Source organism: Spermophilus citellus (assembly GCF_964194105.1).
Source record: "Spermophilus citellus genome assembly, chromosome: 1".
NCBI lineage: Eukaryota > Metazoa > Chordata > Mammalia > Rodentia > Sciuridae > Spermophilus > Spermophilus citellus.
The window spans coordinates 252,161,200-252,305,378 of record NC_138182.1 but is presented as its reverse complement, the minus strand read 5'-3'; positions in this window follow the sequence as shown (position 1 = coordinate 252,305,378).

The window sequence follows — 144,179 nt, the reverse complement described above, 5'->3', positions numbered from 1 at the left end:
TGGCTTAGTGAGCTTTTCCTGGCCACTCTACACAACCCACCCCTGCACTTTCTCTTTTATCAATTCTAATGTGCCATATACTCTCATCCCTGGGTATCAGAGACAGACTGGTTGCAGGACCCCTGCAAATATGAAATCTGTGGATGCTCAAGCACCTTATATAAAATGGAACAGCATTTGCATACAACCTATATACAACCTCCATGACTGCCCAGCACCCAATGGAAATGTTAAGTGAATGAGTAAATAAATGAAGTACTTTCCCCCACAAACTGTGCCTAGGAAGACAGTCATGTGAAAATTCTAGAACTCTCATACTAAGAGAGGATTTTACAGTCATAAACATATCTCCAGTCATTGATGCAAATAGCCAACAGGGCAGATGTACAAGAACTCCCTCAGAATGCTGGCTTCAAGGCCTGAGGGATCCTTCTGTGCTTGGGACTAGGTCTCAGGGCAGCCATAGTCTTCTTTCTAGAGACCTGGGATTCTTGGAAATGAGAAAATAACTGAGGATTTCTGTGATGAACAATAAGTAGAAACAAAAACTGACTCTGAAAAGTGGGCATTTAAAAAAAACATGTATAGCTAAGGATTTATTGGAGAATGCTTTGGTCACTTAGCTAAACTTAACTTTAAGGGTAAGATGAGGAAATCAGAAGAAAACTTGGCCTAGGACAAAGTTCAAGATGTATTTGGGCCACAGAGTCATCCTACCATTGTTGGGGAATTCCCATAAACTGCAAAACTGGGGCTCAGGCCAGAAAAGGATAATTTCAAAAAAAAAGTTCCTGAGTGCTTTCCAACCTCACCCTCTGCTACCCAGTGCCGACTGTAAACCCCAAAGGCCATCTTTTTTTAGTGCCAATTTTTATATTTTGAACCATGTTTTTGTAATTCAGTTTAGAAAGAGAGGAGAATACAGACTTTGAGGCAAGGGCTCTACCTCCAGGCTGCTTTCTCCTGACACCTGGCTTCACTCTCATGCCATCCAAGAGTTTCAGCCCAATGCAGGGAAAAGTGAGCCTGTGGCTATTTGCAACTCTCTTCAGGTCTCCCATGAAAGAACAGTTCTTCCTGCATATCGGTCTTGGCATTGCCTTCTCTCAAAGTTACATTTTTCTTTAGGAAGAAGAGAAGCTCTGCAAATGGAAAGTTTTCTGTCTGTCTTTTTGTGCTCCTGGGCAGTTGCCTAGAATCAGATCCTCATTAAAACTTCCTTTTGCCATCTAGCTACACCAACTCCCTCAGGAGCAAGACAAGGGAGAAGCAAGACCTTGGATTTCCTCTTCTCTCTTTGCATTTACTTCTCCCTCTCAGGTCTTGCTCAAGTCAAAGAGATCTTTAAATTGCCAGTCCCAAGCACATAGAAAATGCTCGGTTAAATGCAGCTTATTTTGTTCAGATAAAAAATGTGCAAATTACTTTTTATTCTTTTGGAATTCCTGATTGGCTCAGGGCACTGTTCCAAGTCAGAAAAGAAGTTTTTGTTTTTCAGTTCTAAGTGGAATATTTACTGGGTAAGCGGAGACTCAGTAACAAGCAGGCTGTCTGCAGATGGGCAAAAGCCACCGATGACCCTTATGCTCTTGACCACATCTGTTATGAGTCTGTGTTCCTCAAAGTGGCTTTCCTCTGGTTGAGGCAAGAGGACCAGATTTGTCCCTTCATGCCCAAAACTTGAGTGAATATGGAACTTTTTACTCTATCCCTTCCCTGCAGTGGATTTAGCTTGAAGTGTCTACTAAACTTAATTAAACTAAACCAAACTAAAACAAACCAAAGGCTTTGTTTATAATATAATCCAATATAATCCAAACTACCCAAGAAAATAGTATAATTTTAATGCACAAATAATAAATTTCTCGATTTTTTTCCCTATTCATCATTCCACCAATCTGCTTCAGAATTGCAGAAACGTCCAAGAAACATTCTTTGCAGTTGCATTTTTCTATTTCTTGAGATTTTGTCAGTCAAGGCTGATCAAAATTGAACATTTAAATATTGCATTTGAAATTTCATTTAAATAACTAGCTCACATGAGATAACTTATTTCCTTTTACCCTAGTATTCAAAGACCTTTCAAAATATTTTAATACTATCTGCATTGTCTTTATCCATATTGCTTTTAACATTGTCAACATTATTCTGCTATTTTTTAAATCTCCAGCAGATACAGGGACTTTTATTTTAAGGAGCTCATGTTCTTAACGGCCAAGGACAGGGACATAGACTTCTAGAAGAGTTACAAAGTTAAATTTTAGCAATTCATTTAAGGAACAAGAGGTGGCTACCAGATTTCAAAAGGATGATGCCAAACCTGGTACTCGTACAGCATCATTGGTGGGATTGAAGAAAGAGTTTTCACTGGGGTGTTCCCTACGTTAGGACAGTCCAGAGCTTCCTTTCAGAGTGGGGGTCACTATCAATGTGGGAGACAAACTCCACTTTCTGCCTGACCTCCATTTTACATAAAGTGACCACTGGACTTCTCTAAGTGACGGCTGTACCCAGGATGCTTCACTTCCACTTGCTCAAATCCCAAAGAGTAAGTTCTTCAGGCAGCTGACCTTGACACTGAAGGAGTAGGAATCCTGCAGCGACACCTGTGAAGATTCAAGGCAGTACTTCAATACTCAGGCAAAGCCACTCCGAGGGCTTACCTTACATAAGCATAACACAGAGGTGGCTGTAGTGCCACGGGATTATGTAGCTTTGGCATACATTTGCCTAGGTGATATTCCATGCTTTAAAATTCCCTAGTAAATCCTGTTTTTAAAAAATTTTTAATTTGCTTCTGCTAAACACATAAGGAAAAAAATCTATCTAAGCAGTTCTCAAGGATACTAAGATAGAACAATGAAGTTAAAATTCCTCTGAGGCAAATATTTAGGTTGCTTATGTGAAGATCTCCTATCTTTGTTTGTGTGAACACAAACAATAAGAGAAAGGGGTCTAGATAAGGATTACTGTAGCTGCATTTCTTGAGGGACCCACTCTAATCACAGATCAGTTCTGTTTGCAAATCAAAAAGATGACCCACACACCCATGCCTGACACTTGGTTCCGAAGCCAACTGTCCATCACCATTTTTGTGTTCTTATTTTTATTCCATCCATATTCATTTGGTTCCAAGGCAAAGCTTCATGGTGGTCTGCAAAATTCTAGGGTGAATCCCACTTATAGAGAATACAAAATAGAAGGAGTTAACATTTACAGAACTGTTCAGCATGGGCCATGTTCCACTAGATTCTATTCAAAGTGCTTTGCCTAGGTGATGGGTATTAATCCTTGGTGCGACCCAAAGAGACAAGCATTGATCATGCCATACCTATTTGCCAGATGAGCAAACTGAGACAGTGGTGAAGGGTTTGTCCAATGCCTGAGCATGTGACTGTCAGAGCCAGGCAAGCCAGAGCCTGAGCCTAAGCTACACATCTTTACCTTAAACAGTACATCCAGAAAAAATCACAATTAATGAATGAAAAATGGCTTCAAATTCAATCTTCAAATATCCTAGATATTTGATGTCTTCATTTACTTTTTTAAAAGTAAAATGAATTTTTAGTCATTTATACTTAAACTAGCTAACCTGCTATTGGTTGTCAGGATGCACCAAGATACAAGACATCTTTCTATGAATATTAGAATAAGGAACAAATTTGAGTTTTTAGTGAAACAGAGCCAAAAAGGATAGAGGAATTCACTGAAAATCCTTAGAGCTCAACCCTTCTCCTAACAAATGAGTTTTTAAAGAAGAAATGCCTCTTCTAAATCCTGGAAGTAAGACCGGTCTGTCACCACACATCTGTACTTTTAACTTCTTATTTTTTTTTAAATATTTTTGGTTGTAGGTGGACAAAATACTTTTATTTTTATGTGGCACTGAGGATCAAACCCAGGGCCTCACATGTGCTAGGCAAGCACTTTACCACTGAGCCGCAATCCCAGCCTTTAACTTCCTATCCTTAAGGTTAGAGTCTAGACCCTAAAGTTATCCAAACTCATGTAAAATGAACTTATTCACAGTCAGAGGCATCTTCTATCATGCTGTGCATAGCAGCCACAGCTATCAAGACCTCTTTGATTCAACTCCAATTATCCCCACCTCCTTATATATTTGATCTTAAAATTGGATAAAGCTTATTAAGTTTTTATTCTCTGAGTTGTCCAAATGAGTAATTTACCATCCCATTTCACCTAAAGTTTTGTTATTGGGAGAAAAAAAAATGATGCCTGGATTTACATTAAGACTCTATCCCAGTTAAATTCATGGTCAGCTCTGCCTTTTACTTATGCATGCTCAACATACATAAAACATAACATAGGCATTTAAAACATAAAATAGGCATTTCACCCAGAAGCAGAACTCATTTATTTAAAGTTTATAAAATTAGCAAAAATTCATTCATTTAAAGTTTATGAAATTCCTTTTTTTAAAAAACTAAATGTCAGCATAAATTGCACAATTCCCAATGTCTTTAAGGAAAAAATAAGTTTCTTCCACTGATGAGAAGTAACCAACTTTAGTTAATAAATACATCACATAGTAAAGTTCAATGAACACCACACAAATATCCTTGGGAAAAAAAAAACACTCATTATTATTCACTTCATCTTCAAATGAAAAATTGGGCTACATCATTATACAGTGTTATTATACAGTGTTTGCATAATAACTTTCTAGATACTGATAGCAGTATCTGCAACGTTATTACCAAATATCAAATGGTGACTAGATTTTTGTCATGTTCTAAGAAAAAAAAAAGATTCCCAGCACTTTCTACATTCAAGACTTCCTTGAAGGACAAGTACTATTTCACACATATGTATGAAGTTCAACATTTGCATTCCCCTCCTGCCTGTTAGCACTGAACATAAAACAGTGTCTGCCATCTATGGCCTTTGAGATCCAATAATGGTGTTAGGTTTTCCCACACCATCGTGGCCGACTTGTTTTCAGTCGTATTGTTGTACAAGTTGCCACAAGAATGCAAAAGCTTTTAAGCAAAACTTGGCATCCATGTTGATAACTTGAACCTGCCATGTGAGGTCACGCTATTGTTGACGGTGTTGACCTCAGCAAATAGGAATTTGTATTCTTCATTGTTCTTCAAGTGTCAACAAAAGGAAGAGAAATGTTTTAAATTTTTTATTTATCCTTACATATATTATTTAAATTCACCCATTGATTTGTTAAGTCCTTGAGAGCAGGGACTGTTTGTTTTTTTATCTTTGAATCTTGGTAAGATTTAGCCATAGACACTAATTAAAAGTGGATGCATGTACTCACAAACAAATATGTATAAATGTGCACCAATGTTTACAGTTGAAGTGATCAAGGGTGCACTTTTAATGGATTACTCTAATGGCATGGAGAGGAGCTCAAAGGAAGGAGACAGAGTGCTCAGAGGACTGCTGTCCTTCTCCAGGCAAGCACTGTAGAAGCCAAAGATCAGGAAAATGGCTGTGGGTTTGAAACCAAGATTTGATCAGACACTCCAGCTCTGGAGCCAACTCTTTATGCTGCCTCAGCTTGGGGCTTGGGCTGCATGCCTAGAAAATTACAAATAATCGAAGGAGAATGTCAACATGATCAATTTTTAGATCGTTCAGATATTCTATATATTTACTTGTAAACTTGGGTGAAAGCTCATTAAGTGTTTATATCTTCTTTTTTAAAAAAAATATTTTTTTAGATGTGATGGACCTTTATTTTATTCATTTATTTCTACACGGTGCTGAGAATTGAACCCAATGCCTCACACATGCTAGGCAAGTGCTCTACCACTGAGCCACAACCCCAGCCCCTAAATTTTCATATTTTCTTATGTGTCATTAGAAACTTACCACTCAACTTCCACTTCACCAAAAGATCTTCAGCGTGGGAAAAAAAATATAAAAAGTAGTTACTTGTGTCAGTAGTCTATTCCAGTTAAACTGTCTTAGGAAGTATTTAGAAGGCAGAATGGATGAATGGATGAGAAGAGCAGTTGATTCAATTAAAGTTATAAAAGAGAGAGAGAAATAGAGATCCAGGATGATCCCACATTCTTCATTGAGTAACTAAGCAGATAATGGTACCATTTCCCAAGATAAGGAAGGCAAGAGGAGATATTCTTCAAATAATCATTACCAGAACCTGCACCCCTCTCTCTCTTACAGAGTTTGCCATGATTGTTGGGGTCAGCTCTTCCACTGATGCTTCTGGCATTATATTTAATCATTGCCTGGATATTCATGATATGCTCCAAACTATTCTGATGAAGCTAAAATCATCTGAGGCACGTTCTCCAGAGCAGACTGTTTTCCCCAAAGCTGTTAATTCCTAGCCCTGCCAGTAGATCTTCTGGAGGATCTACCTGATAAGCCTGCTGTGCTAAAGTCCACTGGCATCTTCAAATCAATAAGCTTTAATCCTAGCAGGATCAAATTTGAGATGATAAGCTATTTTTCAATATTAGTGAAACTTATAGTAAGTGCTCAACTTTTATGTGGAATTGTAGAGTCACCCAACTAAGGAACCAAGTGTTAAAGACAAAGCAGTATTCTGACTCTCTTTGAGCACATTTTGACATCACAGCAAGATAGAGCTGCTGGGTGTCAAGTTCCACCCAGCAAGTTGCTCCGATTATGGAGACATGAACCTTATAAATGTGTATCTATCACTGATTTGAGAAGCCTATATTAACAGAAAAAAAGATGGCCTTCCTTTTCCCATTTGGGTTGTTGTATAAAAAACAAACAAAAAATGGTACATAAAGAAAATAAGAGACATTCCTAAAATAAATTAGGCTCACAGATTTTGATGTATATAGCACAATCTCTGTTATATTTCTCAATTCATTATCATAGTCTAAGGAGTATACATTTAAGATTATAAATAATTAAAATCCATCCAGTACCCCCAAATTTTTTTAAAATGTTCTGAAATTTTTTTCATTTGCCTTGACAGTAAAAGAAATACTTAGGAGTAATAGGATAGAATGTCAGAGTTGGAAAGACACCTCAGTACCCTTGACTTTGTAAGTGAGGTTAAACTAATTTAAAACAGAGACTGAAATTTAGGACTGTTGAAAGCAGTCTATGAATCTCTCTTTTGTAATTATGAGTGAAGTTAAAATTCAATGACAAACTCTTTAAAAAATGATATGCCAGATAATAAAAATGCTCACCTTTAAAGTCACATTATAAGTACCAATGAGGGGCTAGAGTAGTAATTAGCGGTAGAGCACTTGCCTCATACGTGTGAAGCACTGTTTTTTGTTTTGTTTTGTTTTGTTTTTTGGTGGTGCTGGGATTGAACCCAGGGTCTTGTGCATGCTAGACAAGCACTCTACCAACTGAGCTATATCCCCAGCCCCAGCACTGGGTTTAATTCCCAGCACCACATATAAAAATAAGCAAATAAAATAAAGGTCCATCAATAACTAATATATATATATATATATATATATATATATATATATTTTTTTTTTTTTTTAAAGAAATAAGTACAAATGAACAAAATGTTTTCGAAAATCAATTTTCTGTAGCTCCACCTTAGACTTTGGAATTACAAACCTATGTATATAACCATGAAATAAAGGTAACACTTCCTGCCTCAGAGGAAAGCACTGAACTATTCAAAATTATTATGAATTGTCCCTGGATAATCTCTTAGACATTTAAATCATCTAGGACAGTGTTTCCACTATTATTTATGTGAGTTAAACTGTAAATCTGAAAGCAAAGCTTTGCTCATGTTCAGAGCCCAATTTTTAGTTTTTCCACTGACTACCAGATTAACTTTCACTTTACTTGGAGACTACCAATTTTCAAATTCATTATTATGTTGTAAGTTACAACTCATTGCAAAGCACATGCTAAAAGTGTTTTGAAAACAAAACTCAGAAAGATTTTAAAAAGCAGCATCCAGCTCAAGGAAGTTAAGATTTTCTTTCTATATTAGGTTAGGTCCTTGGTAGGAAAAAGCAGAGTCATTTTAGTTGACTCATTAACTCCTTTGTTATTTAACCGGATACTTGCCTAAATAACAGGCGGCTCAGCTGGAGAAGGGTGCACAAGCTCTGAAATTCTCTGTGAAATGTCCACCTAAGATTAGTTTAAATCCAAAAATGTAGATGCAGGAGTCTTATCTCACATGCATATGGAACACCTCTCTACACAGATGGGAAACTTTTAGTCCCATGCTAATTTTACTGGCAACATAGCACTCATTTTGAGAATTGCAATCCCACCAAGTACATAGCTCCTGAAAGTCTCATGCAACAGTTGCAATGCAAACATGGAAAAAACAATAAAACATAAATGGTTCGGAGCAATATGGGATTGTAAATATATGTGAAAATGTGGGTAGATGTGACAGGAATTCTCTGAGAGACAAGAGGAGGAAAAAGATCACATTAATGGTTTGTTGATGGTCCCTGGCAGATTGAGCTGCCATAGTAAGACACCACAGACTGGGTGGCTTCAACCATAGACATTCACTTCCCACAGCTCTGGTGGCTAGAAATCCAGGATACAGGTGCCAGCAGATTCAGCCCCTCAGAGGGCTCGCTTCCTGGACAGATGTCCACCTTCTTGCTGTATCCTCACATGGAGGGAGAGAAAGGCCACTAATCCCACCATGGAGTCTCCCCATCTGACCTCATGTTAACCTGATCACTCCCCAAAGGTCCCACCTCCTACCATCACCATGATTAAGGTTAGGACATCAACACATGAACTCTGAGGAAACCCTAGCATCTATCCACAACAGTGACAAATAGAATAAAGAAATCCTTTAAAGAGGTAAATTTCAGTATTTAGGTAGAAGAGGGGATTGCATTGATGGGAAAAGGAAGTTCAATAGTGACTATCAGGACCAGCTCTATAATCTGTGAAGCCCAAAGCAAAGCAAAACCATGCCATCCTTGTTTAAAATGAAAAAGAAAATAAAATCAAAAGACTAACACATAAAGCTTTCTCTGTTCTTCTGTACTCTAATAATGGTTACGGTGGTTTTTATTTGCTATTTAATGATGTTCTAAGTAAATAAAACATTTTAAATTTAAAGTATTAGCATGAATTTTATCATTTTCCTTTATATTGTACAATACTAACTAAAAATGCCAATCTAAGAACACTTAACTCCTAGACAGAGTCACAGAAAGCACATAATTCACATTCCTTAGTTCACAGAGGTATATGGTATTGCACAAGTGTGACCCAGGTATTTTTATTCCCCTTCTTGGTATGCATCTGTTCTAGCACTCTCTATCTTTGAAGGCTAATAAGAAAAAAACCACTAAAAGCCAAAGGTTTCTGTGTGGCTCTACTCTCCCTTTCCCTGGCTTCACCATCTCAGCATATGTGGTTGGCCAATACAAAGAGGCAACCTCAGTTGGAAAGGGTGGCTAGAGGGCCTTTGGACATTCATGCTTCTTAGAATATCATTTTTCTTCTGCAGCCAGAACACATTCTGATTCAAAAGGGAAAAGCTTTGCCTCTCAGGAGAGCCCATGCCCTTGCTTACTCATTTTAGACACAAAATGCTGACTTTGGGTTTTCCTTGATCTCAGTGAACACCCACATGTCATGGGTCTCTGCCGCAGTCTGGCTGGGCATAATTCAGGAGAGAGCCACTTGTCAAAAGAAACTAACTTTATTTTTAGAACTACACACGCCAAACAAAACAGCTCCTCAGGAAAAAACCCTCAGAGCCCAACTGCCACCACCGGCTTCCCACAAGCCTCTCTCCCCAACCCCAGCCTCTCCACCTCCCACAATCCTCCTGCTCTTGAGGCTGATTGGCTGGGTCGCGTGGGCGGAGCCAAAGAAGTCCCCCAATGAGTAGCTCCGTGGTCTGAAAGGGCGGGGAAACAGCCCAATGAACATCACTGCAGAGGAGCCAATCAGCTAGATGTTGCTGGGGCCACTGTGAGCCAATCATCAGCTGGCAGCTGGAAGTTTGCTGGGGCCCCTTTGGCTATGGCTCTCAACAGGTCTCTGGGTTCTGTGTTCATGGATTACTAAGGTAAGTATGTGGAATTGGGACAGCTGTGAACACAAATTGCACACACCCCTTCTGCTGCATGGTTCCACAAAGCTCAAGTTCAAAGATAAAATGCTTTGAGAATTTCAGGATGCAAACTGCAGGGCATTTAACCAAGCAAGGAGTTCTGTGTCACTGCACAGTTCCTACACTTATGAAGCTGACCCTGGTGACAATAAAGGCTCATAGAAAGGAAAGTATTTAAAAGGCTTAATCCAAAAATGCAATAGTATTAAGAAACTACCCAAGCAAAAATTCTCATGTCCAACAAAAGCATCTGGATTCTAGAATATGACATTAACAGAGGAAGGAATAGAAAGAAAAGACATTTAATCTAACATCTCTTCATAAGTTGAGAGCTTGGTCCCTTGTGTGGTAGTGCTGAGAGGTGGTGAACCTTTAAGAGGTGGACCTTGTGGGAGGTCCTAGGTCAATTGCAGGGGTGCCTTCAGAAGGGAGAGTGGAACCCCAGCCTCTTTGGCTTTCTGTTTGGTGATGCCATCCTTCCCTCACACAAGCTCCTGCTACCTTCGATGAGGTCCTCACCAAAGTGGAACCGATACCAGAGCCATGCCCTTGAATCTGCAGAACTGTGAGCTAAACAAACCTCCTTTCTTTATAAATTTAGTCATTCTCATGTACTTTGTTATAGATGCAAAAAATGGACTAATACAATGCCTATTCCAGTTATCTCTTGCAGTATAACAAAAGCCCCAACTGTAGTGGCTTAAAACCATTTTCTTCATTCCTAAGTCATCACACAGAAGACAGACATCCACCCAAAAAGCAAAACAAAACAAAAACTTACTCCTTGGACTATTACATGATCTCAAAATAAATTTCTTTTGTATTTGTGTCATCAATTAAAAAAAATCATTACTATATTTCCTGAGTGTATAGCCAGGATTATCCTGGATTGCATAAATGGTCCATTAAAATCACAAAAGTCCTTAGAAGGCTGGGGTTGTAACTCAGTGGTAGAGAGCTTGCCTTAGCCAGTGAGAGACACTGGGTTCAATCCTCAGCACCACATAAAAATAAATAAAATAAAGGCATAATGGCCCTCTACAACACACACAAAATAAATAAATAAAATGTAAAAAGAGTTCTTAGAAATAGAAGAGAGAGGCAGAAGCAGGACAATCAGATAACTAACAGCTTGAGAAAGACTCAGCCCAAAAAAATGCAGGCTACCCCAAGAAGATGGAAAAAGCACAGAGACAAATGCTGCTCTTGAGTTTCCAGAAAGAGCCCAGCTCTGAGAACCTCTTGATTTTAGTCTGGAAAGACACTGGAATTCCAATCTAAAAATCTGAAATAATACATTTGGGTTGTTTTAAACCACCCAATTTATAATAATTTGTTACAGCAGCAACTAGAAATTACCAGGTATGAACGCAGCTTACACATTTAAAAGGATATTATAATATTTTGTATTATTTTGTAATATTTCTAGGTATCTAATACTGGAGAGGATTCTAATTATCCATTCCCCTCTAGAGCTTAGTGAAAAATCTGTGTTTTATTCCATAATCAATAGATCAGGATTTCTAGAGTAGGACCTAAAGCCTCTCTAGGTTTTTAAAGCTCTGGGGGAGATAACAAAGCAAAATCACCATAGCAAGAACTAAATAAATCACTGATTGACTTATTGTAAGAAGGCTCTCCTCATTTGAACCCATAATAATCCTGTGTTGAGACCTCCCGGGACACATCTGGTGGCCCAATAGGGCAGACCCACCAGATGGCTATTTGCATGAGGGACTTAAGGGTACCAGGGAGATAAATTAGCCTGAGAAAAGAAAAAACAGGCTCTAGATTAATTCCAAGTCATGTTTGGTGTCTGTGACTGAGACCTCTGTAGGTCCTGTGATCTCACCTCTGATTTCAGGAGAGAGACATGCATCAGATACACCAAGTTCAAATCTTTGGTGATCTTGACCTTTACTTATCTATGCCCAAGCTTCCTCACTTGGAAAGGAAAGATACTAGTCATCCTATCTCTTGGGACTTCCAGAAGTACTAAATGAGGCTATGTTTGAGAGTCACCAGCACAGTTTCTGGGTCATACTATGTGCTTAGTAAGCACTAACTTTATAAATCAAAATGGAAATAGCCTTTTCACTAAAACCTCTTTTTTTCTACTTGACATCAGTGTAAACTATGAGTGGAGAAGAAAACAGAGAAGGGATGAAAAGAGTCCCCCTCCATGGCTGTGCCAACCATCTCGGACACTTCTCAAGCCTCCTCCTACAGCAGCAGCAGGAGGTACCTGGCAGGAGGCAGGTGTGCCTGGCACACACCTAGGTGGTCCCCAGCAAAAAAAAAAAAAAAAAAAGTCTGTATGTCTGATGGAGGCCTCATTGCACAAGCAGAGATGACAACAGTCAAGTTATGCAAAGACTTTCTAACTGATTTGCTTGAATCCCAATATGGGTCCCTCTAGATGAGCATAAGGATGTGTCTTGATGCTAAAACAAAAAGTATTTTCAAAGGCTGCTGTTCCAGAGTAGATGAGCTCAGTCAATAGAAACTTTCTGGAAGCTCTATCTTCTTCTAAATCCACTGGTGTATAGTAAGTCAACTCAAAAAAATAACAAGTCCTCACTTGTAGTGTCTGTGAATTTTCATGGTGCTAATTCTCCCACCATGGCTGATATGGACGTGATGTTACTGAGCACTGAACTGGGAAGGGTTGTGCTCACTGGTCCTAATGCTCTCCTGAGGCAGCAAGAGCCAGCTCCAGCAGACCACCTTTGGGACTTGCCAAAACCAAGTGACACGGCAGACACGCTGACCTGGAGAAGGGACGTGTCCATGACTTAGAGCTGTCATGGCCAGTTGTACGTAATTCATTGTCTCAGTCCCACAGGGACACTGATGACCCAGTAGAGAGGCAGTGTAAATAATCTACTCATCCGCCTGTCTGTGGAATACTTGAGGATGCTTTGTCCTCCTCCTTAATTTTAGCCCTTGTGTCCTGGTGGGAAATAGAATATTTTAAAGGAGATGGAAAGACAATTTGCAGTGCTTCCAAGTTACAGGGCTATAGTGATGGAGGTTTCATTGCACAAGTTACACAGAAACTTCAACTATACAGAGGGAAATGGGTCCAAGGACTTTTTACTGAGATTTATACGGAACATAAGATTTATCAGAATGACACTGGCTGAAAAGTTTTGGATCATGAAAAACATCCCCCTGTGTATCTCCAAATATCCTGGAGACAGTTCCAGAGTTTCACAATCAGCAGATCTGTATCCCAAGGGTGTGCATTTCCAGCAAGTTCCCAAGTGATGCAGCTGGTGCCTGTCTGGGAATGGTACTTAGGGAACAGCAGCTTATGCACATGATATCATAGAACTGGCAAATCATCCACATGCTGCCCATCAAAATGCAATGGAAATTCAAACATCTTTTTTTGCTGTTGTTCCACTATTTGGTATATGTTTCCTAAACAAACAGCAATTAAAAAAAATTTAGAATCTATGCTTGAACTGGAATGAAACTTCCTAAAGACTGATCACATTAGCATTAAGTTTGAAATGAAATCTATGTTAGGAGTTCAAGGTCATGATGGTTTCTCCTACCAGCACTCCTTCTGTCTTCAGCTTTAGCAAACTGTGTAGTTATATAACACACTTGAAGCGGCACAGCAAACAGTGGAGGGACCATCTCCAGGGTGGAGCTTGCTCTTTTCTGCCTCTGGTTAGTGACTAGAACACACTAAGTACTCCAGAAATACGTGTGGAAGTGTGCCATTGTTGGAGGGAGAGAGAAAGAGAGAAAGAAAAGGAGATAGAATCTTCAAGATTGTTCACAGGGGCCAAAGCTGAAGGATCTTGCCACTCTCTAAAATTCCCAACTTCCCTTTTCTTAGGATGAAGTTGCTGTGTGTACAAAGGTGGTTGGTAGCATAGCCTATACCCAGGAGAGATTAAAACAAAAACCCCAAGTGCTATTTTTAACAGCTGGTGTAAGCAGGATGTGAGGGTCATTGTTTTAAAAATCCCATCACCCAACCCCCATCCTAAAAGAAAATCTGAATCAAGGTTGTTGTTTTGGGTTTTCTCCCTGACTCACCCACACACTCTCATCTCATTTTCTAATTAGCCTAGAAACTGTCATTTCATCCTTAGTATTTTCCTGGGTTATTCATTTTTTTTAAATAACCTTGAATTGTAATAAGATCCACTACTTGGGTTTCAATTTTATGCATATCAGACAAGACTATCAGGCAGGGTTTTCCTGCCAGATTTCAGGGTCGCTTTGCAAATGCCGCCCCTGCTGGACCCTCACTCCAGCTCACACTGCCCAGTGGGGCCACCTCTTTGAGAAGAGGCACCTACAGTACCCCCTGCCAGTTCTGCCTGTTCATTCCTGTCTTCATCCTCAAGCCAGGCCGACTTCAGAGGCTCAGTTCTTATTCAGTTGTGCTGTTTGATTTTTCCCCAGCTTTTTTGACAGCTTTTGGGGTCAGTGATATCAGGCACTGGAGAATGGGATGTGTTCAGAGTGTTTAGGGGTAAATAAACCACTTGAGGGGATTAAGCCCAGTGGTTTATCCTGGGCTTCTGAGCCTCGGTCCTTATTTTATCCTCTGTTTAATGAAAGGAATATCCTCTTTATAAAATATTGTTTTTTTCTTCAACTTGGAATTTTAAGTAGTCACTAATATTGCTGAGAACTACTATCGGTTTGGGTTCTCTAATGTTTCAGACAACGTCCTTGCCAATCTACCAATCTTGGAAGGCATTATGATTATTTCCATTTTACTTAAGGGAAGCCACAGCTTAGAGAAGTTTTGTGTCTTTCTGTATAAGACTAAGTGGCACCACTTCTTTGGCTCCAAATAACAATAGCAAATGTTTATTGAATTCTTTAGGCTAATTCCTCTCCATGTGCTATTTCTTATGAAATCAAAAAGACGGTGGTGTTGGTTCCAACCTTCTCTCAATCTCCTTATGTGGTTTGGACATATCCCATACCACTTATTATTATTCTAGAGAGGAACTGTGATCTCAGTAGAAGAAATAGTGTCCCTCAGTAACTAGGTGTAGACTCTGGAGATGGCTGTGTGGGTGGAAGTCCTAGCTCTGCTTTTACCTGGCTGTGTGACCTGGAGCAGGTTATTTAATCTCTCTCTGCTTCCATCTCATTATCTGTCAATAGAGATGATAAGCATATCCTCCTCACAGGGCTACTGTAAGGATCATCCTAGTAAAAAAGTGATCTTTTGATCAAAATGGTTGTTTATAAGAGATATAGTTGATTCATTCTCTCTCTCTCTCTCTCTCTCTCTCTCTCTCTCTCTCTCTCTCTCTCTCTCCCCTTCCTGTTGAACAAAAACAAAACATTGTCATAAGAGTGAATGTTCTCATTTTCCACAGGAAACATGTGATGAGATTTTAGGTCATCAAGATTACCTCAGGGGACAGGTAAGATACTAACTAAAGAAATGAGGGTAAGTAGCTAATTAGTCCTGAAAACACTACCAGGAGATCAGGCCGCATCTGCCAACCTCACCTTCCTACCTCCCTGGAGCTCTGAAAACACGACTAAGAAAGAACAATCCAGAAGAATTCTAACCTGGGGGGAAGGGAGTGAAGTTTGTTCTGAAGAGATTAATCAAAACTGAGAATGGTGTGAGCTACAGCGAGGGTATAAATAGCAACTTAATAGGAATGGTTGATATTCGTGTGTTGCCTGCAAAACGCTTGATAGAGCTCTTAGAAACAACGTGCACAACCAAAGTACAGGATACTAACGATGGTGGCATGGCACTGCGTTTGCACCGAACGCCCCCGAATTGTACCCTGCAAAGTGATTAGAAGGATTTTTACAAATGCAAGCCCACCTTTGTGTATTCATGTAGCTTCATGAAGGAGCACAAACTCATAGCCTGTATTTTTCAGAATCAAACTCCACCACATCCCAGGCCTGTTGGTCATACACACTAGTTATGGTATGGTATGTGATGTGATAATGAGGGAGAGGGGGACACAGCAGGATGCAGATCCCACTTTGAAACTGCTCCTGTGCTCCTCTTGCAAATTTCTGGAGTCAATCTGGAGGAGGATCCTGAGATTGCTGCTGTCTATCGGCATGAGTCAGGAGTTTTCTCCAAAACCAAACTAAAACAAAGGAATAAAGAGACTGCTGAGACTGACAAAGGATGCAATTCCGTCCTTGGACTCCCAATTTCCCATTTATTTTTAGCAAAATAGTTCATTTTTTAATTTGCTACTTGTATTCAAAGGGGTCGTAAATCTGAAATTTTAACATACATTTGTGCTAATAAAATACCATTTTAATTATTATTTTTAAAAGCAAAGTAGGATAAATTAGATGGTAATTATCCCTACGACTCATCAAATAATGGTTTTATGGCTAAAGAGGAACTCTGTGAGCCAAAACCCTGCTTTCCACGACTTGAGATAATTGCACACTCCAAGCCTGAAGTAGGGCTATTTCCCAAACTGCAGAAAGTGATCAGAGGAATGAACAGATTCCAGGACTCCAGCTTGGCCCTGGGGGTGTGGTCAAATTGGGAAGTGTCCAAAATTCCATATGTGAATGCTCAGAATGGTGATGCTAGGGACTGCAGTGTGGCTCAGTGGTATAGTAAATGTTTAGCATGTGCAAGGCCCTGGGTTCAATTCCTAGCATCACCTGAAAAAAATATATATAAGATGGGGCTAATAATATTAAAAATCAAATAAGAAGAGAGGTTTGAGAGTTTAATATGCACAGGCAAGAAAGGAAACATCTTTCTTATTTTTCTCTTCTCTCTCTCTCTCTCTTCTTTCTTTTGACTTTAAATTTCTCTCTAGCAATAAGAAGAAAGCATATTTACTTTGAATTCTCAGTTTCTCCAGGGTACTGAGAGATTCACTAGATAATGGAAGATAATTCATGTTTCCATGTTTCATTGCCAACCCTGTATAATTTGAGGTTATCGTATGAACCAGTATTTGCTGTTTAATTTTGCCTTGTGGTTAGGTTGGACAGATTAACAAAGGTAATTTAAAATGGGAAACAAGAGTTAAGGGCTCATTCTTAGCCTAGAATCAAGGGTGGCCTTGGAAAGAACTTGAAGCCCTGTTTGGCCCTACTGTGGAAATATCTAAGTTAAGCAGCAAAGGGGCACCTGCCCAAAGGTCATCAAAGGACAGGGGTGGATCTTCCTGATCTCACCACTCTCAGGAGGATACCTGGGAGGAAAGAGGGGGCAAGATAGTAGGAATATTGGTTCCATACTCATCTGACGCTGCACTGATCTCCATGCTCCCCACCCCTGCAGGGAGAACGTATCACAGCCTGACCATCGAGCCTTAGGTATTACAAGGAAAAAAAGACCAAGATATGTGGATGTTGGCCTAAGAATGAAGAAATCCGAAGACCCTCCACTCCTCTCCCCATCCTGAACTCTCTCCTCCCCTATGTTGACTTGAAAAAAGATAAATACATTCCACTCCCAAGGAAGGATTGTAGATAAGGATGTGCCAAAGTCTAGGAAGGGATGTTGCCCCCATCCTCGTACTGGGATCTTCCACTGGGAGACAGGCAGCCACAGCCCAGAGTGGGTTCTTCCCTTCCCTGAGGCCACAGTGCAGACACCTTTCAAGCCAACTTAGCTCCTCCTTGTCTTTAGAGAAAGCCCCTTGAGAGCTGTACTCGTCCAGTCTTCGCAGCACAGGGTGTTCATGCCTGTGCGTGGATACGATTGTCATCATCCCATTTCACAAAAGAGGAGACTGAGGTACAGAGACAGGTAGGTGCTGAAGTCACAGAGACGCAGACCCAAGCCATCTGGCTTCCAAGTTGGGAACCCTGACCACTGCACCTGCAGCACCTCCTCGCACCTTGTGGAAATTATTTCTGAAGTGTTCCTCTAATTGATCATTGTTTCCAGGAGGGCTGTATCTTTGCCTTTCACTCCTGGCCCTCAGAAGCCACCACCACTGTGAATCATTGCAGGTACTCAGTGAACATTTGTTGAATGATAAATAAGAAGCTTGGAACGGAGACTCTAAGTGTGGCTCAGGAGGTTCCCCGGTTCCCTCTCACCGGCTCCAATCTCCACTCTTGATTTTTAAGAGTGCTTCTCTCAAGTGACCGAGGAAGAGAAGGACTCAAGAGTGCAGCCTAGGAATGTGAGCAGCATGTGCTCAGCAGCCACTCACCAAGAGGAGCTCCCTTGGGGTACAGCGGCTGACCAGGCAGAGGGGCCCCAGGGCTGAGGGCCAATACCCAGTGAGCAATGGAGGTCTCTCAATTTCACTCCGCCTGTGTATTTTCCATACACACAGCCCCTTCCAGGATCTCACAGGGGAAGGTGACTGAATTGAGGTGTCTCCACATCAAAATATCACCTCTTCAGTCTCCTTTAATGTTCCCCTCCAAACATTCCAAACAGAATTCCTTTGGAACAAATTTTTCAAACCAATGTATCCGTATTCACTGGTATGAAATCTGTGTTCACTGGCTCCTTGTTACCATTCCATAATTAATTTTTTGTAGACTCATTTCCACATATTACATATTTTCTATGTATCTTGTTTGTCAGCTCTTCCCACTTCCTAGAATGCATGTTCCACAGGGACATAATTTGCATCTATTTTGTTCACAACTCTTTAAGAAGCCTCAAAACAGCATGAGGTCCAAAAAAATCGTTCCCTTCATATTTGTTACATAAATGTTCTATGTAATTACTTAGCATAGCACTGTGATTGTTTACTATGATGTATACTGTTTACTACTCTAAATAAAACAAGTTTAAAAACTAAGATGTTTGGGGAAAATATTTAATAGGACAGGGTGACCCAGGGCATGAGTGGGAAGTGGCTGCAATAGAGCCAGGGTTTCTTGTGATAGGGACAAAAATAGTCCTGTCACAGTAATGCAGTAATAGTTGCACCATCCGAGGACTCTATTAAAATACAGCAAATGTACACTATAAGGTGGCTAGTGGTATAGCACATGAGTTATTTGGAATATACACTTTTAAAAGTTTTAGCAATAGGAACCATCTAGTTCTGCTTCAAAAATGTTCGCTTGACATCCATGTTAATTTTAGTTGGCTAATAGCTAATGGCTTCTGGGGAGTGGATGTGGCTTCAGATGATCATTTCCACTCATTACTCAGAAGAGACCCCTTCATGAAGCTCAGCCTCGACTTCAGTTAGACACAATAACTTTAATCCCCCTATTGAAAACTCACCAAAAAAAGCAAAGGAAATAACTAAATAAGAACATGTTTATTGCCAAAAGCCAAGTGATTTTCTAATTATCCACAAGGACATAAAATAGTATACCCTTGGTAAAAACATGTCCTTTTGGAATCACAACAAATCTTATGACTGACCTAGGGCCCACTAATAACATCTGTCCTCACTCTGTTTCCCCGGGCTTGTTTATTAAACAAGTTAGTGGAGAGAGAAACCCTGACAGAGCTAACCCGGGCTCGCACTTCTTGGTAGTATGTTAAGAGTCTATATAGATTTCTCGTGAATTCCACAGTTTATTTTAACAACCTCCCTTTTGACTGAATGCCTGCTGGGTGAATTGTCACATACACAAATACAGCACAGTATACCACCACCAAGAGTTGAGAGGCCACTAAATGTAGTACACTTTTTTCACTCGATATTTTTTCAAAAGAAAAGTTGAAGTCTATAATGCCTGCAGAGTCAGACAGCTCCTTTGAACAAGAACATGTTTGAATTCAGTATCATTTTCCCAGGTAAGGTGTCTAGATCCCTATGATTTTAACTAATGTTTCAGAATGTTCTGAAGCAAGCACAATTTCCTTCTTGTCACTACCCCCATGGACCTTCAATGCTACCCTGTAAAGGTTGGACAGTTATAGGTCTGGCTCCCAAAGCAACTCAAGGCTTATGGGCTCAGGCTGTAGCTGATTAAGAACTGCAATTAAAATAACCAATACTGGCCACAGCTACAGCACTGGACCATTTCAGGATAGTGAGGTTCACAGTGATTATGGATATTGCTCTTTTAGAATCATAGGAAGAACAAAGGTTAATTTACTGGTCATTTTCTTTCCCTGTAGTGTCAAGACAACAATTACAGGAATTAGGACTAGACTCCTAGACATCCTATTTCATCATTAGCTTTTAAATTTATACACTCAGCAATTATAAATTTTAGCAATCATCCCACTATTGTTCTCACGAGAAATGAGGTAATGTAAGAATACCATTGAAGATCATCTCTAGCTGATGTTCTCCAAAGATGTCCTACCAGACCATTTAAAAAGTAAGCTGGGCATGGTGGCACACACCTGTAATCTCATCTGCTAGGGTGACAGAGGAAGGAGGATCACAAGTTTGAGGCTAGCCAGGGCAACATAATGAACTATGTTTCAAAACAAAATAAAAATAACCCTGGGTGTGGTTCAGTGGTGTTGCCTAGCATGTGAAAAGCCCTGGGTTCGGTCCCCAGTACCCCATCTCTAAAGAGTAAGCATCATTAAAACATTTAATTTAAATTGCATGACCTTTTTCTCTAGAACACAACTACAGCCTTAAATTGAAGCAGAATAAGAAAATTGATCTTGTTTGCTTGATCACTTGATTGACTGATGAATTACAGTCATGCACTATATGTTTCAGTCAATGACAGACCACATGTATGATGCAGTCCCATAAGACTATCATGGACCAGAAACTGTCTATCAACTAGTGTCCTCATAGCCATCACAGCCTCATATACTGACATGATAGGGATGATATCGATGTATGCAAACCCATAAGGCTGCAAGTTACATAAAAATATAGTAAAAGAAGCCAGGCACAGTGGCACATACTTATAATTCCAGCTACTTGAAATACTGAGGCCTGAAGATTGCAAGTTCAAGGCCAGCATGGGCAAATTAATAAGACCCTTTCTCATAAAGTGTGTATATATCAAACCCAGTGCCTCACACATTCTAAGCAAGCGCTCTTCCACTGAACTTGCTGTAGCTCAGTGGAAGAGCGCTTGCTTAGAATGTGTGAGGCACAGGGTTTGATCCTTAGCACAGCATAAAAAAATAAAATAAAATAAAGGTATTGATCCCATTGACAACTAAAAAATACTTTTTTGAAAGTGTATACACACACACATACACACATATATGTGATATATGTACCTGTACACACACACACACACACACACACACATATATATATATACACTTGCTATATATATAGATGTACAGATATGTATATATAAAATTTAATTGCATATGGTATCTAATACTTGATAATGATAATAAATTATTATTTTACTGGCTTGTAGATTTATCACACTATACTTTTTATTGCTATTTATTAAAAATTCCTTCTTGTTTAAAAAAAAAGTGTTTTACTATAAAAAAGAATGCCATGGGGCTGGGGTTGTGGCTCAGTGGTACAGCGCTTGCCTAGCATGTGTGAGGCACTGGGTTCAATTCCCAGCACCACATATAACTAAATAAATACAATAAAGGTCCATTAACACCTTAAATTTTTTTTTAAAAGAAGACAATGCCTTGTTATGCCAGCAGCACCCACATATATCTGGTATTTACCGTATCTCATGATGGTATTCAGGGGCCATGTTGAATAATTGACCTTACCATTAGGATTTGTATACATACACTCTATGATGTTCATATAATAACTAAATCACCTAATGACACATTTCTCAGAATGTATATCTCTATCATTAACAATAACTATTTTCACGTCACCTTCTTTCAGACCGGATTTTCCAATGTCTAAGAAGGATCCTTTGAGAGACTGTCATCAACTCATCCTGGCTTCCTATTTGCTGCAACATATAATATAACTGTGTTTAATCTCTGGTCCATGGTAGGATGATATGCCCCCAAATTAATGCAAATTTTTGTGTGTGGTACTTTTTATGGGAAAAGAAAAGTTTATCGTTTTCAGCAGATTCTAAAAGGAGCTTGTAAACCAAAGAGGTTGGGAATTAATTGGACCAAGGCTGTCTCTAGTGACACATAGCCAAGAGCAACTTTGCTTCTTGGAATTTCCTTCTGGGCTTCATTACTCCAGACCAAATAGGGGTAAAGGTTTTCTGGGTAGAAGATGGTGGGGCCAGAACACTATCTGTCTGGCTGGGTTAACCTTCCCAAGAGCCCCTTTATCAGCCGGGCAAAATTTCCGTGCTCAACCAGCCTGTATGTAATAAGAAATGCACAATTCAGGAAAATGAAGGTTGAAGACAACCCAGATTTGAGAAACAGTTTCAAGCCTTGATTAGTGGAGCCTGGGTGCCGTGAACAGGGAGCCACAAGGAGCCTCTTCCTTCTAGGAGTTACAAGTCCAGACGTCTTCAGTGCTGAGCTAAGTTTTGATGTCCACAGTTTATGACTTGAAGGCATCCTCAGTGTGGCAATGCCCCCGCCAGCCTGCTCCACCAGTGTGGGTCACCACCATGTCCACAGCCCACTCACATACACCAAAGCTGATCTTGAAGGCAGGTAAATGTCTCAAAAGGACAGCCCTCCAAACACGTCATGGAAAGCAGGACTCGGTGTGAGAGATCAGGAATTTGAATCAGGTGGTTGCTACGGACTTCATGTTTGTGTTGCCCCATATTCACATAGTGAAACCCTGCTCCACAACAAGATGGCATTTGGAGATGGGGCCTTTGGGGAGCAATTAGGTCATTACAGCCCTCGTGGTGGTTTTGGTACCTTTATGGAACTTGCTTCTCAAGTCACTGCTCTCCTCTGTGTGGAGATCAGCAACAGGCAGCCATCTGCAAAACAGGAAGGGAACCCTCACCAGAGACTGGCCATGCAGGGATCCCAAGTTCAGCCTTGGGCACTCAGAACTGCGAAGAATAAATGTCTGTTGTTTAAAGCATCCAGTCTCTATGGTTTGATAGCAGCCCAAACTAAGGCCGTGGTTTAGAGATAGACCCACAGGGATCTCCCTTTCAGCATCAGTTACTAGAGCCCCTGACTTCCGAAACAGATGGACTTCCCATGTGACTGGGCTGAGAGTCCAAGCTTGGAACTGAAGCAAAGGTAGCTAACACTGTTTGAGATTAGGAATTCCCACCACCTCCTCCTTTTTCATGCCCCCCTCTTTCTCCCTTTTAAATGTTATAATTTGGACTTCAATCTGGGTTCAAATTCTTCAACTTACTGTCATTTAATTTCTCTAGACCTTTTTATTTCTTTATCTGGAAATAATATTTACTTTGCAAAGGTACTATAAAAGATCAAGTATGACAGTGTATAGAAAACTCTTAACACACAAAGGCTAGTTACTGAAGTTAATGTCCAAGCATTTCATAAATTAGCCTTTTTCAAATTAGTATCACTCTGTTCCTTCCCCCCAAACAGCTCCACCCATTCTTCTTCCCGTTACCCTTTTCCTGTCTAACCTTGACCTACATTTCAGATCTGGGCTTACATGATACGTCCTTCTAGAAACTCTAGTCTATATTAGGTTGCTTATGACACTAATTTATGTCCATGTAATATTTTGCCAGGTTTCTTTTGGAGAGCTTTAAACAAAATTATTTGTTAGCTAATGACTATTTGCCTTTTCCATTATAAACTCAATGAGAGTGGAGATTGAATCCTCTGAAGGTCTCCCCAGCAGTGAGAGGGTGGTTAGCTTTCAGTGTTAGCTTAATCATCTTTGGTTGGAAAAGTGAGTGAATGAATCAGTGAATGCTAAATCAATTCCAATTGAAGACTTGGCAGTTATGTCTTTATGTCACATTTATATCTCCCTTGTATTCTCCTTCCAAAGTATTTAGGAACCATTATTTTCCTGCTCAGAGCTAAGATATTTTCCTGTTTGATGCTAAACACACACACTCACACACACTCACACACACACACGGCCATCACAATCAACATAAACATTTGTTTGTCCTAAGTCAGCGCAGTGTGTTTTCTTTGTCCTGAAAAAGGTCCTGTGAACTATTATAAATAGACACAGGTGGGCAACCAGAGACCTCCTGCTTCTCCAGCACAGGCAAAAAGATCATGTCTTTGGAAGCTGGGGATCCACGCCCTGGAGCTGCCTGCAGGATGTTATGACCCCTGAGCTTCCTCCAGGGTGGGAATTTACCGCCACTGCCTGAGTTTTTCTCGTCTCGGTATGGCCAAATGTCATCTTAGCTTGAGAGGAGGAATTTTTCACGGGGTCCCACTCCCAGGACAGGAACCAGGTTAGGGAAATCCTGCAAATGGTCCAAAGCTAAAACTAAACGTAGGCTGGAGCTTTGTATAAGCCACTGCATGTGGACCAGACAAAACCATGCAGCTATTTATCCCTCTCCTTAGGTTTTCCCGATTCCTCTCCCTCTTCAGGACATATTGGCTCTTCTCCTTAGACATGTAACAGTGTTTTGGTCAGCTTTTCACTGCTGTGACTAAAGGATCCAATTAGCACAATTGTAGAGGAGCAAAGGTTTATTTAGGAGCTAGGGGTTTCAGAGGTCTCAGTCCATAAGTGGCTGGCTCCATTCCCAAGGGCTCAAGGTGAGGCAGGACATCATGGTGGAAGAGTATTGCGAAGAGAAGCAGCTCACATGGTGATCAGAAAGCAGAGAGAGAGAAAAGCTCCACTCTCCAGATACAGAATACATATCCCATACTCATGCCCCTAATGTACCACTTTCTCCTGCCTCCAGTTACCACTCAGTTGATCCCAACAGGGATTAATTATCTGATTAAGTTAAGGCTATAACCCAATCATTTTCCTCCAAACCTTCTTGCATTTTCTCACACATGAGTTTTTTTGGGGACATCTCACATCCAAACCATATAACAAGCAGTAATATATACAAAGTGAATACAAGATTAATCACATATCCTTTGAGAGATAATCCTTCTCTTACCTACATGAAAAAAAGTGATTTTTGAAATCTTGCCAAGTAGTATTTGATTAATTTTAGTCTACAGGATTAATAGAGGATATAGATATATCGAAATCCATCTTGGGCTACAAATCATTTAAGGTCACTATCAATAGTAATAAAAATATATGAAGAGAGTCTAGCATCTTAGCAGCAAAACACTGTGTAAATTAAACTGAGGTTAAAAAAATTGAGTCTCAGTTTACCCATTTGTAAAATGAGGACAATAATTTAATAGACAAAACAACTTGGGTAAGTCCATAATTAATAAAAATTGACTATTATTTTAATTGTCACCACCTTAATCATCACCAAAAAAGGATAAGCTCAAACAAGGAATTTGGTATTTATTCATTCTGCAGTTTGGAATAAACATGCAGCTGCTTCGAGTTTTTAATTAAATAAACCACTGTTGATTATGGATTCCAAACACTCAAGCTGATCACAGTGCATGGTGAGAAAAATACTCTATAGTGAGTCCTACCACCATTATGCTGTGGTGAGCACAGCAACCACTCACTATGGTTAATTTCTTGTGCAACACTTAGCAAAAAGGCATAGATAGGCCTGGGGGTTAGGATCCAAGAACAACTCAACAAATGACACGTATGATATCAAAATGGCTTCTCAAATTGTCAGTGCTTTGTTCCTGCATGTTTTTAGTTCTACTCATTTTGTTCTACAAATATTGCTGGATAGTATAGGTTGATAACTTGAAGTCCCTTTGTTAACCTTCACAGTTTTGTGACTACAGACAGCTAACAGGCATTTGTGCTCTTCCAGTTCCAAAGAGGTGGCTACATCTAGGCTGGAGAGATCTGTCCCATATTTTATCGGAAGAAGAAAATGAAGAAGAGACTTTGAACCTGTGACCTACTTGCCCTGTGAATCCTATAAGCCAAACAATTGCCCATGCACAATCTAAGCATCTTGCAGAGTAATCCATGCATTTGGCTGCGGTTGGTGCCTTCCCCCAACTTTTTTGTGTGACAAATGTGGTTTTACCCTCTAAGGTTCAGCCCAAGAGTAACCTCCTCCTGAATGCCTTCCAAGAGCCCTTCAGTCAGAGAGAGTGGCTCCATTCTTGTTCTGTCAAGACTGTCATTAAGCTCCTATTCCAAAACTTACCACACTTAGATGTTCGCCTATCCTAAAACTAAGAGCCAGAAGTATTTGGATAAGTATTTATCAGTAAGCCCATGTTGCATTAACACCCCTTTGTATGCCCAAAAACCAGCATAGTGCTAGAAATGGTAGATTTTCAAAAACTCTGGACAGTTCTCCTTACTAATAAGGTGGCCAAGTTCAGATTCAGCTCCAGGCAAAATTGGGAAGTAGGGACTAAAATTTCTTGGGAAACTCTACTTACGGTACTTTTTCTCTTTCCTAAGACTTTGGCTTATCCCAAAGTACTTTCTAGTAGTAAAATTGATTCAATAAATTAATTCAAAGAATGTATTAATAATAAAGCTGGGTATTTACAGTTAAACATACATTAATTTAAAAGAGAGTGTTTGCATAAAGCAACACTTAATCTTAAATTACAGTAACTCAGTAGCAGAACTCCATGTACTTCATCTTCATCATTGTGGTAAACGATGGTGCCTAGAGCCTCTTCACCAGGGTACTTCAGGTTGTATTCAGTAACATCTTTCCACTGTAAGGAGGGCCTAATCACTCTGTGTTCTAAATCTGGAATGACAGCTTCACAAACTTGAGAATAATGTGGAGTTCTTCCAATGGGCCTCTACTTACCTAACCCACTTGGGGAAACCAACACTCTCCAATCTATCTGACAAGCAAACTGACTGAGACCTACAACATGCTGGAAACTAGAACCAGTAGGCTCTCTGTGGGGTGTGACACACAAGCCAATTTGATAAGCATACAGCTCACTGGCGCTTTTGACATTTGTTTTCAGATGCAACCGGGAAACCATGTGCTTATAAAATTCAGTTGTATTTATTCTCAAATCATTTTATCTGAATTAAAATCCTTATTTTAATTAAGGATTTAATTAAAATCAGTTTACTACTATGAAAACCCATGAAATCTGAGTGTGAGAAGAAAGCTATTGTTTTGTAAATGAAAACAGTGGAATATAGAAACTAAATAAAAGTGAGTGTCTAACAATAACTGCTGTCAAAGTAAATTGGATGGAACAACTATAAATGACTAAAGGGAGCTGGGTTATGAAAATCAAAAGAATTACGAATTTTATTTCACAGGTGTCTTTAAATCCTGCCTTTGTTATAAAGAAACCAAAGTTAGAACTCATGGATGATAAATTAGAGGATGTTGCTTACCCAAGAAAGATGACACCATACCCCAATCAGTAGGCTCAAACTAAAAACAAAGGGAAAAAAAAATCTTGGCCCTACATTAAAGATCAGTATGTATTTTAAGTCAACGGCTGTAAAAGAAATGCATCACTTTTTAAAAAGAGACTCCTTGCCCCTAATCCACTTTTTCAGTTAGATGGCCAGACTCTGGCCTCATGTGACAGTTTCAGTCACATCAGAAGAGAGGTCCTATAAACTCCTTCAACCTAGCATCAACCCAGCATGCCTGAGAGCTGTTCTCCCTGCTTCTGGTCTCTGTGTATTTCCTTTTCACTGTTCTTATTCACATTCTCACCCTCCAAAAGGAAATCAAATAGGAAGAAACTTTTTGCTTATTTTATTCTTCTAAAGCATGATTCAGCTGTTGGCATTTCATTCCAGACACGTGAGAATGGTTTGATAGTGAAGACCAAGGAAGAGAAAGTAAGACAATCAAATGGCTAAGAAAGACCAACTGATTTAGCAGGGAAGCAAGGAAGAGGGTGAACAAATAAATTGGAGAAAGCAAAAGGGATCCAGACATACTGAAATGCAAAATGAAAGATTTAATGAAAAGCATTTGATGGTGTGATTGGAAATCAAGAAAAGAAATGGTTTTATATGTTCAAGTCTCACTCCCATTTGACCAAATTGGCTCCCAATCTTGAAGGATCAGATATAAATAGATGCAAATTGAAACTATAGGCTCCCTCCCAGCTCCTCAAACTCTTCCTTCTGTTCTCATTACATCTAATTGATAAGTTTCCCTACTTTGAATTACCACAAATGTTCAAAAATAGCACAGATCCACTCATGCATGCAATTAAGCATAGAAAAATCCAGTCAGGTGGACTTCAGAAAATGGAACTAAGAGTAGAGAATTCTGGTGTGGAAAAAGGTTGAGTTTGGCAGCTCAGAGCTGGCCCTCTGGCTGGAATAGAAACAAGTAAATCAATATCAGCAACCCAGAGTGCTCTTGTCCTTACCCATCACTGTTTGGGTCGTGTCTTGCTATAATTTTAGCAATACTTTTAAAAGTCAAGTAGCATGCATCGTTATGTTCATTAGTCCTAATTAAAGTTTAACAACTTTTCTGGCATCAAAAACCAAAGTCTCCAAAATGAAGCCCAACTAAAGGATAAAAACTAGCACATCAAGCAAGAAGACCTGAAAACCTGCTACAGATCAATAGTGGCCAAACTCTAGCTCACGTCCAGTGTGGAATCCTTTCCTTCATAATGTAACATTTCTCAAAATGACACATTTAGGAGAAATTTTTTTTTTTTTTACTTCTGAAAGCAGTTATTCTTTGCATTTCTTCTTCTTTGATTAATGTCTTAGATGATATCTTAAACTGTAATTATTGAAAGTTATTTTGTGAAATCATAGACACATTCATACAAATCCCAAATACCAATCTTTGGAGAAATGGATAATTGTCTGCCCACACCTGAGCTCCCTCTCATGATATAACTTAGTGGCTAGTCGCAGTTGGTAACCAGGAACTAGATTCCCAGCCTCCCTTGCATCCTGTTGACTAAAGGTCACCAACAGAATGTGTAGAAAGGTCAGACGCCACTTTCTCACCAAGTTGATAAGAAGCAGTGAAACTTCTTCTGCTGCTCCTTCTCAGTCTGCCAGCTTGTGCACCTGAGCACAGGAACCTTGAAACCATACAGAGAAGATGGCAGAGCTGCAAGACATGGAGCAGGATCCCTAACTCATGCTTGGAAGCCAGCAATAGATTTGTGGACTTGAGTGAGAAATAAATAGCATATTTTGATTTTGTTTGTTGGCATCTAGCATTATCCTTTCTAAAACATTCATCCTATTTTGAGCCCCAAATCCCTTATTCTCCCTAATGATATGAGCTTAACTTCTGATCCTAAAAATAAACATTTCAGAATGGGTTGGATGGGAGTGATCATCTATTAATTGTAAAAAAGAAATGTTTTCTAACATAACAAATGAGTATTTCTTTTTAATATTAAAAAACTTCTCTCTCCTTCCCAAATGGTTATCTGAGGCCTCCAGGACATTCTGTTAGGCCCCCAAATTATTTTAGCACATGACTTATTCTCAATCTTTGTTCAATGCTTTACCATTATTTTCCCATACTTCTAATAACACCCTTGCTGATGATGTTTTTTAATAAACAGGTCTCAAAATTCCTCTGTTTCTTCTTTAATAAATTTCTTCTCCAACCCATCTAGATCCCCAGTAAGGCAGGCAATCACTTGAATCCATAGTCACCAAGATATTACATTCTAATCTTCCCGTCCTGTTCCTTTTTCTCCTCTCTTGGCTGAATAGTTAGTATGTTTATGATTATGAATTCTAGTCCAATTATCATTATCCATATTTATCCTTTCAATCATAAGTGCTGAGCTCACAGCTCACCCCAAGTGACTATTTACCATATGCTAAGGACATCATATAAGAATGAGATCCTTGATGCCCTAAGCCACTACCCAAGTTTCATGAGACAATTCTTAAATTTACGAAGTGAAAAAAAAAAAAAATCTACAAAGTGCAAAATACTCTGGTGTCATGCATTGAAAAGATCATAATCTACCAAATTGATTCTATAAGCTAGTAATGAGCCACAACCAAAAAGTGAAAGAGCTTAGCCCTAAAAACCTCCATGGTCTGATCTCTATGTGCCTCCTCACTTTGATTCTTTTTTGTCACCCCCCAGCATATGTCTTGTCAGGTCCAAACTGCTTGTAAGGAGCTGTGATTTCTGTGACTTCGTGCTTTGCACATGTTCCCCTCCCCTGATAGGTCTCCTTTCTCTTCTGCCCGATAACTTCATGTCCTGCAGATTCAGCACAGGGCACTTCATCTTTTTTTTTTTTTAAAGAGAGAGAGAGAGAGAGAATTTTTTTTAATATTTATTTTTTAGTTTTCAGTGGACACAACATCTTTGTTTGTATGTGGTGCTGAGGATCGAACCCCGGCCGCACGCATGCCAGGCGAGTGCTACCACTTGAGCCACATCCCCAGCCCAGGGCACTTCATCATAGAAGCTTTTCTTGGTCTTGTCTTCTTCTTTGTTCCAACTTCTAGAGTGAAGAGTTTTGATGTCTATCAAGGATGTGTAACAGTTTGGGGGAAATGCTTCTACTCCCTTTCTCCACCTTTCTAACCTACAGGAAAAAGGGTTTATCCAGATGACCACAAATCAAGAGCAGTCTCTCCACTCCTGTATGCGTATACTGGTTTTGTTATATAAAATAGGGACATCTAGCTCAGAGTCCAAGCCAGCTGACTTTCTAGAAATGCACCTGAGGGTCCATATCTAACAGGACATACTCTCCAGTGCTCATAGTATGGAGCAACTATGGTCCTGTGTGGAGTCAGCCTTATCCAAAGAGGCCTAAGGCTCATGGGGCTGTTTATACACATTTAGAGTAGAAATGGCAGGGCTTATAGAAACACTTTCTGAACCAAGATGTATCTACTTCACATGCCCCCACAAAGGTACCAAAAGTCTTGTAGGTGGAGGTAGAAGGTAGATGCCAGTCTCTGATTCATATGTGACTCATTATCTGATCAGGACCCCAAGAGCAGAGAAGGGCAAGCTATAAAACACAGCCTCTAGTCTGAATCTGTGGTCTCATGGGAGATGTGGATATAAAAATTAGTGGTTTTATAATGTGTGTGAGAACATGTATGTGTGTGTTAGATATGCTAACAGCATGTGCATTCAGAGCTAGGGAAACAAAGAGAACAGATGAGATAAAATTCCCTTTGCCCAGAAATGAATGGGAACAAGAAAGAAGACAAGACTAAGAAAGGCTTCCCAGATGAATTGCCTTGTGCTGAATCTGCAGGACATGAAAGTTATCGGGCAGAAGAGAAAGGAGACCTATCAGGGGAAGGGAATACGTGCAAAGCTCAAAGTCACAGGAATCACAGCTCCTTACAAGCAGTTTGGACCTGACAAGACATTTGCTGGGGGTGACAAAAAAAAATCAAAATGAAGAGGCACATAGAGATCAGACCACGGAGGTTTTTAGGGCTAAGCTCATTCATGTTTTGGTTGTGGCTCATTACTAGGTTGTAGAATCAATTTAGCCATGCACAAAAGTTAACTCAAAATGGATCAAGGGGCTTGATATCAAATCAGAGACACAGCGTCTGATAGAAGAAAAAGTTGGCTACGATCTACATACTGTGGGGTCTGGCTCTAAATTCCTTAATAGGACATCCATAGCACAAGAGTTAATAACTAGAATCAACAAATGGGACTTACTCAAACTAAAAAGTTTTTTCTCAGGAAAAGAAACAATAAGAGAGGTAGATAGGGTGCCTACATCCTGGGAACAAATCTTTACTCCTCACACTTCAGATAGAGCCCTAATATCCAGAGTATACAAAGAACTCAAAAAATTAGACAATAAGACAACAAATAACCTAATCAACAAATGGGCCAAGGACCTGAACAGACACTTCTCAGAGGAGGACATACAATCAATCAACAAGTACATGAAAAAATGCTCAACATCGCTAGCAGTCAGAGAAATGCAAATCAAAACCACCCTAAGATACCATCTCACTCAAGTAAGATTGGTAGCCATTAGGAAGTCAAACAACAAGTGCTGGCGAGGATGTGGGGAAAAGGGTACACTTGTTCATTGTTGGTGGGACTGCAAATTGGTGCAACCAATTTGGAAAGCAGTATGGAGACTTCTTGGAAAGCTGGGAATGGAACCACCATTTGATCCAGCTATTCCCCTTCTGGGTCTATTCCCTAAAGACCTAAAAAGAGCATGCTACAGGGACACTGCTACATTGATGTTCATAGCAGCACAATTCACAATAGCAAGACTGTGGAACCAACCTAGATGCCCTTCAATAGATGAATGGATTAAAAAATGTGGCATTTATACACAATGGAGTATTACTCTGCATTAAAAAATGACAAAAATCATAGAATTTGGAGGGAAATGGATGGCATTAGAGCAGATTATGCTAAGTGAAGCCAGCCAATCCCTAAAAAAACAAATGCCAAATGTCTTCTTTGATATAAGGAGAGTAAATAAGAACAGAGTAGGGACGAAGAGCATGAGAAGAAGATTAACATTAAACAGGGATGAGAGGTGGGAGGGAAAGCAAGAGAGAAGGGAAATTGCATGGAAATGGAAGGAGACCCTCAGGGTTATACAAAATTACATACAAGAGGAAGTGAGGGGAAAGGGGAAAATAATACAAAGGGGAGAAATGAATTACAGTAGAGGGGGTAGAGAGAGAAGAGGGGAGGGGAGGGGAGGGGGGATAGTAGAGGATAGGAAAGGCAGCAGAATACAACAGACACTAGTATGGCAATATGTAAATCAATGGAAGTGTAACTGATGTGATTCTGCAATCTGTATATGGGGTAAAAATGGGAGTTCATAACCCACTTGAATCAAAGTGTGAAATATGATATGTCAAGAACTATGTAATGTTTTGAACAACCAACAATAAAAAAATATAATCAATTTAGTAGATTATGATCTTTTCAATGCATAACGCCAGAGTATTTTGCACTTTGTAAAATTTTTTTTTTTGCACTTTGTAAATTTAAGAATTGTCTCATGAATCTTGGGTAGTGTGGTTTACTGGTTTGTTATATAAAATCTGTTTCTCACTATAAACTTATTGTTCTCCTCGGGGATTTCCCCAAAAGAAAATGCTGGCTTCCCTCCTTGAAGAAGCCACCAGTCAACAAGTCCTCCTCCAAGACACACAGCTGCCAATCAGCTTGCATAGTGTTGGTCCATCCATCCTTCCACATCTATCTAATGTACAAAAATAGAAATTCTCACACTCTTCAGGATATTTAATATTAAAAATATAAGCCTCTGTTCCTAATTCTGTCTTGTGATTTAGGAAGAATATTTTAGTAACAATAAGTGAACACTTAATTAACAAAATACTTTGTAAATGTTCATAACTGTAACTAATTAGCTAGTTCTTTAGCACAGGAAATTATTTAGATAGTGCTTTATTTAGGTACTTTTGCAGTCTCTAAGCATTGTGCCTCATGACTGGACATGTTGATATATTCAACCAACATGAAATATTTGAAGAAAACTTCCAACACAATTGACAGAGGCCAAGATCAACAAATGGAAAAATAAGAAGAAATGGAGACAATTCTGTGAACAAATAGACTTTTTAACTTCAAACAAAACTATCAACCAACTAAAAAGTTAGAGAAATAAAATAACTCTTGGGAATAAAAAAGGATGGTGGTAGGTGAGGAGATATTATGAGATGGGTTGGAAAATGAAGTTAAAAACTATCCCCAAGTCAGATGAACAATTCTGAAAGCACTACTTAGGTACAACTAGAATTGAACAGTTAAGCCAGTGGCAGGCAGGGGGTGGGAGCCAGGTTTCTTACTGTTTCCCTTAGAAAAAAGCAAGGGAAGGAGGCTGGAGTAATCCATGTGGGTTAGACTTGAAGGCACAGGGAGAACTCATTTTAGCTTAATATAAAGATGGACATACGTAGAAATCTTCCTAGTTGTGTACACATACAAGGGTAGCCACATTAGCATATTTCATTGGCTGAGAAGACCACCTGGAAGCAAAAAGCACCTCTCACACCTCTACCGTGGATTTGCCACTCTTCAAAAGAAATCAAGACTTCAAAGATATGGCTGATTCTAGGACTGAGGATGTGTGAGATAAAGCTGCAGCACTGGCACCAGAATATAGGAAATTCTGGAGGCTGGGGTTGTGGCTCAGTGGAAGGGTGCTTTCCTAGCATGTGTGAGGCACTGGGTTTGATTATCATCACCTCATAAAAATAAGTAAATAAAAATATGTAAATAAAAATAAAGGTTAATCCACATATATATATATATATATATATATATATATATTTTTTTAATAGGAAGTTCTGGGGGAAAAAAACACCACAATTAAGAGTATGTCAAAAGGGACACAGGCAAAAACTAAAAGAGCTCCCACAGTCAAAGTTTGAACAATATAAACCATTAAAAGAAACAGTATTAGATTATAATACAAAGTATAAAATAAATATTTATGAGTCCATACTGCTAGGCATCTAAGTCAATGAAAGATGATATAGATGGATGGATGAATCATCGATCTATTTATATGGAATAATAGCCACATTGCCCTTGCAGAGAAATTTCAAATAATTTATGGACACATTCCCATCTTAAGGAGGTGAAGGGAAACTCTTAGATAGATAGATAGATAGATAGATAGATAGATAGATAGACAGACAGATAGATATAGTGTGTGTTTACACACACACACACACACACACATATTTTAGTTGTAGATGGACACAATACCTTTACTTATCATCATGTGGTGCTGTGGATCAAACCCAGGGCCTCACACATGCTGGGTGAGCACTCTACCACTGAGCCACAACCTCAGCCTCTCTCAGCTTCTTAAATTAAGGAGTCGTCCATAATGAATTCCTCCCAAAGACTATATATAACATCCAGGGAAAGATGACTTTTCTGTGTAGAAATTATACATTAAAAAACCTTCTGTCTTTCCCATCCATCATCTCTCCCCAGTGCACCTGCTGAATCCTCCATCTGATAAGCACAACCTCAGCCCGATGGTTAAAGTTAGCATCAAAACCATGCTAGGAGTGTGTCCCCTTGATATGACACACTCTGTGGTCTTCCTCTCATAAACCCAGCACTTCAGCCTAACCATAAGAAAACATCAGGCAAAACGCAACTAGGTACTTTCTACAGTGCTTCTTGAAACTCTTAAGGACATCAGAACAAAACAAGAAAAGTCTGAGAGCCTATTATAGCTCAAAAATGCCTAAAAAGACAATGACTACATGGAATGTGGTGTCTTGGGTGGGATTCTGGAACAGAAAAGGGACATTAGGTGAGAACTAATGTGAATTAGGTGAGAAAAGTGAATGATGTCTGGACTTTGGTTAATAATACCATATTGACATCAGTTAGCCAATTTTGACAAATATACCATCCTGATGTAAGATTAATAGGGGTAACTGGGTGTGGGACATCAGAAAACCCTCAGTATTATTTTCAAACCTTCTATAAATCTAACTGTGTGCAATGGCACTCACCTGTGGTCTCAGCACTCAGGGGTCTAGACAGGACTATCAGTTGAACCCGGGAGTTCAAGACCAGCCTGGGCAACATGATGAGACTCCATCTCAAAAACAAACCCAAAATACTTCCATAAACATACAAATATTTTTAAATAAAAAGCTTTTTTTTTAAGGAAAAAAAATCCTAGGATCTAACACTTAAGGAAAGAAATAATCATAAAAGAAAATGCATGATATCATTTTAACAATTAATACTCTAAATAAATAAAAGAAAAGATCTGTGGGTATCATAAGGAATGATAAGATACACTTTAATGTTTTTAGTGTAACAAAATATACAGACTCCATTTTAGAATTCATATTAAAATTCTGCAATAAATTCAGACTTAGAAGATTCTGAGGAAGTCACACACAAAATCCATGTAGTTTTTAAGAGTATGTTTTTAAAACTTTTCTTCAGAGAGAACATTGTCATTTAGACAAGCATAAGACACCTCTAAATTCTCTGAACTAAGCTAGTTGAGGTACATTTTTAAAAGCTCAGGCTTGGATTCTGCCAAAGTCACTGGGTCATATGTTTCTCCATCTGAAAGAGGAATGAAATAATCTTGAACAATCCCTAATGGTCCTTTGCCTCCTAGTTTCCTATAATTCCAACCAGGGTAGTGAAGAAAACCAAGAAATACCTTGACCGAGTGTGCAAAGGATTTAGGTTAAGGAGTGAAAAATAATCTATCAACAGTAAGCATGATCTGCTCAATTTTTAAGAATCCTTAGTAATAACCTAAACATTGTATGGCTTTTTTAAAAATCAGAATTTGTTTTCAGAAAATAACCGTATACCTTTTGTCCTTAAAAGCCCAAAGAGAAAATATCAAAAATTCCCAAAGCTTCACTTCTTGATCAGCACCTGGTTTTTGTCTAAAAATATTCACCACCTTTCAGAGCGTATCAGGTCTTCAATTTATTTATTTAATTTTCTTTTTTTATTGTTGGTCGTTCAAAACATTACATAGTTCTTGATATATCATATTTCACAGTTTGATTCAAGTGGGTTATGAACTCCCATTTTTACCCCGTATACAGATTGCTGAATCACATCATTTACACTTCCATTGATTTACACATTGCCATTCTAGTGTCTGTTGTATTCTGCTGCCTTTCCTATCCTCTACTATCCCCCCTCCCCTCCCCTCCCCTCCCCTCTACTCTCTCTACCCCCTCTACTGTAAATCTTTTCTTCCACTTGTATTATTCTTCCCTTACCCCTCACTTCCTCTTGTATGTAATTTTGTATAACCCTGAGGATCACCTTCCATTTCCATGCAATTTCCCTTCTCTCTTGCTTTCCCTCCCACCTCTCATCCCTGTTTAATGTTAATCTTCTTCTCATGCTCTTCGTCCCTACTCTGTCCTTATTTACTCTCCTTATATCAAAGAAGACATTTGGCATTTGTTTTTTAGGGATTGGCTAGCTTCACTTAGCATAATCTGCTCTAATGCCATCCATTTTCAGGTCTTCAATTTAAAAAGAGGTGCAATAAGAGTCCAGCCCCATTTTTTTTTCTTTTACAAAACAACTGAAATAAATTTTATTCCTCTACATTTTACATGCCAGTTATCGTGCCAGTTATCCCCAGATCCTATGTCTAAACTATAATGGTGGGATAATTTTAACAATATGAATTGCACAGTAATTAATACATAGATTTTTTTATTTTAAACGTTATTTTTTAAATTTTTGTTTATTTATTTTAATTTATTATACATGAGAGCAGAACGCATTTCAATTCATAGTCCACATATAGAGCACAATTTTTCATATCTCTCCCTGGTTGTACATGAAGTAGAGTCACACCATTTGTGTCTTCATACATGTACTTAGAGTAATGATGTCCATCTCATTCCACCATCTCTCCTACCCCCATGCCTCCTCTCTTCCCCTCTCTCCCCTTTGCCTTATCTAAAGTTCCTCCATTCCTCCCATGCTCCCCCACCATCCCCATTATGGATCAGTATCCACATGTCAGAGAAGACATTGGCCTTTGGATTTTTGGGATTTCACTTAACATGATATTCTCCAACTCCTTCCATTTACCTGAAAATGCCATAATTTTATTCTCTTTTAATGCTGAGTAATATTCCATTGTGTATATATACCACAGTTTCTTTATCCATTCATCTATCAAAGGGCATTTAGGTTAGTTTCACAATTTATCTATTGTGAATTGTGCTACTATAAACATTGATGTGGCTGCATCACTATAGTATGCTGTTTTTAAATCCTTTGGATATAAACTAAGGAGTGGGATAGCTGGGTCAAATGGTGGTTCCATTTCAAGTTTTCTAAGGAATCTCCATACTGTTTTCCATATTGGTTACACTCCTTTGCAGTCCCACCATCAATGTATGAATGTGCCTTTCTCCCCACATCCTCGCCAACACTTATTTTTGTTTGTATTCTTAATAGCTGCCATTCTGACTGGAGTGAGATGAAATCTTAGTTTTGATTTGTATTTCTCTAATCGATAGAGATGTTGAACATTTTTTCATATACTTATTGATTGATTGTATACCATCTTCTGAGACATGTTTGTTCATGTCCTTGGTCCATTTATTGATTGGGTTGTTTCTTTTGTGTTAAGTGTTTTGAGTGCTTTATATATCCTAGAGATTAGTGCTCTCTCTGATGTGCATGTGATAACAATTTGCTCCCATTCTGTAGGTTGTCTCCTCACCTCACTGATTATTTCTTCTGCTGAGAAGAAGCTTTTCAATTTGAATCCATCCCACCTATTGATTCTTTATTCTATTTCTTGCACTATAGGAGTCTTGTTAAGGAAGTAGGGTCCAAATCCGACATGATGAAGATTTGGGCCTACTTTTTCTTCTATTAGGTGTGGTGCTCTGATCTAATTCCTAGGTTCTTGATCCACTTTGAGTTGAGTTTTGTGCATGGTGAGAGATAGAGGCTTAATATCATTTTGCTGCATATGGATTTCCAGTTTTCCCAGCACTATCTGTTGAAGTTCAGCCCCATTTTGATGTTTGCCGACTAACATCTTTCCAGTCCCACAATGCCACCTGCCCCCTTTGCCCTACATCTGGGCAAGCTGATAAGAAATCCCAAGTGCCCTCTCCTTGACACCAGTGGAAGTTCCAGCCACACAGGCCTTAGCCCTGGCCACCTCCTAAAGGCACAAAGAGCCACGCTGCCCTTCCCTGTCCCCTCCAGCCAGTTGCACCTTGCCTAGAAGTCCACCTTGCTCTCCTCCCAGAGCCTATGTGACAAACCTTTCCACGGCCTCTTGACACTTATATGTTGTCATTATTGACCTACAAACCAAACTTGGGGGGGGGGGAGTTTCAAGACTCCACAGGATGAAAGTGAAGGGAGGGAGGAGCTTTTCTATTTTTGTTCTCATGAATCACACAAGAAAAATTCATCCGCCAGGTGCTGTGATCTGAATGTGTGTTTCCCCCACCAACACATAGGTTAAAATACCAACCAAGGTGAGGTCTTTGGACGTGAGATAAAAGCCCTCATGAAGTGACCAGGGGACTTATAAAAGAGGCCCAAGAGAGCCTTTCACCATGCAAGGACACAGATACAAGGGACCATCTGTGAAGAACAGGCCCCAGCAGATACCTAATCTGCTGGAGTCTTCATCTTGGACTTCCAGAACTTCAGAACTTTAGGAAATGAAATGATTGTTGATTGTAAGCTACTTGGTATGTGGTATTTGTTAGAACAGCCCAGACTATGACAACAGGCAATTCTCGCTCAGAATTGCCGTGTCATCTCACGAATCATCCTGACAGCACTGTGCCTAGAGGTAAAACATGCTAGTGAGTTTGTCCTTTGGAAAGAAGAGACTCATCTGCTTTTAAACACCCATCTGGATTTTGGCATGGTTTCATTAGAACAACAGTAAGAGTGCAAGTCCATGTCTATCTGTTTATAAACAAACACTAGAAGGTCCTTCCTTTGAGGCTTATTAATAATGTTGGTCAGCTTCAAGATGAGTAACTGTCCTGAATAAAAACTTTTCCAAGGATCTACCATTTGAAAGAAACTGAGAAAGAGGGGATTAGATTAGGCCTTAACCTTCAGGATTTCTAAAATAGAAAAGCTCACAGCTGCATTTTGAATCATCAGAGCATGTACATTATTTAGCAACTCCTTTTGTAACTGTCAGAGCTACAGGTGCAACAAGAGAAGGTTAATTTTATATGCCCAGGGCATTTCCATTTACATGTGTGTGTCATATGTTTCATTCTTAACAGCTTAGCTTGAAAGCCTCAGTTAATATATCTCTGTTAAGGTAAAATGGGGACAAAATACTTTTATTCCAGTCCATTGTAATGGGGGGTACTCTGCCATGTAAGAGAGATTATTTTCTCATTAATATTTCTAAGCTCTGTAATGCTTCCATTTTCAGCTGGGTTAAAAATAAAAGACATCATAATAGCAACAACAAAGTATTTCTATCAGAGTAAGAGTAATAAGTGGCTGGAGTGGCTCCGTGGGGATTATCATATTACATTCATGGAAAACCACCAACGCAACCCAGGCGACATGCAAGTTTGCCGTTCAAAGTAATATATAGCTGTCTTGTGCTGAGGTCAGACTAATCTGGATAAGAAAGAAAAATGCTCTAAAAAAATAAAAGAATGAATGAAAAGAAAGACAATGTCCCCCTTGTTGGCCTGTTCCTTCAGTTGGGGCTGGTCCAATACGCACACCCGCTGCTTCCTGCCGGCATATTCCGGGGTAGGAATCAATTCACTCTTTGTAGATATTAAGAAATTGTGGAGGCATTAAAAAGAGAAACACTGAATGGACCTAATGTGGTTGGAGACAAAGGATGGAAGCGATGAGGTGAAAAAGGGCAAGAGGAAAGCTGGTCAAGATCTGGGGTGATCAGTGTCCCATTTGGCGGGAATAGGGGGACTTGAGGTCATGCCAGAGTCCTCCCAGATTACTCTTGTTTCTACAGTTGTAAATGTTTTATGTCACCAAGCAGATGCAAACAGCTGATCACACTTGAGACTAAATTTAAAAGGGACTTTTAGAGAATATGATGTTTCTTATAATAAATAAAATGCAGTACTTCTTAAATGTTCCATTTTAAATTAGGCTGTGTGTGTGTGTGTGTGTGTGTGTGTGTGTGTGTGTGTGTTATTCATCCTGCACACAGTGGTAGAAATATATTCTTCTGCTGCCTTTAGAAAACACAAAACTCTGCATACATCAAGTCTAAGACACACATCTATTATGGCCTCAGGTACAAAATTATTTTAACATTTAACTTTGAAATAATGTTGAATGTTAAAAGCTTTTCTCCACCAGAGAATAAAACAGAGGGGTTCGGGCAGTTTTGTTTTGCTGGTTTGAGTTTTTGCTTTGTATTTTAAGTAAACAGTCAAAACATTACTTTGGTAAAGCAATAAACCTTAACTGTAAATCATACCATGCAGTAAGTAGGTCATTGAAAATTAAAATGATATCAGATGCAGTCTAGGATTTCAGTTTGGCAAGATTATCTTTTGTAATTGCTGTTAAAAAAAAACACCTATTTTTATTTAAAGCTTGGGGGAATGTTAAAGTGTTTTTAAAGCTATGTTGCAAGCAGAAACTTCTTCCCATGACAAGTAGTATTTACAAAAATTCAGTAGCCTTCCTGCTTTAGTAACATTGTATGAGGATGGGATTTTAGCTTTAAAGGTTGCTAAGTCCTGCAGTACCATGGGGCCACTATTTATGTGGATTTTCAATCCAGGACTGGTCAGCCTCTCCTAGAAGTACTAGACCACTGAGCAAGCAAATAGTAAAAGAGGGGAAGTTTCTCTTTATGGAAGTCCAGCTAAAGAAAGAGAATAGACTTGGAATAGTCACTTTACACTCCTAGCAATGAATGGACTTATGCATTGAGCCTCTTACAGGGAGAGGCAACAAGACCTTATGTGCCTCCTGATGGACATACATCTCCACACTGTCTATGGAATAGTCCTACCCCACCCAACAACTTGAATCTGAATAATCTTTTAGAGGTAAGCAGGTATTCATAGAAAATAGGAGGACTATGAAGATATGATCAGTAAAACCCATCTATGGAAACTACAAGAAAAACAAGTCTCTTCAGAAAACAAATTACAACAAACTTTTTAAAAGATGAAGGAGAAATCCACAAATATTAGGGACAGTTGAGAGACATAAGCCCACCACAAGGCATGTCTTTATCTGCATCCTGATTCAAACAAACCAACTAAAAAACAATATGACACATGAGACTGTGGAAAACAAGATGCTTTGTTATGGTTAAGCAACCATTGTTGCTTTAGGACAAATAATAGTATTTTAGTTATGTTAAGACATAGACGGAAACACAGACTTGTTAAAATTAATCTTGACTCGACAAAGCAGATATTTTCTGAGATTATTTTCTCCAGGAATTCTGACTATTCCTCCCACCTTTCCCTACCCCTAGGTCAGGTCTCTCCTCCATCTTGCCTTATACATTATCTCCATCTTTGCACCTACATATTATGTAACAATCTCTTTAAGTGTTTGCACCACTAGACTAAGGACCATAAGGTCAAGTACCCTGGTAGAATTGACTTGGCTTTGCCTGACACTTTGTCAATGCCTGACACTTGGTGAATCAACAAATGAGTGAATACAGTGATGAGTCCTTAAAACCAACACTCTATTTTCAGTTAGATATGTTTATCGCAGCCAAGAGTTTTCAACTCTCCAACAAAATGATAAATAGACTCTGATTCTTAAGTGGCAGAATTACTGTACCAGCTTTAACACTCACTGTTTTGGCCATTTTTCCTCCAAAGAGGCAATGACTGATGATTATAATAGCTCACTTTCATAGATGGCTTCCTGTACACCAGGCACTGTTATGGACTCTTTACATGTTTTAAGTCATATTTTCACAACACCCATTTAACACAATTCCTATTATGATTACCCTCACTTTACAGATGAGAAACCTGAAGCACAGAGATATGGGCAAATGTCCATGGTCTCAAGAAGGGGTAGATCTGGGACTCAGACTCATGAGATCAGGCTCCAAAACATCCTTGCTTGACCCTGCTCAACTGCATCCCCAGGATAACCAGATTCCTGCTAACCTGGTAGCCATGGAATCACAGAACATTGCATCTCTGAGCCATGGCAGTTCCAAATACCTGAATCATAAATTATCACTTTATCCCAGCCAGAAAACATGCAGAAAGAGCTTTAACTTCAGAGAGACAAATAACCAGCAGGCCCTATCAGAATAATTTCAGATTTCCCTCAGATGTTTAAGTGGAGTCAATCAAATTGCCACACACTCAAATTCAAATATTTTGCCCATCTGGTTAAAGAATGTCTTCTCAGGATGAGATCACATGTGGCATTGACCCCAGCCATAAGACATCCATCATCAACAGGGAACAAAAATGGATTCCCAATTCAGCTCTTTCCTTCCTGTCTCTTGTCCATATGGGTACCCTTTGTCTGAAATACAAGTTAATCAAGGTTACAAAAACCCAGAACATTCTTCCCCTCCTTGAGGAATTTGGAGTTGGTCACAATATCAAAGTATTCGAGATAGAATAGGATAGAATTTACTTGACTCTCCCTCCACCCCCACCAACCCCAGTGAAGAGTGAGCCAGGCTGACTCCGGGATTCTCTGCTGGGCCATTACTCAAGCCTCAAATACTTCAGCTATCCAGTGACTCAGTGGCCTTCAACCACACTTTAAATAAAGGCCTTCTATTATGTTCTTCACATGTATATACCCTACAAACACTAAGCTCTTGATATTTTTCCCTTCTCATTTCTTTCTGTAGAACTATGCCCCAATTTAATTGTTTTAAGAAGATTATTGCCTGTTTTCTACTAAGGTTCAAAAACAAACTTTCTAATTAATTCAACTATCAGCTTCTTGAGCTGGTCCGGGTTCAATCCTCAGCACCACATACAAACAAAGATGTTGTGTCCGCCGAGAACTAAAAAATAAACATTAAAAAAAATTCTATCTCTAAAAAAAAAAAAAACATTTATTGAAATGTTTTTATCCTTGTATCTTTTTATCCTTAATTTTTGTATTGTATCTTTTTATCCTTAATTTTCATCTTTTGATTACTGAATTTATAAGTGTCCTTACTCATTCTCAGTTCCCTATTTCAATTCACTTTCTTACAAGACTGCCTTAAGATGTATTTTTGTGATTCCTTAAAACCAATACTTTCTTGATGCTGTACCACTGAGCTACACCCCCAACCCTTTCTGAGATAGAGTCTTGCTAAATTGTCCAGGCTGGCCTCAAATTTGCCATTCTCCTGCCTCAACCTCTGGAGTTGCTAGCATTACAGGTATGCACACTAGCTGTGGTCCTTAATATACTAAAATATTGGGCAACAAAAGCCAAATTCTCATTCAAGATGAATTTAAAGTCTGCTGAAGAAATAATCTGCACTACTATTTACCAAAGGGTTTTGTTGTTCTTGTTGTTGTTGTTTTAACTTTGTGTATTTCAATAGCATCTCTCCTCATGGACACTGTTAACTACAGTGTTACAAATAACTACAGATAATGAAAATTTTTCTAATTTTGAGGCAGTTGATTGATTTCCCATAAAAACTTTTACTCATATATCAAGCTTTTAAATAAATAACATTTTCCCATCCCAGATGCCTCTGAGCTGGCACATCAGAAAACAGGCAAAAATGGTTAGTATCAGAAGGAGATAACCAAGGAGCATTAACCAGGTCAAGAATGGGCAACTAGCCAGGCACAGTGGTGCAAGCCTATAATCCCAGCAGCTCGGGAGGCTGAGGCAGGAGGATCGCAAATTCAAAGCCAGCCTTGGCAACAGCGAGGTGCTAAGCAATTCAGTGAGACCCTGTCTCTAAATAAAATACAAAATAGGTCTGGAGATGTGGGTCAGTGGTCCAGTGCCCCTGAGTTCAATCCCCAGTAGCAAAAAAAAAAAAAAAAAAGGACAACTAGTGAAGCAGCTTCTCAGCACCTGAGGGAAAAAGGTGGGGCAGAGTAGGCAGAACACAGACTGCAGTGGGCAGATGTCCCACCTAATCTCCATATGGGTCCGTATGGGTACCCTTTGTTTGAAATACAAGTTACTCAAGGTTACAGGTCCCAGGTGCCAGCTGGGAATTCCAGCAGGCAGACGAGGAGGTAGCAGAGCTTAATGCCAGAGAATTTGGTCATCAAATTTCACAAGAGTCATTTTCTTTCTCCTATAAATATGGGAAGATGGAGTTTGGCTAGTAAAATCAACCTCTATTGTCAACCCCTCAACTTTCTAATAAAAACAAATTTAAAAACAAATCACCTGGGATTAGTGTGGAATGGGGAGGGGGCTCCCCAATGAGTTTTCAAGAGCCTAATAAAATACCCTTTATTTAACAAAACACCTTTTATTACCATTGTAACTGTTTTTAGAAAACCTCTTTCATCCCCCAAATCTCATTGGGGTAACAGTGTACATATTTATATTCAAACAACGTTTCTATGCATTTTGTTTTATTAAACAATATGTACTATATTGAATATGATGCATACATAATACATGGTGTTCTGGTGAATGGAAAGAGAGACCTTGAAGTGGGTTAACAAGTGAACCACTGCTTTTTGGATATTACTCCCTTGAAATGCAAAAGATGAGGCAAGGGGACTTTGGCTTTGGTGAAAATCTCCTTAGGGTAAGAGGCTGAACATAGGTCCTTCAGTGGTCCCAGGACCCCTTTAATAAAGGGAGAAAGATGTCCCAGGCACATTCCTAGTGGGATAATTACAAGGAACTGTCTACAAGAACCATCTCTACTTACCATACTAATTATCCTCCTGGGGAGTGGGGTTTTGCCCTAAGGTTCTCCCATCTAGAGCCTAAATTCTTCCCTCTGAGAAAAGCATTCATCACTTCCTTCCAGCCCAGCCCAACCTATTTCACATTGTGTTGCTCAGGGCTCTTAGGGAGCCCAGAAACAATCAATCACATTTGTAGTGTGACTATCCCTTGAAGGCAGGGAGAGATTTTATGGAGCTTTCAAACTGCTTTCCAGTGACAACCCCCAAAAGCCACTGGTCTTGAAAAGCAGTTGAAATACCCAACAGTTTTAAATATATTACCCAGAACCACCACCCAACATTTGCTGAAATAAAGCAGAATCCTGAGGGGGGAAAAAAATAGCAACCACACTAAAAATATAAAAGGAAATGATAGTGAGATAGACAAAGCCTAGAGCCCTTTATCTGTGTAGACCAAACAACTCTAAAGCTCACTTCAAACATTTTGATTTTCCTTCCATGGACTGGACACAGCTTGGCTGTGTCTGTCTTGGGGAAATGTTTTTTCCCTTCTTTATCCCAACATCAAAATGTAACCACAAAGAACACAACATCTCAAATCCCAAATGTTGTTTCTCTGTGAGATTCAGTTCTCTCTCCAGCTGAGAAGCTCATCATATCCCAATATAGTAGCTATTCTTTTACAAGTCGTGGTAAACATCATAATAGACGCAATACAGGTAGTAAGAAAATCTGCCAAAAATATCACAAGCTTTCCTTGGGCAAACTTCCTTTCTCTGACTTTTAGTACTTCAAGGACCTGTGCGCATTTGCCCGCCACACAATGCACACTGAGGCCTTTTATGGAGGAATGTCCCCTTTGCTTTCCTGCTTAAACTACTGTGTGTGTTGCTAGGGGCTGTGAGCTGGTGATCTGGGCCAAGAACAAGCCCTGTGGTTCAGGGATGGCGGCCCCTTAAAAAGAGAGAAGAGAAAGGAACTCTGCTCCATCTACTATCTTGTTCAACTCACCCCACAGAAATCAATTGTTGCAGTTGTCTATGGGAGCACAGGACATTAACAGCTTTGGAAGGGAGGAGAAAATACTGTACTTTCTTCCTCCCTCTCTCTGGCAGCACACGTTCTGACTTCTGGTGGGAGGGGAGGGGACACAGCCCAGGAATTATCTCCCAAGCCCTGGGCACCTCCTCAGGCTGGAGATCTTCACAAAGCTCCCAACCTGAGCTGCAAAACAGAAAAGGGATTTATGAGAACAAAGCACATATTTTTAAAACTTTGGGTTTGTAAGCTATTCCACTCACTTGAAGCACTTTAATAGAGAAGAAAAATAGGTTAAGTACTTTTGAAAACTCTCTTCATGTCCATGTATCTCCGTAAACAAGGGTAGCCATAGGCGTACATTTCTGCACATAGTTCCTCATGTGATTTCTGATCTTAATTCTGGCTTCTCAACGGTTAGAACAAGACTAGTTGATCTGTGTGATTCCCAGGGTAGGGTAAGGGCACAAACACTTGCCCATAGTGTGTTCTGAATCTTCCTTGTGCTTCTTTTTTTAAAAAAACAATTTAAATTTTTTCCTTTCCTTTCCCATTCTTATTTCCTTTTCCTTCAATGTCATAGTTCTCTCCCACATTTTCTATGCTCCTTTGACATTCCTTATTCATATCAATCTCTCTCCCTGCTTTTCCTTTTCGTTTTTACTTCACAAAGTGCCAGCCTTCTAGAATCAACTCAGGCTTTCAGGATAGAGCCGACCAGGGATGAGAGAACTGGGAGGTGATTTTTGAAGGAATTCTGTCGGAAGAGAAATAGATCCCATTGGACAAAGGGCTGGGCACTTCCCCCTATCCTGCTCCCGTTCACTAAGGGGAATGAGGGGAAACTGGCGTATTGAAATAATGGATAGATCATGCCCAGCTGCAGGAAATGAGCAAGCACATTAAAAAAAAAAAGTTCCTAAAATTAAAATGACATAAAAAAATAGCTGTATGGCAAACAAAAGTTACCAGTTCTCCAGGAAAAACTCATTCATAAATCAGAACAAATTGGTGCTCATCCACTTCAGGGAATAGAAAGAGCTTTCTATGTGCAACCTGTGCTACAAGGACCACCAGCTCTACTGTCAGACAAAACCCAAGCAAGGAGGCTTCTGGGAAATGCCACAGCTGAGAATAAAATCACTGCATACATTAGGACAGGTTGCCATGGTGCATGCTATAGTCCCAGCAACTCAGGAGGCCGAGGTCAGAGGATTGCAAGTTCAAGACCAGTCCCAGCAACTTGTGAGGCCCTCAGCAACTTCAATTTTTAAAATTAAAAAATTTTTAAAGGAGAAAAATAATTGCTTCACACAGCCAAGAGAGCATACCACACAGGTGCCTCTCAGATCTATTCAGCTATCAGGACAGATATTATAATATTCTATAATCAGCAGCATGGATGCTTTATCAAGGTAATGGTATTATATGTTATCCAAGGATGAGAAATTATTTCCCTTTTCTTTCTGTTGTAACGCAGCTCATTTCGCCATGTGTCCCAGGTAATGCTGCAAGTGGACAACCTCAAGGCGTTGAGTTATTTCTGCCATCCCTGGCTGTGTTTCAGCACCACTCCCCAAATTAGCCAGAAAGTTCAACAGAGCCCCAGCCTTTACTGAGGTTGACAGGCAAAACTCATTCCAGGAGGCTTGACTCGCTCTTCACCCTTAGAGCCATTGTGGTTACCTGTGGCTGTAAGATCCTTTGCTTTCGTTCGCATTTTGAAATGAGACCCATGGAGGACGCAGTTGAGTTGAGGTTAAGGAGAGAAACGGATAGAGAATAAATGGAAGAAAGCTCATGTGTTCCCATGTCTTCCTCCTTCCTTCGAGTGAAGAAACAAACAAACGAGAGAACAAATAATACAAGGTCCTCTTTTCAAGTTCATAATAATATAAACTTTTTTCTTGGCACAATAAAGATAAAAATTGGTTTACCCTGTGGCATATACCCTCCCCCTCAACTTTTTGTTTTGTTTTTAAACATGTAATCTTCTGTTTCATTCTGAAAACTCCAGCCACAGGCCCCACACAATTTCTCAAATGCTTTTCTTCCAGGAAGAACATGAAATTAATTGCCACTTTTTTAAAAAAAAAATTATCAGCTTCACATGTTTTTAAATGATGACGACTTCCAAAAAACAAACCTATGTGGAACGAATACACTTTTTTCATGACATTGTAGCCTGGGCTAGATCTGTGCTGATCCTGTTTCCTAGAGTTTTGTTTTTTTGTTTTTTTTATTTTTTTTTTAAGTAAATCTAAGAGAAAGTTGAACAATCTCCAGAGACCTGCTCTCCAGTTGGTGGTTGCCCATGCTTTCTAAAAAGACAGTCTCCAAAGAGAAGGAAAAAAATATTAATCCTGAACCTCTATGACATTATTTTAAATACTTCCACTTTAGGCCAGATTAAGCTGGTTCCTGGATCATTTTCCTTCTCAAAATATTAAAGTGCTTTACAGAGATAAACAAATTAAGCTTCACAAATCTTCTCTTTGAAGGAAGCACACACATATTTATTACAAAGGGCAGAATTTTAGTTTTCTATTCTGTCTTTTTCTTTCCTACTGGTAAAAGCAGAGATGACAGGAAGCCCAATAAAAAGTGGTGCTGGGAAAGCAGACAGGCTGATCCATGCTTTCTCTGGGCACAGAGAAGAATGACCCCCCAGTTTTCTAGGAAAACCATTCTGGTGGGCAAAAGCCACCACCAGTTTAAAATGTACAAGTCTTATTTTATTTTATTTTTTTTTCTGTTTTTGAAAGAGGCCAAACTTGAACTCCCAGCCTTCTGCATTGGATTCCCACGGGCTTTGTTCTTTCCTTAATGGGTCAGCCTGCATTCTGCAATTCAGGTCCTTTCTTGTCTTTGTGTTTTTAGCAGATTCTGTCCCTTCTTGTAACTCTTAAATATGAATGCTTCCCCACCTCCCAACTATATGCAATGTATCCATAAGGACAGGGAGTGAATTTTTTTAGAAAGCAGATCAACCATCCCTTACACATTCCTTCTCTTCTCCTATACCCTGTCCTAAGATAATTCCATTTATTCTCTCACTACTTTGGTGTCATTAAAAAATGCTCTAAGAAGAGTTAATAGGTCTAAGTGCTTGGGAACATGGGATAAAGGGTCTAAGAGAAACAAGAAAAGAGGAAATGCAAACACATCCCATAAATTGTTTCAACATCCATGCTGAGAGATTATGAGCAGGCAGAAAACAAAAGGGCCCTATGAGGGATTTAAGAGATAGATTGTATTCCAAGCTGCAACTCCGGAGTTGTTACAAAGGGTTCTTTAAATATTTCTTATGGGAACGAAATGAATTGTGACTGAAGAGAGGATGTAAAAGGGCAGGATGTCAGGTAAATGGAAATGGAGAATTTCCTTGTGGGCCGTTCCCGCCTCACTCTTCAATAAGGTCTTTTTTTCCTTTTCATTTAAGGCTTGGAAGTTGGTTATCCTTTGCATAACTTGCTTCTCACCTCAATATAGTCTAGTTCAGAAATGCTTCTGTTGTGATCACCCCCAATACCATGGGTTGTATTTTTATTTATTTACCCAGTAGTACTGGAAATGGAACCCAGGACCATGCTAGGCAAGCGTTCTACCCCTGGACTACATCCCAAGCCCTGGACTGTATTTCTAAATGTAAGAAAATGGAATCTTCATATGATTCATTGAAAGACATCTCCACGGGGCTGGGGATGTGGCTCAAGCGGTAGCACACTGGCCTGGCATGCGTGCGGCCTGGGTTCAATCCTCAGCACCACATACAAACAAAGATGTTGTGTCCGCCGAAAACTGAAAAATAAATATTAAAAAATTCTCTCTCTCTCTCTTTCTCTCTCTCTGTTTAAAAAAAAAAAAAAAAGACATCTCCACCTCTTTAAACTTGGGAAAAAGCCTTCGGCACTCATCACTTATTCATCTAATCATTAGACAAGCTTTTCTACAGAATCCAATATATGCAGTTTCTGTGCTACGGGCTGGATTTACTACACATCCCCAAATTACATGACAGTAGGTCCTTTTTAGGGGATCTAGGCTGCATGATCAGAGTAGGAATGTGATGTGTCAGACACCAGTACTGTGACTTTTTTCAGACACCAACGTAGTTAATGACTAACTTTTCTAAAGAACTATCTGCCCCGCAGCAATATATCATTTTTCTTCACATCAGCGCTGCTGAAAATGAGCACCTCTTCTTGTATGCTACAAAAGAGGAAAAAAAAGGGGCTGGGATGTCAAGAGCTTTGTAATGTTGTGAACAACCAATAAAATAAATAAAAATAAAAAAAGGGCTGGGGTTGTGGCTCAGTGGTAGAGCGCTCTACTAGCACGCATGAGGCACTACAGAAAAACAAATAAAGTAAATGTGTCTATCTACAACTAAAGAAAAAAAATATTTAAAAAAAAAAGAGGAAACAGAGGTACTTAGCAGCTAAGTAGTTAATCTTACATCACCCGGGAAGCTTCTCCCTGGCCCCCTGCATCTGACAAAACCTGCAGTTCTCTTTGCTGCTCAGCACACCTTTGTTGGGAATAGTGGAGAACAGCTGGATTCCAGAACTTTAGTCCCCCCAATCCAGACTGAAGCAAAACCTTTAAAACACTCGGCTAATTCTAAATTTGTAGGGTTTATAATTTAAAATGACCCTGCACTAGGCTTTTCTGGGTTTTGTTGGTTTGTTTTAGGCTTAATTTACTTGTTTTTAAACTGGAAAAGCAAATACAGTTTAAAATGTACAAAGTCTTTTTTCTGTTTTTGCAAGAGGCCTAGACTATCATGCAGAAAGCCCTCTGGACCTGCACAGCCTGGAGCCTCCCCTGGCCATGCTCTGACACATTAACCCAGAGGTCAGCGAGTCTTTTCTGCACATGGCCAGTTAGGAAACATTTCGGGCTTTGCAGACCAGAAGGTCTCTGCCACAACTATTCAGCTCTGCATTTAGAGCTCGAAAGCAACCATAGACAATACTTAAATGAACAAGGATGTTGTGTTCCAACAGCTTTATTTTAAAAACAGCCCAAGGGCTACATTTAATCCATCCTCTGCTGCACAGTCTCCTTTGATGTCCAAGTTCTCTTCCTGGGGACCATAGGTTTCAGGGAATCTCTAACTCTCCCCCTGAAATCATGTGTAAGATTTCATTTTCATTCTTCTGTCTTTTCGTTTTTATGGACATTTTTCAGAAGGTAGGGTCCATGGCTCTCATCAGATTCTCAAAGATTTCGTGACTCAGAACAGGTTAAACTTGAGGAATGCACTTCCACTACTGACTGCCCCTGCAGAGTCAAGTTCAAGTCCTATACCAGGGCCTTCATGTCCTTCTGTGGTTTTAGTTCCTTTTTCCTACAATTCATGAGCAGCACTCACTGCACTGTTATTCCAGTCCCCAAAATACCTTGGAAAATTTTTTTTTCTCTGAGCCCTCATCGATGCTTTCCAAGCTGTTCGACACACGCCTTCAATGGAATCCAGTTCAGTGCATGAACAAGATGTCTGTGAAGCACCTCCTCACAGCCAGCCTATAGAAAGAGACCACAGAGGGCAAGGACAGAGGCAGACAAGCAAACATGCAATTCTGCATTCATTGTGGCAGGGAGAGTTGAAGGTGTCATCAGAACACACAGGAGAGGGGCCTAACCCGGGCTTGGGGTCAGGGAATGTTTTCTGGAGGAAATCCTCGATAAGATTGGGACTAATGAACACATGGGAACCTGAATCTGGAACCAGAAGTTTTCTGAACCCAGAGAGGGAGGGTAAAAGAAAAGACACACGTCTGTCTACAAAATACCATATAGAGTTTGTTGGAACATGAGGCAGGTTGGGAATGGCCAAAGAAAAGAATTCAGAGGGAAGAAGGTTCATGTCACTGAAGATAGCTCCTGGCTGATTAATTCAGCCCTTTAATAGAAGTATGAGTTTGCTACTCAGCCTAGCTGGCTGAACAGCAGCTCCCAGAACTGGGAGCTGGTTACAGATGGAATCCTGGGTCCAACTCAACTACTGATGCACAATCTGTGTTTTCACATAGGCCAGGTGATTTGTGGACTCAGAAGTTTGGGAAGTGTTCCTTTAACCAGAGTAAACCCTACTCCCCATTTCCTGTGACAAACTCTTACCTACCTAGGTATACCAGAGGCCCCAAGGTAATAATCCCCCAAGGCACTTGTTAAATTCACAGAAATCCAGTCTCTCCCCTGGATCTCCTTGCTAAGTCAGAGTTGGAGCTAAGGAATCTGTCCATCAAGCAAGTGTATAAGGATGATTCTTACATTAAGGAAGTTTCAGAAAATACTTTTGCTGATCCTGAACTCTGCAGAATGAACTTCTTCTATGGTCTCCTGGCACTTAATCCTCATGTATTAATGGCTTGTCTATTTTTTTTTTTTCACATATCTGGTTTGCTAAGTAGACTGAGCTCTTTCCTTTTGATTTGCTTTTGGGTTGCTAGTGCCTGGCTCAGCGCCTTAAACTCAATAATTGCCCAAGTGCTCACATGAATAACAATGACAGCCACAAGGCCAATTAGAGTGAGTCCACCAATGAGACCAAAGGTCAAATGTGGCATTAAAATGAAAGTAGCTTCAATTTTAAAGAGCAATTTGTCAGTAGGATTTTGTAGTGAATATCCGAATCAAGGTTGAGAGCATGTTCCTGTTACTAGTTCAAGCTGAATCTTTTCTTCATCTGAAACTGGAGATCTCTTTCCCTCCTTCCCTCTCTAGCTGGTCATCAGGGCAGCCCTACTCTGCCACCCTAAGTGACCGCCTCTGTGCCTCCAGCCGTCATTGCCTTCATTTCACTGGCCTTGCAAGCCGTCCAAGGACCGCATGTCACCATTTGACCTCTGTGACAGCAAATTCCTCTAGCTGACCACAAGCTGCATGAAGAAGTTATTTCCTTTTATTTGTTCTCAATTTTCTTTTTAACCAGTTGCTCTCCTGGTTATTAAGGGCATAACTTTTAAAGGAGAAATTAATTCAGTTGTTGTTTTGCTGCCAGTCAAGGACCAGGGAATATAGATATTTTTAAACTCCTGTGCAAAATCTCTTGATTTAATTTTAAATTATATTTTTCCTGGATATATACATAACATGCATCCATTTTGCAAATTTTATGAAATAACACAAATATGGTGCATCCTACCATTAACAGTGTTAGGGTTGTATCATCCATTAAGAGGATTTACTCTTGAACAGTCACATTAGCATTTTCTTGTCATCTAAGCCTCATGTGGCCAGAATCAAATACAGGTCTCTGTAATGTTTTGATGCCTGGAGTATCACTCAGGCTGGAAAGCAGTAAGAGCTTCGGAACTGAACCAGGACAGCTGGTTGAGGCTCCAGAGGAAGAGATGGAGTTAAATTCCCTCACATAAGGAATTCTTAATTTGGCAATGAAACCTTTAGGAGGATTTGTCCCTCCAGCTCTTTCTGGGGTTGATGAAGAAACTGAAAACAACTACAAGAGTGTGATAATCTAGCTCCCTTCCTAAATGTCCTTGTGCTTTCAAAAACTGTAAAAGTACTTCCTTTCCTTGTCAACTGTTCTCACTTCCAGTCTCCCAGGTCTGCAAAGGAGGTCTGAGTTCCCTGGACACCTCATGGCATCTCTCTGGTTGCTCTTTGACTTGCACAGTGACTGTTTCTTTAGTCCACTGGAGAGTGGGGCTTTTATTTATTTGTTTGTTTGTTTATTTTAAGATGTACATTATTTTTAATTGACACGTGATGATTGTACATATATATATATGGGGTTCAGTGTGATGCATGGTGCTATGATCAGATCAGATACTTAACACACCCATCTGCAAGCCAAGAAACTTTCTCTATTGGACCCTCAGGAAAAAACCAAAGAGGGTTTTCTCAAGATTAAGTTTTTTTTATCGGCTTCTTTCTCTTAAATAAGAGTAACTTTATTGTTTTATTATTTAAAGGCATGCACTCATTATAAAACATTAAAGTAATGAAGAAAAATGCAAAGATTGAAATGTCAAATCATCCAACATACCCTAAAACACCTAGTAACTGCTGTTAACATTAAGGTGGACCTCATCCCAGATAATCCTAGACTCTTAACATTCATTCATTGGAATATCAAATAAGTGTTGAAAGGGGTATTAATATGAATAAGGATTCAGCTTAATTAGATGATAAGTATAAGGTATCTTTACAAGATTTTAATAGAAGATAAAGCAGTTCAAATGAAGCAAAGGAAATACTAACCAAACCTCACCTCTGGGGCTGGGGCTGTAGCTCAGTAGCGAAGTGCTTGCCTCGCACATGTGAGACACTGGGTCGGTCCTCAGTACCACATAAAAAATAAATAAAGATATTGTGTCCATATACAACTAAAAAAATATTAAAGCAAAAAAACCCCTCACCTCCCAAGATTTGAATAGGGACCTGCTCTCATTTCCTGAATGCAAACTAGATTCAGAAAATAATTTTTTTTTTCTGCAGAATTAGGGATTGGGTCCAGGGCCTCAGGCATGTGAGGCATTGTTATATGTTTGAATCCTTTTCTTGCATTAGTCTTAGGCATTCTTGCTCTTCCTTCTGTGTGTCTTACCTCCTCTTCATTGATTTTGACACTGTCTTTTTCCTCTTCATTTAAGGTGGTTATTGTAAGCCTTTCCTCTGCTAATGGGGGTGGGGAGAGTAGGGGTATCCTGGGAATAAAATCTACTGCCTTGGATGTTTCTAGACAAATTATCTCTGAGCTAATCCTCCAGACCACAAATTTGGTCTTTAGTTCCATCTCTTCATTTACACACAATTTGTATTTTATTTACCTATGTTGAAATTGTGTCGATTTGGCCCTCAGTTGTCTTATCATTGTTGTAGTCTCCTTTTATTCAATTGTTTCTTGTCACATTTTTTACCCACTTGCTCAACTGCTTATTAAATTATTCTAAAGCAGCATAAGAAGATGTTCCAAAGCAGGCCTCAGAGGTTTGCATCTGCTGTCTGTGAGTGATTTAACCTCAGCTAATCTACAAAATTAAGATAATAAGAATATTTACTTTACAGCATGTGCAAGAACACAGTGTGAAAAGACCAGTGCCTAGAATGTACTGGGTACCAGGTCAATGTAACCAATAGCACTGGGGCATTGACCTGTTTCTGGGGTTGCTTTTTTTACCCTAAGCAATATCCACTTATCTGCCATGTTCTGCCTCTTCCCTTTCCCACTGAAGAACAGCGTCCTAGTTACCTTCCCATGCCTTAACATTTTGTTACGAACTCTGTTCAAAGCTTTCCATTTTTTCCATTCATTGAGGGTAAATTCTCTGAAACTGCCTTCCTGCCCTTCGTGAGATTTGCTCTTTATTCCTTAATATTACTGCCTGAGGTCTCAGCATTATACTAGGGAGCTGAAAAAAGAAACGAGAGCTCAGGTGGGACTGGTCCACCTGGGCTCTGCTCCGAGTTCACACTAAATGTTCCCTCTCAAGGTTCACTGCACCCACTCAAGGGTGTGGCTACGTTCAAGGACGTTTCTGCAGGGTGAGGCTCACCCACACCCATCAGTGACGAACCTTGGAAAATGGAAAAACCTGATGTATCCTTTGTTCTGTGCTACACTCCAGAGTGGTGATGTAGGACCCTAGTTCCTGTGACTTTACCCTTATCTTTCCCTTCTCTCCACACTGGGGAGGTTGATGAGCATTCTTGGTGGCTGCATAAAACCTCAGCAGAATCTTCTGTTCCTCTTCTTGGCCGCCACTCCTACTAACCATTCTGTGATCCCTCATCAAGTTAACTATCAGAACTACTTACTAGACAAAATGAAAGGGGTCTCAAGAAGTTATATATTCGAATTTCTACCCAATGTAGATTCTCTCTGACAATGTCCTTGACTGGAGATTACCCAGCCTCTTTGTGCCAACATGCGGTGGTATGAATAGACCGTTCTAGCATTGAACAGGTGGCATTCCTAACAAGTCCAAGTCTGCTCAGTGTCCACACAAAGCAGTCCTCAGCCAGGTGCACAAGACAATTCACATGTGAAAGTCTGCTTTTCCTCTTCTCCAGGATAAGTGGCTCTGTCTGTGATGTGCTACTGAGCCTCTTTACTATTTTGCTTTACTATTCTGCTTGTTTTACCTGGAAACAAAACAGCTCTTGCTTTAGACATTATGTTAGTCTCTATTGCTGCTGCAAAAAGTCACTACAAAGCTAATGACTTAAAACAACATGAGTTTTTTGTCTCCTAATTCTGAAAGTTAGAAGCGTGAGACGAGTCTTACAAGGACTAAAACCAAGGTGTCAGCAGGGCTGACACTTCCTTCATCTTCAAAGCACACTGCTCCAATTTCCCTTTATCTTCCTTCTACTAAGGACACAAGAGATTGTATTCAGGACCCACTTGGATAATCCTGGATACTCTTCCCATTGGAATTCCTTAAGGTAATCACAGATGCAAAGTCTCCTTTCCCATAGACGGTAACACTCTATGGGGACTTGGATGTCTTTGGGCTATCACTCAGCCTGCCACAGACCCTGCAATCAATGTACTCTAAGACTGCATTAGCTTTGTCATCGACCAAGTCCTTCTTGGTCTGTGCTGCTGTAGCATCAACAAAATCTCTCTCACTGTTTTTCACGTGAGGAGCTGTTGTGCTGAATCCAACCTGCGATGCTGGTCAGGCCTGTTCTCTTTTCTGTGGGCACATGGAATGAGTATATGTGCTGCTCCTCTAGAGTCAGGTGTGCTCATGAGACTCCTTTGGCCATTGTGATGTGAAATGAACAGTGCTACTTCGCTATGAGCTTTAACAGCTAATGAAAGATATGGGAAGTTACTATTTCCCTCTGTCACTGTGAACAGCATTGTTCCGATGACAGCTTTCTTCAACCTGAATGCATCAGCCTGGACCCAGAGTGTGGAAAATGTGAACCAAAGGTTCTGGATAGTACACCATGGGTATGTAATGCAAATGGGAAATAAAACTTTGTGGCTTAAATCAGTAGAGTTTGGGGGATTATTTGTTACCACCCCTTAATCTAGTTTATCCTGACTGATGTTCTCTCCATAGATGAGTCAGTTTTTAACATATAAATAGAGAATTACTCATTTGTTCCCATTAAATTTCATGTTTTCTGTAATTATCAAGTCTTCAAGGATTTTACAACGTCTTGAATCTTGACCCAATCATGCTATCTGCAGTGGATACTTATCACTCTAAAATCTGATAAACAGTTTCTCTATTTTGTCAAAATACTGATTTGAGAAAAGTTTCTTAGGACAAAGTCAAATGCATTAGGGCACACCCCTTGAAAATTCTCCAGATTGATGCAGCTCCAAAAATAAAACTTTTATAGAGTAATATACAGGAGGCATTATTATTCAGTCTGTGTTTCAGCATCTTTGCCACAAGCTATAGGATTTTCAAAGTACTTAGTCAAGTTTGGCAGCACATTCCATTATCACTCTAGCAGCCCTTTAAAAATCAGTTTAGCATGGCAATTTTACCCTGCAGAAGTATGGCCAACTCACAAAGATCAATACATTCTTAATACTAAGTGTTCTTGGATCATCTAATTAAATAATTATTCTAAAATTATAAAAGGGCTCATACTAAGATTACTCTTTTGTATTTCCTGAGAACATTTGAAAGATCAGGTGTTATCAGACCACTTCTAGAGACATGGGATAGCAAATGGAAATTATGTCAATTTTTAGTCTTGCCCATGGTTTTAACTTAAGTATAAAAACCCTGAGCAGAAGTAAATGACCTTGGACATGTATACCTTGCTGTATATTTCCCTTTTGCCTTCACATAAGGTACTCAAGCACAGTCATCCTTGTGGAGAGGAAGAGGAGAAATTCATGCAGAAGCCCCTTCCAATCTTAATCTCCACACAGTAGCTAAATGCATGAGGTTATTTTAGCAGACTGAGTCTAAGTTAAGTTCGATAGACTAACACCAAAGCACTGGGTTTTGAATTCTCCTTCTCACAAGTTTTGTGAGTTTGGAAGAATTACTTAACCTCTGATTCTTGCTGTCTTCATCTATAAAGTGGGATAATAGTGGAACCCACTTCATTGTATTAAAAGTAGACAATTCAGATAAATTTCATAAAATGAAGTAAGTGATCAATAAATGTCACTGTGTAAGATTCCTCCTTGTATTTCAGGACATAGAGATAGATAATCAATAAATTAATCTACTGGTCTATAGTTCATTAAAAAGCATCATCTATTTCTTAACAAAATGTCATGCAAGATAAAAATAATGAAGAGTTAAGTGCAGTCCAGATGTTGCCTCGTGCTTGGGGAATTTGGCTGCAAATTCCTTTAAAACATGAGGTTGCGTGCGTTTCCGATCTTCCTCCCTGACAAATGGCTTTGATTCAACATGCTTCAGGTTGCAACTCGTCTTTGATTACCTTTGTTAGTGTCACCTGGCTATCTTAACTGATAGATTAGAGGAGCATTTCAGAAAAATCCAGAAATCCTCTCTGTGACTTCTAGTGTTCTCTCTTGGGAATCCAAGTTTTCTATGTAAGGACATATTTAGGATTCCAAAAAGAAGAGGGAGGAGGGGAAAACCCTTGAAAGTCACCAATCCAAAACACTTTGATGTTCTTTCAAAGAACCTTTAAAGAAAACAAACTTCAAAAATTTGCCAAAGGAGTGCAAGACTATTATTTCTGATATTTGTAGGCTTACTGACATTTCCATAAAATATTTACATTAAACAATCTAAAAGAATGAGATATGATCTTTGAATTTATTTTTATTTTATTGATCAGCTAATCAAAATCAAGTCCTCTTAAATTCTTTCAGGCTGAAAAAAAATGTTTTCATATCTAACAATATCAATTGTTATATAGTCTATAATTTTCATTAAAAATCCTTGAAGTCTATTTGTGTAATAATCATATTTACTGAAAAAAAGGAACATCATCTAACTTGGGCTTCCCTTCTCCCTTTTAATTTCTTTGGCTGGGATATCTTCCTTTCTTTGAATAGAAGAAGGCTGAGACAGAGCGCCATGAAAGTCTGGTTTCCCCACACTTTCATCTTCGTACTTATTTTTTGAAGTGCATTCCTTCACAAAACCATAGCCAGCTCCGCCCTTCCTAAAATAACACCCACTGCACTTCAAGATCTCCCTCCCTCCCCCGCTGCCCTAATTGCACATAAAACAACTGTGCTGTAGTATCCGAGAAGACCATTCTGTCTCTGTGAAGGCAGACTACATAATTTATGGGGCCCAGTGCAAAATGAAAATGTGTGACACCTTGTTCAAAATGTAGGGGGACATCACCATTAAAAGTACAAAAATGAAAAGCATTCACCTTTCTGCTTTCTCCTGCATGCTCTCCCTTCCTTTGTCCTGGTGTTTTTATTTGCTCTTTAATGTCATTGCAAGTAAAGAAAAATTAAAATTTTAAGTGATGAGCAGGATTTCTACCATTTGCCTTTACATTGTACAATGCCAATTGTTTTTTTTTTAATTTTTTTATCTTTATCTTGTTTATTTATTTTTATGTGGTGCTGAGGATTGAACCCAGCGCCTCGCATGTGCCAGGCAAGCTCTCTGCCACTGAACCACAACCCCAGCCCATGCAATGCCAATTTTAAATAGAGGTATCAGTGCATTTAACCCATGTGGACTCAACCAAATGTAATGCTTCATATTTCCTTCTTTGTGCGTGTATCACATGTATTTTGTTCTAACAAGAATAAGGGAAACACTGCGCAAAACCCACTCCACCGTTTTCACTGACTTCTTGATGTGCACTCATTTTGCTACCATTCCTTGCTCTTTGTGTTCTTAAAATGTGAGCAGGTCTCCTTTTACTCAGTTGTAGACATGGACCCTTACTTTGTATTCAGTTTCAACCACTCTGAACTCCATGAATACTGGGTTTGCTGGGGCAACATGTAAACCGTACACAAACAGGGCAGATGGACCGTCTAGTTACACATCTTGTGTATGTCTCCTCTGCTCACATGATCCATTATTCCATCAAATTTCACTTGAAAAACACAACTTCAAAGAGAAAATTATGATGAATATCAAGATGGTGGCAGCAGGGAATTTGGCCAAGTATGGGCCCCTTATGAATTGTATATGTTCGGGTCATGTCCCCAAGAAGCCAGCCCTGGATGCCATTATGTTGGCACTCAGAGGCCCTTCTTACACAACACCAAGACCACCAGAGATGGGCTGTAAAAGGTGAGTAAAGAATGAGGACCAAGGACCTACCCTGTTGAGTCAATATCTTTTAGGAACAATTACTTACATCAGGGGCTCATCAGGAACTTGCTGTTATCTAGTATGTTGCTCTGCCCTGGGAGATAAAAGAATCCCTAATTAAAACATTTTGGCATCCCAGTAAGGAAAAGTATGCAACCAGTTTGTGGACAAGGATTAGAAATAAATTTGGCGAGGTCAATTTTCATAGTTCACAGGATTCTTTTGAACAGTGACCTAAATACTTTCAAGAACACTTTCTGGAGTCCACAGTGGGTTCACCTACTTTAACATACATACGAATTCCCTGGGTAACCTGCTAAAATGTATTTTTAATAAGTTCCCAAAGTCGCATTACCAGGCAAGATGCAATATTGCATGCAACCTACTCATACTACAAACTATTAACTGTTAATGTGACATTTAAATTTAACTGGACATCCTAAATCTGCAGTAGTTAAATCTGGTAACTCCATCCCTAATGATTCCCGTGCAGATGGGCAGCTTATAAACTCCTAAGTTTTTGTGAAATGGAGCTGTTTACAACTCCCTGAAAGCTTTTAAAGTCCAGAGGTGAGATTTTGTCAGCACTGTCTCTGAGGAGCGCTTCCTGAACCAGGGCACTGCTCTCTGGCTTCTGAGTCTGGCTGGTTTCTTTTCTTCCTCATTGGCTCTGCCTTCTCCACCCTACGCAGGAATAGATGCTGGTTTTGAGGGGCCCATGCATACTCCCCTCTTGCAATTTTAGGTCCCCTAAAAATAATATCCAATTACAAATACAAAGTTAAGTCAAAAGTGAGTCATGTAACATGGGTGAAGGCATCATCACAAATCACACATTATAAGAAGCTTGTTATTAATGTCTACTTCTGTATAATAATGCTTTCCACAATTTGGGGGATTCCTCAATCACCTCTTCAAGTGAAAGTTTTTTGTTTTGGGCTAACATTTTCCACAGAAACAATCTAGACTGAAAAAGCAGTCTTGATGAATAGAAATTTAATTTGTACTGTTAATGGCATAGGAGAGTCTCTCTACTTCACAAAGAATAAATGGTAGCACCTTTCTACATTTTTAGGATTGTTGGCAAACTGAGGCAGACATCATCCAGATTTTTTATATATGAACAGTCAAATCTGGAAGACCTTTTCAGACTTGCTCTGTTTATTTCAAATCCAGATTTTCTGCTTTTGCTTCTGAGCAGCCTGGGTCACGGATGCGTCCTGACCTCTGAATGCACATCCCCAGGCCTTCTTCCTGACATGCTGAGGAACAGCAGGCAGGAGGGTTCCCTAAAGCAATTCCTACCCTCAATCAGCTAGCATTCATTTAAACGCAAACTCAAATCTTCCCAGCACACAAGAATACAACCTGTTTGTGATGGCTAATTTTACATGCTAACTTGGCTGGGTCACAGAACCCAGATATTTGATCAAACATTTTTCTGAACATTTTTGTGAGGGTGTTTTTGGTTTTGTTTTTCAGATTTAAAGTTCCTTTATTATTTTATAAGGAATGGATTTTGACATTAAACTAACAAACTACCATTTAGAAAATTTACTTTACTAAAAGAAATTTACTGAAAATTAACACACCAATGTTGAAAATTTAAATCTAAAATGGTCCTTCTAATTATCTGAAGGATACAGTAAAAGTTTGTTTTCTTAAGCAGCTTAAGATCTATTTTTATCTTTCCATTTTTTAAATTTTAATTTGTTATATGACAGCAGCATGCATTACAATTATATTATACATTTAGAGCATGATTTTTCATATCTCTGGTTGTACACAAAGTAGAGTCACACCATTCATGTCTCCATACATGTACTTAAGGTAATGATGTCCATCTCATTCATCATCTTTCTTACCCTCATGCTCTCTCCTTCTCTCTCCCTCCTTTTTGCCCTATCTAGAGTTCATCTAAGCTTCCCATGCTCCCCCACACCACCACCACATTATGAATCAGCTTCCTCAAATCAAAGAAAACATTCAGCATTTGGGTTTTTGGGATTGGCTAACTTCACTTAACATTATATTCTCAACTCCATCCATTACCTGCAAATGCCATGATTTTATTCTCTTTTAATACTGAATAATATTGCATTATGTATATAAAACACAGATTCTTTATCCATTCATCTACTGAAGGGCATCTAGATTGGTTCCACAGTTTAACTATTGTGTTGTGCTGCTATAAACATTGATGTGACTGTGTTCCTATAGTATGCTGTTTTTAAGTCCTTTGGGTATAAGTCGAGGAGTGAATAGCTGGTTCGAATGGTGGTTCCATTCCAAATTTTCTAAGGAATCTCCATACTGCTTTCCATATTGGCTACACCACTTTGCAGTCCCACCAGCAACTTATGAGTGTACCTTTTCCCCCACATCCTCATCAACACTTATTGTTGATGGTATTCTTAATACCTGCCATTCTGATTGGAGTGAGATGAAATTTTTGAGTAGTTTTGATTTGAATTTCTCTAATTGCTAGATCTGTTGAACATTTTTTTCATATATTTGTTAATTGATTGTATTCTTCTTCTGAGAAGTATCTGTTCATTTCCTTGGCCCATTTATTGATTGGGTTATTTGTTTTTTTAGTGTTAAGATTTTTGAGTTTTTTTTATATATCCTAGAGATTAGTGCTCTATCTGACATGCCTGTGGTAAAAATTTGTTCCCAAATTGTAGGTTCTCTATTCACCTCACTGATTGTTTCTTTTGCTGAGAAGAAGATTTTTAGTTTGAATCCATCCCATTTATTTATTCTTGATATTAATTATTGCGCTATAGGAGGCTTACTAAGGAAGTAGGGGCCTAACCCGATATGATAGAGATTTGGGCCTACTTTTTTTTCCCCAGTGTCTCTGGTTTAATTCCTAGGTCCTTGATCCACTTTGAGTTGAGTTTTGTGCGTAGTGAGAGATAGGAGTTTAATTTTATTTTGTTACATATGGATTTCCAGTTTTCCTAGCACCATTTGTTGAAGAGGCTATCTTTTCTCGAATGTATGTTTTTGGCACCTTTGTCTAATATAAGATAATTGTAATTTGTGGGTTACTCTTTATGTCCTCTAATCTGTACTATTGGTCTACCAGTCTGTTTTGGTGCCAGTATCATGCTGTTTTTGTTACTATTGCTCTGTAGTATAGTTTAAGGTCTGGTACAGTGATGCCACCTGCTTTACTCTTCTTGCTAAGGATTGCTTTTGCTATTCTGAGTCTCTTATTTTTTCAGATAAATTTTATGACTGCTTTTTCTATTTCTATGAGGAATGTCATTGATATTTTTATTGGAATTGCATTAAATCTGTATAGTGCTTTTGGTAATATGGTCATTTTGACAATATTAATTCTGCCTATCAAGAACAAGGGAGATCTTTCCATCTTCTAAGGTCTTCTTTAATTTCTTTCTTTAATGTTCTGTAGTTTTTATTGTAGAGGTCTTTCACCTCCTTCATTAAGTTGATTTCCAAGGGTTTTTTGTTTGTTTGTTTATTTGTTTTGGAGGCAATTGTAAATGGAGTAGTTTTCCTCATTTCCCTTTCAGAGAATTTGTCACTGATACACAGAAATGCCTTTGATTTATGGGTGTTGATTTTGTATCCTGCTACTTTGCTGAATTCATTTACTAGTTCCAGAAGTTATCTGGTGGAATTTTTTTGGGTCTTCTATGTATAGAATCATATCATTGGCAAATAGTACTAATTTGAGTTCTTCTTTACCTTTCAGTATCCCTTTAATTTCTTTCATCTGTCTAATTGCTGTGGTCAGTGTTTTAAGAATTATGTTAAACAGAAGTGATAAAAGAGAGCATCCCTGTCTTGTTCCAGTTTTTAGAGAGTTGCTTTCAATTTTTCTCCATTTAAAATGATGTTGGCCTGAGATTTAGCATAGATAGCTTTTATGATGTTGAGATATGTTCCTGTTATCCCTAGTTTTTCTAGTGTTTTGAACATGAAGGGGTACTGTATTTTGTTGAATACATTTTCTGCATCTATTGAAATGATCATTTGGTTCTTATCTTTAAGTCTATGGATGTGATGAATTACATTTATTGATTTCCGTATGTTGAACCAACATTTCATCCCTGGGATGAACCCTACTTGATCGTAGTGTACTATCTCTTTGATATGTTTTTGTATTTGATTTGCCAGAATTTTGTTGAGAATTTTTGCATCTATGTTCATTAGAGATATTGGTCTGAAGTTTTTTTTCTTTGATGTGTCTTTGCCTGGTTTGGGAATCAGGGTGACACTGGTCTCATAGAATGAGTTTGGAAGTGCTGCCTCTTTTTCTATTTCCTGAAATAAATTGAAGAGTATTGGTATTAGTTCTTCTTTAAAGGTCTTGTAGAATTCTGCTATGTGTCCATCCAGTCATGGGCTTTTCTTGGTTGGTAGGCTTCTGATGGTGTCTTCTATTTCATTACTTGAAATTGATCTGTTTAAATTGTGTCTATCATCCTGATTCAATGTGGGTAAATCATATGACTCTAGAAATTTGTGAATGCCTTTGATATTTTCTATTTTATTGGAGTACAAGTTTTCAAAATAATTTCTAATTACCATCTGTATTTCTGTAGTGTCTATTGTGATATTTCCTTTTTCATCGCATATGTTAGTAATTTGAGTTTTCTCTTTTTCTCTTCATTAGCATGGCTAAGGGTCTGTCAATTTTATTTGTTTTTTCAAAGAATCAACTTTTTGTTTTGTCAATTTTTTCAATTGTTTCTTTTGTTTCAATTTCATTGATTTCAGCTCTAATTTTAATTATTTCCTGTCTTCTACTGCTTTTCATGTTGATTTGTTCTTTTTTTTTAGGGCTTTGAGATGTAATGTTAAGTCATTTATTTGTTGACTTTTTCTTCTTTTAAAGAATGAACTCCATGCAATAAACTTTCCTCTTAGTACTGCCTTCATAGTGTCCCAGAGATTTCGATATGTTTGTATCTGTGTTCTCATTCACCTCTCAGAATTTTTTAATCTCCTCCTTGATGTCTTTTGCAACCCATTTTTTATTCAGTGGCATATTATTTTGTCTCCAGGTGTTGGAGACTTTTATTTTTTAGTTTATCATTGCTTTCTAATTTCATCCCATTATGATCTGATAAAATGCAAGTTAGTATCTTTACTTTTTTATATTTGCTAAGAGTTGCTTTGTGGCATAATATATGGTCTATTTTAGTGAAGGATCCATGTGCTGCTGAAAAGAAAGTGTATTAACTGGTTGATGGGTGAAATATTCTATATATATCAGTTAAGTTTAAGTTATTAAATTGTATTATTGCTTTCTATAATTTCTTTGTTCAGCTTTTGTTTGGAAGATCGGTTCAGTGGTGAAAGAGGTGTGTTAAAGTCACCCAGAATTATTGTGTTGTGGTCTATTTGACTCTTGAACTTAAGAAGAGTTTGTTTGATGAACATAAATGCTCCATTGTTTGGGGAATATATATTTATTATTGTTATGTCTTGTTGATGAATGGTTCCCTTAAACAGTATAAAATGTCCTTCTTTATACCTTTTGATTAACTTTGGCTTGAAGTCTACTTTATTTGATATGAGGATGGAAACCCCTGCTTGCTTCCATAGTCCATGGAAGTGGTATGATTTTTCCCAACCTTTTATCTCCAGTCTGTGGCTGTCTTTTCCTAAGAAATGAATCACTTGGAGGCAACATATTGTTGGGTCTTTTTTTTTTTTAATCCAATCTGCTAGTCTATTTTTTTTTTTTGATTGGCCATTAACATTCAGGATTATTATTGAGACATGACTTGTATTCCCCACCATTTTTGTTTATTTTTCGGTATTTAACTTGACTTGGTTTCTCCTTTGATTAGTTTTTCCTTTAGTGCAGTACCTCCTTTTGCTGACTTTCATTGTTGTCTGTTGTCCCAAGGTAGAGGCTACTGCATGGGGGAAACTATGGGGATGGCTGCAGTGTCTCAAGATGGAAGTGGGTTAGACCTGGGCTCCCAGGTAGTGGTGGTGGGGCAGACCCAAGCTTAACCTGGGCCCTGGCTTCCACGCAGGTCAGCCAAGTGAGTCTGGGCCAGGCCTGAGCTCTGGCAAGTGTCTGCTGGAAGCTGGATGGACTCAGGACTACCCTGGGTGCTGGATCCTGCACAGGTCAGCCAGGTGGGTCTGGGCTGAACTGACTCAGGCTGGTGTCTCTCTGGGAGAGTGTTTTTGGGTGAAATTTACATTTAAATAGGATTACTTTGGTAAAGCAGATTGCCTTCCATAATGGGGGTGGGCCTCATCCAATCAGTGGAAGATCTTAATGGAACAAAGATTGCCTTCCCCTAAACAAGAGAGAATTCTGCAAATAGCCTTTGGACTTGTTTCACAGCTTTTCCCTAGCTTTCCAGCCTGCTGGTCAACCCTGCAGATTTGAGGCTGAATTTCTCTCTCTTATACACACACACATGCATACATATCACATATACCTATTTTGTTGGTTCTATATCTCTGGAAAACCTTTATGCCCCACTAAAATCTCCCTTACTCTAGTCCCCGACTCACTCTAATGCTCCCTAAATACAGGAGAGTATAGCAAACTGGACTTCCCGTGGAAAGATGCAGCAGCTTAAGGTGAATCAATGACAACAGTAACACCTTGTGAAACATTTACAAAACCATAGGAACACATTACTAAGGCTCCTCACAGTCCCTGGGAGAAACTGGACTAGAGAGAACCCCTGAGGCTCATGTTAAGCAAGATTCTTACTTAATTTCCTGTTGATCTCTCCTCCAGTGCTGGGGGCTGTTTGCTTCTCCAAGGCCCTCCTTTCTGGTCAGATCCAGAGCTATAGACTCTGCTACCAAATCTCCTTCCCTCCCTCTCACCCACTCAGGGCATCTCTCCACTCACACTCCCCTACTCTTCATCACTCTTTGTTCCTCTTTCAACCGGTCCATTTCATCTGCATCCTGACATAAATGGGTTCTCCTTAAAATACAACTTTTTTTTTTCCTTTTCAGATATTGACCGATTTTTCTGCTTCCCTTTATAACAAAACTCCTAGCAGTTCTGTGGGAATGTCATCCATTCTTCCAATGTCTCTTATACCCATCCCAATTAGCCAGATAGAGAATAAAAAACCTGGAGGCCCTAAGAAACTTGGAGCCCCAGCACTCGACATAGAGGGCAATAAAGTCCAAGTATTCGGGTTTTCTGTTTTATGATGTATTCATGTATGGCTGTTCTTCATCTGTGGTAAACCATAGAATGTTGGGATGAGGGTGAATTTTCCCCCAGATGATTCATTCCAAAAGGAGTCTACCTACCATAGAGGTGCTTAAAAATATTAATATTTTTCTTTGGGTTTTCTTGGGACACGGGGGCAGAGTATTAGTTTGCTAGGACTGCTACAACAAACTGCCGTAGACTGGGTGGCTTAAATAACAAAAATTGGTTTTCTAACCATTCTGGAGGCTGGAAGTTCCAATCATATGTTGAACCTCTAAACCCAGTACCACATTATAACTCAATTGTAGAGCACATGCTTAGCATTCAGGAATCCCTGGATTCAATTCCCCAAATTCAAGGTTCTCTGTGTTTGGTTTCTCCTGAGGCTCTCCTTGGCTTGCAGATGACCACTACTATCGTCTGCATATGTTCTCCAAAATTTATGTTGAAATTTAATCACCAATGTAATAGCATTAAGAGGTGGAGCCTTCAGGAGGTGATTGAAACATGAAGATAGAGCCCTCACAGGGTTTAGGGAGAGAGTTTGCTCTCTTCTGCTTTTTCATCATAAGAGAACACAGCATTCATCTCCTCCAGAGGAAGCACTGCTCGGGACACCATCTTGAAAGTAGAATCTGGGCCTTCACCAGACACCACACATGCTGCTGCCTTGATTTTGGACCTCTAGCTTCCAGACCTCTGAGAAATCAATTTCTATTGTTTATAAATTACTCAGTCTGGGCCTAAGGTGATAGCTCAGTGGTAGAGTCCTTGCCTAGCACCTGCACCCGTGAGACACAGGGTTCAATGCTCAGCACCACATGAAAATAAATAAAATAAAGGTATAAAAAAATCACTCAGGGGCTGGGGTGGTGGCTCAGTGGTAGAGCGCTTGCCTGGCATGTGTGAGGCACTGGGTTTGATTCTCAGTACCTCATGTAAATAAATAAAATAAAGGTCCACGCCAACATATTTTTAAAAAATAAAAATAAAAGAAGATATTATCTTAATTCTTTAAAAAAGAAAAAGAAAAAAATCATTCAGTCTGTTGTGTTGTTATAGCATCACTGAGAAACTTAGACATCCACCTTTTTATCTATATGTTCACAAGGTCTTGACTTTTCTGTGTATACACAGCCCTATTGTCTCTCTGTATGTCCTAATCTCTTCTTCCTATAAGGACACCATTCATGTTGGATTAAAGTTACCCTAAGGGCCTCGTTTTAACTTAATCACCCCTTAAAGGCCTATGCCGCAGTCTGGCTGGGCACAATTCAGGAGCCACTTGTCAAAAGAAACTAACTTTATTTTTAGAACTACAAACGCCAAACAAAACAGCTCCTCAGGAAAAAACCCTCAGAGCCCAACTGCCACCACCGGCTTCCCCAAGCCTCTTACCCCCACACAAACCTCACCACCTCCCACAATCCTCCTGCTCTTGAGGCTGATTGGCTGGGTCGTGTGGGCGGAGCCAAAGAAGTCCCCTAATGAGCAGCTCCCGTGGAGGAGCCAATCAGCTAGATGTTGCTGGGGCCGCTGTGAGCCAATCATCAGCTGGAAGTCTGAAGGGTGGGGAAACAGCCCAATGAACATCACCGCAGAGGAGCCAATCAGCTAGATGTTGCTGGGGCCACTGTGAACCAATCATCAGCCGGCAGCTGGAAGTTTGCTGGGGCCCCTTTGGCTGTGGCTCTCAACAGGCCTATATTCAAATACAGTCCCATTCTGTGGTACTGGGTTTAGAGGTTTAGCATATGATTGGGGGGCACATAATCTAGCTCATAACAAGTATTATAAATTTAAACTTTAAACCAGAATAAGAACTGCTTGTGTTTATGAGTTCTCAGGGGAGATTCCATTTTTCAGACCAAATCAAGGCCTAAGCTGTCAAGTTTTCATTTCAGTACCTCTGACAAGAGTTGTAAATTTTCAATGCTGCTTGATTCTAAGGGGGTAGTCCTTTGAAGGACCCAATTTTTGCAAGAATCTCAAAGCCTGTCTCCCATTGCTCATTGCTGGGGAATCACTTATCATTTCAGATTTTGCTTTGACTTCCTTTGGGCCTTAGTGAATTCCCTTGAACTTCTTCTGAGCAGATTTATTTAAACGCGCGCGCGCACACACACACACACACACACACACTCAAACACACATTTGGGGGGAATAATTTATAGAAAAGTTACAAAGATAGTATAGAGACTTCCTTTATTGAACTGACATCCTACAGTATCTTGATACATCTGTCAAAATGAAGAAGACACTTTGGGTACATTAGTATGAATTAAACTCCAGACTTTATTCAGATTTCACTAGTTTTTCCAAAAATGTCCCCCCACCTTTTCATGTGTGTTGTTTCAGAATTCTACATTGCATTTCATTGTCAGGTGCCCTAGGCTTCCTTGGTCTGTGATGGTTTCTCGGTCTTTCCTTCTTTTCAACAATCCTGACACTTTGAGAAGTACTAGTCAGGTATTTTATAGAGTGCCTTCAATTTGGACATACATGGACATGCATGAGTTTTAGAGGATTCCTATTGTATTGCACTCAGCATATCAAGGTGTATGTGGTAAGTGGTATTAATTCAACTTAGGGCTAGAAAAAGGAGCCCTGCCCTTTGATTCTGCAAGCTACCTGATATGCTGCTCATAAATTCACTCTCCTTGCTAAGTTTGCCGGGGTTGGTTTTTCTTGTTTAATTCAAAGAGCCCCATGACTAATTCACAACCCATAATATATTACCCTGTCACTCTTCCCACAACTCCCTCTCCCCAAATGGTCTTTCCTGGCAACAACAAATTTATCATATTTCCAGCATATTAAAACTCCTTCAGAACTCTTCGGGACTTTCCCTGTTTTCATGAGTCTCTGCACTGACACAAATGCCAGTCCTGAGACCACAGGCAGTCAGTGAAGGTTGGGTGTCACCTTCTGCTGAAATTCCTCTGCTCGTCTTGGAGTAGAGATCAGAACAAGGGGCTTCATGTGGGCTGGTAGAGACAGAAGAGGTCTACATAAGACTCTGAGTCTCAAAGGGAAGGCAGTTAGAGAGGCCGCGGGATTGTTCCCAATGGAGGCAGAAGCCAGGGTCAAAGGGAGAAGCCAAGGGGAAAGGATTCACATGGCCTCCAGACCTGGTGAGTGCCGAGCCAGCTATGAGGATGCAGCCCAGCAGCTTCACCAGGCAGGAGAGCCCGCTCAACACTCCTGCCCCACCTGAGGCCCAGGGAGACAGTGGAATGTCTCCCTGGGAAGACATGAGTATAGCCATTGTCCCAAAAAATAAGAAAAGAATAACTCTCGTGAACACCCACTATGTGTCAGGGGCTGGCTTACTGCCTTATCTATCTTATTTCGCCCTCAAAACTCTGAAAAGTAGGTGATGATTTCCCAGCTTCTCATTCAACAGATTGCCAAGGGCTCAGTTGCACCAATGTGAGGTCTGATTTTTGAACCCAGTTCTGTCTGATGCTGAAGTTCAGGTCCTTCCTAGAGTACCGAGGGCAGAAAGAAGAGCATAGGCTCAAGAGACCTTTGGTCAACAGTGAGATCTTGAGCAATTACTTGAACTCTGTCTCGGTTTTCTGGTGTATAAAATGGGTACATGAAACTTGCCTCGTTGGGGGTTGATGTAATCATTAAATACTATAAGGCAAAGCATCTAACGCCGTGCCCAGGGCAGCACTAACACTTGCTGATACACTTTAGCCCTTATTGTTATTAGTAATAGCACTAATAATGCTGTTATTGTTGGGCTGGGGCAACATTAGCTGTCAAGTATTTTATTTAGTGTGACCCTCACTCTTCGTCACCTTGTGCAGTGGTGACCGACAGCCTTCTGGGTACTGGAGATACAGTAGGGAATAAAAACAGACATGACCCACCTCTCTCCCTGGCTTTCTAGTGGGAGAAGGTAGACAATAGACATGCGCACACAGTAAACAAGTGAGCAGCGATCAGCAGGTCTTCTCTGAAAGGGAAAGCTTGTAAATATTCCAGTCTTTGCAGGCCATATGGTCTCTGTCGCGCTACTGTACTCAACTCAGCCATTGTAACACAGAAGCCGTCTTGGACAACACGCAAGCAAATGCAGGTGGCTCGTGTCAATGAAACCTCATTTCAATGACAGACTCGTGCTAGATTTGGCCCATTGGTTGCAGTGTGCTGACCCCTGACAAAATCAGAGAACAGAACATAATTTCAATGACCATGAATGTTCTGAGGAAAATCAGTTGGGATACTATGATGCACGCTAGTGGGTCAGTGCAGAATAGATGGGCCGGTTGGATAACACTGAGCTGAGTCCTCAGTGAGGAGGGGTGAGTGGAGGGTGAGGAAGCAATGGAGGTAGAGGAAACACAAATGCAAATACCCTGGGGCAGGCACTACGGGACTGTTGTGCTCCAGACACAGAGAAGGCAGAGTGGTTGTGGGTAGGAAATGGAGGGGAGAGAGATGGGATGCTGGTCTTGATTTTCAGTCTCAAAAGAAGCTGGTATTGGTGCTAAGTGTTAAAAAAAAAAAATCCACTGGAGGGTTTAGGAGCTACAGTGAAGGGTTGTTGGATCGCGTTTTAGAAGATCACGGTGAGTGCTGTGGAGCCGAGAACGTGTGGGTGACACTGAGAGAAAGACAGGAAGGTTGAGGAAGAAAGGGCGGGAAGGCAGTGGGGACACCCAGGACCCTGAAAACCACGGGTGGTAGTTAGGGAGATGACAGGTCTTAACCACAAGGCTTAAAGATGGGCTGCTGGGACACACTGTCTGCAGATCAGAATGTTCTGGTAGGAACGAAGATGATGCCAGAGTGAGGAGGGGTGACGGGGGTGAGAAAATAGGGACCCAGAGAGGACGGCAAGTAGGGGGCAGGAAGCAGCGCAGCAGGTAGGGTGGAGGGGTCGGGAGGGAGGAGGCCCCATCTGGCTGCTTCCGCGGACTCAGTGCAGCGCAGGCTCCCTGGCAGGTTGTTCTGCATATCCTTACCTCAATGCCTTCCCACGTGTGTGATGGTCCTGGTCCTGAATCTCCATGGGCAGCCTTCCTCCCCCAGTCCTTTCACTGGATGGTCTCTAGTTGCCAGAATCCAACTCTTTCCCCCTCCCTTATCTACTCCCTTAAGGTTGCAATACTCTGGCTTTCAAGATAAAAACTGGCTAACCTATACATTAATCAGTGCAGATATGCAAGCCATCTTATCTTCTGTTTGACTAAGAAGCTGAGATCATGTCAGGCCTCCAATTACAAAATCCTTGCCCTCCCTTCTCTCCATCTCAAAATCTCCTTTCTTCCGATCTCTTTGGCGCTCTTCATCTTCTTTATCTTCCTTCTGCATTCCAAAAATGACTCTTACCTCTCTTCTTAAGGCTCAAGCTCATCTCTCCTCCTCTGTCATGGTTTGATTACCACTGCCATTCTTCTTCCTCTGATGCCCATAATCTTTTACTTTCTGTAGGAATTCCCTCAAATTTCTTTTAAAGGTGTGTGTGTGTGTGTGTGTGTGTGTGTGTGTCTGTCTGTCTGTCTGTCTGTCTGTGAAAGACAGGGAGAGATCTCAACTCAATGATACATTTTACAATGCACTACTTATCTTTTGCCACTCATCGTAACTACAGTCATTTAGGAAGTAGTAGATGTAAACAGCGGTGTGCTCACACCAACTCATGAGAGTAGCTTGTTAAATTTCAGGGAATTTGTGAGCTATATTTAAACATAGCCGTTATTCAAAATTAAGTTTCAAGACCTTATAATTAAATAATTTTGTTAAAATCAAAGATAGTAAATATCCCAAGCTCATCGTTTCCAAATTATTATTGTATGCTTTACCATCATCTATGTACCTGTGGTTATTTTGTGTATTGAATTTATTTTGGCAAAATATTAAATAATGATGAGCTAACTATGCATATCTTCCCAACTCCATGTTTAATAAATGGTGTTGAAATTTTGGTATCAGCCATGATGAGCATATTTACATGGGACCCAGTGAATACTATGAACCAGGGCTCTCCTCCCCAGTCTACCAGCATACTACTAGCTACAAACTAATTTAATGGACATTTGAATCAGGCTTTCCAGACTCATCTTCAGTAGCTCCACATGCACACTTTCCGTCCTAACACTCTGAACTTGGTAGTTGTGTTAGTCTATTTTCCATTGTTATAGAAAGATACCTGAGGTTGGGTGTTTTATTAAAAAAAAAATCTATTTAGCTCATAGTTTTGGAGACTGAAAGTCCAAACAAGATGGTGCCAGCTCTGGTGAAGTGCATCCCTGGTTATGTCACATGATAGCAGATGGCATCATGGTGGCAATGTGGCGAGAGATCACATGATGAGATGGGAAACCAGAGAGCTCACAGGGGCCTGTCTTGCTCTTTTATAACAATCCTCTGATGAGGCCTGACCAGGGTCCCACAAAACTATCTTAATCCCTTTCAAGGACAACACCATTATGACCTAATTACCTTGCACTAGGCTCTATTTCTTAAAACTACCTCAATACTAGCACACTGGGGGCCAAGCACCAGCCACCTGAATCCTGGGGGACAAACCACATGTAAAACATAGTGGTGCTCTTTGCTAAAATGCTTTTCACACTTCTGGGACTTCCCATGCGCCCTTTGGCTAGAATGTGCTCTCCTCTCTTCTGCAAGTGATAGGCTCCTACTCAACCCCCCAGCACTGGTTCAAGGGCAGCTTTCTTGGGATGTTTTCCAGACTCCTTGTATTAGTGGTAAGGCAGCCATAATGAAGTACCACAGGCTGGGAGGCTTGAACAATGGGCATTTATTTTCTCAAAATTCTGGAGACTGGAAATCCAAAAAGAAGGTTTGGTTTCCACCAGACCTCTCTCCTTGGCTTGCAGATGGCCGCCTTCTCCCTGTGTCCTCACATGGTCTTTCCCAGGTATGTTTTTGCATCCTTGTCTCTTTGCATGTTCAAATATCCTCTTATAAATACACCAATAGACTGGATTAGGGCCCACCCTGATGGCCTCATTTTAATCTACCTGCAAATACATTCACATTTTGAGGTTCTGGGAATTAGGCCTTCAATATAAAAATTTCGAGGAATACTATTTAACTTCTAACATGCCATCAGGCATCACTTTTTATATTTATGGCACTTATAACTGTGTGGGTATTTTTTTTTCCCCAGTGCTACAGATTGAACCCACAAGCATGTAGGCAAGCCTTCTGCCCAGCACCCCTCACCATGCTGCTGGCCTTTTTTGAGACAGGATCTTGCTAAATTGCTTAGGCTGGCCTCATCTCAATCTCCCAAGTAGTGGGGATTATAGGTGGCAATCATCATGTCCTACTTGTGCATCATTTTATCATAGAAAATTCCATAGTTTTTTTAAGTTGTCAATAGACCTTTATTTCTATTTATTAGTATGTGGTGCACAGAATGGAACCCAGTGCCTCACGCATGCCAGGCAAGTGCTTTACCACTGAGCCACAACCCAGCCCTCCATAGTTGTTTTGACATAATCTTTTAGTATCTCTGTGTGCAACTGGTCTGCTGACTTCCTTAATGGTAAAGACCCTATCTTATTCATTATCATATCTCGTAATGTCTGACATCATAAACACAAACATTGTCCTACAACAACAGAGAGGAAGGAAGAATAAATGAATAATAGAGTAGTGCTCTGGTGAAGGAAATGTAATATTTCATTTTTCAAAATAACAATGACTTTATGATTTTTATAGGTATCACTAAAAAGATCAGAAAATATAGAAAAGGGTCAAGAACAATTTTTAATTGCCCTTGTCTCCACCATCTGTAGACACCATCTGTTCATCATTTTTGTTCTTTTGTTCAAAGCTCTCTTCATAATTAGTTTTATTATAAGGGGAGGAACAGCCAGTTGTTCCCTAAAATCTGTTTTTTCCCTCTTCCAAGTAATAATTTTTAGCTGGGTAAAAAACAAATAAATGAAACAGAATCGTATTTCATTTCCCAGCATTCCTTGCAGCTGATGACCGAGTTCTTCCAGTAGATGATGAGTAGACAAGAACATGACAATTTCCAGGCATGCCTTTGTGTCCTTGCTCATCATCCCTGCCACCTTCTGCTGCCCAGGGAGCAGAGGTGAGGCTGAGAGCCACACTGAAGCAGGTGAAAGAGCTGGAAGGAGCCATGTCCCTGAGGACCTTCCAGAACCTTCCAGCTCTCTAGGTCTTTGTGACAGAAAAACAAACAAGTTTGCTTTCAGCCATTGCTTGCTTGCTTGTTAAATTCTATAAAATACAAACGACACATGTCATTTTGTAGATTTTATTATTTGTTTATCTATATGAATAAGCATAGAATTATTTTATTTTATTTTATTTTTCTCCCAGAACTGGGACTTAAACTCAGTGAGCAAGGCCCCCAGCCCTTTTTAAAAAATTGTATTTTGACCAACAGCTCAGGATGTTGAGGCAGGAGGATCACAGGTTCAAAGCCCAGCAACTTAGTGAGGCTTTAAGCAAATTAGCTGTATCTAAATAAAAAATTTAAAAAGGGCTGGGGTCAGTGGTTAAGTGCCTCTGCCTTCAAATCCTGGTACAAAAAAAAGTCATCTATTTCAGAAAGGGTCTTGTTAAGTTTCACAAGCTGGCCTCAAACTAGTGATCCTCCTGCCTCAACAGGTGGGATCCAAGTGTGTACCAGCACAGCTGGCTACTTTATTATTTTAGCTTTCACTTAGTATGGATTAAAAATGGCTGGAAAGGAAAACAATTTGGCAGTTCCTTGAAAAGTTAAACATAGAATTTCCACGAGTCAGTAACTCTATTCCTAGGCATATGCCCCCAATAATTGAAAAACAGGTTTGTGAATATTTATAGCAGCACAATTCACAATAGCTCCAAAGTGGAAATAACCCAAATAGCCATCAACTGATCGATGGATTAAAAAGAATGTGGTATGTCCATACAATGAAATATTATTCAACCATAAAAAGAATGAGTATTGATACACACTGAACATGGATGAACCTTGAAAGCATGCTGAATGAAAGAAGCCAGTCACAAAACATCACCTATCACATGATTCCATTGATATGAAATATCCAGAGCAGACAAATCCACAGAGACAGAAAGCAAATGGCTGTGGAGAGTGGGGGTGATGGGAATTGGAGCAGTGGGCATGGGTTTCCTTTTGAGGTAATGCTTGCACAACACTGTGGATGTAATTAGTACCACTGAGCCATGCATTTTAGAAAGGCCAATTTGTTCACAGAGTCTTCAAACTCTTTTCATCAATGGACTCTGGAATCTAGGCTGGCCAGAAATAGCATGATATGCCTAATGCACAAATTCTCAAAAGGTCTTTCAGTTTCTTCTCTTACCATAGTGGAGTCTAGAGACCACCACCATGTGAACAAAGACCAGGAGAAGAGAGTAGACCGGCAGTCCCAGCTGACCCAGTTGTTCCAGCTGTGAAATGTGGGACCACCTGACTGCAGCTGCCCCAGAGCACCTAGGTGACAGACACAGAGTTCAAGGACCCATTCATTGTTGTGTTAAACCACTTGATTTTTGGTGGCTTGATGCACAGAAACAGGTAACCACCACAAACAGTATGCTGTTTGCATTTTCACCAGAGTTGACTTAACCAGTCTCCTGAAAAGCACTGGGGTATATCCAGGTCTTTCACTACTCTCAACGACGCTGCTCCGGACAATTTTATGTAAACAACTTTGTGAGCCTATCTGATTTACCCCCTAATATTCTCAGCTGCAGCACATTTGCATTTAATGGAAGCTTTAGGAAAAAAAATTCCAATCACATTCTTAACTAATTAGAAAGACAAAATCAATGGTGATATTAAGTAATTTGAGGTGGGGGAAAACCAGACCTTTCCAGGATGTTAAGAAGAGTTTGCCTAAAAATTGTTTTTTGATGTGTCTGGTAATCATAACCCTGAAGTTTCTCACAGGGAAGGCCAGCTTTGTTTTGTTTTATTGTACTGACCTTCAAGGCTAGGGGTGTGTGTGTCTATGTGTAAGCATGCGTGCCTGTGTGTGTATATATATAAAATTACAGGGGTTCATGAGTTTTGTAACATTAAAATCAGATCATATATAAAAATTCTATGGTTGTTATATGTTTTCTATAATTATAAATTATATAATTTGATTTAAAATATATCATAAAAGTCATGGGTCTCTGATTTTCCATGTGACCCATTGACTCTGTCATAGACTGTGCTACAAAACTTTTATTCTAAGCCCCTATTTTCTAGATTATTCCTTGAATGTGTCTATAAGTCACTAGAATTGATGTCACATGTTTGAAGCAAGGGAGATTTGAAAATTCTTCATTGGGTTAGAGGGATTCGCAATGTGGAGATTCTCCCAGCATATAGATGAGAGCTTCAAAGGGTTTAGGGCAGTAGGGTGTGGCTGGAGGAGGTGGGGCATTGGGGGGTGCAGAAGGGTGTGTCTGGAGGAGGTGGGGCATTGGGGGTGTGGCTTTGGTGTATATATGAAAACAATTATGAATTATGAATTATATGAAAACAGTTATGTCTGAATGACATGTAGCCTCTTATCAGTTATCCTATGAACAAATATAGGGAAGTTTGTGAAAGTCCTGGGAAAAAGGAAGAAGGTTTGGCTTGGGAGTGTAAAGTGTGAATAGCATCTCACTGGGGAAAATTAAAAAGGTGGGGGGGGGGAAATGTGGGCCTTCTTAAAGGTTAGCTGTGGGTTTGAGGATTATTTATGAAGAGATGGCAGCTGGGGTACTGAGGATTAGTAGGGGGAGAGAAGGCATGTTTGGGATTTATCCTATTTTGGAGGAGGGAGGAGAAAAAGAGCCTGCAAAAGAGACAGGAGCTGGGAGGGAGTGGTACAGTGTGTGCTTAACATGCACGAGGCCCTCACTGGATTTGAATCTGCACCACACTGCCAAAGGAAACACACACACACACACAGCAAAACAAAAAAATAAGAAAAGGTGTAGTCAAGAAGGAGAGAGAACCAGACAAATGTGGTGTCTTAAAAGCTGAGGCCAGGCATGGTAGCTCACACCTATAATCCCAGTGGCTCAGGAGGCTGAGACAGGAGGATGGTGAGTTCAAACTCAGCCTCAGCAAAAGCAAGGTGCTAAGCAACTCAGCAAGACCCTGTCTCTAAATAAATACAAAATTGGGCTGGGGATGTGGCTCGGTGGTTGAGTGCCCTGAGTTCAATCCCCAGTACAATTAAAAACAAGAACAAGAACAAGAACAACAACAACAACAAAAACTAAAGTTAAAGACTAGCTACATAATAGTGGAGCCCAGTGCCAGCTGAAAAGTAGGGCCATTAAGAATTTTAAAATTGCAACAACAGAGCTCAGGGCTCTGTGTAACTTTAATTATACAGGTTGCACACTTATGAATCAATTCCTGAAATGAAGTTAGAAAATTAAAAAAAAAAAATTGTTTGGGGGATGAAATGTAGAAGTCAATATTGAGGAGTGGGTTTGTGTGCTTTGGGTTGGTCTAATGGAATACTTGAGGCTGGGTAATGGACAAGGAAAAGAGAGTTATTTGGCTCACAGTTCTGGTGACTGGAAAGTTCAAACAGTGTGGTGCTGGTTTCTGACAAGAGCCTCTTGGCTGCCTCATAACATGGCAGAAAAAGCAATAAGGGAAGCAGACCTGTGCAAAAGAGACCTTGCGTGTGGGTGGTCTCACTTTACACCAACCTGCTCTCAGGGTTCTGTTTTAGAGAGCTTTTTCACTGCTGTGACTAAAAGGATCCAACCAGAACAACTGTAGAGGAGGAAAGACTTCTTTAGGGGCTCCCAGTTTCAGAGGTCTCAATCCATAGACAGCAGGTTCCTTTCCTCAGGGCTCAAGGTGAGGCAGAACATCATGGCAGTGTGGCAGAGGGAACCAGCTCACATGCTGATCAGGAAGCAGAGAAAGGTCTCCGCTTGCCAGATACAGATGTATACCCCATATCCATGTCACCAGTGAACCACTTCCTCCAGTAACACCCCACCTGCCTCCCGTTACCACTCAGTTTATCCCATCAGGGAATAATTCACTGATTGAGTTAAGATTGTAAACCAATAATTTCTTCTCCAAAGCTTCTTGCATTGGCTCACACGTGAGCTTTTGGAGGACAGCTTATATCTAAACCATAACAAGGACCAAGTATGGACATGGATTGATTTATAAAAACAACACTCATGTTTGTGTGGGATATCATTTTAGAAAACATTCCTATAGTTTGAAGTGACAGGGGTCTAGTTAGAATTCACTGTCCATCAATGCTGTCTAATGAGGTCTATTACACGCTGGCCCTAGCTGTTCTTGTCTAGAAAACTGAGTGCCATCAAAAGGAGGTTTTTGAGTATCTTATCTCCATTTTATTTCTTTTTTATTCTTCTGCACTTGACTAATTCTATTGCAATGTGTGACATTTAAGGTATCCCCCATCAAAATTGTATTTTTTCTATAGAAATGATTCACAGTGGTTTTCAGTTTCACAGAAAAAAACTATTCCCTTGAGGATTTTTTGAATGGCAAATTATGCTAAGTAAAGGAAACACTTTGAAGAATTCCCTTAGTTTGTGTTTGTTCAAAAAGACAAACACCTTTGAATTTTTCAACATCCAACACTGTAAATAAGCAGAAAGGATGAACTACTGTTTAGTCAAGCACAAAAGGAGTTTAGAAATGTGTCAGTTATTAACTTCTAATTTGTGTGAAAGAACCCTGCAGAACTTTCCCTTTCTGTAACTAGTAATTAAACCATTACTCTGGAGCAATTAAGTGTTGAGTATTTAATAAAAATAAAGATAATGGAACTGACTCTACACCTGCACACATATCAAGATTAGGATCAACAGAAGGAGCATCAACAACAACAACAAAACAACTCAATTTGAAAGCACAAAGGAATTAAGACAACACATCTCAATGGAAAACAAATAAGCACGTGGTGGAGAACAAAGAAAGGTTATATTACTTAACTCACAAATAGACTTACATCACTCTCTCTTATGGAGGGGAAATAGTCCAATACAGTCTAAATAACCTCCCTGAGATTAAGTTACAAAAATGTTTGAATTTCCAAACAGAGTAAAATAAAGTGTTGTCAGTCTTGAAATAATTGATGCCACTAAAACAAGAGAACTTGAGCTTTTTGAGGTGTTTTCTTTTGAAAACATTACACACCATTAACTTGATATCTTTGAAAATAAGTAGGATAGTTGAGAAGAAACAACTCATTCTGACAGGTTCTGGTACCTTGTCACGTCTCAGAGCATGGGGCATAGCCCTCTGAGCCTAAACAGCTTTGTCCAAACAGGAGAACTGCTCCCTGCACAGAAACACCTCCTAAAAGATGGTACCAAGCATGGGTATTCTTAGCTACCTATTGACTTAAAATGTCTTCTCTGTTCATCTTGCCAATAAACCTTGTAAATTGAACACATTTTTTTTTTTTCAAACAACTGCTCCTGCCCCAAATACCTGGGGATTAGATACCCTATTTAGAATGCTTAAAACAACATGCACTTTGTTGTTTGTTCTGTAAATAGAGTCAGTGCTGCAATTTATCTTAACACCTTTTTGAGAATGTGCACGCATACAGAAAATCTGATGAACTTTGACAACTTAAAGCAGTGATTCTCAAACTCTGGGCATCCTGGATACTTACTAAAATACAGACTTTTAGGCTCCCAATCTGCTTAAGAGATTGAGTAGTTTTGTTTTTTTTTTTTTTAAGTTTGTTTTAACAACTTCTCCTAGGGGATTTTGACAAGACAGTCTAGGGATCATAATGTAAAACTGATGTAAACTTTTTAAGGAAATGAAATGATTCCATGAAATTGAACTTCAGGGGCTGGGGATGTGGCTCAAGCGGTAGCACGCTCGCCTGGGTTCGATCATCAGCATCACATACAAAGATGTTGTGTCCGCCAAAAACTAAAAAATAAATATTAAAAAATTCTCTCTCTCTCTCTCTAAAAAAAAAGAAATTGAACTTCATATATTAGATATGGCTCACAATTCTTTGTATGAGTCAAATTAGATGCAATTATTATCCATATTTTCTACTTGACAAGAAAGTGATTTTGAAAAAAATCAACAAACTTTTTTAAAAGGTGTAGGTTTACAGAAAAAATTGAGTGCCCATATAACCCTTCACCCTCACCCCTATTATTAACATGTTGCATTAGTGTGGTACGTTTATTACAATTGAAGAGAACTTATTGGATAGGAGAGTGATTTGAAATGATATGGCCAAGCTTGCCCAATATACCAGTGACTGGGCTGATGCTGAGAAGGAAGCCACACCCACCGGAACAAGCTCCCTAGCAATTTCTTTTGCAAGAGATGCTGTGTGCAGATTAATACCATAATGACTGTAATTGTTCTGCTCCAGTATCTGAACACAATTAGGTACAGGACTCATTTGACTAAGCACTTTGGTTGGTGTTTGGGATTGTTATTTATCCTGACTCTATCATAACTTTCCTTCAACCTTGAACACAACCTTTACTATGTAGTGCCCTAAGCGTATGCAGAATAGAACAATGACATAGCCCAATATCACTGCTTAGTTTATACCCTACTTTTCCCAAAAGGTAGTGGGTAGAAGTAATGATATTAATGCTATAACCGCTCTGAGATTAAGTTACAAAAATGCTTGAATTTCCAAACAAGGATTTGAAACTTGTTTCATTCATTCATTCATCTCTGATACATCTGACATCTCTCAGAAGGTTTTCCCTGGAAGATACCTTTCTAAGCTGTTTTAAGGTTGCGCAGCAGTTGGCAGATCCCCTGGAAAGAACTTCTCAAACCATTTGTGGTGAAGAACCAGTCATTTGGTTCGCAGTCTGCCAACTGCCAATATGCTGTGCCAGGTGTGACTCAGAAGTCAGTCCGACAACACCCAACTAGGTCGGTTCAAAGAGTCTATCCATAATGTGGTGGGATGCAGTGGCACTGTTAAATTGCTACAAAAGTTTCTAACCCCTGACTTCTAATTTCTCTGGTTGTTAAAAAGCTCTATCATTGCAGTGGACCAAGCAGCATCTTTCCAAGGGCACCTGGAAGCCTGTTAGGAAAGCAGATTGTCAAGGGTTACCCCGCAGAATCCCACTCCGCGTGTTAACAAGATCCCCAGGTGCCTCCTGGGCACGCTAAACTTTGAGGAACTGTTCTAGAGGAAACCAGCGCTCCGTTTCCAGATGGATCTGAGCATTCACCCATCTCCCTTAAATCTGTCCACGTTTCCTTTGGGCATTGGGCATGTTCCCTTTCAGTTTACAAGGCTACATTTCCCCGCAGTTATTAAAATGACTTTTAACCCGACCGCAGGAGAGAAACTCAATGCGCGAAGACAGCGTCCAGAAATTCTGCTTAGCCCCGGTTTTCTGCTTTGATCTGGCGCAGATCTTGGCGGACCGCGCCGTCCAGCGCGGAGCTGCACTGAGACCGGTGCCGAGCTCGTTCCAGGGTCCGCTAACATCAAAGGCCGTGAGGACCCTGCCCCACTTCCCATGACTATTTAGTCTCCATCCCTACAAGGAAGAGTCACATCCCCCGCCCGCGCTAAGGTGGACCCCGCGGGAGGACCACCCAGTGCTTTGCGATCCACGAACCTCCCAGCTCCAGGGCGCGCAGAGCGCAGTGGGCGGGGCGGGCGCCCGGTCGGTGGCGGGCTGAGGGCTGGGCCCGGGGGGGCGGGAAGGCATGGGGAGGGGCGGGGCTCAGCTCCCTACGGGGCGGGGCCGGAGGCGGGGCGCTCTGGTGGGCGGGGCGCGCGCTGTCGCTGAGGCTCCAGCGGGCGAGAGCCGGCTGAGCCGCGGCGCCGGACTGCTCACCGCGGCGGCTCGTGCGGGCAGAGCCACTCGGGCGCGCTTTGTGGCCGGCTGTCCCGCTGCCCGCCCCGAGCGCCCGCAGCGGAGCGCAGAGGGAGGGGGCGCGCTCGCCAGACCCCCGCCGCCCTCCCCCTACCCGGGGGAGGAATGTGCCACCAGCTGTTCTGCGCTCGGGAGCGCTTAGCCCAGAAGTGAGGAACTTGGAGCAAGAAGAGACAAAGGCTGCAGTTGGGACGGATGAGGTAGAGACTTGGGTTTGGGCAAACAAAAGGTGAGAAAGACGAGAAGGGCATCAGGCGATGGCCGCGGGGGCGCCCCGCGGGCTGGAGTCGCTGGGAGCCGCGCCGTGACACGACGGCTACCCGGACCTGCCGCCGCGCTGACTTCCGCGAACCGCGCTCGGCCAGCCCGGGAGCGCGCCGGAACAATGGACAACTTCTTCCCCGAGGTGAGTGCGCCCGGCTGCCCGGGGGCGAGGGGCCGAGGGCGCGGGGTCTGCCTGGGCGCGGCACGCAGCGCCTTCCCCGATCGGAGAGGGGAAACTTTCCGGGAGCCGCCTGAAGTCTCCCACCCCCCTAACCGGCCGGGAGCCTGCGATGAGTAAGCCCGGGCAGGTTGTGTTTTGTCCCGCGCTCGGTGTGTCCGGGAGGTGGCGAAGGTGCGTGGCCCTGTGTGTGGGTGGCTGGCTCCCCGGGTCTCCCGCGTTACCCGCGCCAGGTGAGTCCCGGAAAGAACTGCCTGGCTGCAGGAAACCCCATAAAATGCTCAGCACGGACGTGCCTTTCTCCTAGAAAGGTCTGGTCTGGCATTTCCTTTGCAAAACGTGCGGGCTTCCTGTGTAGGGGTGCTGCAAACTCTTCCCGAGGAGCCGGCTCAGGGCAGTGTGGGAGGGGGCGACAAGGGTTTAATCAGTCACTTGTTTTCTCTGCCTGCCAGACCTCTTTGGAGCACGGGTTCCATGCTCACTAAGAAGTGCTCATGTCGGGTTTGGATAATTCCAGAGCATGGGATCAAAAGATCCTGTATGTGTGCTGTCTGTCCTTATTAATTTTTGAATTTAAAGCAAATTCATTGAGGGCAAACTGGTTATTTTAAGAGACAAAACCGATGCCCTCTTTAGGCTGGACACCAGTTACTAGAAACTTTTTCCCTTCTGGGATCCAGAGTTGCTGTGGTTTCTTGGCTCCTTTTTCCTTTCTTGGTTGTGTTTATTTAATAAATTCTGTTTAAGTTTGAGGTTTGAAGTGGCTCAAAGTAAACTTATTTGACTTGAGGGAGACTGATGTGAATTTTGTTGAACGCCTGGGGATGTTTTGTGAATCTTAGGACAATCTTGAAATTTCCAGCAAATCAGATTGGTGAGGGTTTGCCTTAGTGTTAGTTAACTTATTTTTTCTGCCTTAATTGGATATAATATTTCACGCTTCCCTCTTCTTTAGATGCTCACTTGCTGTTCTCAGACAGCTACTTCTAATAGCCAAGTGAAATATTCTTGCATGATAACAAATATTCAATTTTTCAAAGTGCTGCCTCATTCATTGTGAAAGGTACACTGGAGAGGAATTAATCATCCATCAATACATATGTTTATTTAAAGGAAAGGCAAAATACACAATTGTGAGACCTTAGCATATTCTAAAATCCGTGGGCTTTTGTTTTCATGTGAGAAGGCACCAGGATTTTTGCGAGTTGTAATTTGTAAATGACCTCAGGGCTTCTGTTTTAATTGCTTTCATCTGTAAGAAAACTGGGGCTCTGCCTCTAGGGAAAGTCTTTACTTGGTGTGTTTGTTTTGGTGCTCTGGGTCCTTAAGAAAAACTGATGAAACATAGAATTTGTGTACAGTTTCTGGGGTCACCATCCTGAAGCCTGCAGTCCGGGGAGGGGGCGGGAGGGGAACGGTGGGGGGGGGCGGGGGGGCTGTCTGTGGCCTCCCCTTGGGAAGAACTGTGCCCTCTAGTGTAAGTGGGAGGAACTTCAGGATAACATGCTAGATCTCCAAGTACTGATCTCCAAAGTTCCCTATTGGACTTTGGATTATGAATTCTTTTTTCCTTGCACTTACCTTGGGTAAGGAGACTTGGATGCTAGTTTTAATTTCAGTGATTAAGATAATACTGAAATTAGCCTTTATCCATCGTCTACTCCATCCTCTTCATTTTCTACATGAAAAATCTTAACCCAAATGTGATTAGTCACTTGTCCAAGGTTGAAGAACATGTTACAGAATGCAGAGCCTTCTTCTTTGCTACTAAGGACTTTCAAGCTTCTGGGAAATTCTTATTTATTTAAAGTTAGATTTTCAATCTAGTAATTTCCAATCAGACTTCAAATTTCCACCCCTAAAAATAATAACTTAGGGAAGCAGCAGGGCCAGAGATGCCAAACAGGTGGTATATTAGTTGGAGACACACTCCTAATATAGACCCTCTTCTCCCTTTCTCTTTTTAATGTCTTTTAACAGAGCATCCTTTTGTTAAATCGTCCAATAAAGAACATGTTGTAATGCTCTGTTAGAATAGAAACATTAAGTATGGAAGTGATAGATTCCCAAGGACAGCCAACTTGTAGGGCCTCCTTATCACTAAGTAGTATACTATTGTTCTTTGCTAACTTTTACTATGATTTAGAGATAATGACTTGCTGCTTGCCAGACAACAGTATGAAGCTCATGCTAACAACTGAAAAAAAAAATACAGAATTAGATGTTGTGTGTTTTATGTATGAATAGCCAAATAATAAGAAAAATAGGAGCTACTTGTGAATTGCAGCTGCTCCTCACAGTTAGACCAGGGTTTCTCTAACTGGGTACTGTTGACCTTGTAGATGTTTGATGGACTGTCAGGGAGACTGTCCTGTGCATTGAGTAGCATCCCTGACTTACTCATTACATGCTGGTAATAACCTCACTCTCAAGTTGTCACACCCCAAAACGTCCGCAAGAAGCAGTGGCCTCTCTGTACCAATTCCTGTACGCCAGGCAAACGCCGCCTTCTTGTCTGTGCTTGCCTGTGTTAAATGGGATCAGGCATCTTATGGCCGGCCTGGGGCCAGGGAAGCCTGTGAGGCTTGTGCCAGTCAGCTGACACAGCTGACTTCAAAATGTGCTCCAGGATTGGAGAGAGGGAGGGCGCCAAACTCCCCAGTCAGGTTTCAGTTTCTTCTTGGCCTTCATTAGATTTTTATGGCTTCTCTCGAGTTAATTGTGTGTGCACAGGTCGGGAAACTTGTTGTTTCTTCGATTCTAAGTAAGTCGTTAAAAACAAAAGCTGACTTCAGACAGAAACTAAGTTTAGGTATGGCTAACTAAAATCAGTTAAAAAAAAAAAAAGCAAAGAGAAAAGGCTCAGCCAAAGAAGTGGCAAGACTACTGTGCAAACTGGTTGATATTTTGGACGCTGTTTCCATGTCCCCAGGGCCAAGTACAGTGGGGGCCAGTAATTTCCAAATAAACTTGACTTTTCATGTTTTCTATTTTAGGCATAGGTGTGGCATAATGGCTATTTAAGTGCAAGATATTTTGAGAATTATTAATGAGACATAAATGAACATTTTGATTTTTCTGAATAAATCATGTAAAATGTACACAAGTAGGCACTCAAATACCAATATAGAAAGCAGGTATTAATGCTGTAAGGGATAAATTCTCGGTGGAAAATATCCCAGCTGTACCTCTTTCTCACGGCTTGGTTCAGTCTGGGTGAGAACGAACACATCTCTGCAGATGTGAAGTGGAAGCACTGACCTCTTTTCCCACTTAACCTGAGAAGATGCCATGGTTTTGGTTGTCACCTGGAGCTTTTTTTTAAGCTACAAAGCAAAGTTCCCAAGCCTGCTTTTCTCCCGTTTCTATTGTGTGTGTATATATGTGTGTTTGTGTGTGTGTGTGTGTGTGTGTGTGTGTGTGTATGTATTTATTTTTTTCAATCTATTGGCATTTTTCTTATTAGTAAACACTGAGACATTGCTGTTCAGGGCAGCTGCCCCCCACACCAAATCACCTCTCAGTGTGCCTGAAGACTTCCTGTCTCACCATGTCCTGAAAGGTAACCCCTTTGGTCACTGTGAAATCATATGAGGACATTAGGTAGGTCCCTTTTTCTTTGTCTCCCAGAGGCTTTCTAGTGCCCTGCCTTTTCTGCATGGTCCAGAAGAATTTCTATTGTCAAGTACTTTTTTTTTTTTTCTTTTGTCCCTGCTGTGTTGGGGACAGCAAAGCCCTGGGAGCAGCTGCAGGCAGGGCAGTTGTTAGCAAGGAGCAATGAGCTCCTTGGCCAGCCTGGCCAGGAAACTCTGCTCCTCTCAGACGGCCTGGCCTGTTGTTCTTGCTCTTTTACCTGTTCATTAATCAGGCACAAACCGGCATGTGCAGGACCTTCCTTTGCTGTTCAACCAGAGTGGTCCAGAGAGTAGGGTTTGCTTTTCCAGCTCTTCTGGCTGTAAGTGCAGTCACCTTTGAGGACATGAACCTTGATTGTGCTCATCTGTTATTGTGACTGGTTGGATTTGGGTACCTTATTATTACTGGATTTCAAAATTTTGGATTCAGAGTCACTGGTACAAAACATGTTCATGTCACTGATCTGCTAGGGACATTCAAGAATGAGCCACTGGTTGAGCCTGTATTAGGTTGGCACTGTTTCCTTCTGCCTAAATGCACCTAGGCCCGGTGAACAGCATCCCCTTCCTAGTAGTTGAAGCCCAGCTCCATCCACCCCTCACCATGTGTGGCCTCCTGGCCAGGTTATCTAGCCTTTAACTGTCTGGTTAGTATGTGGGCATAGTAGTATCTCTCTTGCTTAGTTTTCAGGCAAATTTGTGGTAAGATTTGCAGAGCACTTAGCACATAGTATATGAGCCATAATGAAAGGTTAGTTACAGTAGCTGGGATGTAGCTCAGTGGTAGAGCGCTTGTCTCACATGCTCAGGGCCCTGGATTTCAACCCCAGCACCACATAAAAAATAGAATAAAACAAAATTCAGTGTTGGGGGGAAAAGGTAATAGTAATTGTACCTAAAAATTAAGAAGGAATGGCCCTTGATGGTGAATGAAGTATCACTACTCACTGGTCCAGGGAAATCGTGGCCTGGGAGATGTTCCTTAGGATCAGTTCCCGGGCTGGTTGGCGCCAATTTGATTTCTCACCTTTTCAACCTGGACTCTTGGCAACTTTTATATTTCTAGAATTCTGTCTAAAGAGTATCCTTATAAAATCAAGTTCAAATCCTTAGCCTGGTTTTCAAGGCCTTCTGATCTTGCAACCCTCTCGTTATTCTTTTGCCCTACGTGAATTCTGCTCCAAAGGATCTGTAACCCTTCCTACTGCAAACCTCTGTGCACGCCCTCCTCTCTGCTGATCAGGTATCCTGCCTGTCTAGCTCCTTTTTGAAACTGTCCCCAGCAGGTCTAGTTCACGGGAGTCCTATTCTCCTGCTCCCAAGCCTACTTCTTCTCTTTCTGTCTTGGGCTTAGGAGGAACTTGAGAGTTGTTTGCTAGCTCACTTAGAGTTAGCTGAAGGAACATAAAGACACTTTAAGACATGTAAAGTATAAAGACACGTAAAGTGTCTTTATATTCCCCTTTTCAAATGTGTAAACTGAGCCGGGAGAGTTAAAGTATCTCACTTATAAATAAGCTTTATTAACTCGTGTTCATGAAAAGGTCCTCAAGGGTGGGATCTGACCCCTTGAATAGCAGGTATTTTCCCCCAGAGTGCAGATTTTATGATGGGAGGGGAGATGTGTCTCACCTTTTCCCTTGATTATGAAGCACTTTACAGTTCTTTGAAGATAATAATAAATACGGCTTGTGTTTGTTCAGTCCTTACCATGTGCCAGGCATGCTGCCAAGCAGTTGACATTCAGTAAGTCATTAAATCCACTTAACAACCATATGAGTAAGGCTCTATAATTATATCCGCTCCATAGATGAAGAAAGTGAGGCCCAGAAAGGTTAAGTAACTGGCCCAATGTCACACAGCTAGAAAATAAACTGGTTATTATTTGAACCTGGGTACACAGTCTACAGAGTCGTGGGAGGGCCCTTTGTAGCTGGGCTTTTCAGTCCTATTCATTTCCTTTGCCTTCAGCTTGTGTCATCTTTTCTAGGTTTGTTGTTGGAGTTCTGTATACAGTAAGCAGTTCATAAGTGATTTTTTTTTTTTTTTTTTTTTTTTTTTTGTGAGTCGAAAACTGCATGGAAATCTGGGAAAATAAGTGGTTGGTCCTCACTCCAGAAACTTTGAAAACCCAACAGGAAAATGATCAGATTTTGAACATGCCACCAATATTTATTTGACTTCCTTTTTACTTGGGAAAGACAAATGTCTGTTTCCTTGTCAAATACAGTTTCTAGAGCTGTCAGCCCCAACCTCCTCAGGGTTGGAGGAAGATTTACATAATGAGGCCCTTAGAAAACTAGATTAAAAACTGAGAAGTATTTAATTTATTGAAAGAAAAGGTAAGTCTCATTGGTTTGCCCATTTCTACCTCAATTATTGGAGTATTCTTTGAGGTTTTCTGATGTTATCTCTTCTTTTGATGAAAGATTCTGGCTACTTTTCCAGCCTTTCTCTGCATCAGTTATTCCCGCTTTAGCTTATTCATTGTTGCACCGATAGCAGGTCAGGTTGGATCACTTCTCAAAGAGCATTCCTTGAATAAAACATTTTGTGGCCTTGCTGAGAGCTATTTGGAAAATGTGTCCTCCAGGCCTCAAGGAAGGAACGTGAGTCCCCAGTTTAAATCTGGCATCTCGCATCACATGACATCATACCAGCTGACTCTGCCAGTTACAAGGAAAGGTGTTGGAGTTCTTGTGGCAAAGCCTCCACTGGCCTGTAGAGAGACAGCGCAAGAGGGTGGGTGATAGGGGAGCTGGACAAGTAATTGCTCTACCTTCAGTATCTGCTCTTAAGGATTATAGTTGCCTCTGTATAAATGCATTTTAAGTTGTAGTAACTAAAAAATGAGATATTTATAATAGGAAAGAAGAGGTAGTCAAGATTGACTCTTAGCACTTTGGGATGGCAACACTTTACCATTATTACTGTTGGTGATTCTTAGCCCAAGATGAAACAGGATTTGGGGGTGTTAGAATAGAATGAAAGTGTTTTTCTTTTCTTTTTTTTAATATATTTTTTTAGTTGTTAATAGAACTTTAGTTTATTTATTTATTTATATGTGGTGCTGAGAATCAGACCTAGTACCTTATACATGCTAGGCAAGAGCTCTACCACTGAGCTACAACCCCACCCATGGAAGTGTCTACTTGGTCTCTTTAATTGGGTCCCCAAAGAATTCCATAATTCTTTAAATTGTTTTGGGGGGTGTCAGTGAATAATATGTGGGTCATATCCACTGACCGTGGCATACATTGTGTGGAGGTACAGACTTAATTCTGAGGAATGTGCTGAAGAAAAAAAATAAAAGCTTGGATAAACACAGTTTTACTCTAAAGACTTTACTGTATGTTTGCATGTCATCTGTAAATTCATTTCTTCTTTCCTTAATCCTGCATTGAACATGTACTAAGTATAGAAACTATGCTAGGTTTAGAGAATGCCATCATCTGCAGATGAAAAGAAGCTCCCTTAGGTTCAGCGGTGTGTGCTTTGTCTTGGCCCCCTATGCCTCTGTGTATATAAGCCTGTATTGTTTTTTTTAAACATAAGAGTTGATTGAGAAGAGCTTTAAATGTTAGAAAACTTGCATGTGCACAGGCAGCTCTTTGATTAGCAGGGCCATTTGCAGAGCCAGGGCCAAGAGAATAAATGTAGGCCCCATATCACATATCTGAATATTTAAAATTATGAGCCAGGCTCACAAACTGGCAAGTAAAATGTCTTCTACGCTACATTGACAAGCATACCTTTTATAAGACAGAATTGAAAAATATATTTAAAGCTAAAGTTATTGCTGAAAATCAGCAGAGTATCCAAGGAATTTAATGACAGTTACCCATGTCTGGATGATCTCTTGGTGGGTAGTGACGTTTGCATGAGTAATAAAGACATGGACGCCATAGTTTCCATAAATCTATTTTTCTTGCCCATATTTTAGCAAAATCACTAATTGTATGGTTATAGGGAAGATTTTTTCCCATCATCTGTATTGTATGGACAGTAATGCCATCATAGAAAACCATAAGCAAGTGGTTTGAATCCTTGTGGTTCTTAGATTGTTCTTTTTTTTTTTTAATATTTTATTTTTTTTTAGTTTTCGGCAGACACAACATCTTTGTTTGTATGTGGTGCTGAGGATCGAACCCGGGCCTCACGCATGCCAGGCGAGTGCGTTACCTCTTGAGCCACATCCCCAGCCCAAGATTGTTCTTTTATTAATTTTAGTCTAGAGGAGGCTTGCTTTGCTGAGGCAGGAGAGTAGATACTGACGTTGTTAATAAACTTCATAGAGCAATATTTACATTAAAAAAATTTATGAAATTGCAGATGTTAGTTTATTGATTGTATGAAGTGTTACAAAATATTTGAACTTCATAAGTCTCTGTCATTTTCACCATTTCTTTTTTTTTCTAAGTTGTAGAAAAAACAATGTCTTTTTATTTTTTTGTGGTGCTGAGGATCCAACCCAGTGCCTCACATGTGCTCTACCACTGAGCCACAACCTCAGCCCTCATTTTCACCATTTTTTTAAAGCAATTTTTTTTTTTTTAACCTCTCTTTTGCTTTGCTGGGGATTGAAACTAGGCTTTGCACTTGCTAAGCAAGCCCTCTGCCACTGAGCTGTGCCTTCTTCAATTGTTCTTCACTCTTCGCAGTGCTGTAAAGAAAAGGAAGGCTGGAGTCAATCATTTAAAAACCTTTGGCTGGGATTGTAACTCAGTGGTAGAGCGCTTGCTTAGCATGTGTGAGGTACTGGATTCGATTCTCAGCACCACATATCAATAAATGAATACAATTAAAAAAGAAATCTTAAAGGATACATCTGTGCTCATTGCCCAGAAAAGAGTCTATGTGAAATTATTTGGAAATTGTGTCTGGGAGTCTTTTCCTTCTTCTTCTTTTTTAATATTTAGGTTGTTTTTTTTTTTTTTTTTTTTTTTTTAGTTGTAGTTGAACACAATTCCTTTATTTTTATTTATTTATTTTTTTTATAGTGCTGAGGATTGAACTCAAGGCCTTGCATATGCTAGATGAGCACTCTACTGCTGAGCCCCAGCCTCAGCCCCGTCTTTTCCTTCTTATCCACCCAAACGGTTTTCTTATTTAGATTTTTAAATATTTTCTTGAAATACCATGTTTGTTGCATATTTTACATTTTATTCCTTTTTGATTAAGTACAAATTTTGTCTCAAATTATGCAAAGCATGATTTTAAAATGAAACGGTCAAATTAGTTCTTTTTGGAGTTTGGGGAAGCTTTGATGATACTATTCATAGTGATAGTACAGACCAAATAATTGCTGCTAGTTCAGATTCAAAATCAGTACTACTTTCCACCATAACCATGATTTGCAGTTTGACACATTTCTGCCTCCCACCCCCCTTTTTTTTTTTTTTTTTTTTTTGTCTTGTGAAGTATTGGCACTCAAAAGTCTACAGCCCCTGGCAGGGTTCTGGGGCTCTGAGCTTAATGGTAGCACTGCTCATTCTTTTGGGGGATATGTTGACAATTATATGATCATTTTAGGTTGTTTCTAGGTGTTTCCTTTTATAATAGCTCCTGAACATTGTTGTACCTAGATCATTGCACACTTGTTTGATTATTTCTTGAAGGTAAAATTTTTCAGGAGTGGAGATGTTTGATCAGAGGGTTTGCACATTTTGACTTGGACTAATTGGTGGCAAAAGCTTAAAGAGAGGAGTCAGTATAGCTTGTAGGAAGCACAGCTGAGACACCCCCACCATGATGTATTTATGGTCATAGGGATTTTGTATTTTCTTATGAGAATCTTAATGAAATGCACTGTCTGTGGAGGAAGTTAGCACAGAGGATCCTAGATTGATGCTTCTACTTTTAGGCTCTTCTGTACTTCTTGGTTAATTATAAGCAAGGCTATTGATTGACATAACCCATCACTTCATCCCAGCCTGGTTACTGATGTTTATTTAAGGCCAAAACGCCACCAAGGGACCTAGATGGGGCTGGTGGTGTAGCTCAGTGATAGAGCATTTACATAGCACGGTGAAGCCCTGGGTTCAGTGCCCAATCCTGCAAAAACTAAACAACAACAAAGAAATAGACTTGGATGTGCATCACCCAGGAGCCATTGGACATTTTGTGGGGAGTTGTTTTGTGTGGAATTTGCATTCTTTTGTCTTGTAGTGTCCTTGGAATTAACCCTGGGCAACAATAATTAATAGGTGGTTGCTCTTCTGACTGTGGAGATTAAAGTAACATGGAGCCTGTCATGTGTGTGTGTGGGGGGAGGTAATGGGTGTGTTTAAGCTCATTATTTATTAACCCAGGAAATCTTTCCATAGATTTCAAAATGAAAGTGTTGAATGCCAAGTGAAGACACACTCCGCTTTTAACAATGTATGCCATTGTCATTTAGGACAGGTTTGCTTCTGTTTATTTCCGCCCACTTTTCCATCTAATGATATGACCCCAGGGGATTTATCAATGTGAAGGTTGAAAAAACTAGTACTCTCATTGAGACTGGCCATCTTACTGCTGCAGAAAAGAGCACGTGCTCAAAACCTACCTGTGGAGATGGCTAAGTGTTTTCAGAAACAAAACTCCTGGATTGCATGCGTTGACTTCTTCTGCCACTGCTAGGTTTTTTTGTTGTTGTTGTTGTTGTTTTGTTTTTTAACATCTGCTTATCTAATTTACTGCCGTTGACCAGGGGGGACCACCCTCAGGTAATTTTCAACCTCAAATTTTCAGATGTGGGCAAGTGTGTCCACTTTTAAGGTCTTCTCAACCCTGGCATCTTTGATGTTTTCAACCAAATCTTTGTTGTGGGGACCTGTCCTGTGCATTGTAGGATTTTGAGCATCATCCCTTTCCTTTAAACCCTAGGTGCCAGTAGCACTGCATATCTCCAGAATGTGACAGTCAGGTGTCTCCAGGTTTCTTCCTGATGTGTATGGGGGGAATTGCCCCCAGTTGAGCACTGCTGTGCTCTGTCCGCACTCTTCTGGCTTTAGATTAAACTTAGGTCTCAATAGCATTTTTTGCCTTCCTCATCTCTACTATTTCCTGATTGTTTTCATCTCTCAGAGTGATGGGGACCACACATTTCTCGGTGCTGAAATTCTGTTCTATCTGAGATCCAGATTCTCCCCATGAGTTGTGGGCATATAGTCCTGTGTTGAGATAGTCAGCCTGGGTAGGAGGTTCCCGGGCAGCTGTGCTCTCCACCCTAAGGCTTCCACTGGTTCCATCTGGGTTCCTTCACCCACAAGTGTTCTTTTAGATCCTTTCTCTAGAGCATTAGAGAAATGTTGGTTCTACTGAGTAATTACACTGACAGTTGTTCTCCTTTGGAAAGAAGGGGGTTGTCTTCTCACCTAAAGCCTTAAGAACAGGAATTGAACCCAGGGCATTTAATCACTGACTTATATCCCCGGGCCTTTTTAAAAAAATTTAAAATTTTTTTAAAATTTTCAGACAGCGTCTTGCTAAGTTGCTGAGGCTGACTTTGAACTTGTGATCCTCCTGCCTCCATCTCCTGGGTTGACAAGAATTCTTTAAAACAAAACAAAATAATTTTTTAAAAAAATGTATGGTGATTGAGGCACACTAGGCAATTGCTCTACTACAGAGCTACACCCCCAGTCCTGGACAAGACTCTTTGGGACCCTGAAAAAAATACAACAGGCTGTTCCTGTCATTCATCAGCATCTCAGTAGGACCAAGTGGCAGGGGCATTTCTTTGATGTAAACCAAGACTTCTAAGGACATTGAAAGTCTCTATGACTCAGACATAATAGTGGTGGTGACAGTGTGTGGATTGTCCTCATGAAAAGGCCTGGGACAGACTCTACCCAAAGGTTTGTGGCTCGGCAAGGAGCCCTGCTGCTCTGGTTTCAAAAACAGGTGCTCCCTAGGAACCTGCTCAGAGTATGTAAATAAGGTGCTGGATGACCTGAGGCCAGCAGCTGGTCCTTCAGTTCCTTCCCTACTCTCTGGTGCTGTGGTCCTCTGTTGGGGAGGAATGCACCAGTTTGGAAGCTAGGGGAGTACTTATTCCAGTGATTTCATGCTGGACAGGAGCTTTTTCTTGCAGCCTACTACTTACAGCCTCTGGCCTTATGCTTTGAAAAATGTTTATGGGGTTCAATGCAAAAACAAACCCAAACAAAACCCTCAAATATCTTAAAAAGAGGCAAATCCCATGAAAGTGCAGTGTTCTCTTTCACTTTTTTAATACACCCGGTGAGAGCCACCTGATCAGCCAGGGATGGGGCTGTCTCCAGCTCTCCCAGTCCTGGAACTCTCTGACCTACCTTTACCATTACTTCCAGTTTCTGAGCCAGCTTGCTATACTCAGGTCTCCCCCAGCCCCTCCCTGCCCATCCTGCTGTCTTTTCCCATTTGTAATTAAAATCTTAGTTGAGATTGGTTCTGAGCCCTGGTGAGACACCCTGTATTCTTCTCTTACCACTGAGATTGTCTGTCAAAGTCAAGTCAAAGAATTTCTCTACATAGTAATTTTCTTTGGAACACTGTTGTTTTATATGAAAAACATTCAGTTGCCCTTGTTTGTTACCCCAAGGGTGTGTATAAAGTGTGTCTAGTATTTCAGCAACAGGTCGGTGAGCCAGTATCTCTCAACTATGAAAGAGATAAAGACTTTTGTTTAAACTAGTGTGTGTGTGTATAAATCTAACATACAGTTGTCCTCCAGTGTTCATGGGGATTTGTTCTAAGATCCCCTTGGATATCAAAACCCTGTGATGCTCAAGTCCCTGTATAAAATGGTACTGCTAACCTGTGCGCTCTTTCAAAGACTTTGTCATCTCTGAATTACTTGTAATACTAACTACAATGTAAATGCTACGTAAATAGTTGTTAAACTATTGTTCAGGGTAATGGTGACAAGAAAAAAAAGTCTTGTGTGCCTTTAGTAAAGACTGGGTTTTTGTTGTTGTTTGTTTTCAGTGTTTTTGAACCACAGTTGATGGAATCCATAGCTGCAGAACCTGCAGTTGTAGATGGCCAACTGTGTATGTCCTATACATGCGAATATGTCCTATGTATGTGTGCACCTGTAGAGATTACATTGAGTATTGTGGCTTCATGGTTCCTGGTGCAGGCAGCTACAGCTATTGGCATGGGAAACAAATTGACCAAGGCCACGTTGCCAAAGATTTTTGCCTAAATCTAGTAAATAAGCTATTTGCTATAAAGAAGTGGAATTTTCAGACATCAGATCTGCCTGAAGGCAAGAAGGAAATTGTTACAGCTGAAAAACCCCGTCACCATGAGGAACATCTGAGAATTTCAGTAATTCTCAAGGTCTTAAAAAAAAATCAATGCAGAATTTATAATCTGCACCTGAACTTCATAACCTTGAAGTTGAACTTGGCACCTATTTTTGAGAAGAATCCCTAAAGAAGGAAAATCTTGGCAACACAATTCCTATGACAGACAAAACAGTACTCTGATGACCCCATGCCCACAAGGCAAGTCTGTGTGAGACAGTAGGGAGGCTGCTTCCAACTCTTATCTTCTTAGAGAGCAGTAAGCAGTTCAAAAACAATGCTGTTTGAAAATTGTGTTTCTCATGGTGATGGAGTTTTTTAGCTGTAACAATTTCCTTCTTACCTTCCATTACTGTATTTTAGATTCTAAAATTGTAGTCACTTAGGGATCTTTTACATAAAACCAGTTCATCTTTCCTATAGAATATTTAAAAGATGGGATCTCTTCTTGTTTTTAAAGTATCCATTAGGAGAAAGAACATCTGATAAAATGTACCCTTTATTGTGAAATTGGGGCTGGGTTTCACCAATATTTTGAGGAGTAAACAAATTGGGGGCTCTTTGCATATGTTGTGATTTATGCAGCTGTCTTTTCATCACAGTTATTATTTTCCAGTATTTTATCATAGAAAATTAAAACATAAGTCATCAGTTCTGAGAATGAGAATGAGAATGGGGAGCAAAAATAGTTGTAGCCTGGCTGCAGCAGGCTTGTGGGCTATAAGTATGTATTGTTTGTATTTTAAGAAAATGTGCTTCTGAAATAGAGAAGTCCTTCTTTCAAGGAGTTAAGAGGGCTTTTAGCAGGCATGTGAATTTATTTTCATGTTGTCTTTGAGATTTCAAGTAGATTCCTTTTATTCTTCAGCACTGATAGCAATGCTACTTTATCTAAACTCTACCATCAAATGATGGGGTCAGAACTATTACTCAGCTTGATATGTACTGAGTCTCTTAAAATCCCCATTGGCACTTAAACTTCCACCAAGTCCCTAAATGCAAGTCTTTAGAGTTGGCATGTGCGTATGAAATGAAATTAGATATCCTCAGGAGAATTAAAGGCTCACATGAGGGTTTTCTTTTGCCTTATGAAGTGTTTGATGAAGTTGGATAGCTATTCCCTAGTGGAAAACAGAATTTTAGAGTATTTAAAAGGATGGTATATCTTGTCTTTATCACAATTCAGTTTAGAAAACTTTTTTTAAAGGTAGATTTTTGGGTGATAGCAGTGCTCTTTAATTTGGCAGTGGTGTAATTATCAAAAGAAGAAAAAGTGTGTACCTAAGATTTGATATAGTACAGAGGTTTTGGTACAAATTTGAATAAGTGAAACTCTACATGTGGTTCAGCCATTGTGCTGGCCATTAAGCCTCAATGAATCTGCATTTCCTTCTATCCAGTTTTTACTTGTAAAAATTTATTGAACACTTACCACAGTCAGGGACTGCACTATATCTTTGCATGTATGAATTCACTTAATCTGTCCAATAGTCCTATACAGTTAGTATGGTTTTTATCTCCGTTTTTACATATGAGAACACAGAGAAGGGCAAGTTCACACTGCTGGGAAGTGGTAGAACTGGGATTTGGTAGGGGTCTAGCTGTGTGGAACATGAATTCGCTTGGTGTGTGTGCAAGTTTGTAAAAGAGGTGAAAATAGAATCTGTATGGAAATCTTCAGGAGTGTGTATTTGGCTTCTCCACATGAAGGGGACCAAAGTCATGTGATAGAAGCCTAAGAGGAATTACCGATTTTTGCCAGTGACTGGAGCAAGGAATACAAATTTTCTTATAATCAAAGCAAAGCTAAAGCAGAGCTTCTTGCTCGCCTAGCACGTGTGAGGCACTGGGTTTGATCCTCAGTACCACATATAAATAAATAAAATAAAGGTATTGTATCCACTGACAACTAAAAAAATATTAAAAAAACAAAAACAGAGCTTCTGCTGTTTTGTGCTGGCTGCAGCTGTGTGGTAGGCATAAGAAGAACTTCTGTTCAGGGAAAAGATTCAGAAAATAGTTTCAGTAGTTTTCATGTATTTCCAGGGAGCATCCCTGCTGAAGGCTCAGGTCACACTGAATATCCTAAATCATTTTTCTGGACTTTAGTCTGTTTTTAGTAAACTTCATATTCCCTTGGACTATGTTTGCTTTGGATTCCATGCACAGTTTATAAATCTTGCTTGTAACTTGCTGAGTTGACGATTCTATTCACTTTGTTCATGTAAGTGACGGGCATTTGTCACAGCTTTGGGCTTGTCGTCTGTTCACACCTTTCTTACCAGAGCTGGAGAAAAGTGCTGTTTCAATCAAGTTTAGTGATAAAAAATTTTAAGGAACTATTTTGGAAATTGATTCCCCTCTACCATTTTTTCCCCCTTTCAGTGCTGGAGGTTGAACCCAGGGTCTTGGACATGGTAGGCAAGTGCTTTACCACTGAATTACAGCCCAGTCCACAGTGTGAGGTTTTAAAGATAATGAATGGTTTACATTTAAGTCAACTTTTCAAAGCTGTAATTCAGTTAAGGAAGTGATACTTGGTAGCTGCTCACGTTTTTCCTTCCTAAGGAATACAGATTTTATAGTTTAAAAAGAAACTAACTAGCATAGTTAGATCAACAGATATATATTCTCTGTGATAATGTGTGTAGCCTGGATATTGCCAAGGGTTGGATACAACATCAGAGTGGGGTTAGAGTTATGTTTTATATGGAATAGTAGTATTCAGTCTTGTCTCGATGGGAACATTTACCAATGTCTGGAGACATTTTTGGTTGTTACCACCTATGTGGGGAGAGTATTACTAGTGTCTACTGCTCTAAGCACCAGATTACACAGGGCAGTTCCCTTAACAAAGACTGACCTGGTCCAAAAGGATAACTGTGTCAGAACTAAGAAGCCTTGATAAAGAAGATTAGTTTAGCTCAGCATGATAATGCATGCCTTTAATTCCAGCAGCTCAGGTGATTGAGGCAGGAGGATTGCAAGTTCAAAGCCAGCCTGAGGTCCTAAGCAACTTAGTGAGACCTGTCTCTAAATAAAAAATGAAAAAGTACTGGGGATATGGCTCAGTGGTTAAGTGCCTCTAAGTTCAATCTCTGGAACCAAAAAGAAAGAAAATAAGATTGGCTTGTTTCTATAAGATTTTACTTTATTTTGTTATTTTAATCATCTTTGTCTTTATTTTGTTATTTTAATCATCTTTGTCTTTAAGTAAAATCATCACTGCCAAATAAATTTCCTGTGGTGTACTTTTTGGAGTGTCTGTGAATAATGTATTCATCTGATTTTTTTACTTTTAATACCTTCATTACATCTAGTTATCTTGGTTATATTATATATCTGGGTCTGTGGTTGTATCTTAGTTCTTTTATTCCAACGTTTATTTCTGAGGCATCAGTGAGTAATTGGTTTGTAGTTGTATTTTCTAGACCTACTTGCTGATGGGTTTCCATTTATCCTAAGATGCAAAGGCATGGACAATAGGACCAGTTTGCTAAAGAGTGCTGGAACCCGATATGTGTGTTTCTGAGATGGAAGAAGGATAGAAGGGGCCAGCCTCAGCAATCTGCACTCTACTTGCTGAACCTCCTCAAGTCCTTTGTTATTTTTGTTAATTACCAAACACTCAGGTTACCAACCCTGATAATGCCAGAGGCAGCCTCCTTGAGTGGGGTCAGTGAAACTTGCTAGCAAGCTCCACACCTCTTTTCTTTTCCATTTCTCCGAATTTTGATGAGTGTGTGATTTTTCTTTCTGCTTAATTTTCACAAAGTGTGTCGTTTTCTTGGCAGCCACAGAAATCACTCTGCAAAGTTGGGTAGGGGCAGCTGAATCTGTACTTGGCATTGTTGAAAATACGACGACTTAGAGGCAGGTTTGAAACTAAGTTGGGTCCTCTTAAGGTTCCTGATTTAATTTATTGTTTAGGAGTAACTTCTTTCCAAGCTTCTTGTTGCTCATTTTTCTCTCCTATCAGGAGGAGGAAAAAAAATAGTTTAATCTGATTTTTATTGACCTCATTGCTTTTTATTTTTTCCCCCAGTGTTGGAGGTTGAAGCCAGGGCCTTGTTTGTGCTCAGTGCACACTTTACCCACTGAGCTACACCATCAGCCTGACTGTAGCTTTTTTGACATTGGAAGACTAAGTATACAAGACATCTTGCTAGATGAATTTTAATGTTATGTATGACTTGGTTATTATTTGGATGTAATTTTAGTTAAAAGAGTCCTTGGGACTCCACATGGTAATTTAATTTGTTAGAACAAGAGTTGGCACCACTATCAGCTGTTGCCAAGTGAATTTACTAAGTGGATAATTTGTTGAGTGCTAGCTGACCTGATGCAGAATTAAGGTCTCTGGACATGGTTCCTGATGGAATCTGGGCTAGAAAGGTTTGTCCTGAGGCTACAGTGATAACATTCTTACCAAGGCTAGAATTTTTTAACACTTGGGACCTGGCAATTCAACCAGTAAGTGACATGCCCCAGTATTTGCTCATCAGCTCTGTTAATCCAGATTAATGATTAGAAATGAGAATATGCTGAGTGATTTCTTTGCTTTGGAGATTGCTGTTTGTTAAAGACCACTGTTGATGGAATTCAGTGTGATTCAGTGGTGCCACGGGACTTCTGGTTGACCTGGAATGCTGTGAGACTAAGCTAACCTGGCAGCTGGGAAGAGTCCCACTCCCTGCCATTACTGCCTGTGCTAAGTGGTGTCAGAGAGCACCAAGCAAGGACAGTTGAGTCACTGATGAACTTTTAGAAATTCCCTCAGATGTATCTAGAACTATGAACCTCTAACAGTAACAACAGCAGCAGCAGAGGACACTTATGGGGCACTTACCTGGTGACGTCTGCTGTACTAAGTCCTTATACTCAGGGTATCTTTGAACCCTCTGTGTGTTAGATTCTGTTTTAGTCAGCTTTTTCACTGCTGTGTCCAAAAAATCTGACAAAAACAATTTTAGAGGAAGCAAAGTTTATTTGGAGCTCACGGTTTCAGAGGTCTCAGTCCATAGACGGCCTACTTTATTGTTCTGGGCCCAAGGTGAGGCAGAACATCATGGCAGAAGAGTGTGGAGGAGGAAAGCCGCTCAGGACATGATATCAGAGAGAGAGAGAGAGAGAGAGAGAGAGAGAGAGAGAGAGAGAGAGAGAGAGAGAGAAAGAGAAAAACAGACAGAGAGAGACACTGCGAACCAGGGACAAAATATTAAGTCCAAAGACACACCCCCAGTGACCAATCTACTCCAGCCACACGCTCCCTGCCTGCAGTTTCCACCCAGTTAATCCCTATCAGGGAATTAATGCACTGATTATGTTAAGGCTGTCATAATCCAATCATTTCACATCTGAACTTTCTTGCATTGTCTTACGCATGAGCTTTTGGGGGACACCATTTATCCAAACCATAACAGATTCCATAGTTAACCCCATGTACAGTTGACCAACCTGGTTTTGAGGGGTTAAGCTCTTTATCAGATTGCACAGCTGGTTGGAATTCCAAGTCTCTTGGCTGCTCCAGAACCAATGTGTTCATTTGTTTCCTTCCAACTTGCTGTGCATGTATTTATTACAGCTCTCACGGCCCGGTGGATTGTCACATCAGGCAGAGATTATATTTCAAGGTTATTTTCATGACATGGGTACCCAGTTTTGTCTAGGACTTTCTCAATTGTAGGACATATCTGGGGCTGGAAACTCAGTATTTACAAATAAGCAAAGCAGAAGTAGTGGACTCAGCAGAAAGAACAGGTGTGCAGAATTAACAGTGACAAAGATGGGCCATGTTTTTTCAGACTTCACTAGTCCCAAAAGGCAGTGGTTCTGGGACATACTGAATTGCTCTTTTGCTGGCCACTCTCTGATACTGTAGACTTACCTGTAATGGATAGTAGGTTCTTCTACAGCTAGTCCCATAGGCTTTGTAGGGTGTGCCAGAAGAAGCTCATTGGGTCCTTGGGAAGGTTATTGCTTGTTGGAATCACGAAGTGGCAGTGAGGAAATGCCACAGGGCCAGCAGGTGGGCTCTTTCAATGAGTGGGCCCTCTCAGCTCAGCTGTCTGCAGCTCAGATAAAGTACTTTGCGCTCTACCCAGCTTCACAGAGTGTTCTAGGAAGACAGCTATCTTGGACATGAGGCTCAGCTCACAGACCATGCTGTTCTTCATTGGTTGTGGGTAGCTTCTGTTTTGTTTTTTTTCCTTCCTGACTCTCCTTGCCACCAAAGTCGATGTCCTGGGGTAAGGGGTAGGGTCTGCATCCAGTGGGACCAGCTAAGCATGTTGCACTCTTCTTCACCTTAACTGAACCCTCTAAGAGGTGCAGGGAGGAACACATCATCCTTCTCCAAGTACCTCTGGGCCCTCCTCTTTTTGTTTTTGGGCCTTGTCAGCACTGTACCCTGACTTCCTCCCCCATCCCTCCTGCTCTGTAGGTCTGAACTTTGCTTTGCCTGTTATTTGGAGCCCTGGTTCTCGCCAGCTTTATTTCTGAACTTCAGTGTGTACCTATGCAGGTAGCATAATTCTAACTTGTTCCTCTTATTTCTGACTCAAGAAGTTGTGGACCCCAGGCTACAGTGTGACACCAGATTGCACACCCGCCTTTTCTGTCATTCCCTTGGTCATTCCCCTGGCTTGGTCCTGCCAGACCATCCTCCTGCTGGTCTTCTGTGGTGCACTTAGCATTGGCTACCTGCAGTCTGACTTGTTGCCCTCCTGGGGTCGCAGTGATGACATGTCCTCTTGTCACTTACGCTGGTGTGTCCACTCTGCAGATGCAGTTTTTCAAAAGATCCTTTCACTTCCAAACCCATAAAGAAGGAGAGTCTCCAACATCAGGGTGAACTTGAAATTAATCATGCGGTCTTGAGTTTCAGCTAGCCATACAAGGAGAGGCAGAAAATTGCAGTTTGAAGCGTTCACAAGCCGTTCTCCTGAAGGCCTGGCTTCCTTCCAGAGTTGTCACATATTCAGCTCCTGCCTCGTGGCTTATTGAGGAAGACTTGATCAGGACTCAAGATTTGAATTTTTAAAAGAAACTGGCAAGAGTTTTAAGACAATATTGATAATTGCTTGTACCTTTCTAGTAACTGAGAAGAAAGAAATGGTTTACATGTGGGTCTGATGCTAATCACAGAAGAAGGAATCACTCTGAGAAATGGAAGCTCTTTTTTGGTAAACTGAATGAAAACCAAAGGGAAGGTAGAATCTTTTCTTCTTCTTCTTTTTTTTTTTTTTTTTTTTTTTGAGGAATAAACATTTCCCTTGCATTCTGGTGCTCAGTTGGCAGATGGCCAGAAAGCGTGCCTATAGCTCAGGAATCATCCCAAACCAAACTAAAAGGAAAAGCCTGACTTGCAAGAGACTGAAATTCAATCTCAGGGAGGGGACTTGAGGTGGGGGGTGCAGGGCAACAGGGAAGGGTGGTGTCTAGAAGCTTAACCCTTGGTGACTATAAATAGCATACTTACTCACTTGGGTGGCTAAAATACAGACTTGAAGAAAGGGTTTTATTCTGCCATTTGGTCAGAATTAACGTATGATTCAATATGTGGTGTCCAAGACCAGCCTCAACTCATACTCATTTTCCTTTTGATTTAAGCCAAGTTTTATAATAAAGAGTACTGCTTGATGAGTCCATTAAATATCTAAAATACCGCCCTTCAAAATCTTACCCGGAATGGGGGGCATTACATACAAAATAATGCATTTTTTAAACCCTATAGTAAGACCCAGACTATGTGAAGCCCTGTATAAAAGGGGAACAAAGACTGCAGGTAGGGAAGGGCAGTGAAGAAGGCGGGGTTGGTGCAGGAGGGAGTGGTGGAGACGGGTTTACTGGCATTCATAGACCTTAGAGGGCTCAGTGTTTCTAGGCCTTCTACGTTTATTTATTTATTTTTTGGTACCACGGATTGAAGCCAGGAGTATATAACCACTGAGCCCCATCCCCAGCACTTTACTTTTAAAAGAGGTCAGAAATCTGGATTATTCTATGGAAAATGTTCCAGTTTATGAAATGTTGACAAGTAACGCAAAATGTTTTGGTTTTTACCGAGTGGCCCAAACACAGCTTGGCTGGGACATATCTCTTTAGATAGTGAAAAGTGGTACTTCTTAATTTTGAGCAACAGAAGGGAATGGAATGGTGTGTATTTTCCTTCACGTTAGTTTTGGCTTGCATCCCAAAGTATTTACTTTATTGTGAAGCTGTTTTGAGACAGTGAGGTCCTAGATTAAATTTCTGTAGTTTTGAACTGGATCCCCATATGGTCCAGTATTTCGGCTCATTCTTTATGTCTGACTTGGTTAATCCAGGGATAGAAACTGGATAATATTGTCTTTTGAAGGAAGGAAAATGTTTTAATTTTGCATTTTAAAAGTTTGCTCTCTTCTTTATTTTTTTGCAGAGATATGAGGAAGAATTGGATGTCATATTAAGATTCTGTCCCATCCCTGTTGTGACTTAGCATTCCTTCAACAATGACTGAGTGCCTCAGGGAGTGTAGTGTAGATGAGAAGGTTCTGGAAGCACCAGAACCCAGGTGCCTGGGTTTCGATGCTAATTTGATGCTTGCTGGATGTATGAGTTTAGGCAAGCTAGTCTCCATTCTGTGCCTCACACACCCACTTGTAAGACGATTTTGCTCAAAACCGTACCTGCCACATAGGGTTGATGAGGAATAAAATGGTGAATGCATTTAAAATTCTTAGAGGAGTGGCAGTGAGCACTGATAAAAATTATTAGATAATGTGATCATTGTTGTTATTACTACTAAAGTTTCTAAAATATTCATGCTCATTTAGTATGGGGTATGGATTATGAGCATTTTCATAAAAATTTAATGTGACCCTTGTAATTGCAACTTGAAAACACAATATTATCCCCATTTTGCAGATGTCATATTAGTTATTTTTCTGTTTTGAGACAGGGTCTCATTTTATTGCCCAGGCTGGCCTTGAACAACTGGGCTCAAGTGATCTTCCTGCCTCAGCCTCTTAAATAGTGGGTACTACAGGTGTGTATCACTCTACTCAGGTATACACTAATTTTTATGGGGAAAGAATGTAGGGTGTAAGACCCAGGTGGAGCGCTGACCTGTCATTTACCATCTGCAAATATGGACAAGTTGCTGTCTTCTTGGCCCCAACTCAAGTTTCCCATATGTAAAACAAAAAACCAGACTACATTGTCTTGGACAATTCTGTCAGCAATGATTTTTTAAAATTGTACTCATTTTTTGAGATAAGATTCACCTAACATAAAACGAACCACTTCCAGATGTACGATGTATAGTTCATGGCCGTTGGTGCACATAGTTGTACAGCTATTACCTCCATCTAATCTCAGGACAGTTTTGCTTCCCCCATATAAACCCTGTGCCCATGAAGCAGTACCTACCCAGTTACTCCTCCCCAGCCTCCTGCAACCACCAGTTTTCTCTCTCTTTTCTGTGGATTTACCCGTCCTGAATGTTTCATATAAACAGAATCATGTATGAGGTGACGTGTGTCTGGTTTCTTTTACTCAGCATGGTGTTTTCGAGATTCATCTATACTGTAAGCATGCACAGATTCATCTTTCCTTTTTGTGGTTAAGTAATTTTCTAGCATTGGCTCTGAGTTTAAATAACTAAGTGTGTGTAAAATACATTGTAAAAATATATACACACATACCTATTATTTGTTTTACATATATAATGTAAATTCTATGTTTATCTGTGCTGATGTCTGTCTGGCAAGAAAGCCCACATTTAGTTTGGAATGTGTTTATTTTTATTAGTGTTGTGGTAGCTCTTCCAAAAGTCCCACTTTGTACTTCTGTTTTCAATTGATATACCTAATAAACTTTTTGGAGTAGTTTATGTCCCCTAAATATACACAAGCAGTAAAAGCCGTGGAAGGTTTTCAGACACTTAATGGTGGTTCATTCACAGGAGCCTGGGGCTTCCCCAGGGTCACTTTAGTTGGATGTGCACATACACCTTATGTCTGTGTGGTTTTATGTCATTTTCATCATTAGTCTTAAGTATGTGCCAGTTGATGTGACTGTACAGATTTCCTATTTAGAACAGCTTAAGAGAACATTACAAGGTGGGTTTTTACTTTAGTTTTAAGTGATTATCACTGTTTTGCTCCTTTATTTTATTTTTTGGAACTAGGGGTTGAACCCAGGGGCGTTTTACTGCTAAGCTAGATCCCCAGGTCTTTTTATTTATTTATTTTTATTTTGAGACAGTTCCTTGCTTAGTTGCCCAGGCTGGCTTCAAACTTGAGATCCTCTTGCCTCAGCCTCCCAAGTTGCTGGGATTTTAGGCATGCACTGCCACACCTGCAGTAAAGTTTTGCTTCTTTAATCAAAGAAAGGTAGAGATGAATTTTTGTCTTATATTTTTAAATAAAATTGAAAGTTCAGAAAAAGGAAGTCACGTGGATGTACATTTTGCTCATTCTTATTTTCTTCCCAGCTGGTAAGACCTGGAAATGCTCAAGCATAGATTCCTGTTTTTTCCCCATTTAAAAGACAAGTCAGAAATATGTGTTATTTGCCTTTCTCTATAGTGAAGGTGTATATTCTGTGGGGCTTTTAAAGAGGAAATGAATGTTAACTTACGTAAATATTTGTAATGACATTTTAAAATATTGTCTGTGTAATCTTTTTTGGATATGATAGTACTTGGGTCTCATTTAGGGATGAGAAATTGTCCCTCTTTGTTGTCTTTTTCTAATAAATTACTCTAAACCAATTTGCTAAAGGACAGATTTGGTGATTGCTCTTCGGGTTTTGAAGTCTTTGTTGCTTCATGGACTATCCCATCCTTCCTGGGTTTCCTTGTTGGTTCTTTCTCTGTCTCCCATTTGAGAAACAATGGCATATGATAACAGGCACACATGACCTAGAGTTACTTCTGCTTTGATTCTTGGTTTCATCACTGAATATATAAAAGTTGCAAAGAGGCAAATAAAGAACAAATAGAAAGCAAAGATTTTCAGCTGCCTACAGAAATGACCACGTCCCTTTGGGTTCTCAGATATAGATATTTTTCTCCTCTGCATTTAACCAGGGGCTTGAGAGGAGAGTGGGTACCCCAGGAGCCATCAACACGGAGGGACCAACTGGGTGGAAGATCTGGCACCTCTGGTTGTGGGGGGTGGGAGTGGAAAGAAGGTCCCCTTTGTAGCGTGGACGAGCCAGTGATGTCAGAGACCTTTGAGTTGAGAATAGAGGAGGAGGAGGTTAGAGAGATGATGATTGTGATCCGGTGATTTGGGCCGTGCTGGCTTCTTACACCCTGTGTTTAGTAGTTACTGATTTAAAACCTTTTCCAGATGGGACGTCAGTGGGCCTGAAGAAACAGTCCTCTTCTTATTGACTAGTGGTTCTTAAGCAAGAGCAGTTTTGCTCCCCGAGAGATATTTGGTAATGTTTGCAGATAGTTTTGCTTGTCACACAGGGGACTTAGGTTACCCAGTGAATGTAAGTCAGGAATGCTGCCAGACCTTTGTGACCTTGACATAAAAGGTAAAGGACACAACACAGAATTAGCCCCAAATGTCAGTGGTGCTACTGTTGAGAAACCTGCCTTCGTCCATCCTGAACTAAGGAGGACGTTCCATTAGTCCTTGGAGCAACATGTGAGCTCCTTATTCCAGTGTTTTGTGTTGAGGGATGGAGGAGCCATTCTAGACCCTGCTCCTCATGACCATCAGGTTGCTCTATAAGTCTTCCACCACACAGGGTTGGGACAGCACTGTCACGACAGGCAGTAGTTGCCTTCAGAGCCCATTTTGGATACGGGTCATGTGTGTGTGAGATCATTACTTTTGTGAAAATGCCAGGTAGGAGAAATCTCTTGCTTCTGATGGACCGCGGGTGAGCATGTGTCCAGCCTAACCTTATAGTGCTTTTCCTTCTTTTTTAAAAAGAAATTTGCCATGGAAGATGTATAACAGGAAATTGAACTCAACAGTTGCTGGATTTTTGTCCCTTCTCAGATGTCACTGTGTTAACAAGCTCCTTGTGACTCCTCAGGCTGTCACCCTGGATCCACACATTGTCTGAGCATGGGTAATGCTCATGGTGACTTGGAATGCAAAAAGATTCTACCCAGACAACTAGTATCTTTGAAATCAGGAGTTAAGTTTCTTAGTTTCACTCCCAGAAGGAAGTTTATTCTTTAAAACAAACAGAAGATTACTTAGTAATCTTGGATTCTTGAGAGCTATAAAATGTGTCTGAACTGTGGGTTGTGTCTAAGGTATTCATCTTTTCCTGTGGCAGACCCTAGAATGGAACTATAGAGTTTGGTGGCACTTGCCCGTCAGTGTCCCATTGCCTTGGCTGGGGTTCGTTCCTGCAGGAGCTGCAGGTTGGGTTTCAGGGAGGGCTGCTGGCCTTTGGACTGGGAGAACCTTCCTTTTGTTGCCCCTCCCTCCCACTGACCTCCTGCCTCAGTCTTAGAACAAAGGACGGGCAGACCCAGATGATAGTAATGTGTGGAAGAAGAAGCCTTCAGGGTCAGCAGGGAAGTGTATTGTCGTCAGAGGACAATGGTAAGCTTTGCAGAGTGAGATCAGACAAGTGTACAAACGCACAGGTTGCGTCTGCCTGGCGCACTCAGTCCCATCTTGGAGGCGTTTCCTTCAGAGGGTTTGGAAGCCAAGTATGCATTGTTAGCTTGCAGATAGATCCTTATTTCATCTCTAGAAATAGGGATTTAGCCCGCTCCCTACAGCCTGCGCGATTCACGCCTCGTGTGTTCCACATGCAAGACTCGTCTTGTTCCTAGAGGCATTGCCTGTTCTGCTGCTCTTTATGCTTTCAGTGACTTAGCCTGATATTAAAGTCGGCATTTTCAACCCGGCCCATCATTTCAAATACTTCAGCTCTTGGGATACAGGACCTCACTCCCATTTAAACACACAGTTCCCTTTGTGCTTGAGCTGTACTATGTCATTTCTCTGCCTCCCAAAGGGCTCTGTATTTACCAGTTTTGTCTCTGATTAAACTCTTTAAGAGCAGCCTGTTTTTTGAACAGTCCTCTGTGCCAAGCTCTGCGCTGTGCTGTTTTACTACTATTTATTCTCTCATTGAACCCCTTAACTGCTTGGTGGATTAGAGTTTGTCAACTGCATCTCGTAAAAATAGGACACCGTGGCTTGGGAAAGCTGAGTGAAGGTGGGTGGGTCGAGGGGCATTGTGTGTAGTTTTGAGGATGGACTTTCCTGGGCTCAGTTAATTTTATAGTATGTAAATTATACCTCACTAAAGCTCTTCTGAGAAAAGGAAAACCAAACCTGTCTTACTGCCTGTTAGCGCTGGGACTTAGGCAGGTTTTTGAACTGCTCAGCCTCATTTCCCACATCTGTGAAACGGGAGCATTATTAGTGACTCACTCATAGGGTGTAAGAAGTGAAACAAGTCAGTGCATGTGAAGGGCCCAGGACAGTGGCTGCCACATGGTCATTGTGCCTGCTGGTACTTACTACTTTTTACCAGGGTTACCCAGCCAGCGGGGGATCAGAGCCTGATCCACTGGATTCTGAATGCCATGACCTTGCCATTGAATTCTGTGTCCTTCTTGGCCTTGGCTTGATGCCTGGTCAGTCCTAAAGGCTAAATAGATATTTATAGAATGAATGAATACATTTGGAATTTTAGGTGGCGGTTGTTCTGCAGGTAAAATGAATTTGCTAAAATGTCAGAATCCACCTTGGGATGCATGGTAGAAGGAGAGCAGCAGGTTAGAGTTCTGGAAGGACTTCTGCATACCTTATCTAGGGCTGAAAAAGCAAACAACTTCTTAAATCATTCATTTTGAGTGAACTCATGCCTGTTTGGAAAATATGGCTTCATGATGGTCTGGCTGTGGAAGCTGCTGGGGAAGCCAGTAGGGGTAGGGCCCTCTCTGCCTCTAGGAAATGACCTCCTTATCTGCCCTGAGAACAGCACAGAAGGACAGAGCTGCTCCTGGTAAGGAACTCTGAAAAATAGTGGGTGTTGATAGATAATTTAGGCAATGTGTCTGCCTGGTGAAGTTTAAGTCACCTCTTACTTGGATCTTTGTTATGAGTCCTTCCTCCATCCCACCTCCTTTCCCATCTATGTTCCTTCCTTTCTGGTGCCAGGTATCCCACTGTGCCTCAGACCACTGTAAATAAGTCTACACATCTCTCTTCTCCTTCTTTTATTATTTTATCACTGAGCCTGGTTGGGAGGCAGAAGGAGCTGTTTTGAAATCAAAGTGCATATTTCCGGCTGCTCACTATTCATTTAGTTTTCTGATTTTATTTGCGTTAGCTCTGAAGTACCAGTAACTTGGACAGTGAGCCAGCATGTGCAGTTAGGAATTCGAGAGTTTAGAAAACACCACTGTGGAAATTGCTGTGTGTTTTGTATTGCAGTAAACTGCTGTTTTTTTTGTGTGTTTTTTTTTCCTTTCATCAAAAATGTCATGGGCAGTCTGTGTGCTGTTTCCCAGAACTGGTTAAATCATTTTATATGTTGGACTCCGAGAATTTACATTCTTAGAGTGATTCTGATTTATCATGTTCTTTTATTATTTCAGAGGTAGAGAAAAAGATTTTTCTGCCTCTAAAATAGGTTGGATGAGGTAGATGACATGATGACTAATTCATGCGTACCTTTGCCTGTTGTCACGGGGGAATTTTGTACACATGTTCCCTGAAATGAGGAAAAGCAAACATGAAGAAGCCATTGCATTTGTGACTTTATCTTTGTTCAGTCACCTCCTTTGCTGTGAGTCTACCTTCTGGGGTTGAAAACACTTTAGCCATGAGCCACTGTGGCATTGGGCACGTGGACATTCCCAATCAAGATGTGCATGGGGATAAAAGACACAGCACATTTTGAGAATGAGTAGGGAGAAAAGAGCGGCTGGAGCTGGAGCTCAGGGGCTGAGCACTTGCCCTAGCACATGTGAAGCACTGGGTTTGTTCCTTGGCAGCACCACATGAAAGTAAATCAATAAAATTGTCATCCACAACAACGACAACAACATTTTAAAAAAATGTCAAAGGTCTAGAATACATTTTTTTTTTTTGTGTTGAAGACATGTTGAAATGATACTAGTTTGGATCTATTGAGTTAAAGATCAGATAATGTTAAAATTCATCTCTCCCATTTCTTTGTAGGTTTTTTTTTTTTTTTTTTTTTTTTGTTATTTGGGGCTTTTTTGAGATAGGGTCTCGCTATGTTCCACAGACTGTCTTCCAGCTCCTGGGATCAAGGGATCCTGCTGCCTTAGCCTTTTGACTAGCTGGGACTAAAGCATGCTACCAAGCTTTGCCAGTAGGTTTTGTTTGTTTGTTTCCTTTTCCTTCTTGTAAATGTGACTGCTAGGAGGTTTAAAACTATACTTGCAGCTCAAATTACAAATTGACTTGGCAGACAAGAAGGGTTCTGATGGAACCAAGACCATTGAACAGGAACTTCTGAAAACTTATCTGTGGAGCTCTGGGAGCCGCTGCTGGTCATTCCTGCTTCTGCCCCCTTCCCAGGAGAACCTCTGAGCAGCCTCCTTGGAGACTGCTTCCCCGCCTGCCTGCAGTGAGAATTCTGCTTATCACCCGTCTGTGATTGATGACAGCAAGAGGGTATGCATGCCTGTAGGTCAGCTCTTGTTAGAACAAAACAAGTTCAAGGAGTTCTCGAGATTTTCAGGGTCTGCAGAGCTTTAGTAACACTCTTCAGCTGCTCCCAGGCATCCAGTGGATTCGAGCTGATGGTTCTGGGTTCTGGGTCTGCCACCTAGGCTGTGTTTGTTATTACTAGTTTTTCTAGGACACACTGCATTTTAAATAGTTGGGGAGCTTTTGCTTTTCTTAAATAAGAGGTTTGAACCTTTTTTTTTTTTAACTTTTTTGTAGTTGTATATGGACAGAATGCCTTCATTTTATTTTATTTTATTTTTATTTTTAGTTATTTTTTTTGTGTGTGTGTGTGTGTGTGTGTGTGTGGTGCTAAGGATAAACCCAGTGCCTCACACATGCTAGGCAAGTGCTCTACCACTGAGCTATAGCCCCAGTCCAGTTTGAACCCTTTTGTCTGTGTCCTTCTAAAATGGTGCTTGGGGACAGTCACGGTAGCCTGTAAGTGCCTGTAAGTGCCAGCATGGAGGAGGTTTTTTCCTACACTGGCCTTCAAACCTCCAGGGCATTTGTATGGAGAACAAAGTAGTTCAGATTGTTTGCCATAGAAATCTTCTTTTGACAGTTTCAACGAAAGCAGCATACAATACGTGCTTTATATGGATATCTGCAAGGAAGATGAATTGCCAGTTGGGAAGCCTAGGTGTGGGCTTCAGCGCAGATTTACATGAGTCCATCTAGAGGTGCTAGTTTTAAACTCCATCAGGCATTTTGCAGCTGTTTCAGAGTAGGACTTTTATAGTGATATTTTATTGGTGTATCTGTAGTGGTATTGCAGTGTCCCTAAATCATACTGATAAAGAACATTTTCTTACAAAGTACAAGCTTCAGGTGATGTTTAGTGGCTTACTTTGTTTTGTGTTGGGACTAGGTAAGCTTTTAAAGAAAAATAGACTGACTTCTTTTATCTCTGGAGTCTGGGAGGTCTGTGGTTGAGGGGCCTTCATCAGACCAGGGCTTTCTTGCTGCATCATCTCATGGTAGAAGGCAAAAGGACAAGAGGACATTGCGAAAGGGAGCCGTGTGGAAGAGGGCCAAGCACATCGTTTTGTCAGGAACCTACACTAGCCCACCCCTAAGATAAGGTATCCCACTGTTGGAGATTTAGTTCCCAGCACCTGAACTTTGGATGACACATTCAAACCATAGCATCCTGCAAGCCAGATTTGTTGATTTGTTATAGGGGCACTTCTATCCAGACTTTTAAAACCATTTCTAAATGGCAGGTTATGCACTGACTACCCTTTCAACTAAATAATTTAAAAACAAATGCTTGCAGTTTGCAGTGAATGTTAATTATTGGAGTAAATCATAACTGCAGAGGTCTGTACCAACATTTTGTAGTAATTTCCTCAGGAGCAATGCATTCGATTTTGTGGATAGAATATTTGTGTGGTTTCCTTCCTTCCCTCCTTCCCTTTTCTCCTCCTTCCCTTCCTGGCTTTCTTTGGAGCTCATGCTTTCCCCTCTGGGCCAGCTATTTGAATCAGCAAGTTTATACCCAGGGCTCTATGTTTAAGCTGGTGTTTGCTTCCTGGGAGAATTTTTTTTAGAGTCAGGACAGGTTTGAGAATCACCAAGTTGGTGAATTTGCAGATGGGAGGAACAGGAGCCCACATTTATTTGGATAACTGTCTGGAGGACTGGCTCAGCTTAGCAAAAGTGTGTTTCCCCACTGAGACAGGGTCCAAGTTCTTATGGAGCCACTGAAGCTCCAAACCCTGGCATTCCAATCCTTCATGTCTGGACTTGATTCTTGGGCACTGTCAATGTTTAAGGGCCTCATAGTGGTTTGATGCTGCTGTAAGAGCCTCCCTCTTAGACCATTTCTGTCCTGTGAGCGTTTCTTGGGAGTTTGGCCACTGGTGACTGTTGCCTCTGAGTCATTAACTTACCCTGCTGGTAGTTTCTTTCTTCCCATCAGCCTGTGGAAGCCTTCATTTCTCAGAATACGTGAGACCAGGAGTATTGAAGGTGAAGAGGTCAGGAGCTGGGACCATCACAGTCAAGTGTAGGGCAATATCCTGCCTCTTCAGTGACACTCTTGCCCTTACAGGTTTAACCCATGCATGTCCTTCATTCCAGCTAGGACTTGGGCTGCTTACCGAGTGGGATAGAGTGTGTTGGGAAGTGCTTAAATTGTGGCTGGTGGTTTGGAAAGGGTGGTGGGGTCAGGAGAGAGGGTAGGGTGGCTGGAATCCACTCCTAGGGAATGGCTCTGGGTTACTCAGGTCTCTCTGGGGAAGTGGCTCCCTTGCTGGGATGAGCCTGCTGTCCCCTCTTTATTCCCAAGAAGCCTCAATGATTTTGGTTCACCCCAGCAGGGTCTTAAGCAGTCTCCACTCCCCACACTGACTCTAATGAAGGGGATCTTGAGGGTATCCAAGTTTTGAGGGACTGAGGGTCTTTTGAACTGAGAACAGAAATGGAAAATGATCCTTCACAATGACTTGGCTACCACTGTGTGTGTGTGTGTGTGTGTTGTGTGTGTGTGTGTGTGTGTGTGTGTGTGTGTGTTACTGGGGAGGGAACCCCAGCTTCGTACATGTTGGGCAAGCACTCTACCACTGAGCTACATCCCTATGTATGTGTATTTAAATTATACATAGCCCCATATGTGTATTTTAATATAATTTGAAAAAAGAATATAGCATTGTATAACAAAGTAATTTTGTCCACTCTTTACTGGTGAGGGGGAGACAATTTTAGTTCTTCATGGTTTCTAGGCTTGGCAGCTTAGCTTATTAAGACTGTTTGTTCCTGAACTGGACAAAGGTGAATGCCTTCATTGTTCAGTTGTGTGGAGCTGTTAATAGTTTATGGGTGGTGATTAAGTAGAGCCGCATAAGCCAATTTACAGTATGTCTTACCCTACGCTGGCGCATGGCTAATTTGCAGAAAATTGGTCCTTTCAACTTGATGATGGGGACCTGGCCCACTCAGCCCCTGTGAAGCTGCCTCCTTGCTTTCTTCAGCAATATCCTGGGGTTTGGTACTCTGAATGTGTCCCCAGGTTTGTTCTTGTGGCATCAAATTTACATTTGCCTGTATTGTACCACAAGCTTCTGAAAGTGAGACGTGTCTGTTATTAACCCTGTCTGATGTCTCTGGCACAGCATCTGGTGGTTAAGTGAATCACTGGGACCCCTTGCTCTCCAGGAACAACTTCTGAACACCCACTCTCCTGCATCCTCAGCATTATCCCTTATTTAATTGGTGCAGTTCCTACAAGGCAGATTGTAAATTGAGGCCCACGGAGGTTAAATTGTTCAAGGCCACTTGGCCCAAATGTGGTCAAGCCAGGATTCCTGTTCAAGCATTTGATCCCCTGGTTTGAGTCATCATTGAAAACCACTACTAAGTCTGTTTTCTGTTGCTATAACTAAATGACCGAGACTAGGTAATTTATAAAGAATAGAGGGTTATTTAGCTTGATTCTGAAGGTGGGGAGTTCAAAAACATGATGTGGAGTCTGGTGAGGCCTTCTCACTTTATTGTAGCATGGCTGAGGTGAGCATCATGTGGCGAGATGAAAAAGCTCCTTTTATAGCAAAGCCACTCCTGCAATAACCCTTTAGTCCGTGTATCCATGAATGGATTAATCCATTCTCATGATCTGCTTCTCAAAGACCTCATCTCTCAACAGTGTCCCATTGGGAACCAAGTTTCCAAAACATGAAATTTGAGGATACATTCAAGCCATATAACTTGCATTTCAGTCTAACCATGACAACATCTCCTACACCTGACCGGTATTTTAAAACTGATAAGGCCATCAAAGAGGCAAAGTTTGAGTATCTGTCACAGAGCAGAGAAAAACTAGGAGGAAGGACTGCTAGATATAATATCCTGGAAGAGATCCTGGGACAGAAAAGGGACATCAGGGAAAAACTGGTGAAATCTAAATAAAGTGTGGCATTGAGTTCGGGGTAAGGTGGCATTGTTGGTTTCTTAGTGTGACAAATGTGCTGTCATAATGTTAGATGTTAACAGAGAACCTACGGAAGGGCACACAGGGACTTCTAATTTACAACTTACAATTCTAAAACTTTCTAAAATGAAGAGATGACTCAAAATCTACACTGACTCCCCTCCACCCCCCCTCCACCCCCCCTAGTCAGGCTCCTGCATCTGTATACATCCCCACCCTTGTTGCCTGGTACCTTAGAGAAGAGTCAATACATGAGAGTGGTGGAGAGTTAACCAGGGTAGCATGGGCTGGCTGTGCACGCTGCCTTTGTGTTTGTTTGTTTTGTGGCTCTGGGCTGGGACCCAGGGACCTGCTCATGCTAAGCCCACACTCTACCACTCAACCTCACGCTTAGCCCTTGCCTTTAAAAAAAAAAAAAGCAGTGTCAGCCTGTTCTCAAGTGTCTGGGAAAGCCAAGAGGAGAGGGAACAGGGAGAGAAATGAGAAATGAGAATGGATTTCAGTATGAGATATTGACTGAGATAGATTCTTGGTAGATATCTAGAGGCCCAGACACAGGCACTTAACACCATAAGTTTCTCACCCTCTTCAGCCCTTACAGCTCTTTCCTGCTGGATGTAACCTGCATTGCTGCTGTTTTAAAATGCTTCGCACTGGAAGGCCGGAGAAGTTGGCTTGGAGGAAAGGAGGGTGTGTGTGGTTAGTTAGGCGGGTCTGTACGTTCTTTGGTTCTGTAGCAAGGCTTTCAGAGGAAAGAAAGGGAAAGCAATGTGGCTGGAAATCATCTGGGTGTGACCCAAGAATTTGTCAGCCACCGGGGTACCCAGCGACCCCCATGTTGATACTGGCTTGTTGGGTAGAAAAGCCCTGTAAAATTGAAGCACATGCCTGAACCAGTTGGTGTAACCCTTCACGTGCTCCACCTCAGACAAATGGTGTCACCTTGTTTTGTGTGGAGAGGTTTCAGGTAGTTAATAACTATCCTGAACTATAGGGAGTAGAACTGGAATTGAATCTGTATCTTCTGGGGGAGCTTCCAGTGCCATTTTAGCACCTTCATATGGAAGTCTTCCAGTGGCCCTGCCCCTTTCTATGATCCATGCAATTCCTCCAAAACCTACCCTGCATTTACCGGGCATTCAGGAGAGCACTGAGCTAGGGCAGGGGGTTGGGAATGGATGAATTAAATCCTTAGCCCACATCCAGCATGCCTGCCCTGTTCGAGGTGCTGAGGATTCAGTGGCAAGTCAGACAAATCCTCTTTTGCCTTCCATAACACAAATGACATAAACATTGTATGAATATTAGTATTACATCCAGTCCCCAAACTCAAATGTCTTGTTTTGATGTTCCAGAATAAAACATATAAAAACTAGGCACCAGGCACTGCAGCACATGCCTGTACTCCCAGCAACTTGGGAGGGCCAGGCAGGAGGTTGCCATTTTGAGGCGAGCCTCAGCAATTTGGTGAGACCCTGTTGCAAAATGTTTAAGATACAAAAAGGATTGAGAATGTAGTTCAGTGGTAAAGCACTCTGGGTGAAAAAACAAAAACAAAACAAATAACCAACTATTTATGGTCATTTGTCTTCTAATGAGTGTGAATTCCTTTCTAGATATTTATGTGTGACAAAATAATAGCCAGCATTCTTTTGCTTGTAAATGACAGAAACTTGTGCAAACTGAGAAGAGGACTTTCCTGGTACATAATGAGGGAGGTCAGGGATGAAGGTGGTCTTCGGGATAACTGAAGCCAGAGAGTGAGTTTCTCTGCCATTGTTATTTGTGACACAATTCATACATCATGAACTTCACCCTTTCGAGCTGTGCACTGCAGTGGTTTTAGTATCTCCACAGGGTTGTTCAGCCATCACCACTATCTAGTTCCTCACATTTTATTCACTCCGCATCTTAGCTGTCAGTTACCACTCTTCGTAGCTGCTCCCCACCTCTAGGGTTATTTTCTGACTGTATTGATTTTCCTGCTGGACATTTCATGTCAATGGAGTCACACACAACACTTCTTTCTGACTGGCTTTTCTCACTTGGCATAATGCTTTTAAAGCTTATCCAAGCCTCTCTCAGTTCTTCATTCCTTTTTTGTGCTAAATAATATTTCATTGTATGGGCATACCACACTTAAAAAATATTCCATTAGGGTTGTTTCCTGTCTGGGCTATTTTGAACAATATTGCTCTGAACATTTGCTGTGAATTTTTGTGGGTATTTTCTTTTTCCTGGGTATGTACCTGCAAATGGAATTCCTGGGTCATATGAGAACCTTACAGGTAACTTTGAGGAACTGCCTGATTTTTTACAGCAGCTGCACCATTTCAGGTTGCCCTCAGCAGTGTGAGAGGGTTCTAGTTTTTCTACCTTCTCACCATCATGTTATCTGTCTTTTGAATGAATTAGATGATTTTGTATGCACTTTTAATTTAGGAAGTATGATTTTATGAAAAACATTGGCAGTTTTTGAAACTTAGTAGAATTCTGCAAAGAAGTTAATATGTATGTGACAGGAATGAGAAATAGCTATTTCAAATGTTTTTACCTCCTACTGGGCTCTTGGGTCATTCATTTTTATGAAGTAACAACAAAACCCTGTTCTGAGTAAGTTTGTGTATTTTTTCTAAAGACAGATGGTAGCCAGAACACAGCCAGGATTTCATTAAGATAATCCTATCACTTTTGTTTATTTGTGGTTTTTTTTTTTTTAAGATGGTTCTTGTTGAGAAAGGACGATCAACTAGGAAGTAAGAGGCCAGGGACTTCTGCTGTGTTTCATGCAGAGTGTGAACATCCCAAGGTCCTTTATTGCCCTTTTTGTTCTGTGGAAGGATGGAACACGGCTCTCATTGCCCTGGTTCCCTTCAAGAGGATTTCCCACAGATTTTAGAGAGTTTTTAGAACAGTTTTGTACATTTTATAAAAACCACATGTCCTGCTTCTTATCTTACATGATTATTCCCTGCAGAGCTAAGCAGCCGGTTAGGGAGAGTGTTAGAATGGGCAGAGTTTACCCCTATACTCTTTATGGCCAGAACAATTTTATGTACTGGTAAATCTTTCTCAGTGCCTAGCAAAAGTATCTGTTGGAAAGATGAGCTTGTCGAAGGAGGAGTCATCAGTGGGTGGAGCCATTTATGGATGGATGAATGAGTTTTAGATGTGTTCATTGATGATCGGTTAACTCATAGGTGGAATAATAGATTTTGCTTCTCAATCATATTCCTGCAGGTTTTGAGATGATCTCAGCAATTTGGAGATGTTTATTTTCTGGGATTATTTGTTGTAATTTAGTTGCTGTAATTTAAAAGAGCCACTGACGAGGTGTTGTAAGGAATTGTGAGGAGGGTGAGGAAAATCAAAATATAAGAACCAGGACTAAATTAGTTGGCATGGTGGAACCCCATCACCGTGGGAATCAACTTTAGGCTACACAATCACACATTCATAATTTAGGCATCTTGCCCTTTGGCATAGTTCAATTTGGGTTTGGCTTTAGGAGTGTGGGAAGCCAATGAACCCTGGTATCTATACCTGGGGAACATTGAGCAGTCTGGTAGTTTATTGGTAAAGAAAGAAGACCTTTTACTGTTTTCTTTCCTTTTCCCCTCCTTTTTTACCTCATGCTAGCCACATACTTTTTCTGATATCCTCTGAGTGGAAGCTGCTCTTCCTGGTCGCTGACAGTGGTGACAGCTTGTGACATTATTGGCAGGATAGCTGGAAAGAATGGAAGTCACGTGATCCTCATCAGGTGCACTAGAGAGCTGGGACAGACTGTGGGTCAAAGTCATCTGTGAATTTTATAATAATGAATTCAGGCAAGCCTGCCTCAGTTTACAGCTGACTGTGCTTTTTAGGTGTGTTTGTGGGTTGGCTGGTTGTGGAACACTTGGTCAGCTGTGTTATCAGTAACCCTTAAGTCCATAGGCAAGCCAAGAAGTGGTGATGATGATGATATAGTTAAAAGCTGCAAATACAGTATAGCTACAATAATGAAAACACATTCCTTATAAAAGTGTGTAGTAATTTGGTAAAGACTTCTGTAAGGCAGTCTGAAGAGTTACCAACACTTCTGGCTTACTTTTTGGTGTGGGGAGGTTATGTCTGTGATCTCATTTTGAAACAGAATGTCAGCAACACATTTTCCCTCTGGAATTTAACGGCAGCATCAGTTCCAATGGGCATGGAACAGCTAGCTGTCCTTGGGCTGCCTATATAGAAAATAAACCCTGCCATTGCTCCATGACAACAGAAAGATGGGACGAACTTGGGCTCCTCAAACCACATATTTCCAGCATTGCCAGCTGTGTGCTTCCAAAGCTCCCCACTGGAGCCTCATCTGATTACATTCCCCTCCTCAGAAGTGGTGCAGGGTGGCACTTCAGCCTGACACCTAGGTGCCTTCTGCATCCTTTACCTAAACCTAAAACCACCCGGATACTATTCAGAGCCAGTGCAGCCACAGGCTGAGTTTACACTTTTTTCTTCAGAATCAGAGTCAGTTGTCCACAAATGATTGCCAGCCTCAGGTCCAGAACCTGCAGCTAGAAGACAAGGAAATGAGTCAGAGGCTGAAGTAGCCATAGCCCTTGTGGGTCCTGCTTGTTTGTGTGCTGAGTGGCAAGGGTATGTAAAGGCCACCCACTGCGACTGAGATGCCTGGGCGTCAGGCCCAGGGAGCTGGGGAGGGTGCCTGTCACCTCACTCTCTTTGCTGGTCCCTGCTGAGGTGGAGAAGGGCCATCTCAGCAGGGGTGAAGGCTTAGATTTTGCCTTTGGCTTCCAATCCCCCCCACCCCCCTCTGTCCAGAGCTGCATTTTTCATGACCATTTCATGGGAGTGATTTTGCGCTTCACTTTGCTCTTCTCCATTCTTGTCTGCACCAAGTCACACTTTCTGTATTGGGGTTTGCAAGATTTAGGGGGCTAAAGTTAAAGAGCACGGTGGTCATGCTGTGTCATAGTCTTAGTCAACTTCATGGGAACATTAAAAGTCAGCTCTATTTGAAAACAGAGCCCAACCGGCAGAGAGGAAGACTAGGAAAGAGTCCCTTTGACACTGCCATCAGGCCATCGACCTCTTGTCCTTTTCCCTTGTGTTTGTCAAAGGGTTTGAATTATTGCTGCTGCGGCATGCCCTCAGTGCTGTGTGCACTCAGCTTTAATGCTGCCGGAAATTAGACCTGCCCCAGGTGTGCTTTATCTGGACAGAGCCTGCTTCATGAGGTTGTTGAAATTCATAGAACTTAGAAAGTGGAGTCTGCTTGCAATTAATTAGGTCACTCACAACGAATGGCTTGGAAAACTCCCTCCATCTGACCAAGACTCCAGAATTTTGTATTACTCTAGAACAGTGGTTTTCAACTAGGATGACCCCCTTCATCCCCAACAAAGAATTATCTAGCCCACAGTATAAATAGTGCCAAGGTTGAGAAACCTGTATTAGAACTTTTACTTGTAAAAGCCATGTGTCCCTTGATACAGATTTCAGTAATAAGAATTAGAGAAAAACACCTGATAAATTGGAAAGGAATATCCCATTTCCTACAAGTGGGAAAGAGGGAGATTGTAAAACAGCAGAAAAAGTGCTATTTTAGTCTGTACTATTATTATAATATATTACCCACATCCAGTTTCTGGAATTCATCAAGAACAAGACCCCCCCCCCGCCCCCCCTACACGCACACTCCCAGTGCTTCTACACCAGGGATCTTCTGAGCCAGGTTGTTATAGGCAAAAATTTCTTTTGGCGGCTAAATTAATACAGAGTTAAATAACCATATTAGTTCTCACATCCATTCTAAAACTCTTTGATCTTTGAATTAAACAACAACAACAACAAAATACAGATCACATTTCAGGAGCAAATTATGACTTTATCTTGTAGGTTGCAAGAGAATCTTGAACTATAGTACTTACCATGGGCCAGGTGAGCTGGTGTAAGAGACTAGGGGACCTGGAACCCTGTCCTGGGTCTGAGACTGAGATGTTTACTTGGCTAAAGGACGTTCTCTTTTTTTGTGAGTCTGTTTAGAACATGTCACATAACATGGTGGTCTCATCTCCCTTTAGAGTTGTTTCTTTACCTCATTTGTAAACTCCCTCCACCTCAGGAAGGTCATTTTTTTTAAATCAAAAGAAGTAGATTCGTTTTTTAAAGGTAAATAGTAGGCTGAAATCTCTAGTCGAGATAATGTTCTTTTTATCTTAAAGCAGGGATCAGGAACTTTATGTGTAATGAGCCAGAAGATCAATATTCTAGGACTTGTGCAAGGACTTCACTTTGCTGATGAATGCCTGGGGGCGGGGAACTGCCAGTCATAAGGCATTTGGCCAGGAGTTATATTTTCCATGGGGGGGGGGCGGGGAAGGGGGGAGCTAAAAATTGGAGACAGCCTCCTTAATGTCATCCTTTGCCTGGCACCCTTAGCTTGGGCAAGTCTCTCAGGTGGTCTCCTAGCCCCCTAGTCTGTTTTAATGGAGAGCAGGGACTCAATTTAGTATGGGACCTTAAGAGGTTTACTACAGCTTTTGTTCTTTTACTTACATCATTTTAGATATTTTTTCTTTCCTTTTTAGTTTTTATTTGTGTGTGTGTGTGTGTGTGTGTGTGTGTGTGTGTTGGGGGTAGAGGAGGCGGAATATGTTTCTTGAAACCGCAATTGCTCAATTATAAAAATGAAATTGTTTTTTTTTCCTGCTGTGGATGTTCATATACAGCTGAGAAGTATATAGGAAAGTAAAAATTTTTTAAAGTTTAGATGACTTGAAACAATCAAGGTTAAGTGCACAATCGAATGGTTTTTTTTAGCACCTTTAGACAGTGGTGCAGCCATGACCACAGTCCACATTTAGAAAATCTCCCTCACCCTCAAAAGCTTCTTTTTCCTCATTTGGTCGTTGTCTCTCCTATTCCTAACTCTGGGCCCATTCATCTGCGGTCTTTGTCTATGGATTTCCCTTTTCCAGAAGTTTCATTAAATGGAAACCTATAGTATGTGGTCTTTGTGTCTGGCTGCTTTGACAAACTATAATGTTTTGGAGGTTTGTCCTTACTAGATAATGTATTGGAACTTCTCAGTGGTTTGTTGTTGTTGTTGTTGTTTTTAACTGAGAAGTTCCATTATGTAGTTTCACTGCATTTTATTTGTCTCTACCCGTTAATAGACATTTAAATTTTTTTCCAGTATTTGACAATTATAAATAATATTGCTGTGAATACTTGATGAGGTGTAGCTAAGGAGTTGAATTGTTGGGCCATATGTCTAGCTTTTTAAAGAAATTGCCCAGCTAGCCAGGTGCAGTGGTATACATCTGCAATCCCAGTGATTCGGGCGGCCCAGGCAGGAGGATCACAAGTTCAAGGCCAGTCTCAGCAACTTAGTGTGAGACGTTGTCTCAAACTAAAAAATTAAAAGGGCTGGAGATGTAGCTCAGTGATGGAACATCCCTGGGTCCAGTCCCCAATACCAGAAAAGAGACAGAAAAAAAGAAATTGCCAAACTGTTTTTCAAGGAGGAAATAACATTTATATTCCCACCAGTTTCTCTACATCTTCACCAACATTTGGTAGAGTCCGTCTTTTTTATTATAGCCAGGAAATCATTTGTTGGCCATAGGAAACTGAACCTCTGTGAACCTCACTTTAGAAGAAAGGGGTATTATTACTTGTCTGTCTCACAGGTTTGCTCTAAACATCAAAGGAGATAGGAATTTATGTGCAAGCACTTTGTATTGCAAAAATGTTACTGGTCATTATGTATGGAAAAGTTTTTAGTTATTAAATTGAACACTCACATATCTGTCTAAGAGAGAGATGAAAACTTGCCCAAGTTTTAATAAAACATGTATGTTAGGCTTAAACATGTTCCACTTGCTTATAAAGGCAATTTTGACTAAATTGTGAGCTTTCTCCATATGTTAGGGTGCCTGTATTGTATATTAAATTATCAGCCTTATTTAACAATGAAAGAATATAATGGTTTGCATGTGGCGGACAGTTTTCTTCCCCACTCAAACTTGGATGTTCTGGTAAATGTCTGCCTGTGACTTCAATTTCAGATGCTTGTGGGTGGCCTCTTTTGGACCTGGGCATGTGCACTCTGTTCTAATAGAATAGAAGTAGAAAGACTGGGGGCTCAGAGAAGCCGCCAAGAACAATCTGTGCAAAAATATCCAATTTCAGTGGTTTTACTTTGCAATCCTGATTCTGTGAAAATTATGTTTATACACTTTCAAAGAACAAAGAGAGTGTTCTGAATGCATTTCCTTTCTTCCTTGTGGAAGACAACTGTTTATTATGGACTGGGGGAACTGATCAGTGGGTTCTGGGGTGGAATTCTCATAAAACTTTGTTATCAGCAGCTCTTCACACCTGTGAAAAAGACCTTTGGACACAGAAGCTGAGGTGTATGTTTGAGTATGTAGCACTGTGTCAACAAAGGGCTTTTAGTGCTTTCAAAGGAGAAGGTGAAGAGAATCTAATAAGGGAAAAAAATACATGCTGGACTAAGAGTATGTCACGTGTGGCCTCTGGAAGTCGAAAGGTTTATGTGAATCCTGGTGATGATTTGTATTCATTTACTAATCTTATATGATAAAATCATAGTTTCATTCTGACTTAATTGACAGTTTTAATGAATTGGAGAATACGTGTGTGAAATCCTTTTTGATGGAAATGGTGCTAATGATGGTCAGAATTAAACAGGAAGCTGTGGACCCAAGGTTCTGGGATGGAGGCGCATTGTGAATTACGCTTCATGACTTTAACCTAATGAGTAACAACTCTTACCTCATAAGGCTTTGGGAATTTCCCAAAGTGTGAGAGTGCGTGTGCGTGTTTGGAGGTATTTCAAACTTTCAGTGTTTCAGTGAATTAAAAAGAAGATGAATTTAAAAGAAGATGAATTAAAAAGAAGATGAATGAAGGCATTCAGGAATTTGGAAGTCTTTCTCTAGACAGTTATAGATAATGCGGTTAGGGTATGGAGTGACATTTGAGAGAGTGGCCTCGGCGCTGTCTGAAGTCACTGTTCTCTTTGGAAGCAGCTGTTTGCTAATAAAGAAATTAGGACTGACAGGCAGTTTTAAGTGTCATTCTTTCCATGTGTTACCAGCGTCTCAGCCTGAAGCCAGAGTCAGAGGGACGTGACTGGTCAAGGAGAAGTGGGAATTTGGCCCCTGTTGGTGTTTAATGTGTGTTCTCTAAATAGGCAGCCTGCAGGATTTTAAGTAGAAACACGTATTCATTTTTGATGCTCTTTTAGTGGGGAATTCCAACCATCTTAGGGAGATGAGTAAAGAACTATGGATGGGGGATGGGGTAAACAACTCAAACTCCCCATAACCCTGGGAATTGAATGTCTGTGGGGAAGAGTGGCTGGTAAAGACTTGGGGTGCTGGGAGAGCCTCTGAACTCACTGGGGAATTAGGTGAACCAGTTCGTGGGGAAAGGAGTTTTAACCTTGGCACCTTCAGCCCCCTGGGTCTTCTTGGAAATGCTTGCAGAACCTCCTGAGCAAGTGGCCCCTCTTTCTGGGACCCCAGGGTCTAGCTAGGTGGCCACAAATGCTTTCGTGGAGCTCAAGGTTGACTAATAGGGATCCTGAGTATGACAGCAAACATTTTAGGTCCTTGACTGAGCGAGTTAAACAAGGTCCTCATTGGCACAAGGGAAAGAACTACTAAGTCTAAATTTTGTATCTTCTGACATTTCCTTTTTAGGAGGACAGGAGAGAATAGTTATGTGAGAAAACTGTCCAGTCAAGGTGACCTCTTTGTTGTTGTCTTCCAATTGTTGGCAGATTCATGAATGCATTTTATTTATGAATTATGTGAAGGAGATAGAATCAGTGTGATGTGTTAAAAGAGCATGGGATTAGGAATTGGAGAGGCTTGATTTAAGACCTGCCTGGGTCGCTGCTCATTTATCCAGTGGGAAAATTCTTAAAAATGGAAATGGAATCAGTGCCAAAAAAATATGGCCAAAATGCTAAGTTGCAGAAGTTATAATCTTTTGCCCTCAGTGGTGGAATTCTAACAAATTTCATACTGAGTTCTTTAGTCCCTCTTTTGGAGATTTCAATTGACATGTAGATTTTTGTACTGGTGGGGTGTCAATGGAATGGTCTGATGTCCTCAAAGAAGACTAGTGTGTGTGATCTGGGAGGAGCCACCAGAAGGCTCTCAGAGAGGTGTTTTGACCTTGTCAAACCTCCTGTGTGGAGCCCGGCTGCCTGGTTCAGGTTCTCTGTCAGTGCTGTTGATTATTGGTGTTGGGCTAATTACTTTACCTGCAGTCCTTAGTTTCTCCACCTATTAAATGGGAGAGATGGTGGTGCCTGCTCATAGGGTGCTTGTGAGAGTGGAATTCAGTCATTTAGAAGAATCACTGACACACCGGGAGCACAGGGGCTGCTGTTTTCCTGCTTTCTCTGTCAAACAGGATTCTTGTCACACTGTGGATAGGAAGGGCTGTGGACCGTGCTTTCTGAAGGTTTCTTCTTTTCTTGGGAAGACATTTTCTTTTCAAAAAGATTTTTTTTTTTTTTAAGCCATGTAGGGTCATGGTAGTTTTGAGAATGATGTTTTGCCATAAAATACAAGCCAAACTCATAGTTAAATGATGTTTGTTTTGCTTACAGGGAACACGGGTCTGGCTGAAGGAAAATGGCCAGCATTTCCCAAGTACTGTAAATTCCTGTGCAGAGGGCGTCGTCGTCTTCCAGACAGACTATGGTCAGGTAAGAGCCAGTTGCTGAGCTTCCACATCTGCTTTGGGTCACCCAAGGGCAATGTGCTCTCCCCCACACCCCTTTCCTCACCTCATACCTTGAAGTTTTGTCTCAGTGATAAGTTAAAATCCCAGAGGATATGTAGAATGTACACATAGTGCCTGTATAGATGAGATACAGTCCCCACAAAGGGAACACACCAAGGGTCCCCACCAGAATACCATCGACGTGGTGGCCTATAAACAATAGAAATCTGTTTCTTATGGTTCTAGGGCTGAAGAGTTCAAGATCAAGCACCAGCTGGTTCTGTGTCTGGGGAGAGCCCTGCTCCCAGGTGCATTCTTGCTGTGTCCTTGATGCTGGAAGGGGCAAGGCAGCTCACCCAGGTCTCTTCTATAAAAGCCCAAATCTCATTTCTGAGGACTCCACTGTCATGCTCTAATACTCCACAAAGGCTTTACCTTCCAATAGCATGGCATTGGGTCGGGGGTAAGATTTCAACACATGTACTGGGATGATTCCGTCCATAACCTAGAATGAATAATAATGGCAGGTCAGAAAGCAGTGAGGTGGGAGTGCAAAGGAAAGATGCATCCTTCCTGGGCATTCCCCCCAGTGACTCACCCTCCAGCCAAACCCCCACATACATACCTGGACTGATGAGGTTACAAATTTCAAAATCTAATCACTTTATCTCTTAACAGTTCTGCATTAACACAGTAGCTTTTGGAGGGACACTTCATATCCAAATCATAGCAAATGTTCACTTTAAATTTCATTTCACTCTAAAATTTAAAATACTACAGGTTAAAGCTAGGAATACAGAGAATCAAAATGCTCCCTTTAACTCGTAATTATACTTTCTGAAGTATTTGCAAATGGAAGGAAAAAATGAGCAAATAACATGGCTCTCTCAGTTTGTAGAAAAATATGCATTGGTGGGGGTAAGATTTCAAGACAGGTACTGGGATGTGTTGAAATCTGGGCTCTGAGCTCCACAGCACACAGGCTGGACAGCACACATCCTGAAGTTCAAGATTAATTCTTCTTAGTGCGGACAAAATTTTGAAAGAGGAGATTTTAAAAAATACCATTGTTCTTCAGAGTACAGATAGAGGTAAAAGACCCACCTTTGCCAAAAGGTAAAATTCAAGACAACATTGAACATAGTCTTTTCTGGAATGTTCAGGAGGTGCAGTGGCCATCATTGCATCTTGTAGAACTGAGTAATAAGTTCTAAATTAGGTTTTTCACTTGAAGGGATGGGACTATTATCTTTTTCTGTAAAGAGTCTAATATGATTGCTCCAAAATAGCTTAGTGATATCAGTTTATCTAAATCGTATTTGAAGGGTAGTTATTTAATTTACCCTCGTGAACTTATCAAAGGCTCCTCCTTGGTGTGATGATTGCATTTCATTTTCTGTTTGAATTGTCTTTATTTGGGTCTTCCAAAATACTTACTGGTTGGGGATTTAAACCCAAATCTATAAGTAATTGTCCTTCTTCAACCCCTTCTCTTTTCATTTGCAACAAATATAATTAGATTTTATTTTAAAAGTTATTCTTCTTGTTTTATTAATCCCTCCAAAAGTCATTAGATCACCCTATTCTATCAAGTTGTCCCCACACCTAAGAAAGTTCCACTTGTTCAAGCCACACAGGAAACAGTACTAATCATTTGTAATCACAGCTCTTGTTTAAAGCTGGCTCTAACCCTTTTGGTTTGACCTGCTTATTTTGACTTCTTGGAGTCAATGCTATGGACCTAATTTTATAAAGCCTAAGAAAGGTTTAGTTAGTGGGGTGACTTTCGTCAGTTTTTGCTGTCCTCACACCACACTTTCTGCCCTGTCTAGATGCTTTTTTTTTCTTTTTTTCTTTCTTTCTTTTTTGTTTTTCTCTCTGGGCTTTGCCTCTTGGTGACTTGTTGCGGGCAGCCTTTTGACTTCCTCACACCTTCTCACTACACCATCTGTTGTTTCCTGGAGAAATCTCCCTGAGCCTGTCAAAAGCTGGAAATGGACAGTGGGGGGCAGCCCAGCTTGTGTCAGATTTTAGAGCAGACCCTGCCAGTGATCTTTGGAAAACTGAAGCTCAGTGGGCAGCAGTCAGATCTGACCGGAGGGAAAGTGGTGGGTCCTCACTATTTCAGCAGAGTTAATTTCTCCCCAGGAATGCCTGCTTTCCTAGCAGCCAGGAAGCTGCATTCCAGGCTTCAGGCTCAGCCAGCTGTTGGGTGGAGGCAGCTGCCTGGGTAGAGTGGAGGCAGGAGCATGGTCTTACCCACCAACTCTTAGGAGCCTGGAACAGGAAGTGAGTGAGCAGCAGCTGGTGAGGCCCCACAAGGGATGGAAAGCAGGAGAGGCCCCTGGGGCAGCTCTAGCCCTGGGAAGCGCTGCTGGGTGATGAACTGTGGGGCGAAGGGGAGACCAGCCGGGAGACAGCAGGACTTGTGAAGATGGAGGAAATGGAGTTTGAGGACAACAATTATGATGCCAAAATGGTGTCGTGAGGATACAGTGACTCAGAGCCAAACTGTGGGACAAAGAGGACAGTTCCCCTTGATATTATCAATATATTTTATTATATGTGATTTTTTAAAAGTTTATTTTATTCCTTCAGACTTACTTTCCTCCCTCCCTCCCTCCCTCCTTCCTTCCTTCCTTCCTTCCTTCCTTCCTTCCTTCCTTCCTTCCTTTCTTCTTAATAGGAATGACTTACCCATTCTTTTTCTCAAAAGGAAAGAAACATAAGATGTGGGGGGTTTTGGTCCATAATAGCTTCTCAAGTCTTGGATATCTCCTGTATTTCAGTTGCTGCTTCCAATGAAACCAGCCTATGGATTTCAACCTGTGAAACTGTCATTCTTAGGGTCAAAAAGAGTTTAGCAGTAGTTTGTGTGGTTCAGCCTAACAGCATGTAATGGCTCTCCATTTTAATTTTTGCTTTAGTTTATCTGCTTTTGATTTGAATGTAAGATTTTTCTGATGACTTACAGTAAAGTTCAACAAAATAGAAAGTTTTTCGTCATTCCACTCGGGAGGCAAAGCATATGCAAAGGCCTGGCTTTTGGGGTGCCACTGCCTGCTTTAATTCTGCAGCTGTTGGTTCTGTGTGTTTGCTGACAGCTATCATGTTCTTTTTTTGGGCTTTTGCTTTTTCTGGCAATTGTATAGGACAGGATCTGCCATGATTGGTCTCTTCTACAAATGTCCAAATTGAAGTTGAGAGGAAAATGAATAAATGTACAGTTTTTGGTCCTTTTTCTTTTTGGTCCTTCTACTATGTATGTGACTTGTTTACTGTGGTATGTATTTATATATAGACTTTATAAAATATAACCATTTTAACAATTTTTTAACCATTTAAACAATTTTTAGGCATGTAAATTAAGTCTGCATATGGTGTTCTGCATCCATTACCACTATTTCCAAAACATTTGAATCTCCCCAAATAAAAATTTTGAACCCAGTAAGCAGTAATACCCTATTTAACTTATTTTTTAAACTACTTGCCTTTTAGATACTTTTTTTTTTTTTTTGGTGCTGTTTTTAAAAAATACTACCACTTTGGAAATTTTGGTTTGTACCTGTTATTAAGTAATAGAAAGAAAGATGATAAAGAAAGATGGCTTTAGACCCAATGCTGGGTTCCCAGAATAGAGAATCTGATAGTCCAATAGGTCTGCCTAGCACAGCTGCCCACTTGGCCCTGGCCACATGCTCTGCATGTGGGGTTGGGCATTGCTACCCCTGTGGGAGGGTGAAGGGCCCTTTTCAATAGGTGGGTGGGCTGTCAAGTTATCCTAAAAGTAGGGACAAATGGGGCACGCAGGTGACAAATGACAGATAATTTTTTTTTTCAACTGGATGTATTTGTCTTCTTTCATTGAAATTTTAGTAGGGTCCCATCTGTTATTCCTGGAATCCACATCCCTCAAAACAGTGCAGCTGTATTAAACGGAACACTGAGTTGGGAAGCTTTTGAATTCTATGTGCTTTTCTCACATTTCACTGTTGCATCCTGGAAATACCCGTTTCTGAGATGGACCTTAAACATCAGCCTGTGGAATTTCTTAGAGTCAGAGGTCTATCCTCAGGGGAATGAACTCCATAGGGACTTGTCTTGCTTTCAAGACTAAGGAAACAGCACTTGTCCAACTTCCTTAGTTTTGAGTTTTTTTAAAAAAAAAAGTTTTCATACTCTAAAACCCACGTGGTCCTAACTCTCTAGACCTCTTCCAGGAATGCAGTTTGGCATCTGTGGCTGAAAGATGGAAAGTCAAATGTTTCCATTAATTTTTACCCTGGGATTATAGAAAGAAGAAAAAAGAAAAACTTTGCTTGTTTATTAGTATACTTAGCTCTAGGAAACACATGTCTTTGCTTTCAAAACTGCAGAGCTATGCATGGGAAGGTCACTTATTGTAACCTGGGAGGAGACTCTTGCTTAAGCAGGCCAGTTCTTTGTTGTTCCCTTACCTCCCTGGGAGCCTGGTTCCTGCAGAGATGTGTCTGGTTCCCTGCCTTCGTTCAGGGGTAGATGTGTCTAGTTCCCCCATCTTCATTCAGGGGTGAGCACACTGGTATGACCTTCTCAGAAAGATTTCTTAGTCTCCTCAATGAGCCAGGCCTCAACTTCCTATCACATGTGTTTATTTCAGTCTCCTGGTCAAGTCTCTGAGGATGGATACTACTCATTGCTGGACTTCTAGTACCTAGGTACAGAGCTTGGCCCATGGAGGCAGTCTTCTGCAAATACTGAATGGATGGAAGTCACCCCATTTGTAATCACCTTGAAGCCAAACAAATCATTAGAATGCTGTGTATTCTGTTAAGACTATTTCATATGACTTTTTTTGTTTGTTTGGTTTTTGTTTTGCTACTGGGGATTTAACTTAGGAGCAATTTACCACTGAGCCATGTCCCCAACCTTTTTTTATTTTTTATTTTGAGACAGGATCTTAGTAAGTCACTTAGGACCTCACTAAATTGCTGAAGGTGGCTTGGACTTATGATCCTCTTGTCTCAGCCTCCTGAGCTGTTGGGATTACAGGTGTGCACCACTGTGCCCTGCTGTCATTTTAATGAAGAAGTTATAAGCCTTTTTTTTTTTTTTTTTTTTGAGACAGAGTCTCTGTTACCAAGGCTTGTCTTGAATTTTGGTGCTCAAGCAGTTCTCCCACCTCAATCTGCTGAGTGCTCAGGGACATTAGGCCAGAAATTATAAATCCTAAAGAACCACAGGTGGTTGAAGGAAGTGCCACATACACAAGCATCATGGTAGAATTTCACTGTATTATTTCTACCCAAGAAGTGGATAAGCCACTTATAGACCATAGGATCAGAATGAAATAAAGATAAGGAAGAGAGGCTTTTTCAAGGGAATTATTTCATTTGATAGACTTCTGAAATAGATAAATTGCATTTCTGTTTCCTGGGGGGAGGGAGTAGATGTTGAGAGTTCAGTTCAAATTCTTTTCTCAGAGTTTGGCATTGCAAACCTAAGATTGCATTTCCATAACTGTTTATGGTGACCAACACTATCAGCTAGGTTTGTGTTCTGAGGAATGTGAACTGGACAAACGTCAGAGACCTTCACTTGCCAAGGCCACCCCTCTGCTGGGATCTGCCATATTTCTAGTACCACCACACAAACCATTGAAAAGGCCTCCCTAGTTTCTGTGAACTGTTTCCCTGCTGCTTTAAGTTAATCCAGCTTAAGTGGATTTAGAGGCCAGTTTACTCCTGAACCTTTTTTTCTAGAACTTGGCTTTTGTCTTCCCACCCCAGCCACTTTGGACTGAGCAGCTGGGCCCTCCCTGACTGGAGAAGGTATTGAATCTGTGATAGCAGTATTTACTGGCCTCAGTGAGGCTCCTGCTGATTACACACACATAAAAGAGAGAGCAGATGGCCTTTACTGTGGGTCATGACCCTCTTTGGCTTCCTGTCCTCCTTTGGGACCACTTGTTGATTTTCTGCCTGACGGATCTTCCTGGATCTTGACCTTCATTTCCTCCTGGAATCCACTGAGTATGCCTCTTCTTCCCAGCACTTGGGCTTGGCCTGCCTGTGCCTCTCATCTCTGGTTGACTTTCAGATTCCAGGCTCAGCTTCTGGGTAGCTCAGCCCATTTGTTCCTGGACAAAGCCTGTGGTACATCCACATCTGTCCTGCAAGCAGTAAGTCTTTTGGTTTCCCTTTGCGAATGTCTGAACATAAGGAGAAGGGTTGATGTCGGGGGCCACGGGCCTCCATTGTTGCTAGCAATTTGGGGGTTAGCTGCGCAAATTAAATTTCCTTGTATTTGAAGGCAAATTGGGTACTATCTTGCATTCTTGTACCCATGAATGCTGAAAATAATTAAGGCTAGACACTTAAGCTCAGACCAGGCTGGAATTTATGACTAGAAGAAATGAAATAGCTGATTAAATCAAACTCGAGCCTTTTATTTTGAATATTTACAAATATACCTTTCTTATAAATATCTTTTAGTGAGAAATGTATGCAAAGACCTTATTTAGAAACAAAACAATTCAGAAATTATGTGAATTAGACATAATATCATTTAATGTTGGGTGGAATTTCAGTGGAAAAAGCAGAGGCAATTTGTTAAATTTGGGCGGTTGTCTGTGAATGGGTTGCATTCCTTTCCAAAAATTCATTTATAGGCCTGGTATTTGGAACAAGTTTTTCCGAAGACTTAGTGATGTTCATGGTGAGCTGATTACCCAGCCCACCAACAAAGACCTGTTCAGGCATCTGCAGTGCCCCAGAGCCAGGGTGATGCTCAAGCCCGCCATTGCTCAACTCTGACTTTAAAGAAGTGTTCAGGGTTCCATTCCAGGCCACAGCCATGACATTGGGGACTCCCATTCTTCCTGTGCCCCTCTCGCTGGTGAGCAGGGGAAAAGGAGCTCCCTAGTTCTTAGCCATGTCTTCCTGGTGATCAGTGAGGGCCAGGCCTCATCAGGGTCCACTTTCAGGTGGGTGAATCCAGGCAAGAGGATGCGTGCCCGCTGACATTTTTCTAGCAGGATCACACCAGTGCATTCCAATCTGTTAGTCCTGTTTAATTCTCTCAGCTTCCCTATGAGGAAGGCATTAGGTAGCCATATGTAAGGATATGGATATCGATCTTCAGTAGGGTAGTAGTCCAAGGGTCCATACTTGCCTGTTGTCTGTTAGCATCCAGAGTTGATCATCTTCCTACGCAGAGGAATGTGACGTAAGAGAGCATGAGACTGGGGAGGGGGTTGGTGGCTATGGACTATCGTTGCTCTGTTCATCTTTCCTTCTCTTTGTAGGCTCCAGGGACTTATTCTAGCTGACTTTTGTTTGTGATGACCTTTATGCTTTCTTTTCAAGATGGCATGTTCCCATGCCATCTCCCCTGTTTTGTTTATTGCTCTGGGAAGATAGAAGGGTTCCATTTCCCTTTAGTGTTTCACGGTCTTGTGTTCATAGCAGCTTCCATGCTGCTTCCCCAATAGTGGTTTTCAGCCCTGATTGCGTATTCTAGTGCACTGGAAAGCTTTTGTAGGGAGCCTTGGCCTTGCAAAAATGATGAAACTGGCATCTCAGGTATGGCTCAGGCCAGGGTGGGTTTTTGTTTTTTTTTTTGTTTTTTTTGGTACCAGAGGTGTTTAACCACTGAGCCACACCCCAGCCCCCCTTTTAATATTTCATTTAGAGACCCTGTCACTGAGTTGCTTAGGGCCTCACTAAGTTGCTGAGGCTGGCTTTGAACTCACAATTCTCCTGCCTCAGTCTCCGAGCTTCTGGAATTACAGGTGTACACCACCCAGCCCAGCTCAGGGTATGCTTTTATAAAGCATCCAAATTCTGTATAATGAGCAGCCAGGTTCTGAACTGAACTGAATGAGTTATCATTGACTGAAAGACTGTTATCTCAAAATATTACTTTAAAAATTGAAAAAAGCATAATTTTTGCAGTTGGGACTCAGAAGGCACTGGTGTGACCTGTGATGCTCAACAACTAGGCCTTAAGTTTTCCCAGATAGTTCCTTTACTGAACTTCTTAAACTGTGTGTTAGCTTTTATTCACTGTGACCAAAATACTTGACAACAACCACTAGAGGAAGAAAGATGGAGTTTTACTCATTGTTTCAGGGTTCCAATCTGTGGTTGGCCGGCTGCATTGTCTTGGGCCTGAGTTGAGACCGAGCATCATGGTGGAAGGAAGCAGTGGAGAAAACTGCTCAGTTCATGGTGGCCAGGAAGCAGAGAAAGACTTTCTAGCTCTGAACTGTGGGGAGTACATTCCTATTGTTTCTGAGCCACCCAGATCATGGCAGTGGATTCTAGCAGCCTCAACGGCCAAGGCTGACTTGCTTCTCCCACTTCCCTCCAGTTTTCTCCTGCCCTCCTAGGAGAGCCCCCTTCCTGGGCTGGTTGAGAACACAGGGTGAAGAGGGGTGGGTAAACGGGCAGCAGCTGTGGCATCAGAGAGAGAAGGAGGCATATGTCCAGTGGATGCCTAGCTGGTAACTTTTATTTAGGAATGTGTGCTACTTAGAACTGTAGTCAAAGTGTGAATTCTAGCTTTTATTTCAAACTCTCTGATTAGGTAGGGTACTTGTGACAGATCGAACTTTCTAAGGTAACGGAAATGCTTATTGTATTGCTGTATGTGGTTCATCAGGGCTGTATGTAACTGAATGCAGATTAAACCCCATATTTCAAAGAAGTAGCATCTAGCTGTTTTGAAGACAGCTGTTTATATTGAAACAACATGTGTCATGAAGACGTGACGAAACTCAGTATTTGTGTAATTACTCCTGTGTTTAAGTGAACAGGAGCGGTGGACCAGAGCCCTTGCATGCAGCCTGGTTTTTTTATGGTCTACGAGCCAAGAATGGTTTTTACATTTTCAAATGTTTGGGAAAAGTCAAAAGAAGAATATTTATGACACATGAAGATTATATGAAACTCCAGTTTAGTAGAGTCACATTGGGATACAGCTGTTCCGATGGCTTGGCCTGTTGTCTGTGAGTGCATTCATGCGACAACAGTGTGGTTGAGGCACAGCGCCCGCAGTACAGACCATCTGCTGCTGTGCAGAAAATGTTTGCTGTCCCTGATCTAAAGGATCACTTTCCCCAGTTGCTTCTGATAGGATATTTAGTGCTGCCTTACAGTGGTCCCCAGTCCTGGCTATACATTGGACTCATTTGAAGAACTAATAAATGAGGTTTCTGGGCCTCACCCCAGGGTACAGCCTCCCTGGATGTGAGTTCAGGAATCTTTCCACATCCAGCTCAACCAGCCAGTCTGAGGCAATGCTGTGAACCCTCATGACTTGCTAGTAGAACATCCATTGTTAAGCCCCCTCATTTTGTTTTCCCTGTGAGGAGAAATGCCTAAGATGGTCAAAGCAGGAAGGTAAAGATAGGAAAAACCCAATTTTCATTTTCTTGCCACAAAGGGCTGTGGCTTTCAACATTGAGCAGGCACTGGCATCCCCTGGAAGACTTGTTAAACCTCTGAATCCTGGGCTTCACCCTCCATCGAGTTCCTGATTCAGCCAGAGGCTCAGGTGGAGCCTGAATATTTGCATTTCTGATGGGCTCCCAGGAGCTGTGGATGCTGCTGGTCTGGAAGCCATGCTTTGAAAGCACATTTGTAGGGCTTGGCAGCCTGTATTTTTTTTTAATCCATGTTCTAAATAAAAGCATCTGATACACCGTCTTCCTCCCAAAGCACGTTCTTTAAAAACACAGATGGTCACTCACATAGGCCAAGTTACCTTTTTTTGACTACTGCAGCCATAAAGGAACCAGTGTTGTGTCAGAAACAAGACGGAGTCTGGAGATCTGAGTCTTAAACAGTAACACCTGTCAGTGGTTTAGTCTATAACTCGGTGGGTTTTTCTGGGATGGTTTAATGGAGAGCTGCTCCCAGGCACAGCAAAAAGGGAGAAGCCCGTGTGCTGTGTATTAATTAATTCCAGCCCAACACATTTCCAGGGATGGTTTAGGCCTTCTTGGAGTATTTTATAAAGCAAGTCGATTGTGCTTATACACATCCAGTATAAATCTTGCCCTAAAGCTTATTATTAACATGAAGAGTGGCTCTATTATTAACTCACCATTTGCCTTGCTAGGTACTACATATTCCTTGTTTTCAAAGCCAGGTGCTACAGCCTGAGGAGAGTGCTTCTCTATTTTGAAGCTGCTGTAGAGCTCCTGAGCTTTCCATGGAGGGATTTCTGTCTAGTACATTCTTTTCTCCCATTGTTCCTATCAGCTAGCATCAAAGAACAGCAGGCCAGTCACCAGAAAAAAAACTAGGACTAGGTGAGGCATTCCCTAGGGTAGGAAATGTAAAAGACACTGGCTCAGAGTCATGCATGACCCCCCAGAGTGGGTTCATCCCAGCCATCTTGTCTCACCTGGTCCCTGCCCCATCAGAACCTAGGAGCAAGACTCCCTAGTTCAAGAGAGCCCCTCTGTAGGATCAGACTCAGCTCTTGTTTTGCTCTGATGGTTCATCAATGACTTTAAACTATTCTAAGGAATTACTCTATTTGAAGAGTTCTTTCTTCAGAGATTCTGCATAAATCTCTGTCCATACATTTCCAAGATTGTTTAAGATGAAATGGCTGAAATATACATTGCAGTGGGTGAGATATTTTGATTATTCCAATGTATTTTTGAAGGACAAAAGCATCCTCAAAGGGTTTTCTTAGATGAAGACTTTATAACAGGTCTTGTGCAATCTCATATAATACTTTAATATTACATTTATAAATTCAGCACATGGCCTGTATTAGAAGCTTCAAATGCAGTGGCTTCATTTCAGATGGTAAAGTCAGTTCTTTAATATAGCTGCTGTTTGGGTGTTCCAAATGGTTCTTGGAGTAATTTTGAAATAATTAATAGTATTCCTGAGTCTTCCAGTGAGGGTAACCGGGTAGCTCACCCTTGAGAATTCAGCAAGTATTTCATTCTCCTGGAATGATCCTCTGTTCTGAAATGGATCCATCTTCCTGCCATGTCAGAGTTCACAGTGTCTAACTCCAAGCATCTGCTTTTGCTCTTGCAAACAGAGCTAATGACAGATGTTAACTGGCTGAGCCCAGAGACAGTCATTCCTGTGACAATGGCTTGGAACATATGCTGTCCCCAGTTTCAGGAAGCTTTTGTAACAAAGGACTCAAAAGAGACCACGCCTCCAGGGAATGTTGCCAGCATGCCTTTGTAAAGGACAAATCCTGTCCGATTAACCTAATTTCCTTCCCCAAGCAGTGTAGACTAGGGAGGTTGAAATTGCAGTGATTTTAACTTTAGCTTTATTTTTAAAGTGATATAAAGTATATTTAGAGTTAAAATTTGAACATAGCTCATTTAAAATATTTATTCTTCTCTCTTACTATGCTTCATCAAAGAACTTTAACTTGCCTCGGAAAATAGTATGGTGTTCCTTATAGACATTGCTGGAGGGGGCAATAGTCGGCATCCAAAACCCCACACTTATTTTGGACGTCACCTGTTTGTGACATTTTTGCAATGATGTAAATATGATATAAAATGATTCTTGCCTTATGAGAAGAGTATTCATTACATTCAGAGTATCCATTATTGGCTCATTGCTCTCTTTGATGGAGATTTTAAAATAGTTCATAGATGTTCCTGGAGTAAATGTTAAAAGACCAATAGTGGCTAAAGCCACTTTTTAGCACTTAGGATTCCATTAGTTAAAAACTTCCTTTCATAAAACTTTTTTTCCGTAAGTTGGAACTGTGGTATGAAATGAAAAGTTTTTTTTTTTTAATTTAAGCACTTTTTTGCAATATAATTCATATCCCATGTAATTCATCCACTTCATATGTACAGTTCAGTGGCTTTTAGAGTATTCAAAGAATCATGTAGTAATCACTACAGTAAAGTTTTGGATATTTTCATTACCCCTAGACTGTCATCCCCAGCCTACCCAGAATCATCCCTCCAGACCTAGGCAGCCGTCTTCCACAGCTCTGCCTGTTCTTGACATTTCCTTGAGTAGAATCATGCAGTATGTGAACTTTTAGAGCAGGGAGTATAATCCACTGGTGGAGCACTTGCCTGGTATACTTACAGCCCTGGGTTTGATCCCTAGCAAAAAATAGAAGAAAAGATACCTTGCAATATGAGATTTTTTTTGTGTGTGTGGCTTCTCTGAGTTGTCTTAATGTTTTCAAGCATCACTCATCTTACAGCCTATATCAGTTCCTTATTCCTTTTTTACTGCTCAATAATATCCTATTGTATGGATATGCAACATTTTATTTAAAAGAAATAGTCTTTTAAACCTAAGAAAAAAGATAAGCATGGAAGAATGGTTAGACATACATACATAGCCAATTCTTGTGGGCTTCATAATGGGTCCCATTTTAATATTTCTGAAAGTAAGGATATCTTGATTGTACAAATTTAAAATCACAATTTCCCTTAAGAACAGAGGAAAATAGACACATTTTTTCATAGTTCTGAGAAAACTGATAGATCAGTAAGTCTTAAGAAATGGTCTCCATAGAAGAAGCCCAGAAAATGGTATTAAGTCAGGAAGAGGTTTGGGGTTCATTAAAGAGGTTTGATGTATTCTCTTACGTGGAGAGTGTGTAGCTGCTACTGTCTCCCCCAGGATGAATGGATGTCATCCTGGATAAGAGGTAGCACAGAGGAGGCACTGATGCTGAGGATCAAGTACAGAGGACAGCTCCACACAGCAGATGGGTGACAGCCTTTGAAAATAGACAGCTCTCTTCTGTCTGGGAAATTAGTCATGCCATAGATATACCCCCAAAGGTTGCCAGGGACCATTTCCCTCCTGCCTCTTGTGCTCAAGCAGGTGAGAGATTGTCAGGAAAGCTTCCTGCATGGGGAAGACTGTTATGATCTTAACCTCAAAGGGATACACAGTGACCACTGCAGGTTGCTTGGACATTTATCTGGGAACATTGCAGAGTGGAACAATTTTTAAAGAGAAGGTAGAGCTTTAAGAAGAGAATGACATGATAAGATCCTTGTCTGATAATATTTTTATTTTATTTTTTACAGTGGACTCTTGAGGTTTTCTTTTCCGTGGTGCTAGTGCTGGCTTATGTCAGGTGTAGTGCAGCGTCATTTCCATTTCATTTCTCGTCCCACCCTCACTGGTCTCCAGGAGCAGAGTTTACTGCTCTTACACCTCGGCTCCTGGACAGCTGCTTGGCAAGAGCTTTCGAGGAATTCCTGGAAGAAGGTCCTAGGAGGTTTACGGGTCATTTTAATTCCAGCTTTTATTTATTGGCTATTTGTTAAACTCAGGGATTTGAGGAGGAAAAGACTTTCCAGATCATTTAATTTGGCTGTGTTATTTTACGTGTGACCAGACTTGGACCAGAGAGCTTTAATCAAGGTCACGTGAGAGAAAATGGAAGAATCGGGAGGAAAGACAGCTTCTTATTGATGGATGGGCCTCATTCAACGTTAGCAGGCCACCTCTGCTTGAGGAGAATGAGGTCCAGCTAGTCTTTTTTGAGACCCAGTTAGTTTTTTTGTACATGGTGCATGGTAAACTCTTCTGAATGAGTGCATTTAGGATAAAAATTGAAAACGACAACCTGACTGATAAACGAGTTAATTTACATATTCACAGAGAGGACTTTTCCTAAACACCCACGATGAAGCCGGTGTACATAGACAACAGTTGACATCACAGGTGACCTAGACTCTCTACTTTTGTTACTTTGTGACTTTAAAAACCAGTGCTTCCAATTGTCTTACCCTCTTAATCTACCTAAAGTTATATATAGGTTTTGTTTTCATTGGGTTTTTCAGTGTATCTGTCCATCCATCATCCATTCCTCCTAACTGGTAATCAGCAAATTTTCCTGATTTCTTCAACTAAATTAACTAGTTAAATCACACATTTACATACAAATTGAAACTATTTTTAAAATTTGCATTGTTTGGTGTAATTTTCCATTATACCAAACTAAAGAGAAACCACAGTCATGGGTTTTGGAAATCGGAAGTCTCCAAAGGTTCCTGTCCCCACTTTACCCCTTAGCACCAAAATGAGATCCTGTGTGTAGAAGTGTTTCCTGAGCCTGACAGGCACAGAATTCTCCACAGCTCATAACATAGTTTCTTTAGATTCACTTTGTTCTGATCCTCATGACAAGCACATGACTTAAAATGTCACTTATAAACACCTGTTGACACCCCCTCTCTGTTGCACCAACAGAAGCAGTTTCAGGATCCATCATTCCAGAGACCTGACTTGCCAACTATGAACTGAAGCTTAGTAGCTGGGGTCGGGATTCCTAGGCCACTGCTCTAGGTTTACTTGTAACTTTTTCTTTTCTTTTTTTATATTTATTTTTTAGTTATAGATGGACACAATGTCTTTATTTTACTTTATGTGGTGCTGAGCATTGAACCTGGTGCCTCATACGTGCTAGGTGAGCGCTCTACCTCTGAGCCATGACCCCAGCCCCTGTAACTTGTTCTTTAAAAGCATAAACTCATGCAAGGGAAGAGCAATGACAACAAAAATCACCAGGACACCAGTGGCCACTTTTTAAATTCTTCCAAGTTCAGAAATGTAAAATGGACCCTGGGGTAGGAATGAAGTTTTTCTGCCTTCTGCTGTCTAATACTAAAGCCATTTTGTATGATAGGAAAACCCCAGGTGAAACATTTGCTCTCCACCCACCCAAACTTTTCAGAGGACCCCCTTAAGGCATCTGAATGGACGTCACTCTAGCTCACTTATGTAGGTCCTTTCTTCTGCTGTTTCTCCCTGCCAGTGTCCATTTCAGATCTTGTTCTCTTTAACTAAGAATTTTTTTTCTATCAAAAATTATTTTTAAAAATATGTCAACAGCTGGAAGTTGGTCTGTTGGATTTGTATATAAAGCCTAAAAAATAAGAAACAATGAATGGATGTAGGTGCTCTCTCATGAAGACAGTTTTCCTGGACTATCAGAGGAGACTGATTATTAGTGATATTAGTATAGACCAATTAAGTTTTTACTTATCTAAAAGATTCCTTTGTCTCATTGATTCTGGGTCTAACACTGCCACAAGGATAGACTTGCTAAATAAATAGTTCAGTGTCACTTTTTCTTGGTGGGGGGCGGTGGGCAGTGCCAGGAGATTGAACCCAAGGGCCTCATGCAAGCACTGAGCTACACTCCCAGCTCTGAATAAATAGTTTAAATGTCAGCCTTCTCAGTTACTTTGTGTGAAGAAAATCTAAGCCATCTGGGCTTTTCGTGCTTTTATTACACTGGCTCTAGAGACAGAGCAAAACGGCTTTTGTTTTTGGGTCAAAGCAGATGTATGCAGCCTGCCATCTTAATTTCTTTTGTATGTGTTGGCATATATTTTAGCTACTTTGAAATGTTGAAAAGATTTCAAACCAAGCTGGGAAAGGACAAAAAAAAAAAAAATCATTTTTTTCATGACTAAGTTTACTAGTTCAAATATTTTGTGAACAAGTATCCCCTGAAATAAGAACATTTATTTAACACCATTTGGTTGTTTCTCCAAATTTGCTGTTAATCTGGTCTTTTGGCCAGATGTTTAGCTTATGTCTGAATCTTGCAACTAGGATTTGATTTCAACGTATACAAGAAAAGAATGTAGAATGGTGAAATACTTTGGTGTTGTGTTAATGTAAAGTGGGAGAAATGTTGTGGGATAATCCCAACCACAAAGCCCTGCGACAATCTCTAGCTGTATTCTCCTAATTCTCCCTTACATTTCTTTGCTAACCCATGCTTTTATAGGTACATCCTTTATTCTGGGAGCATAGGCCAAAATTTTATCTTTAATAAACATTTAGTTATAACTGACTCTCAGTGAATCTGTTACTCTTAAGATTGTGTCTAGAGGTTATCTTTAAAATTTATTTTTAGTTACCTGTGGAAAAGCTATTATATTGCCAAAAAATATATTACACTGGGGAAAGGGGATTAAATCTCTTTTTTTTGTCCAGTAGCAGATTAGATCGCAGTAATCACTAAATGCTACTGATGTGCAGATAAAGGACTGAAATGATTTTTTGGTTAATAAAATGGAAGGGGAAAATACTTTTAAAATAATTGATTCAAATAAGGAATTATTTGATGCTTTTGTAATTGCTATTATTTTAGCCTTCCTGAGTAATATTCATATTTCTAAGTGTAGTTGAAAACACTCACATGCCCACAAGTTGTACTGCTACCCTTGGAGGGGCTGTGGTCCACCTGAGGACTAAGCCCTAAGGCAGCAGCCTTGCTCTTGATGGTCACTGGGACCAGCAGTGTCAGTCAGGTAGATGGATACCAGCTTCTTGAGTTGTCTGGTTCAGACTGGCCTTTCTGTAAGCAACTGGTAGGGATCAACCCCAGGTTTTTCCCAAAGACTTTACCAGAAAACACAAATCCTAAATGATGGAAGAAGTAGGTGAGAGATGGCTTAAATTAAGTCCAGGAAATGCCACTTTATTATATTCTTTTTTTTTAAAGAAATTTAGAGCTGCATTTAATCATAATTTCTATAGTAAAGAAACATGTTCAAGTCTTTGTTTAATCATGTTCCTCAACAGCAAGAGAAACCATTTATAAAATTGGTGCTCAGTAACATGCATTCACTTTGGGATGTTCTAGATTCCATAATGATTCTTTTTTGTGGTTACCATTTGCATTTGGGCTGTTGTGACCAATGACAACCAGCCGATACCAACATCGTTTCTCTAGGATGAACCTCATGTAAGTTCCATTTGAATATTATACTATTTTTAAATAACTTATGGTGTCTGTCTGTGAATCTGTGAAATGGTGATAGTAATATGTTCCAGGTTGGCCTGAGGAGTGGGGAGGGAGTGTCTGAGTGCTTAGGGATGTGTCTGCTCTTGCAAAAACTCTGCACTTGTCATGTATCACCATTCATCACCCCAAAGGTGGATCCTACATAATGTTGATGCTCCTCCCCACCTTTTAATACCCACCATGCTGCTGCTGATGGAGATG